We start from the raw sequence: 134,786 nt of genomic DNA on the forward strand, positions 1-134,786 counted from the left end.
TAACAAACTTCAATGAGGTACCTGTATAGCTTGAAAGTGCAGTACATCCACAAAGTATTTTCAAATATAATATTTTTAGTTTATTTTTTAGGCCTTTCAAAAAAAAAGTAAATATTTCTGAGTAATAGCAACATAGCCAGAGTCAAGTGCTCATAGCCACGGGTACATATCTACACCAGAGACCATTGTGTTATTGTCCACCTCTCTGACAGGAGTTTTTTTTTCTGGTCACACATTTAAAAAAAAGGCATGCTTAAAATAATAAAACATGATATTTTTTTTTGTCAAGCATATCCCAAATGGATGCACTCAAAGAAATATTTCTCCCAAACTTCAGGAAATATGCTATTTTAATTAAATAGCAAAATCCTATGTACTTTGTTTATAGATTAAAAAAAAAATGATGCATATTCATTTGTACAGTGAAGCTTATTGATTTAAAATACATAATCATCAGGTTTAAGAAATCAGTTATAATAAAGTAGACTTATTCAAAATGAATACTAAGGATTATATTTATTTGAAATCCATTAAGTTTATTGCATACCTTTTGGGTTTTGGGTTTGAAATGAAGGGAAATTTAACGACATCCGCTGGGAGCCGTACGATTTTCAGAGTCATGCTCCATTTTTTATTACATTTTAAGAGAAGAAATCTATAATAAACACTTTCAAGCAGTTACACATTACAATAAGGTAATCAGATTTTGACTTAGGATGATAACGACTGTTCTGTTTGGAGGGGGAGATCAATGGTTTTTAGTAAAGAGAAATGTTTTGTCACTGAGTAATATTGTCAAACTGGCATTATTTAATAGGTTTGAATATATTACACGTCTTGCTAATGATTGAGAAATCACTTTGTATCAAATGGCTGTTCCTACTCTTCCACCTACTAGGCCAATCTGTTGCCTTCCCCTGTTTATCACTCTTTTCCTCTTCTTTCTTTCCAAGGTTCATGTCAGTGAATTCTTTAATCTCAAAATATGGGTGTATTATTTCCGTGAGTGTGGGGAAGAAATATAGTCTCATGTTAAGAAGAAACATTCATTAAATAACCAAACAAAACAACAAAGAGACTTTAGATAAATAGGAGATTAATTATTAGGATCCAAGGAGAATAAATATCTAAATATTGTTGACCCTGTGAGACAGTAGGGAACAAGCATACTGACCTTGCAGGTGACAGCTGACCCATAACCGTCACGGTGCAATCAACAGTGAAGCAAGGTGAGGACCCTGATACCACATATACAAGGAGATCTGGTGGCTATTGGAGCCAAATCTGAAGTTCTGGCTAACAAAGAATATTCCTGTTAAAGAAAACTTAAGTATTTAAATTTGTTTGTAATGGCTATGCTGGAGTCCATGACTAAAGACTGAAAAACTGCATGTTGACATTTAGAGAGTTTGTCCTAAGAGACTGATTGATTCATACAACACCATGGAGTGCCAAGTCAAAATGTGAGCTTTTTTTTTTTTTTTTTTTTTTTTTACAAATTCCCGCCAAGGAGACGAGATGCTTTGCATTTTAAGAACAGAATGTGTTGAATTTTGCTTGTAACTGTGGCTCATTTGTAAGACTTGTTGAATTAGAATAAAAAAAAACAGTGGGTTTGATTTCAGCTTCCTCCCCCAACTCATGCAGATGTGCCTCTAGGTAAGGCACATAACCAAACATAGTCTACAGAACCATCTAATTTAAAGGCGCTTTAAGAGGTCCTATGAGGTCAAATTGTTGTATCGAAGCATTTTTGCTCTTCTGGCTAAAAGAAGGAAGCACATTGCTTTGTATGCCTGTGAAATCTGACATTTTTATTTCTATATAAGACTGTAGGACACAGAAATAACTATAGATCATCTGTCTATAGAGTTTATCAGTTTATCTGTAAAATATATTCCCAGAGATCTGGGACAAAGCAAACCATATATGAACCTTCACAAAGATCTTTCAGCATTTCTCTCTCTCTCCTGTTTCCATCTCCTTGTCTCCTCTCATTCCTTCTGCCGCTGTTGATTCCGATGGCTTCTGTCAGCTTGTTGCAGATTTTACCCGTTCAGCTCTGTGGCTTTGGGAGTTTGTGTGCACCTCGTTGTCTCTCCACTCTCCGTGGATGTTTGGCCATGATGACACACTTCACAGTCCTCTGAGAGGAATAAATCTTTAAATGTGCTAACTTCTAAATAACATGTCTGTACTCAGAAACAGCCATGAACGCACATATATATATATGACTAAGTGGTGAAAACTCAGCACGCCATCCTGCTTCCTTGCTTATTTTCCCACTCCTGTCTCTTTGTAAAAGGTCACATTTCCATTTGAGAGTGAGGTGATGATGAGAAGCTAAAGAACTAGAGAGGGAAGAAAAAAGTGAAAGACCGAGGTTAGAGGAGTGGAAGAGGAGGAAATCAAAGAAGGCCTAAAGATGAAGCAGATGTTATGATGACGGAAATCTACAGATGGACTAAGCCCACCTGAAAATACACAAACAGCCTGACCTTTTATACAAAACACCTTTAAAAGATCAGTCAACATTAATCATTACAAACCAGCTGTGATGTAATAAAAACACTGAAAACTAGAATATCTGATGACGGATTTTTGAGAACCTAAAGTCAAATTTATAAAAACACCAAATCTGGATTGTCAGAAACTTGAGATATTAAATTAACCAATAAAAACAACGGTTTTTACACATAAAGGTTATGTAATGGCCCTCATAACATCAGAAAGAATGCTGATAGATTTCCAGGAAAGTCATTGCCATGCTGCACAAGAGCGTCAGCTATGCAGGTACTGAAAAATAGCGCCTTCAGAGTCTATTCAATCATTGAGAAGAGGAAGAAGTGTGATGAGTGAGAAATAGGAATAATTACAGCCTTGAAAATGTTCTCAGGCAAAAGCCAAGCTTTTAGCTCAATGCTTCACCTCATGCAGACATGCAGACATGAAGAGAATCCGGACTGTTCATCCGTGGTCCAAAGTCCTCCCTTCATATGAAAATAGATTTAGCTATCAGCGGTGTCTTCTACCAGCATTTTAGAGATTTCAATGCTTTTTTTTTTACAGATAACAAAGGTTCAATTGAGATGCGGATTTCATTCTATAGCAGGCCTTCACACCTGCTCACACTGCAAAAGTAATAAAACCTACTTAAAGGGGCCGGACCTGAATCACAGTGAGAATCTATGGAGGATTTTTCATTCTTTTCACTAAACTAATATTTCAGTCTTAGAACCTCTATTTGGTTTATATAATTTTTTTAAATTTTTTTAGAAGCTAAGATTTGCTTTTTTTATTGGTTTAAATAATTATGCCACTCTGTTATGAATCTAATGAATTAGTTATAATTTTTGAATGAAAACAATCCAAACAGTTCAGACTCGAACAAGTGATTGTGTCTAATCTTAATCAGAATCAAATCAGTGGCTATCAAACCATTTATATCTTAATGGTCATGGATGGAATTTCGGGGAACATGTCCACTTTTTCAAACGTCTGTTTTTGTCCCCTGCACTGTTTACTAACCAAAAACAATGTTACGCTAAAGTACACAGACATTTGTCGAACACTAGGACCAAATGGAAAACCGCAGCTCAAGCTGAAGCCCACTTCCCTGAGTTTAGACCGCCCACAAGCTCCTGATTGGCCCAGGTTCTTTTCTTGTGTGATTGGCTGTCGCCGCTGTAACTCCTGAGAAGCTCCCTTAACAAACATCTGATGTGCCACTGAACTGGGTTTGTGATTGAATGTTAGTTATATTAAAAAGTTTATTACATTAAAGTTAGTTATATTAGAATTATTATCCAATATTACTTTTAAGGCTAGGCTTAAAACTTTCCTTTTTGACAAAGCTTATAGTTAGAGTGGCTCAGGTTATCCTGAGCTTTCTCCATAGTTATGCTGCTATAGGCTTAGACTCCTGGAGGACATAGGGACCCCTATTTCATCATTCAGTTTCATTGTATCTCTATACTCCCACTCTGCAGAATATATGCTCACTCTGCTTTTTCTCATAGTAGCTTTGCCTCATCTGTTCCTGTTTGGCTGTGACGCCATCCTGTAGAGAAGAATCAGCTGTGCTGCTGTCATCAACACCATTGTTTATAGATGCTGGAGATCGGCCTGTTTTCCAGTGTAGTCCTGTTTCTCTGACCGGGACTGGCTGGATGTGCTCTCTTCATCCTCTGACATGGGAGCTGGCTCATGCTCGTCTGCCTGGCTGTATTTCCCGGACCGGACCACCATTTACAGTTGCTTCTTTTATCTGTGCTTCTGTCTCCTTGAACCCCAGTCGGCCTCGACAGATGGCCACTCACACTAAATCTGGTTCTGCTGGAGGTTTCTTCCTGTTAAAAGGGAGTTTTTTCCTCTCCACTGTCGCTACAAGCATGCTTAGTGTGAGGGATTGCATTCGAGTCAATGAGTCGATGCAATCAACTGGTTTTACTTAGATAGAAAACTTTGAATCAATTTGACTGTATGATCTGATGTACTGTAAAGTGCCTTGAGATGACATGTGTTGTGAATTAGCGCTATATAAATGAACTGAATTGAATTGAATTCAAAGATACCTGCATCCCCCCCACTTCTGAAATCACAATTCCATCCATGGTAATGGCACACATTTTACAGTAAATTAGGTATTAGTTAATTATGCTGGAGGGCATCACTGCTTCCTCCTTCACTCTTCGAACATCTAGTTCTGATGTTGATGTTCTTTCAGAAGCAGACACTAACACATGTGTTCAGCAGTGCAAAATGCTGATGCAATTCAAGCAGACACAAAAAATGTCAACCTTGACTTATGCTTTAGAGAAAATTTGGTTAACATTACCTTTTTTTTATCATGTGACCTTAAGAATTTGTTCTGACAGGCTGTTTTGAAACCCAAAAATATATGAATATGAAAAATCAATTATTGAAAAGTCAGACAATGTCATATTGATTTTCTAGACAAATAATTGGACACATCAGGACTGGACTGTTTAAATAACATATATCAAACTTGTGTCCAGAACCTACTTTGTGACCTTATTCATATATTTTCTAACCTTTGCTGGTCAATGCCCTGTGGAGGACAGCTGAGCTTTTCTCATTCTACCCACCCTTCAATTATAAACTACTATAAACTACTGGAGACTTTTTTTTTTTATCTTGTATTACATCAGTTCACACATCCTGGCTGCATAATAAGAGATTAGAGCAAATCCATCAAAAACTGTATTCCTGCTGTTCACTGGAGGGAACATCTCATTCATTCTTCGATCACTCTATAGGGGAAGGCTTGTCGTTGGCTGATTGTGTAGAGTTATGCAGACATTTAGGTCTGAGCTCTTATCTAACACACACACACAAACACTTTTAGACACTGCATCAAAGTCTCCACTAATTAGCGAACATGATGAAGCTGTAAAACAATGCTGCTGTTTTGCTGCATCATTAATCATCCATCTAACCATTTATTTTTACATTTGGGTCATTATCACTTCTATTTTCTCATTCTTAGTGCTCTTATTCATGTATTTTTTACCCCCCCCCCCCCGACACACACACACATTTAACCACCTCCATTCCTCCATCCAATCCATTGATGGAGCATGGGGGAGAATAAAAACACGCTTAATGTACAGCAATAAATCAGGATTTTACTGCTGCAGCAGGCAGCATCAATTTATGTGACGCTACTGTGTTCACTTAGAAAGCAGTGGAGCTAATTATTGCAAAGGATGGCTGTTGAAAAGTATTAATGCTGGTTTTCCACATTAACTTTCACATACGCTGGAGGTTATGTTCAAAGAATGATTTAAATGTGAATGCTGTAAACCAACAAGGGCTGAAACAATTATCTGGATTAATCGTGATTAATCGATTATTGAAATAATTGTCAACTAATTTAATAATCGATTAATCTTAACTGGAGTATAGAGACTCTAAAACATGTTTTTAGCTGACAGAGAAACCCACTTAGAGTAGTAACTATACCAAAAAATATATATTAATATTTTGTGCTTAAAGCTACAGTGTGCAATAATTACAGGGATATACAGTCAGAAATGTAATATATTATACATAACTATGTTATTTATCATCATCTACGAGCTCAGCCTCTTAACCTTAATATTTGCGTTGCCTTAGAATTCGTTATTTATAATTACATAGGAGCGGGTCTCGCAGCCATGGAGGCAGACATCTTTGCGCTACGGCAGCGCAGAGCCAACTAACTAGCGATTGCGAGATCGCCAAAACGTCACAACGATGTAGAAAAAATAACGGGTATAGTTATTATCTTTAGTCTACATGAAATCTATACCCTACACAGACTAATGAAATACTATCTGTAAAATTATCTATGTAAACAAACCTCATCACTTGAGAAGGTAGGTGATGCGGACGTCGTGGAAGACATTTTGTCCCGTAAAGCTCGCCGTACTGTTGGGGGGGAGAAGCGGTGGGGGGGAGATGTTCATGTTGCTGCAGTCTGCAGTCTGACCGCTAGATGTCGCTAAAAGTCACACACTGTAGCTTTAAGGTAAAAAAAAAAAAAACATTTTGTCTGGCAATATGCTCTATCCAGAACCCCACAAGGGCAAAAGTTTTACTCTCACATGGTTTAATTCTGTAGAAAATCATCTGTAAGGACCCTTTTTATTATCCAATTATTAATCGAAGAATCATAATCAATCAATAATCAACCGATTAGCAAAATAATTGTTTGTTGCAGGCCTAGAACCAACTAATTAAATGTTTTCTCTTCAGCAGGTAAGTGACAAAATTTCTGACCATAGGTCATAGGTCTTCAACAGGTGGTCCGTGACCCCTAGGGGGTCCATGGATGTACTGCATAGGGGTCGTGAAAGTTTTGGTTGATTAGACTTTTTTTTTTATATTTCTCCCTTCAATTTTTTCCATTAATTAAAATGTATTTAAATACACATTAATATGAATTTAACACACTGTAGTAAACAGATAAATGGAGACAGAAGATGTCTTCCAATCATCAATGCACACATTCAGCTCCATCTCGCCATCAGTTTGGGGGTCCTTGGCCTGGAAAACAATGAAGACCCCTATTCTAATGTAAGAAGTCTGTATGTCAACAGATTATCACAAATTCATCTTTACAGGGGGCTGAACAGACTTCCTGCTCAGAAAGGGAAACAATATGCTGTATGACACTGAGCTTGTAAAAACATGACAAGGGGAAATAATATGACGATTTTTCAGAAAATGTACTGTAAAAAATTACGGTAATAAAGAATTTACAAATAAAAGCTGTGTTTACAAAAAATCTCAAAATAGAATATTCCAGACCAAGATTGACCTATAAAATATAATTTTTATTCAAGCTTTGTTGGTCAAGGATGTTCCGATGAATGACATGTTTTCTAAATCTAAAACTCAATATTGTTTGATTCGGGTCTGAGTTTTCTACATAGTTTAGATTTTGAAATAGAGATGATAGAGATGTATTTTCAAATCCTCAAAGATTGTTCAGACCTTGTTTTTCACTTTTTGACTGTTTCTTGTTGCTTTTGAAGATCCAAATTTGATGGCAGAAAAACAACATTTAGAAGGTTTCGTCTTCTTTATAGCTTTTGTCATTTTTTTAACAGCTTTTAACATTTGGATAATGTTTCCCACCCCATGCATGAAGCTATTGCTGAACTGGAGGGCTGGACAGCTGTACCCTAAATGCACCAGGGAGCGTTATCACAGATCCTTCCTCCCTGCACCTGTAAGACTTTATAACCATCACTGTTCCAGACAATCTCAATAAGTTGTTACATTGGTGCTGATTATGCACAGTTTCTGTCTCAGTCACTTAAATAACATGCTGCTGTCATTTTGCACATCTCTTACGTTGCTGCTTTTTTCACATACTGTAAGAATGTCCACAGCTGTATATTATATTTATTTATTCTCCGGATGCACAGTATTTATATATCTAAAAACACTGTACAGTACAGTATATATATTTTTTTTATATGTCACTTATTCTGTTATTTTTATACACTTTTTAAGGTCACCATTTGTGTGACCACTTTTGATAGAATCATTTGCTGTTGAAACACAAAAATAAAGGAATTTTCTATTTGATTTTCTATTCTACTGTAACCAAGGATTGTCATTAGCTCAACAAGATGTCTTTAATTACACGCAACAATGCAAATGATTACAACAAATTTATGTTAATTTGCTTACCTTAGACTTCACTTTTGTCTTACATTAATAATGTGACTTTTAATGATACAATCTGATATAAATTAATTTCAAACTCAATACCATTAAAAAGCTTTATATTTCTATAAGAAAATGATAAGTAGATTAAATGAAGTATAACATTGATAAGAGGGAGAATTTAAAACAATTTCCTAATTCAATATTGCACCAGTCAAAGTAGCTCAATGCCTCATTTATAATTCTTTAAATTACAGCAACCTCATAATGACAGGCCGGTCTGTAAGTCTGAAGAATTCATAGCAGAAGGCAGCAGGCAAACTGTGCTTATCATCCATGAAAAGAGATTAAATATGCTCGAGGTCCTTAAAATACAAGAGAAAAGATGGAGATTGTAAAGAAGTGTGAGACAAAGCATGAGCACAGGCGATGATAAGAAAGCCATTTAGGGGTAAGTGAAGTGTCAGAACATATTTGGGCTGCTTGGATAATCAGATAAAAGAGCAGAATCTGCTCAGACTTCAGCTGTGGAACATATTAGTTTTCCTCTTTGCCTTCGAGGAACACCTGTTCAGAGCCGCCCCAAGCCATTCATGCCACCAGGAGCGTCGATGCCCTTCGATTATGCGTTTAACCCATCTGGTTCCAAAATGATGATTATTCGACAAATACATGTAATGATGCCCTGGTGAGAAATGGAATGGTCTGGGCCCTGACCTCAACTCGTTAAACACATGTGGAACCAGCTGGGCATATTATACACAGCCTTATTTTATATTGAGTGATACAATCCGGGTCGCCATGGTTAAGGATTGTTTAAATTATTTGCCCTTTCAAGTGAGTGAGTAACGTCATATCAGCAGGACAGAAACATAGAAACAACAGAAACCATGGAGGTCATCCAGAGACTTGTATTTGTTCGTATTTGTTTGTAGTTTTTCTATGTATCCACGTTTGGCTGAACAGCTGTTTCTTTAGCGCCTTCCTTTGTTGCGGGTAGTGAGGCTTTTCAATAGACCAGTTAATGGATGTTAACATGTTAGGTCAATAGCCCTGTCCTAGTCAAATCATACCATTATTCTATGGTCCTCTCTTACAGGTAAGACTATAAAGTCTGCAGTCTGGTTTGGCTGTATGGGAAAGTTTGATAAAAGTATCTGACCAGACCGAACCATATCTAACCACTCTGTGGAAATTAAGCTTTCACATGGGTGAGCACCACAATCGCACTAAACAGATGCTGGTTAAAGACACCATCCCATAGTGGTGTGTAACCAACCTGGTAACCAGCATGAGGAGAGACCAGGCAGTTATAGTAGCTTCATCTGGTTTGTTGCTGTTTGGCCGTGACTCCGTCCTGGAGAGAAATATCAGCTCTGCTGCTGCCATCAACACATTTTTCAATAGGTGTTGGAGCTTGGCCTGTTTTTCAGTATAGTTCTGTTTCTCTGACTGTGACTGGCGGGATATGCTCTCTTTCATCCTCTGACATGGGTTCAGAATCAGAATCAGAAATACTTTAATAATCACAGAGGGAAATTACTTTTGTTACACGCTCCAGTTACAGTTTTATATAATATATACACACATCCAACTACACAATATAATAAAGATAAAAAAATAAGATTAAAAAGAGATCATATATATACACATATCGCTCTTTTGTATATATATATATATGTATATATATATATATATATATATATATATATATATGTATATGTACGTATATCTATGCATATGTAAAAACTAAATCCAAATAAAGTGAAAATCCAAGTAAAGTGATAAATCCAAGTAAAGTGATAAATCCAAGTAAAGTGATATGTGGCGTGCAGAGCTGGTCTGCCTGGCTGTGTGTTTCCTGGACCAGGTTTCTTCCTTTTAGAAGGGAGTTTTTCCTCTCCACTTTTGCTACAAGCATGCTTGGTCTGAAAGGTTGCCTTCAAGACAATGAATCGATGCAATCAGCTGATTTTCTGTAGAAAACTTTGAATCAGTTTGACTGTATGATCTGGTTTAATTTTCTCTGTGATTTGCCTTGAGATGACATGTGTTGTGAATTGGCGCTATATAAATAAACTGAATTCAATTGAATTTAAGTTATAGTTGTAACTGTCTTATTTTCAAGGTTTATACCAGTGGATTCTGGTATAGAGAGAATCCACTGGTAGTAGCAATTGATACTTGATAAATTATATGTGGCTGAAAAACAGCATTTGCAGCATATTTGGTCAAAATTAAGGTTTTTATTTTTTCACCTAAGTAGAGTTGGTTTAAAACTGTATTTAAATTCTACCAAAGAAATCCCTATATCTGAATTAAATATTACAATATCCTACTGTTTAATTATACATATAAAGACCCCGATGAAAAGGCACATAGACCTGCTTTAGATATTTCTGTATTCTTATTCCTCTCTTTTTATCCATTGAATTAGTGTGCCAGTTTTTGAAAAGATTACAAAATAAAGGGAAATTAAACATGAAAATTTAGTGTATGTTAATTAGGGGTTAACATAACTAATCTTTTCTTTGTCTTTTTTTTATAGAAGGACCACTGTAGATGGAGCCTCAGTTTAGCTTAAAGGAAAAACCTCAATATTAGTCAGCCCTGAAGATTTATTCATTATGTTATCTTTATCTACAATAATAGAAATAGAAACCAAAGTTTAATGTAGCTGTTATATGTTGGTTATTTATTTGGACAGACTGGCGACCTGTCCAGGGTGTAACCTGCCTTCCGCCCATAGACTCCTGGAGATGGGCACTGGCCCCAGTCACAGCTACCTTTAGGCCATAACTAAATAATAACCAATTTTCTAGTTGGTATTGCCTTTGAATAGATGGTTTGGCCCTTGGCCCTTTTCTTCCATTAGATATGTATTTAAATCTCGACTGTTCTTGTTTAAAACTAGTCATCAGAGGCAGTTTTAATGTATAAAACTGTTATTTTTGTTTGAACGGTAAGAAAATGTTGATTGGTGTAATTTTTTTTTGCAGCCTGGCCTTTATATTGTGTTCCCTGTTACAAACTCACGATATAGAAATATCAATATTCAAACACATGGAAACTATTCATCATCTCTGAGCTCATGAATTCAACATTTTATTTACAAATAGTGTTTCTTTATAATACATCTGTAATCTGTGAAAGAGACCTTTTATCAGAGATTACATTTTTAATTGATAGAATTCAGGCAATTGGTTTAATGGTTATTTTTACATGGATACTGTCACATATAGGAGTAAAAGGAAATTAGTTGGCAGAAAATTATGCAAACAAGCTACAAAAAAATCATTATATTGATATAATAATACCATTTAGTTAAGAAGAAATTAAATATGTTATTAAACAAAAGTTTAAGGAAATATGGCAAAAGCAGTGGGAAGAGGATAGAACTGGAAGGTGGCTTTACAGTATTCAAAGAAAAGTTGGTACAATGAGGAGAACAGGAAGAAATACAAAAGAGAACACCATTATATCCAGATTACATTTTCATCATACAAGGTTAAATAGTACATTATTTAAAATGAGAAAACACCCAACAGTAAATAGTGATTTTTGTTTTAAAGAAGAGACAGTAAAACATGTTTTGTTACTCTGTTCTAAATATTCTGTGGAGAGAAGGGAATTAGTTAGTCGATTACAAGAAAATAAAATGCAATTAAATATACAAGATATTTTGGACAAATTTTCTACTTCTAAATATTTTTTTTATATAATTAATTACCTTAAAACGAAATTGATAGACAGAATATAAGATTTATTAATCCGTCCCGATCCACACTCCATTCCAGTAGATGGCGGTAAAGCGCATCAATAAGTTGCTTGCCAACCGCCATAAAAAAAAAAAGAAGAAGAAAAAGGGGTTTAGGTGGGAAATTAAAAATCAGTAGTTGCATAGATGATCGTTTCTTATCAGTTGGGGTGTTTTAAACACGATGGCTGAAATGAGTGACAAAGAAAGCGTAGTTCGGTTCTTCTGCACTGCTGGTAATGGCATGGAGCCGTTCTTAGCCGAAGAGGTGAAGAGGAAGCTCGGAGCTGAAGAAGTGAGTGTTAGCATCATGCTAAAAACACAGCTGCAGATAACGGCTGTTGAACTATGTAGACTAAAAAAATACGCTTTCTTTTGTTTTGTTTTTATAGAAAATGTTTCAGAATGTATTTGTTTATTTTTTTTTCTTAAAGTGAGTCAAGATCAAGAAGCATTGCCTCTGTTTTTTGGGGGATTTTCTCTGTTTTATCTATTCCTCTTGATTGAATGTGCTGTAAGAAATTTCACAATTGAATTGAAACTCAAAGGATAGTAGTTTTAAGAGAAAGAAAATATCAAAGGATATTATCTCAGTATCTCTTTCTTCTGGCTATCAAGTTGTTTATTATTATTTTTTTTACCTTTTTATCTTTGTCTGGCACATTCACACACATCTGACTTTCGTGCAAAAATAGCACGAGCTTCATTGTACATATTTTTTTATGATTCATACCAACAGAAATTATTTTTTTCTTTTCTAGATAACTTTTTATCTAGTTCCATTCATTTCACCAGTTTGCTCCATAGTATGATCTAGTTACTACTGAGTGGGCGTAGTGTGTTCAGGGTGTCATGGAGTGGTGAAAATGTGGGATTTTGGTCTCATATGATTTTGTGCATTTTTTTCTTTCAAAAATGTCAAATATATGGATGGCAAGGCTGATAGCTCCCCTGTAAGCTTTGGATCTCTGCAGCTCCTCCAGAGTTACCATGGTGGTCCTTTTAAATAGCTGTTAACTTTATTTATCTATTGACTCCTGAACAGTGGTGATTTTTATATAGAGTCAAACTGTGCAGCTTTTCCCTTATTTTCCTAGTTCTTTTAATTTACTTTGTCTTTGTATGTCATATTAAATCAGAATGAGAAGCACATATGTTTCTGGTGTCTGTGTAATAAAATATGATTAAAGGTACCTAAAAATAAGGGGCTTTATACTTTATGTAGCCTGTTTGACATGTAATGGAGCCTCAGCCCCAATGCCATGACAGTTTAGTGACTTTGGATTTTTCTTCATTGTGCTCATTTATAACTGAGGTAATGTTGAGTTGACATCAAAGAGATTATCAGATATTCATCTGCAGGATTGGTTCTAGTGCAGTGAGGAATGATGCCTCAAGGCAGCCTCAGATTATGCTGTGATGCTTCAAGTTTCAAGGTCAAGTTCAGAATTTATTTTATGTATTCATTTAATTTAAATAATCTATTCTGAATAATAGAACCCACACAAAATAATTTAAAGCAACTGAATGCAAAGGAGTAGAATGAAGAAACGTTTCTGAGAATGAAGAAATGTTTCTGTAGTCTGCCCTCTAACACAAATAATATTAAAATTGTAACCTGTAAAGCAACCATATAATTTTTTCGTTTTTTATTCCAGGTTTATCAAATTCCTGGGAAGGTGTTATTCAGCTCCTCTGCTAGGATCTACAATGTTTGTGACCTAAAAGCTGCAGAGAGACTTTTCCTTCTGCTGAAGAAAGACTCTCCCATCAAGATGTCCTCATACAATAGTCCAGGTACTAACAAGGCACAAAAAAAACACAGGGAGGCCTGCGTGTGTTATATTTGTATCCTCACTGGTGCCATTTTGTCTTTTTCCTAGAAAGGAATTCATCTTTCCTACAATCAAGGCTGTTGGGTGACAGATGTCAGTGGATTGGCACTGTAATGACATGGAGTCGCCTGCAGGGGGAGCTGAAAGCAAGCAGAAATGCTGTTAGGATGAGCATGACCCAGGGAGCTAGAGAAAAGGGGAGAGGGAGTAAAAGGCAAAGTGAGGAGGGAGAACTGTGTCACCAAGACTCCAGGAAGCGTGCATGTGAGTTTACATCGGACGACAGCGATGTAAAAAGACTGAGTGGCAGAGAACAGAGAAGACATGCAACAGAAGTGGAAAAAGAGGATAGTAACAGAGAACTGGAGGAGGTGTGTGCTGTGGATTCACAGAAAGAACTGGAGGGAAATGCGGAAAGATGCAAAAAAGACATGGATGGCTTGGAAAATGATCCTCCTTTGGAAAGTGTGGAAAAAGGTTCGTAAGAGTATAGTTTGCTGAATGCATCACTTGTTTAATCAGAGATATAAAGGGACACCCTTAGGGTTAAACTATACATGTCTTTCTCCTTCAGTGTCATTTAGGATTAACTGTAAATGCAGCGGGTCGCTGTCTAGATGCATCACTGCACAGGTAAGAAAAGAGATCTACCATTTTATGCAACTTTATTATTAATTAAAACAATAAAATCGTATCTTTTTGGAGGGAGGAGAAGTTTAAAAAAATTTGCTCATTTTTAATGCATAAAAAAATGCACTGATATCTGCACCAGTGTCTCAAATCGTCATTTGAATTTTGTATAGTTCTCAATGAGGAAACCTCCGAGAGGCATCTGAATAAAAGTTGATAATGTTACCATATTATGGCTGTTTATCTGTAGGAGGTAAGCAAAGTGATGGGAATAGGTTTGAGCCAAATGCTAGGCTGGAAGGCTGACCTGAAGAACCCGAAGCTGGAGGTAAAACCTCGTTATGGAATATTCTTAGCTCATATTTCACTGATTCACACTTTAAATCAAAATATATGTTATCTCTCTGCAGATTAATGTCTATCTGAGTGACGATTACTGCCTGCTGGGAATTCCACTCACCAGGTTACTTCCTAGATTTATTATCTTCCTATTATGCCTCTTTGAAGTAACATCTAATCGATTTGAACTGCTTTAATGCATCGTGGTCTATTTGTTCTTCTTCAGGTCTCCTCTGGCTAACCGTAGCTATATTAAAACCACCGGGCTGAGGTCTACCATCGCCTGGGCCATGGCCTCCCTGGCTCAGATACAGGTGTGAAAACAAACTGCAAGGTTGCAAACTCCTGCAGTCATTGCTTTGAACAATTAGGGATAACAAACTTAGGGAGGCTACGTTCCTCCTACAGATTTCTTTGGTTTTTGTTTCCTTTATCACTCTTTTCTATTCCACTTTTGTCTCATCAGACAAAGTACTTATTTCCCCAAAAAGTCTCCAGGATAACCATAAAGTTTTCTTCTAAATATGAGATAGAATATGTTGAGTATGTTTTTCTTATTGGTGGTTTCCACCCATGAACCCCAGTTGGATGCCATTTTCTGGGCTGCTGTTGATTTAGACGAGTTATTGATGCTATTGATATTTGGTAAGCAGCCAACTGAAAGGTTCACCACTGTTCCTTGTGAGTAATGGCTCTCACTGTGGATCACTGAAGTCCCAAAACCCTCAGAAATACCTTCTTTTTTTATCCTTTCCAGACTGATGGATGGAAAAGTTTCTCATCTGATTTTAAAATACTTTAGATGACTTTTTTTATATATCTTTTGCAATTATATTTTAAATTCTGCTTGACTGTTAGTAAAACTATCTTGGTTCAGCTAGAGAAACTAAATAAAAAAAGCATAGTTAATGGTAATCAGAAAATCGTCTTTTTTTAAGTCAAATGATCGTTATCTTAAATATAATCTGGTTGGTGATCAGATCAATTTAGATGCGACAAACACAAATCTGCTTAGGGTTTTTTTCTTTTCTTCTGGTATTAAAATAGTTTGTGCATGTTTATCCCAGCCAGGTTTTCGTGTACTTGATCCGATGTGTGGGGTAGGAACCATCTTAATAGAAGCTGCAAAAGAACACGAGGTGAGAGCATCAGTCTGCGCATCTCTTTAGAGGTTTAATCTTCCTTAGTTTTTAGCTATTGGAAAAACTGTAAGAAAAAATATCTGATTTGTCGCCATTTGGTTCCAAAGGCTGCCTGTTTTCTGGGGGTGGATGTTGACGATGGACAGCTGCTGAAAGCTGAGGAGAATATTGCATTTGCAGAGCTTTGGAGCAGAGCACACCTTCTGAAAGCATCGTCTCTGGGTACGAACAACGCCAGAGTATGGAAGTGCATGACATGTATTCAGAAAAGCAATTACTTAGATCACATCGTTTTGTTTCTGGAAAAAATATCGCTCTCATATGGCCTTCTCATCCATTTAAAAACTTTTTTTATCTCTCATGGACAATAAGTAATATGTTTTGTTTTTTCTGTTGATAGAAATGGAAAATAGGGTAGAAACGTCAAGAAAAAAGGGACTTACCCAGATATGGTACAACAGCACTACAATTAATCGCACTGATCTTAGAAACAAAAAACTACATTAAGTGAAAGCACGTAAAAGGCGACACATCTATGATGAAAACAAAATACCCATTACCCATACCAATATTTCCCTGGTATTCAAATTAATTTACATTCACCGATTTAAAGTTATCCATTGAGAAAGTTTACTGACATTTCAGTCCTGTTAAAAGGAACAACTTAAAGTAGAGCAAGGAGACTCTTTATCACCAATGCTGGATTACATAGATCTGAGTATATGCAAAAACATGTAAAAATATTACTTTAAATAATACACTTAACCTGTGATTTTTACCACTATGAGTAGTAAAGTGTAGTAAAACGTTTCAAACCTTCCTTTTTTGTAGAAACTTTATTCAATTTTTTTTAAACATAAAACAAAAGAACAAACCTCAATTCCACCCACCCTCCCCCTGCTCCATGGATCATGAACAATAAACATACTGTAAATGACATACAAAAAGCAAATAACCATCTAAATAAAAAGATCTGTCTTTACAATTATGGAGTCATGACATCAGAGTCCATTTCTTGGATAAAACAGAGAACTGATTGTATCAAATTTTTGTATAGTACCCTGTATGGCGTAAGAAATTAGTTCAAAGATTAGATGCTGAATCAGATCATTAACCCAAAGCTGCAATGAGGGTGGAGATTTGTCCTTCTATTTCCTGAGAATAAGTCGCCTGGCCAAAAGGGTAGCATAAGCTTTTATTATTTTACCAGCAGTGTTCAAACCTAATGTAGGTCCAGTTAGTCCAAAAATTATTGAAATTGGAAACGGCTCAATGTGGAGTTTTAATTCCTTGGAGACAAACATAGAAACAGACATTCAAAATTCAGCCAATTTTGGACAGTTCCAAAACATATGCGATAAAGTTTCAGATACTGTGTGACAACTATCACATATATCACCGTTAGGTTGTATTTTAGAAAGTTTAAGTTTAGCCACGTGTAAATGATGGACCACTTTAAACTGAATAACTCTATGTCTTTGAAAAATGTATACTCAATAGCAGCTTGCCACATCTCATCTGTCATTTTGGAATAGAATAGAAAATCTCCTTATTGTACCACAATAGGAAAGCTGTGATGTTACAGTATCAGTTATTGTAGACGTGGTCTCGCTGTGGACCTTAAGAAAAGTGTATACAAATAACAGATAAGAAAATAAAACAATATAAATACTCTGTATCTGGAGAATAAAAAAAATCTATAACAGCTATAGATATTTTTACAGTAATGAATATGTGAAAAATAGCAGCATCACCAGAGAATGTGCAAAAAATGGCATTATTTAACCGACTAAGACAGAAACTGTAGAAATCAGCATCAATGTAACAACTTATTTAGGTTGTTGGGGAAAAGTGTTTTTTAAGAGTCTTACAGCTGTTGGGAGGAAGGATCTTTAATAACGCTCCCTTGGTGCATTTAGGGTGCAGCTGTCTGTCACTGAACACTGTACAAAAATTGAAATCTAGATAAGTCATTTTTTTCTTAAAATAAGTGCATTAGCTCTTGGATTGAGGAGATAGAAGAGACATCTTGCCAATGGAACAAGACAATTTACACTTAAAATAAGAAAACACAATTGCATTGTCTTATTTCAGGTGCATATTATCTTATTTTAAGAGTAAAAATACTCATTCCATTGCCAAACTATCTCATTTACCTACTCAAAATAAGTGTAAATGCACTTAATTTAAGAAATATTTACTTATTTATAGATCATTTTTCCAATGAAGGAGCTCTCAGTTCTGCAACAGCTTCATGCATGGGTTGGGAAACATTATCCAAATGTTAAAAGCTGTAAAAAATGACAAAAGCTTTAAAGAAGCCCAAACCATCTAAATGTTGTTTTTCTGCCTTCAAATTTGGATCTTCAAAAGCAACAACAAGAAACAGCCAAAAAGAGACATCCAACAGAGATGTTAATTTAGTTAGGATCCTTTTGTTTCCTACCTCCTGCACTGAGTCCAGAGGGCATCCAATCACAGAGCTGGCCTTCCTGATCAGCTTATCCAGCAGCTTTCTCATAGCTGCAGATAAGCCACTGCTCCCCACAGACAGCTTCATAGAACATGGCTGATGCCAAAACGGGGGCATAGAAGGTCTTTAGGAGCGCCCCCTGCACTCCAAAAGACCTCTGTCTTCTCAGCAGGAAGAGTCTGATCTGACCTTTCTGATACAGAGCCTCAGTGTTGTGAGTCTAGTCCAATATCAATATTATATCAAGTTCTTCTTCATATCTTTTAAAGGTTTTAAGTTATCAAGACTAAGTAACAAATACATTTTGTCAATATTCTCTACAACAAAGAATCGTCTTCTAAATGTTATCTAAAAGGGGTTCTACTGGAAGTAATGGAAAGCTTTCCAAATTAGATGAGGAAGCTGTCATTTTGAAAATATATTAAAATAAAGTGTGCTGGAGGAGTACTAAACTGTGTTACCAAATAGTCAATGTCACAAACATGCTGTCCAAGAATAAATCTTAAACCATTTACATGCCACAGGAGGCCCACACCTATTACAGGTCCCCAAACTTATTATTTTCTAAAGGAGCATCTTTAGACATGAGGGATGAAAAGGCATGGCAAAATTGGGTCCATATTTTTAAGGAAGGCTTAACCACTGGGTTACTACAATTTAATCTGAAAAACTCACACGAAGAGAAAAGACAATTAGAAGAAATGTATTTATATGACTTTGTCTTTGGCGCTCAGACCTCACCAGGAAACATAGCGCTCAATTTTGATAGATACGTATGAACAGAAGCAAAGAATAGGGCTGTTCTCCCCCAGGCCTGAAACTGGTGGTAGAGTGATGATAGATGAAGTTGGTCAGTCTGTAGACTGCTGGTTAGCGAGACGGTATGCTGAGCTTTATGGGGAGATCCAGTGGACTGCATAAGCTGATACTAGAGCTTCACTCAGGGACCTGGAAGATGGAAGTCCAGCTTGGATAACACAGGTTGAGAGAACCTGTCCATGATGAGCAAGCATGAAACTACAGTGGAGAGGAAAAACTACCTGTTGAAAAGGGGTCATCTGAATGAAGTCACATAGCGCAACCACCCCCTGCCCACAGGAGAAGACTAGTTGCAGATCGTACGTCTTTTAAGATGAACTTTGGATGCCGATTGGCTTTTTGCTGATTGCTCTCCTTCATCCAATCGGATGAAGGAGAGCAATCGGTTTCTTCAGTTGAACTTCCGCCTAGGCTCCATTGTACAGATAAATGTTCAGAAAAAGACAGCTTTATTGCAAGCTAAGGCATCTAAAGGCTTACCTTTCAAAACTTCTCATTTTGTGTCTGCGCAGCTCTAATGGCAAGTTAGTTTGGTTAAAAAATACTTGCGTTGTGTCTAATATTACTTTATTGTCCCGTTTTGTTTCTCTTTGTCTCAACAGTGTTGCCTTTGCCCAGTGCCAGTGTTGATGCTGTTGTCTGTGATTTACCATTCGGCAGGAAGTTTAGCACCAGAGAAAATATGGCTGAGAAGCTTCCACTCATCCTCCGAGAGATGGAAAGGTTTGTTTTCTTTAGTATACTGTATAGCATTCCTTAGCAATGAGTCATTTTAAGTTCTTTAAAACATTTTGGATGTTATAAACAGACTTGGAAAGAAAATGTTTAAATTATAATTAATTCCAGATGTTTGTTTGTCTAGAGTCCTTTGTGTTGGTGGAACTCTGGTGGTGCTCCTGAGTCCTCAGTTGTCTTGTCTCCTGAAAAAACTTTTACAAACACGGACCGGACCAAAGGGAAACGAGGAAGCAGAGTCACACGCTGGCATAAATAACTGCCTTCCTTCCTCCTCAGAGAAGCAATCCTCATCTTCACAGGAAGCTTTGAATTTTTCAACTCTTAGACACCAAAGCACACAGAGAGTAAGCTTGGGGTTAATAGATGGACTGATCCATAAATACATCAAAACACTTGATTAGGATTAAAAATTACTTTTTTAATCATATAATGCTCTGTCATATCTGAGAAATTAGTTCTTATTTGAAATGCTGTATGTTTGTGTTTAAACTATAAATAAAAAATCTACTTGAATTAAACTCTAAACTCTCTTTCAAAGATTTCCCATTTTTATCAAACACTATGAATGAAAATTTAAATATTTCATGAAGCGTTTCAGAACTTTTTTAATGTTATGGAATATTATAAATTTTTCACAGAGTTCGGCCTCAACCTTTTTGTTTTACTCTTCTTTTTAAGAAATGTTATATCATTAGATGCTCTTTTCAAAATAAAATGTTATGCTAAATAAATCAATATGTGAAATATATAAACGTGCTAAACTTATTTGATTAAGCTACATTAAAATTTGTTTTAAATTGTTCATCTCATTGTATTTTTCAATAACGCATTTTTTGCACAAATGCCATTTTGCACTGAACCACTGCAACTTGCATACTGTCTCTTATCCTCTGCACTGTTCACACTTTGACCACTGCTGCACTTTTTGTATTTTTCTATAACTCGTGCCATTTGAAATATCAATGCAACGTTCATAAGCTGTATGTAACGCAATTTCGTTCTGTATGCACCCTGTGCATACAAAATGACAAATAAAGAAGTCTAAGTCTAAGTCTAAAAGGAGCCCAATAACAACCTAAAACATGTTAAATCTTTTGAATTGTGTCTTTTTACAAGAAAACTTATCATTTCTCCACTTGGTGAAAAAAAAAAAGCTTCCCTGTTTTGTTTTTCGACACTTTCATCAACAAGACTAGAATCAAGTCATGTTCATACATTCCTTTTGATCTAACAATGGAATCAAATTTCCTTTATTACATTAGAGCAGAGTTAATCCAAAGGTTTATAGGATCGTTGCACAGTTGCAATCACCTGAATTAATAATTACTTTTCTTTGATCATTTTCTAATATTTATTCAGTATATTTATGAAATATCATAATAAATTACAACTGACAGGTGATTTCTGTACATATGCAGACTTAAATTTCCTATCTATTTGTAGATTTTGTATGTTTCATCAATTTTAGTGATCAAGTTTTATATTGTTAAAAGATGTTTAGAATTGTTCATTAAAATATCAATACTTTTTATGAGGACCTAAAGCTCTAGGTCCTTATATGCTGACGTGGATCTAGAGCAAAAAAAGAAAAAATCAACTCTGGAAAAGGATAATTTTATTAATTGTATTTTCAGTGTAGATAATTGTACATTGTATTAAGATAAAATTAGAAATGGCTATTTAGTAAAATAAAACATTGCAAAGTTTATCACCATTACCACAGTCTTTTTTATATCTCTGCTTCTGTCTCCTTGAACGCCAGTCGGCCCCAGCAGATGGAAAAGGTACCTTTCCTCTCAACTGTTTTGCTGTGAGGGATTACACGAGTCAACGGGTCGATGCAGTCAACTGGTTTTCCATAGATAGAAAACTTTGAACCAATCTGACTGTAGGATCTGGTTGAATTTTCTCTGTAAAGTGCCTTGAGATGACATGTTTTAAATTGGCACTATATAAATAAACTAAATTAGACTGATCCATTGCTAAAAAAAACAAAAGTATGTATAAAAACTATACTTTGCTCAAAAAATAAAGGGAACACTCAAATATCACATCCCAGATCTGAATGAGTGAAATAATCTCATTGTTCTGTACAAATCTGAAAGTGCTGACAACAAACTAAAAAAAAAATGATCAATGGAAGTCAAACCAATAGAAGCCTTGATTAGGAGTCGCACCAAAAAATAAAGTGGAAAAAACACACTTTGATTTAATGTCCTTCAAACAGGTAAAAATGAGGCTCAGTATTGTGTGTGTTCTCCCTACAATGTCTGGGAATGCTGCTGATGAGAAAGATGGTCTCCTGAGGGATCTCTCAGATCTGGACTAAAGCATCTGCCAACTCCTGGACAGTCTGTGGTGCAACGTGATGTCATTGGATGGATCGAGACATAATGTCCCAGTTGTGCTCAATCGGATTCAGGTGTGCGAACAGATGGGCCAGTCCTTTGCTTCAATGCCTTTATCTTGCAGGAACTGCTGACACACTGCAGCCACATGAGATCTAACATTGCCCTGTATTAGGAGGAACCAGAGGCCAGCCACACCAGCATATGGACTCACAAAGTGGCCTGAGGATCTCATGTCGGTACCTAATGGCAGTCAAGCTACTTCTTGCGAGCACATGGAGGGCTGTCTTGTCCTCCAAAGAAAAACGGCCCCACACCTTTACTGACCCACTGCCAAACTGGTCATTCTGAAGTCAATATTCAGGCAGCAGATCTATCTATCTATCTATCTATCTATCTATCTATCTATCTATCTATCTATCTATCTATCTATCTATCTATCTATCTATCTATCTATCTATCTATAGATATACATAGGAATATATAGGTGTGTATATATGTAGGTATATGTATGTAGTATATATATATTAGAAAAGACTGGATGGGTTGCTCTCTTTGGTGCCTCCTTTGGTTTGGTTGTCCTAAGGCTGCCAGCCACACCAAACCTTTGGTGGTCATTGACTATTTTTTCAAAACTTTGGATTTGGTCTTCATCTCTCTATCAAAGTACTAGAAAAAATTATTTTATGTATATACATTTTTGCCAGTTTATCAATTTCAAAAAGACTGAGTTCTTGTCTTTTATGAAAAAAATATATAATTAAATGTATCTACTGATTAATATATGTTTGTAAATGTTCAGTTTCAAGCTAGGCTCTGATGAATAAAAAATTTGTTTATATATATATATATATATATATATATATATATATATATATATATATATACTGTATATTGTCATCCTAGATGTCAACTGGGTTTCTGTAGTAACTTATTATGTTGAAGCACTTTCTGCCATTGTTAAATTAAACTCATTTTAGCATCATTTTTTACACTTAGACACAAAGGCAACACACATCTTGGTGATTTATTTTCTTTCACACTCTTTCACTAAACTGTCAATTGTTGTTCACTGATTACAAAACTGTAATTTAACCATTATTGAATAACTAATAAATTAAAAGTAAGTAATGAGATTAATATGTCTAAAGCCAAACATGACCCCCTATTATTTACCTATCATTGATTTAAAAGTTTAATTCTGTCGAACTAAGTATTGAGCATTTCCATCATTTCCTTTGACAAACAACCTAGGAAGGGAAGGGAAGGCCAGGGTCTCCACTGCGCATGCGCCAAGCGCAGTGGAAGCCATGTTGGATCTACACTGGATCCTGGTTGGGATTTTCTAACGCCGTATGTTTTTCTTTAAAGAAATCAAATTTTCGTGTTTTTGTCGGGGTTCGTCAGCCGAACTCGATCGTAAACGATGAACTCCAGTGTCGACCTGTCCCGGCGGAATCCACAGGAGGATTTTGAGCTGATCCAGAGGATAGGAAGTGGCACATACGGAGATGTATACAAGGTAAAAAAAAAAAATAAAAATAGCAGGGAGGGAGGCTTGCACCGAGTTCCTTTATCGGACAGGCTCTTCAAACGTTATGTACATGCTTTCTTCTGCCCGTTGCAGATATTTGTACGAGTTTTTTTGTTTGTTACAAAAACATCAAAGGCCTGTCGTTTATTATACTATGTGTGTCGTGTTTTATTTCACCTATTCATGTTCTAATTCCATTGTCGGACATAAGATTACGGGTTGTCGATGTCTGTTCAGCTTCTTCCAGCTTAAAGCCGCTATTTCTAATAGTATTAGTCTTAAAGGTTAAGGCTATATATTTTTCTTTCTGGGGTCAAACATCCAAGGACTCCGAAAAAAAAAGCAAATCCCTCAAGCTAGCTGTGAGGATGGTTGTTTACTTGTTGATGGGACATTTTAAGCTAGCTGTCCGACTACAGGCGCAGACCCTGATAGCACACTGAAGCTAGCGAGTAGCTAGGGTGTTTTTTTGGAAACCCTATTCTTTATAACTTATGATTTTTATTCTTTATATATTTCCGAGCACAGGAAATCGATTTAAGACTCGAAATAGCTAAAATGTTATCGGCTTCTGGACCGAAATTTGTTCTGTTTGACTTCTACGTTAACGCTGATTTTAACCTATAGATATTTGCTAACTATGATCACAAATTAAGTTTAATTAAATGTTTTAATGGACTTTGGGTGGGATTAGTTTGGGTCTTGATCTTTCCAGGCCCCTCTTTGGAAGCAATCTGTGATTCAAAGTTGAATCAGAATCAAATTAATTTAAAATAAATACAATCAGGCACAATAAAGTTGGAAAAATAATATATAATATATTATCTTAAAAAAAAAAAAAAGTGAAAAAATATTTCACTTTTTATTTATTAAAGATTTCCTAATCTACACACCAAACTTTGTGATAGGACAGTTATTTCTCTCTAATTTAGAATTGGCAGCTCAGAGGCACAAAATCAGCCCCCCCCCCCCTATAAGTTAATTATAACTAAACTAAAACGTTTTTAAATCTAACTATGTTACAACTGGCAAATGAAACAATGCATGTCACTAATTACTTGAAATATTAAAACTAATTAGCATGATATATTGATGCTATTTTTTTTATTTTTTAATATATCCTGATAAACCAGACTAAATGTGAGAATAAATGTGTAATTTAGTCTGGCCCCGATGAATGAGACATTGGAAGATTGTTGATAAGAACAACCCGTTGTTTTTCAAACCATGTCTGTGCCTATTGGCCAATGCTCTGACCAATGAGCCCAACTGACTGCTGGTGGTGGAGTGTAAACAAACAGCCTGTTGGTAAAACGGCGAATAGGTCCTCCTTAAAAATGAAAGAGCGTAGAGCCTCTTCCTGCTCATGTTTCAATGAAAAACCCAAGTCTAATCATTTCAAAGCTGATTCCAAAGCTGAGTCAACGAGGACTGTTCAATAGTTGTTGACATCTTCCTTGTTGTGCTTTCTCCAGAGTCACGCAGCTTTGTCGTCACGCCCTCAAAACCCCGCCTGCTACGCATCCAAAAGTTCAAAAAACATCTCTGCATTGTGATTGGCCTGCCAGTTCTAGGGCCTGGGGCATTTATCGAGGCTAGAACAACTCGTAGGCAAAAATTATTTTGGCTGCTGGGGCTAGTTTACTAGGCTAGGTAATCGGTACATTTTGTGATGAAATCAGTTAGTGGCTTTTGCACCCGACTCTGATGTTGTTGACTTACTGTTCTATAGGAGGTGAACATTTGTAGTTCAGTCCCCCACACGTCTGTTTTAAAGCTCCACCGAAGGATCAGTGTTTCGTTCCCTGAAGTTTTTTTTTTCCTTATCTTTTTGCATATTGTAAACTTTTGTGCTTAAACTAATGAAGATGGGAGTGTTGGCCTAATGGTTAGGGGCATAGAGCTTGGAATCCTAAGGTTCTGAGTTCGAGCCTCACTCCCACGTACAGCCACTCCGGGTCTCTGAGCAAGACCCTTAAGGGTAGATTAGACTTCTGCAACCGCTCACATGAAATGTCGCTTGGGTCTGGTTTTGAACCAGTTTTGCTAGTATGCTTCTGCACTGTCGGTCTGGAATTTCTAGGGACGCACAGCAGTTTCCGCCAAAGTGCAAGGGGGAGCCTATTCGAGAACTTCGGCGGTGGCGGCGGGAGTGTTTATCTTCCAAAACAAAAATGGCGGGTCTGAGTGTTTCACAGAGATGGTTCTAAACTTGCTAGACATCGAAAAGGGAACAGGTTCTGTTCATGGAGTTGGCAAAAAGGCCGATTAACCTTTCATCGTAGTTGTCCGTTGTTCCTCGTTCTTTAAAAATGGTGCATCCCGGCACGGAATCGAGAAGGACGACTGTCACTACCCAATCCGTCCCAGAGGCACAATCCGTCCTGCGCATGTGCAAACAGATGTACATCTGAGTGTCCATAAATACTGTAATTATGGTACTAAAACTACTTATTTCTATCCTTAACTCACTAAAGAATGCTAATATTTATCTTTAGAAAATGCTTTATAAATTGTGTGAGACAATTTTTATGCTTGTTACATTTTTTTCGTTTAACTGCTTCTCTGGTGTCATTATCAGACACGCTCAGAGCTGTCCGGCAAAGTATGATTAAACCATGTTTATCTGCCTTTTAGTTGTTTCTTTCTTTAGATTACGCGCTATATAACATAAGGTTAAAACTAAACGAAAACATTTAACTCAAAGTTAGCCACTGGAGGTTGCGAGGGATCCCATTTCCGGTGCAGATTGGGCAGAGACGAGTGATAAAGCAGAAAGGATTTTAAGGCATTTATTTTCTCAGGAAATACATTGTTAACCTTTAACACATTATATTTTAGTATGTTTACTATTTTTGGTTAGGGAAAACATAATTTAAGTATTTTTAACAAAATAAAACCGAGGATGATCCGGATGTATATCTTGATATGCATACACAAATGAGCTGACAGCTCATGCGCAGAATGGATCTGGGACAGATCGGGTTGTGACAACGACCACACCAACAGCCAGAAAGGTACACCAAGGACCAATCACAGCTGCTTTTTGTCCGCGCACTTCTTCTTGAGGTCTGCGTGGGTTTGTGACCATCCGACGCATAGTCAGGATTTTTTTTTTTGGTGCACAGAGACAGATTTGACAAAGCAGAGGCTATGCATCAGAGGCATAAATTGGCCTTTAACCCCCGATTGCTCCCTGGCTGCCCCATGATGGCAGCCAACTGCTGGATGGGTTAAATGCAGAGGTACATTTCTCAAAATTGAGATAATTAAAGTTCAATTCATTTATTTTTTTAATCCTTGTTTGTTTCTTACTTCCATATCTTTGTCCAACTTGAGGCTGATAAGTCATACTGAATACCCTCAGAAGGACTGCATCAGAGATCTAATGCCCCTGCCAAACTTGTGACAAACTGATTAATGATTAGCGAGTTAAAAGTCATTCCTGGAATCCAAATAATAATGATAAAGCTTTACAAAACAAGAGGGGAATTCATTGCTTATATCAAATATTCAATTTGGGAGTCCTTTTGTGTTGCATGGATGATAATGACATTACGCAGGGCATGCTCGCATTAATAACAAGGGTTTGCCGCATATCGGAGCCCCAACCTTAAACTGCTGGATTAAAGGATGTGCTGTAAGCACCAGACCGTTTGGTAAGCCATGGATGCCTATATTTGGTTCTACCACTATGCGAAAAAAAGTGAGGCTCCGATAGGAATGTTTGAGCAGGAAACAAAGCATGAACTCGACTAGTTTGTTTGCTCCTCTGTTTGTAGCCCTGCCTCTCTTTCTGTCTTTGTAACTGAGGAGGGGGATTGGTTAAAGTAGGGGACAGGCCCTTTGACCAGCAGATCACATCTTTGATCCTCCAAAGAATTTGCCTTTAGGGAACCACTTGTGCCTAATTATTTTTGCTGCTTTCCCTATCCTTAAAGACCAGTTTGGTCTATTTTGAAATTTTAACACTGGTTTTAACTGTGGAGGCCATAGACCCAAAAATCAGTATATATTCAGTACTCAGTACTGATCAGATTCAGCTAAATGCTTTAACTGATGCCGATTTTTTATTTTATTTTTTAAGCCTAAAAATTAATTAACCTGAAACTATAGTATATCAAATACTAGCCTTCATTTGGCTAAAGCAATCTAGTTTATTATTGTAATTGTGTCCCACTTAACACATTTGTTATTGACAGTTCAGATGGTGTTTTAGTTTGTTGTGGTAGATAAAGCCTTAAGCTTTTTTAGATTCCATCAGTCTCTATTAAACCATTGTCTTCCTCATGCTAGCAATATTTTCAGACACATCAGATTAAGGTTCTTTTAACGCTAGCTTAATTTAACGTCTGTTTTGATATGACTTATTGATCATTTGAATTGTTTGGTTTGGATAAACTGGTCGTTCTGACCAAACACCTTTGGGAATATAAGAGCAGATGCTGCAATTTTGACTCTCCTCCAACTAGGAACATTTAACCTGGAGGAATGTATGATTGACAGACAGATTATTGATATATTTATAGACAAATATATATATATATATATTTTTATATTAAATGGAAAATGTTTACTCATTTTTTACATTTTGACATAACTGCTCTAAGTAGGTTGCTTTGTCACCTAAAGACATGTTTTAGAGTCTTTATTCTGCATTTAACGATTAATCGATTACTAAATTAGTTGAAGATTATTTAAATAATTGAATACTTGCGACTTATACGATTGTTTTAGCCTTAATGTGTATACAGAATAGTTAAAGTTTTGTTGTGGGAAAGTAGGAGGTCCATAAAAAAAATTGACTCTATAGATTAAATTGGTTGGATGTTAAAGTTCATGTGTAAGAGTACACTGACAAATACTTTTGTTCATATCGTATATCAGGGGGGTTCTGCTTACCCAGATGCAGAGAAAACTTAGAGAAAGTGTTTTTATTTCTGCCCTACGAGCAGAGCAGCATGCTTTGGACGTCATAAACGTCAGTTACTCGTGTTTCAGCTGCTTTCTTTTCATCTCTCACCTGAACTGAAGGCTGTCTGGAGGGCTGTGTGAACGGTTCACGTGACAGACAATACATGCTTTCACTGTGAAAATCCTCACAAAGGATTTCTAAATATCTAAACCACCATCTTTTAAACATCAATCACAGAAGGTTGTATTCCATACTAACCTGCTGTATGATCAATGGTACTAAAGATGCAAAGGAAGTCGTTTCATTTCGGCTTTAAGAAAAATCTGCTCACAGTTGAACTCAATTACACACTTGCAAGGCCTGTAGTTGGATTAGTTCAAACCTCCGCTCCAGGATGCTTGTGATTACCACTCCTACATTTAGATCAAGTACATAAAGATAACGCCTGTCAGCGATGAGCCTGGCGTTCAGTCAAAGCTGCTAAAACTGCCAAACAAACTGATTTGTCACTTTATTCGGCTGGAGCAGAGAAACGGCTCTGTGCTCACTTTGCATTCCCACATTATTAATTAGTGCCTGAAGAAAAAAAAAAGAAGCTGTTTAAACAAAGGCATGTATGAGCTTGATGCATTGCTGCAAAGTCACGATAAGCCGCTTCAGTGGCATTGCTTTGTCAATCTGCCTTTACTTGTTGCGCTGCACAAGACTTGAGATCAAATATTTACCTCCACACTGACGTTGCATTTCTTCTGTTTAGGCTGGGGATGCTTCAAGTTTAGAAATGGGAAGCAAGGTGGTGATTTGTTATTAAGTCAGTTTATTAGCAGATTATATGCAAGGAACAAGTAACATATCTTTGTATTATTGTTGTTATTTTGGAAGCTAAAGGCTGGCAGCACACCTTTTTTAATCCTTGCTGAGTCACATTACCCCTATGACCAGTCCCTTATAAATCTCATCAAGTCTGCATGATCACTGGTGGCATGCAACAACCTGTTTTGTGTGCAAAATGATCATTCCAACCCTACTAAAACACCCTTTTTCAAACTATAAGAGCAACTTTAAACATTGGGCTGGATCTGCTGCCTCATTATGGAAACAACGGCTGTTAATGCTTTTTAATTAGCTTCCTCTGTAAACTTCACCTGACGTATAGGAATTCTGATCTCCTCAGCAGTTATAAATGCGGTGAGGATAATGGGTTCCTGTGGCCAGAGCTCACTGTGCATAACATGTGGCACAGCTTGGCTGCGGCGGTGCAGGAATTCAGTGATCTGTACTTCCTGCGTCTTTTTTTTTTTCGGTGCTTGCATTCGTCTCCTATTGTTTTTCACAGTCTTAACAGAGGAAGGCGTTAAGGCCAAGAGCGGTTGTGTGAAACGCACATAGAATGGCCACGCAGACACAGATGGCTGACAAGTCACTGTCGAAGCGGCTGCCGAGCAGCTATCCTGTTTTCCTCCTCTTGTTTGCTCGTCCACATGGATACACATAGAAGTTAAGGTAGCTCGGATGATAGCTTTGGCAGCTGTGTCTCTGATCTACTGTTCAAATTAAGATTTGCATGAATTGGCCTCCCCTGTTTCTGCATTCTGTTTATAACCACTACTATTGTTCAGTTCTTGGCCTTTGACACAAACCTGTGACGAAGCAAAAGCAGATTTATAAGGCAGTAATGGAGCGAATGACTCGTGGTAGGAGGTTTCCGTTACTTCAGGTTTAAGGGATAAACGTAGGGAAACGTAGAGATGCGGGATTTTATTGGCGGAGGCGACTTGTCTCTGCAGTCCAGCTCTAAGCTGAAGTCTGACAAGTGAAAATGCCAGTGGACCTCCGCCAGGAACTGAATGTTTTATTTACAGCGCTATGCTAATGTGTTTGGACTGCAGACCTCTGCTTAGGAGGTAAATTAGATAGGCCATTTTGGCTGCCATCAGACCTATTGCTTCATTTTAAGAACTTTTTATTTCTTTTCTGTTTGTTTCAAATTTGTACACAAAAATAAGAATATAACTGATTTTTTTCCCTCCATATTTTTTATTCATGAGTAACTTGTTTAGACAAGTAGTTTTTGTAGGCTTCATGTGGCATGCTGAGAGTGCAGATAGTATTTATTTTGTCTCATGGCAAATGGAAGAGCTATTATTGAAGATATAATGCTGGTTTTCCTTTTCTTCTTTTTCCATCCTAGAAATCTGCTTTGTATCATAGTTGGAAATTCACTCATTCCACTCATTTTCCATTTTTATCTGTAGCCGAAAGTTTAGGAAACTTTTAAAGCAGGTTTTAAAAGAAAGTTAAAGCATAAAAGTAAAAAAATAAAAAAAGAAACAGTGTATTAAATATCTTGGTTTGGATTAGTTTGAAATTTAACTGCGGGAAATCAAATAGTTCTAAAATGCAAACTGTTTGAATTTATTTCTCCTTCATTTCTTGAGAAAAACTTCAAGCCTCTTATGACTTTTAATTAATATTAAACATTTTGTTGATGGGCTCCAGTGGTTTTCAGTAGTAGTTGCATCCTCTGACAGTTCTTGCTGTCACACCTTGACGATTTAGACCAGCATATTCCTGGCATACAGAAAATCTGGCAAAAACGCTTGCATACGTTGGATTATCTGAAGGTTTTGTATAAGTTATGAGCACGCAGAAACACGTCACCATACAGCAAGTACATCAAGACGTATTTCCTGACGTATGCCAGCGTCTGCTCATATGTGGGCCTTAAATTACAGCTAAGTTATCTAATTGTTGACATATGTTCAGTGTAAGTTACTCAGAAGTTGTGTCGCCCAGCTTTTCCAAAATCTATGAGTAACTTGCGCATAACTTCTGCGTAACTTATCAAGAACTTATCTCGAATGCATATCAACGTATTTGAAGTGTTCCAACATGTTTCCAACGTACAGCTATTGTATAATGGCGTATTGACAGCGTTTCGGTATAAAAGGTCTGTCACAATATTGAATCATTGTTTCCTGTAAAAGGATGCATTCAAAATGTTTACTCAGAAAATCTGATTGATTAGCTGTACCAGGTGAAAAACATTTTGCATAATGGCATTATCCTGCCATTACTATGCTTCACCCACAGTGTTTATTGGTCAGTCACTGTGTTTTCTTATTTGACCAGCGAACCTTTTTCCACTTTTGCTGTTCCTGTTTCTTGACTGGTTGGAGATTAAGATCTTTTATGGCTTTCTTCTTTCTGTTTTCTCTGGGTGGATGTTAATAGAGCAGCACTAATGATTCAGGGACACCTGGTACCGCTATAGAGGCACATTTTTTTCCGTTTGCAGCTTTACAGCTCCTCCAAAGCAGCTGTGGGACTCTTTTCTGCTTTTCTGATTAATAATCTGGCAGCTGTGTGTGAAGTGTTTTGTGACGTCTGAGTGGTGCTAACTGCTGCATACATTTGTCTTTATGCCCACCCCTTTTTAGTTAAATTGTTTTAAAATCAAGCTGCCTTTAATTCCTATTGGTCAAGTAGAAAACCTGATTACAAAAAAAAGATGATTTGATTTTAAATTTTCCTTATAAAACAAGCCCACATCTTCAGGTTATTGGAGGAAAATGGTTTCTTTTGTAGTGTATGGATTGTTCTCTGCCATGTTCCCACATTCAAGTTCTTTATTTTTATTTCTCTCCGCCTGAGTGTGCGGCTCTTTTGTTGAATGACAGGTTTTGCCATTTCTACACCCTTGGCTGATTCAAGTGCTTGCTTCACCTGTTTCACCAGCAGCGGCGGTGGGATTAGTAATAGCTAAAAAACATAGACGATAAGATCAGGAACAGGGAGAGCTGCACCTTTGCAATTTACTGAGATGTTATAGAGTTATTTTTTAAATTCCATCCTCAGAGCGAGTATAAAAACACGCATTTTGGTAGAGAGGGAATATTTTTAGTGAACTTGAAACTTTCGACTCTGATGTTAGAGATGAACAGCGTATTGATCATAAATCTCTTACAGTTGTCTCCTCAGGGAGTGTAACTAGTTTCGGACTGTTTTCATTTCGCCTCAGGCTAGACTTCAACTGCCCAGCCGACCTGGAACAAAGTAAAGCTGAAATAATAATTTAATCATTTTGGTCAGTCTGACAAACGAATGGTAGGCAAATAATAACCTGTAAAGATGAACTACTTAATTTGTGTGGATTTTAAATTTGTAACATAGGAGAATTATACAATTTAAATGACTGTTGTAATATTAGTGGTTAAAGGTTTATCAATGTCAGTGAGTTCCGTACTTAAACAGCAATGGAACGCACTAAATGTTGGTTTTTATATCCAAAGTGTTCTGAACTCACATTTTAATTAAACTCTTATGGGATACTTAGCCTGTTGAATACAGTCTCATAGTAGCTGACGCCCACACAAGACCACATGACATCGCTTCAAAGGTCAAAGCTTAGAGAGAAAAGAAATGAAAAGGCATTACTCTGGATTTTCAAATTCCATGCTGGTTTCTCTCAATCAAAAACTTTGTTGAAGCAGCTTTTAATGCACTAACAGTCCTTTTTACGACGTGTGTTTATTAGCTTTACGGATTTAGAGGCCTTAAATGTGGAGAATCTCTGAGCATCCGGTTGGCCTGAGCTGCAATCATTTTAAAGACATACAGCTTTTTTTTTAATATATAAATTGGAATTGACTTTGTTAAACAGGATTATTCTCAACAAAACCTTTTTCATTGCTGCTCAGCTTGTCGCTGTAAAGAAAATATTTCCCATAGCATGATACTGCCACTACTGGTTTTGACTACAAGGCAGAATCTATTACGTTGTTTATTTGTAATGTATTTTTTCCACAGCTTGCTACATTTTGATACTAGGGGGAAAAGTTTGGTTATGGTAAGGCTGGGCAATATATCAAGACGTTTTTCACAAGATTCAGAAGAACAGTCTATATTTTTTTTATATCAAGATGATCTATGCTGTAATATAATTATACTTTAAAGAATTTCACTAGGGTATTTTCTCTTTTATTTCTACAGTTTGTTCATCAGAAAATCTGCGTGACATTTTTGGCAAAGCTTTGATTCAGATCAGGGGTTGACGATATATCGAATATACTCGATGTATCTAGAGTTTCCCCATGCAAGATAGTAAAAATGACTCTTTCCCAGCCATTGAGTACAAATATGCATGACGACATTAAAGCCTGGTTTATGCTCAGAAACCAGGTCGTCTATGTCGCAGTTAGCGCAGATATCCCTACCCCTCTTCCGCAGACACCCTAGTGCACCTCCCCAAAATTGTAGGAAACCGCAGACATATAGCATCGCAGGGAGGAGGGAAAGGAGGCCACTGATTGGTCAATTCTACATCCGCTCTACACTATTCATATTTCCTATTTGGTACCTAAGGGCCCAAACTCTGGCTGTGGTGCGGAACACAATGCCTGCCTTCGGACACTATCCCAGACACCGTACAGGACGCTAGTTTGTAACTCTGCGACGGTCTGTTGGTTTGCACCTGAAGCTATAACACACCAACGCCACAGCCAGCCTTCCGGGAACATCACGGGTGAACTGTGTGTCGTCGGGCGTTGGATTAGGGGTTGTAGATGGCAAACAAGCTTGTCAAACTGACACCCACAATCCTAGCTAGTTCGTTATTCTCCCTCTCGCGTTGTGGCGTGGAATAACGTAGCGCAGACCACGCTTTAATGGGCATAAATCAAAAATATCTGCGTAATACCTGCGACAAGCTCACTGTGACACACTGCTGCAGGAGTATTCACAGCCCTTAATCCATCTGCATCTATTTCACCGAGAGTTTTATTTTTCCCACACACTTTGAATTCATCATAAACCCATCCTCCAAGCAGGATTGTTTTCTCAGCAACCAGTAAATGAAATATGGCGACATCAGGTGTTTTAGCTAAGCAAAATATGGCAGTGATTTGGATTTCACGCAGAGGACGTCGAGTAAAACTAGTGCTGCAAAATCCTTTGCTGCAAAAGGTAGCAAAACAAATGTATTCCACCTCCAAAAAAGTTATTCGCTGCAAAATTTAAACTCCACATGTCAGCATCTCCTCACACAACGTCTAAAATCTTAAATCAGCAGTGAACGCGATGACGTTGCGTCGTCGTTTGAAAAAGTGATCACATATGAGAAAAAATGGAAGAGATGGAGGAAAATCACAGACGCTATTTATTATTTTATTGAAATGTTTTTTAGATGCTCTGATACCTGTGATATGATGCGGTCTTTGGGCAGTATTTCCTTTTTGTTTTTGTAATTTGAGGTCAATTTCTTTTTTTTCATTCTGCATTATTTTTTTTATTATGCACATTTTATTTAGCATTGTGTGTTTTTGCTTTGTTTCCTGTTTGGTTTCTGGGATGTTGTTAAAAGTCTAATACTGACACCCAAAGATATAATTTGACATTATTTATGAAAAGCTTTGAGTTGGTTAAGATAAAATGTTTTAAATTTGAAACCAAAAGTTTGAATGAGTATATCATTGCAATTTTAAACATATTGTGATATATATCGTGTATCGCGATTATAGCCCAGACATATCGTGATATTAGATTTTATTTATATCGCCCTCCGTAATTCAGAGCTGAATTTTTGTCATGACTTAATGGAGAGAGGAGCATTTTAAAAGATATCTAGGTATTATTTTCAGTCGCTATCGGCAAGCCCTAAGTTTCTGTTTGGAGTAACTTCTACCAGATGTTTTCTGTGTCTGCTACAGTGCAGGACAGCGATATTTATACCTGGATTGGATAACGCAAAGGTCAGTTTACCTAATTAGATCAGATTGAATTCAGGAAAATCATGCTATGGGGAGCATAGTTTTCTTTATAAAAAAATTAAAAAGCAGTTTTTTAAAAAGTGCAACAAATTGAGTTTTACAGTAAGGTTTTTTTTTTTTTAAGTAGCCCTTTGATTTCCAGTTAATGTTTTCAAGCTCTTCTTCTCTTGCAGCTGGTGACACATTTTTAAAGTCATATCACAGAGTCGGCTGCATTGGGCCAAAGGCTACGATAATGTTTCTGTTTTTAGAAAGGCAAACAGCTACTTATTCTGGACAACTTATCATGTTGAATCAAGTGGAACATTCATAGAAGTGCTGTTGTGGGTAAGAGGCAACCTCACCAGAGATTAAACCCAAACATTCATTTACCGCCCTTAAACAGGTTCTTGTCAGACATTACCCGATCCTTTAAATTCCTGAATGAAGCTTCTCTTGATAGTCTGAAAAATTTCATCACTGTTGTGCAAGTGAGTAGCCTGCAAGAAAAAAACAAAAAAACAGTCATCTGAGGGGATTTATTACAGCCATCATAGCTCCTAGTAGCCCAGTTTGACCTTCTGCACGAAGGAAGTTGGATCTGCTCACTGCCTACAAGGTTGATTTTAAATGTAACTGAGGTTATATTATAAAAAGTGATCGTATAAATCAATCCTTTAGAAACATTATCCACCATTTTTAGCAGGTTATAGAAGAACAGTGTCTTTAAAAAAGTTAATGCCTTTCTGTGAAAGTTTCTTGAATGTGTTTTTAGGGTTTTTCAGGTTAAAAACAGGGAAAAAGAAATGTAAAAAAAAAAGTTAATACAGGTGCTGGTCATAAAATTAGAATATCATGAAAAAGTAGATTGATTTCAGTAATTCCATTTAAAAAGTGAAACTTGTATATTATATTCATACATTACATACAAACTCATATATTTCAGATGTTTATTTTGTTTAATTTTGATGATTACAAATGACAACAAATGAAAATCTCAAATTCATCATATCAGAAAATTAGAATATTACTGAAGACCAATAAAAACAAAGGATTTATAGAAATGTTGGCCAACTGAAAAGTATGAACATGAAAAGTATGAGCATGTACAGCACTCAGTATTTAGTTGGGCCTCCTTTGGCCTGTATTACTGCAGCAATGCGGCGTGGCATGGAGTCGATCAGTCTGTGGCACTGCTCAGGTGTTATGATAGCCCAGGTTGCTCTAATAGTGGCTTTTAGCTCTTCTGAATTGTTGGGTCTGGTGTATTGCATCTTCTTCTTCACAATACCCCATAGATTTTCTATGGGGTTAAGGTCAGGAGAGTTTGCTGGCCAATTAAGAACAGGGATACCATGGTCCTTCAACCAGGTACTGGTAGCTTTGGCACTGTGTGCAGGTGCCAAGTCCTGTTGGAAAATGAAATCTGCATCTCCAAAAAGTTGGTCAGCTGCAGGAAGCATGAAGTGCTCTAAAACTTCCTGGTATGTGGCTGCGTTGACCCTGGACCTCAGAAAACACAATGGACCAACACCAGCAGATGACATGGCATCCCAAACCATCACTGACTGTGGAAACTTTACACTGGACTTCAAGCAACGTGGATGAAGTGCCTCTCTTCTTTTCCTCCAGACTCTGGGACCTTGATTTCCAAAGGAAATGCAAAATTTACTTTCATCAGAGAACATGACTTTGGACCACTCACCAGCAGTCCAGTCCTGTTTCTCTTTAGCCGCTTCTGACGCTGTCTGTGGTTCAAGAGTGGCTTGACACAAGGAATGCGACAGCAGAAACCCATGTCTTTCATACGTCTGTGTGTGGTGGTTCTTGAAGCACTCACTCCAGCTGCAGTCCACTCTTTGTGAATCTCCCCCACATTTTTGAAGGGGTTTTGTTTCACAATCCTCTCCAGGGTGCGGTTATCTCTCTTGCTTGTACACTTTTTTCGACCACATCTTTTCCTTCCCTTCGCCTCTCTATTAATGTGCTTGGACACTGAGCTCTGTGAACAGCCAGCCTCTTTAGCGATGACCTTTTGTGTCTTGCCCTCCTTGTGCAAGGTGTCGATGGTCGTCTTTTGGACAACTGTCAAGTCAGCAGTCTTCCCCATGATTGTGTAGCCTATAGAACTAGACTGAAAGACCATTTAAAGGCTTTTGCAGGTGGTTTGAGTTAATTAGCTGATTAGAGTGTGGCACCAGGGGCCATCAATTTTGAACCTTTTCACAATATTCTAATTTTCTGATATGATGAATTTGAGATTTTCATTTGTTGTCATTTGTAATCATCAAAATTAAACAAAATAAACATCTGAAATATATGAGTTTGTATGTAATGTATGAATATAATATACAAGTTTCACTTTTTAAATGGAATTACTGAAATCAATCTACTTTTTCATGATATTCTAATTTTATGACCAGCACCTGTAGATCATCATGTTCTTTGATCTACCTAAATAGAAAGAAGCCATTTAAATTTCAACAAGCTAAGTTCTTTCAGAGCTTAGGTTCCATCCATATTAACACCAAGCTGTGTTTTTTAGTGTTTAATCATGTAATCATTCAAATGGGCGGTTTTACTGAAGGAATGTTATTTTAGAAATTATTTCCCGGGTTAAATTTTGTAGTTTTATGCTCTGGAAATCTATAGATGATTCAAGTTAATGTTAAAGGTTTACTTTTGTACGCTCTTCATCACTTTCAATATTTCTAAGCTAAAAAAATGTTTTAATCAGCAGAACTAGTCTCTTAATTACGACGGAGTATTAGGGCCACACATGAAGAGAAAAAATATTTTTGCCATGACAAGATTAAACTCGACATGTCGACTTTAAAGTCGACATTTCGACTTTAAACTCAACATTTCGAGAATAAAGTTGAAATGTCTTGTTGAGTTTAATCTCGACGTGTCGACTTTAAACTCGCCATTTCGACAATAAAGTTGATATATCGTGGCGACTTTAATCTCGAGATTCCAAAGTTTGGAGAAAAGAGCAACCGCGCTCCACAGCTGCAGTCTGCGTTTTAAGAGTGAAGGTAGTCTTTGACGTGCTGCAACTGTATAAATGTATAATCATCACAGAAAGTGCAATTTGACCAAATCATCTACACAAGGCATGTCTGATTCTGGATTCTGTGCATGTATCCTGTGCAGCGGTTGGCTCTCTTGAACTAATTTCAACTTTATTGTCGACACGTCGAGATTAAACTCAACATGACATCTCAACTTTATTCTCGAAATGGCGAGTTTAAAGTCGAAACATCGAGCTTAAACTCAACAAGACATTTCAACTTTATTCTCGAAATGTTGAGTTTAATGTCGAAATGTCGACTTTAAAGTCGACATGTCGAGTTTAATCTCGTCATGGCAAAAATATTTTTTCTCTTCATGTGTGGCCCTAATACTCCGTCGTACTTACTACTTCTGTTCCCATTCAATGAAAAATATGAGCCAAAAAAAACTGAGACAATGGGATAATCGGAAGAAAACAATTCTATACAGGTTCTACTTCTTCTAAATTTAAACGCAAATTATATCAATGTTATCGCCACCTGCTGGCACATTAGCAATGCAGCATTTAAGACTAAAGTCCAATTCACTGTCCCGTCCCTGGCCAATCATACCTTAGAAAGCGTAACTAAGAAGGGATGTTGTGAATATATTTTTCATATGCATATTGTAGACCTTTCCGTCTGTTAATCTCTGATATTTATGAGATATTACTCCCAAAATTTACCTTTGGTGTATCTTTCTTTGAAATCACTGAAATCCATGAAAATCTGCGGGCGGCTATTGGCACTTGCCAAGCATAGCAACAGTAAACATGTTGGGCGGGCCTTAGCAAAGGTTCAATTGTAAAGTTTCTGATTTTTAAGAAATGTATCTAAAATAATAAACACAAAAAGTGCAGCTTTCATAAATCTTCAGTTTTAGATTTCTTTTTTCTTCTTAATTGTGAGACTGCAGAATAAAGTAAACAAATTGTAGAAATTCTCCATTGCTCTTGCTTTACCGAATCGTCACCCATTGATGTGCAGAAAAGATGGAACGATCCCCTTCTGTGCAAAGAAAGGAGACAGAAACGAAAGGAAGATCATTACATCTGAAGTAGAAGTTCTGCTTTTATCAGCTTTATACAATGTTTAAAAACAAGAAGCTGGTGACCTGGTTGCAGAATTTTGCATGATCTATTTTATTTGATCTTAATGTGAATCCTGCTTTAGATAGTCCAGAAAACTACATTGTTGAGAATATTGGGGCTATACTTATCCTTCATCACTTTTTCTGTCTTCCCTGGTGTCGGCATTGCTGAGCACCTAATCAGCTGTTGCTCAGCATGCTGGTTGTGGGACCGAGACTTCAGCAGTCAGTGCATTTAAACTACAAAATTAGCCCAGAAAACACAATTGATTGCTTTTTAATATTATTTTCTACTTGTCAAATATGGCTTAAACAAAACAGCTTTGCCTTTCTGCTGAAAAGCTGGATAGTGGGGATGAGTTACATGACCCAAGTCTGAGAAAAGTAATTTATTAATATTCATAACATGAGAAAATGTATGATTGCATTGTATTGTCTTTATTTCCATTTCTTATTTTTCTCCTACTGGTAGCAGGATGATTAAATGGGCTCCATACCGGTGCCGCTAACAGAGCCGCAGACTGAAATGAGTCATCTCTCATCTGTCTGCTGACTGAAAACACTGTCTCTGCTCTCCCTCATGCTTCTATCTCTTGAATCTTTTCTTCTTTGCACCCCTTTGTATTTCACTCCCCCCTCCCATCACATTGTTTTGGAGCGGGTATCTCTTCGTTATCCCCCCTGCCTTTACTTGTTCTTTTAATTTAAATTATAAATGCAGCTTTTCTTGTATCAGCCTCAGAAATCAGTGTGTCGTCATGTTTTAAAGTTTGCCTTTTTTGTTCTGGTGATGTGGGTTGGTCACTGGTTTAGTTTTTGTTCCAGTTTTCCTTAAAACCACGTCTGTTGTCATCACTAAAACTGCTCGATTTGCGTCACAGGGTTTCTGCAATGTCTTGAATGGATTTTGTAAATCTGAGTTTTGGGCTTTAAAACTCCTAAATATGTCTCTATTTTCTATTCAAATACATCTGATTATGTCTTAAGTTATTACACCTGCTCCTTCATTGCTTCGTCTATCACCATGGCACCATTTACTTGGTTTAAATTGTCACTGGAAAAAAAAAAAAAAATTTGATTTGTTTTTCTTTGTGTGGCAACAAAATCAAAATATAGAGCCCAGGACTCCTTTATATTTCCACAAATTAGATTTTTTTTTTTCATCATCTGTGTTTTAAAAGTAGACTTATTTATCTTAAAATAAGCTTTGCTCAGTTTAAGTATACCAGATTTTACTTGTTTAATAGGGGAGGAGAAAAAGACGAAATGGGCTGGAATTGGCTCTACGCACAGCTCCACTACTTCCCGAACTTGAGGCAGCTCTTCTGTTTCCTTTCATTACTGGACGAACTGATTAATCCATGTGTGTTTGACCGTGGTGACGGAGGTCAGGCACACCTGGATTATTCAGTTCATCCAACAATGAAAGGAAACAGAAGAGCTGCCTCAAGTTTGGGAAGTAGTGGATCTGTGCATAGAGCCCATAAAGTTAAATATTGAAATTTAAAACTTTACTCCTCCCAGCCAGTAAATGGAACACTCACCCGCTCTTGTTCCAACCTTTAATTCTACTCTTTGCCTGCTAATTGTCCGGTCCACCAATTGTAATGCTAAATTTTGATAACAATCTGCAAACATTTCATTTTTTAAATTTTTTGTCCAGATCTATTTCTGAGCCCCTTTTCCTCCTCAAGATGAAACCAACGCTTAAAAGCTTGTTGACTCTCATTTTGCTTTTTATTTGCTTTTTCAATTTTATCAGGCAATAAGCGCTGGAAGCAGCAAAAAAACTTCTGTTGCTTCATTTATTTTGCTTGTTCATATTGGGGTCGGACGCGAGTCAAGAACAGCTTTGATGCTCCTGTAGCACGTCCAGTAGAGTACAGAGAGCGGCTTTGCTCTATTTGATATGATCAGTGGGTAAAAAGTAGTTTTAATATGTTTTAAAGCAGGGGTCTTCAACATTTTCCTGGCCAAGGACCCCCAAACTGATGGCAAGATGGAGCGGGGACCCCCTAATTATAGATATTGTATGAAATTGTGTTATATCAAACTGCTCCTATAGTCACGCTATTACAGATGGAGTGATTTAACAAAATAATTACTCCCTGGGGTTATTAAAGTATTTCTGATTCTGATTCCTGCTTGATGGGACAGGTGTTGTGAATGAAATGGTGTCCAGCTTGAAAGAGCTGTGTCACTGAATGTGTGCATTGATGACTGAAAGACATCTTCTGCCTCCATTTATCTGTTTACTTCAGTGTGTTGAATTCATCTTAATGTGGATTTAAAGACATTTCAATTAATGAAAAAATTGCAGGGGGGAATATATAAAAAAGTCTAATCAACCAAAACTTTCGCAACCCCCATGCAGTACCTCTGTGGACCCCCTAGGGGTCGCGGACCCCCTGTTGAAGACCTCCATTTTAAAGTGAGAAAGTCCACCTGAAAACTTCATCTGTGCAGTCAGTTCATCAAGATTACGATCCTGCCTTCAAATATTATTTTGCCGTCGGCTCCGTCTCTGGAAATCCCCTTCAGCAGCAGCCTCTTGCTGCGTTGCCTTTTCGGGGTTTTCTGCTAATGTTAGTGGCGGCTTGAAGGACATTTTCATGTACTTAATCCAAACTGCAGGCACCAGAATAATAAAAGCAAACCCATTTTGCCGACAGGTTTCGAATGCATCAGAAGTCTCCCTGCCAGATTCCAGATCAGCTTCTCTGATTGGTTGACGTGGCGCGTCAAGCAACAAAAGTTCAATTTTTTCCAACTCCAGCAGCTGCTACTGCTACTCTGAAACTCGTCCCTCGCCTCAGATGTTCAGACGCGCTGCAGGACCCTTTGCTGCGCGTCGATGCGCGCCAATTATTGACTTTGCATGTAAACTAGCTGTGTCTGGAGCCTCTAGCGCATGCGGTCTGAATGTAGCATCAGAAATGTAACGCTGAGAAAAAGCAGTTTCTCAGGTCTATCACAGAGCTAGCCCTATATAAGTACAGTCCATATTATAATCTGGCAACATCTGAGCTCCATTTGACATGACTTTAGCCTTCCCTTTCATGCCTTATAGTCAGAAGTAAATATTCATATATTTTGGACCCAACGTAATTCATAAAGGAATGATTCATTTCTATATACAGATTTTGTCATTAGAATTAATACTTTCATTCTGCACCACCCTAAATGTTTTTTTTTTTTAAAAATAAGCCATATTGATGAAAAAGTTATAATCTGACATTTTAAGCTCTTTAAATGTTATCTGAAAAAACTCCTTCTGTGAATCTAGTGCTGCATGAGGGTACCTAAAGGAACACAATATATTTCATATCAGCGTTAGCTGGATTTACAACAATATTTTATTCTCTTTCCACTGAGCTCTGTCATCAGCGATGATGATGTTCAGGACACCACTGCTGTATTATTAATATTCTGAGCTTCTGCAGGAGGACGGTCTGTTTCCTTACTGGGTTAAAAGGATCCTAGAGAGCTATTATGAAGCAACACTAAACTTAATCACCAGCAGATTCATCAAATAAGGAATGCCTGACTTGGCTCTAACAGCTCTGAAAGGTGTTCATTGTAGGCAGATCTTACCTCTGCTGATGATCCTCGCACAGGGAGCAGAAACATCAATATGGTGGCTTTAAAAAAAAACCCAAAAAGATTTTTTGACAAACTTTAAAACTTTTGTTTCTGTCAGATTTCTTCCACTTTGCTGACACTGAATATTAAGGTTGAAATTATGTTTGGGAAAAGCTTTAGTTGTTATGGTAAAAAATATATTGTCCCAGCTACTGTTTTCTTTTATTTGTGTTTGGGTTTTTTTTCCCTTAGTAACAAGCACTTTCCCAATCAAATCGTATGAATATGATTTATGTTTTAAGTTTGCAAGAAAAGAAATGATTGTAAAAGAAATGTACTAATGCATATCGATGTAGTTTGACTGTATTGATGCCTTAAAAGCTATTAAGAATCAGTTTTTATTTTCTGACCCTTCCTCCTGTGTAATAAATAAGGCCGGCTGGGTCTTATGCTGTCCTGCACAAGAGGGATTTGGGGTCAGAACCCTTTATTTATGAAGTTAACAGCTAAACCATCATGAGGTAACTGAGAGCAGCTACTGCAAGTCTAGACATCCAGTCACTTTTAAATCCAGCTCAAAGTCGGTAACTAATAAAGGAGCCAGAAACGGGGTTGATGTTAGGGAGAAACAGATCCAGCGAACGCTGTCAAAGACACGACCCATTGCTCTCAGGCTGTTGGGACCATTTTCTCACACCTTCTTGACTTCATTAGCTCATGGCGCTCTCATTTGCTCATAGGCGTTTCTGCCATGTCTCCCACAGTCACGCTTACATACTCCCAACTCAAAGAAACAGGCTGTCCATGTCTATCCTGAAAGCTCATCTTTTATTTATGCTTTATCTACAATTCCTTTCCTGCTATGCTGGTACTGCTGCTAAATATAAGCTCTGTTCTCTATTTATAGAAAACCCTCTCTCTGTATTCTGTTCTCTTTTTTCCTATGTTTTTTTTTTTCCACTTTTCAGGAAAAGGGGGTGAAAAAAAGAGGAAAAAGCCATGCACACACACACACTCTGACATACAATCTGAATGTGTTGTAGTTGGATGGGAAGAAGTTATGTGGGAATTTTATTGCCCTTGGCTCCAAAACACATTTTGCTAATACCTAAATATTCCTGGTAATTCTGTAAGCATCCTGTTACATTTTTACTAAAGGAGGATCACCGTCATAAATAATTACTAAGGAAAAAAAAATGGCCTTAAAAATGGAGTTTGAAAAAGATTTGACCTGCCAATCCTGTTTCCGTATCTTTTCACACCCTCCTGCCATGACCGTTCATTAATCATTTCTATTAAGTCCAGACGTAAAGTTTACACAGTGAAAGGGCCATCGGCGTAAACGGTGTACACTGCTCTAAAACAAAGGCTAAATTAGTGATGGAAAAGAGGGATTTGGCTTTCATTTATTTTAGAAGTTTCTTTTCTTCAAACCGTCTGGATCTAATGAGGCGGTCTGTTTGCAGAACCTGATGGGATTTCATTTATTGTCTTTGGTAGCTGTGGTATTAATGTGTTTGCACGGCCATGAAAGAACCTTCTATTCTGCTTTGTGTGCTGCAGCTCTTTTTTATGGATGCTTCCTTAATACTCAGTTTCGTTTCCAGTTTATTGTACTCATTTAAAACCTAGAAGGTATTCTTTTCTAAGCAGTATAGTAATATACTTTTGCTGCATTGCTGTGCCAGCTGATGAGATTTAGTGTTTGTTTTTATTTCTTGATTCTCTAACCAAATGTGCCCCTGGTTTAAAACTCAGCTCTTCAGCAACTGATTCTTAGAGGTTTCTACTGCGAACAAACGCAAAAAAACAACTTTTTCCTTCCATTTAATTTCTAATTGATAAGTTTAAATAATGCAGTATACGAACAGGCATCGATTAAAAAAGAAACTGCTGGGATTTTTGCTCCTGGATGGAGCCCAAGTCTGATTAAAATGGGATTCGTGGCATCAGCTGATTGCAATGACAAGATATTTGAAAGTGATTTCCATAGTAATGTCTGTGTCGCTGATAAAGGCGCCAAACAGAGGCTTTCTGTTCTCTGACTCTCAGTCCATCCAGGTTTCTCCTTGACGTTCCACAGTCAGTGCTATTAAGTTTTCCCTCTGTGCTTTAAACCACTAATCAATTCCCTTCTTTTCATTCTTTTAGGCTCGTAATGTAAACACAGGGGAGCTGGCTGCTATCAAAGTCATCAAACTGGAACCGGGTGCGTTACCTCATCTTTGTCTCTGTTTGTTTCCTTTTTTGTCCCTATATTGGATGCTCTTTTTTTATCTACTTTTTCTGTCCTTCTAAGATCCTCAGTTTTCATCCTATTTCCCTTTATATCCACTTCTATTCTTCTCTTATATTCATATTCTGTGATATTAAACAACTGCTTGCAGCAATTGCTTTACAAAGGCTGTTAATTATTGCCGTAATGATGCATGTGTGTACATGTTGACTGTAGGTGAGGACTTTGCTGTCGTCCAGCAGGAGATCCTAATGATGAAGGACTGTAAACACTCTAACATCGTTGCCTATTTTGGCAGCTATCTCCGGTAAGAGTGTGAATATGTGTTTTTAATGTGCGATAGTTAGCTATAGCGTTTGACGAGTTGTGGGAATTGTGTCGAATCTTCATGTTTACACCAAGAATGGGTAATCGGATGATGGGAGATGTAGAGAAAGCTTCAAAGTTTAACTGTGAGTTGTTTTTTGTTCTCTGCTTATTTAGAAGGGATAAATTATGGATCAGCATGGAGTATTGTGGAGGAGGTTCGCTACAAGATATCTATCATGGTAAGAACACAGGAAAACAGAAATCCTCCAGTCTTATTTATTTTACTACATATTTTAATGTTTGTAAATCTTTTCCCTGTGTCTTCTTGTCTTCTTTTTCCTGCAGTAACTGGTCCTCTGTCTGAGTCGCAGATAGCCTATATGTCACGGGAGACGCTGCAGGTAATGTTTACATTTTCCACACTACAGACATAAAGAACCCCAGATGGGTAAAGCGATTGCTTAACTTTACCAAGTGTTCATGCTCTGTATTTAATAGGACTTCAGCATATTAGATCTATGGATGGATCTATGGCGAGTGATATTAACAAATTTTCTATATTTTATTTCTCCACCCTTTTGTACAGTAGCTGATAGCTGCAAATGCACAACATATAAGGAAACAAGCTGCAAAAAACGTCTGAAGCAATCTCCAAAACATGCAGACATAAGAAAAACAAATGGAACAGAAAAATGGTGCAAACCAAAAAAAGAATTATGTTTTTTACCTCTTTGTTTTTATTTAACATGATAAAAAAAAAAAAACCTTTTGGTTCGACTGTCTCGGTTCGACTGTCTCGGTTCGGTTTGCGTGTGTTGCGTTCGGTTCATGCGCTCCTTTTTCTCATAGGCAAAGCGTGTACACTCCAGAGTAAACACCAGTAGTAAACAAGAAGAAGAAGCGAAGCAGCGTAGCCGGGTGTAAAGGAAAAAAATCAGTTCTTGTGGAGTTTTGTGTGGGTATGGCGAGTGGGAAAGAACAGGAGTTGGAAGACGCGCCAGCAGCACTTTATAGGTCTGCTGTATGGGACCACTTTACATTTAGAGTGACCTACGATGACGGCGGAAAGAAAGTAGTGGATAGAAGTGCAACAGTGTGCAAGCATTGTGCAACACGTGTTATACTATACAAGACATAATAGATTTTCCTAACAATCAACATATACCGAACAGAAAACCGTGACCACGAAACCATGAACCGAACCGAACGGTGGATTTTGTGATCCGTTCCACCCCTAATAAATTACTGTCCATTCAAAACTTTAAAAAATGTTTTCCGTATTTGATTAATGAAGACAGAGTGTACCAATTTCAAATACATTTTTTGGCACATTTATTGCTCTTAAGTTGTTCTATTTATTTTGCCAGTTTTTAAGAATGATTTCCCCGGTTGGTCTTTTTCCTCCTTTACTCTGAAAATCAAATGAAAGCAAACATCTTGTAATGAAAGAGGAATACTAATTAATTCAACGACCAAAAATGCCAGAGAAGCTACATCAGTGACAGCAGCTAAAACTGGTTGTAAACAAGTTGAACACAGTTTTTTTTTACTTCTGTGACTTGCAATTAATAAACGTGTGATTTCAAAACGTACAAAAATAAGAAGAATATAAAATACTGATATGAAAACCTCATGATGAATGAATGCAGAACAGGGAAAAGTTATTCTGAAACCTAAGTGAATTAGTTGCTTTACTTGCCTTGTGAAATACTGTAATAAGAGTAATTGACATCAGCTAATGCATACTTCTCTCCACAGGGTTTATACTACCTGCACAATAAAGGCAAAATGCACAGAGATATCAAGGTGAGTTATAGACCCAGTTTGTTCTATGTTCCCATTAAGAAAACATATTTTACAATTGCCATATTTATCACGAAATGTTTCCTTTGGTTCTACATGGTATTTATTTGTTAATGGTTGTTTTATTCCAACCAAGCAGAAAAGACACTTGCCTTCACTTCACTCTGTCTGTGCTGTGCTGCCTATTTCAGGATGTTATTGTATTAAGCCATTTTAGGTGGTTAGTCTCCTCCTTAAATTTGGTTCATGCTTGATACATGCTTGAGGTCTGTTGAGAAATTGCGTCATTTTGGGCTTCCGCTCTGTGCGGACATAGTCTTCGCACGGAGCACCTAGGAAAATTTGTAAGCACACGGACAGATCTGCGCGGAAAACATGGCGAGCGAGCAGCAGCTCCTGCTGGCAGGGGTTTGCAAATGTAGACGTCCTGTTATTTAGCTATAAATATCACCCTTATCAACAGATTGCGGAACTCCAGGAAATAAATTACTATGGCTCTGAAACTGCATGAAGAATAATAAATGCTGTAGACGCTGTGATGGGTGGCCCATTTTCTGCATGGAATGTCCGTGCGTCAAGGATTATGAGCCCTTTAGGAAGATCAGACTTAGGTTTGAGACCTTCAGGATTAATAAATGTTCCAAACTTAAACTATTGGTAAATAAATTAACAAGTGTTCCTGTGCAGATTAGCTGCTAAAAGAGCAAATTCATCTGAACTCTGAGCAGAAATTATCCCCATTAGCCTCACATTACCAGTCGCTGATTGAATATAGTGGACATTTTAGCAGGCGCAGCGTGGTCAAAGCTGGTGCTTCCTGTAGAGCTGATTTAATGGCAGCTCTCATAGACCTATCATGGCCACTTGTTGTCCTTTGTGTTGCATACTAATGGATGGTATCTTTGGACTCTTACAGGGAGCCAACATCCTCCTGACAGACAACGGCTACGTCAAACTTGGTGAGATTTGATTATTCTCTTCTGTTTTTATAGATCTATTCAGGTTTTGTTTTGCTAATTTTTGTTTCTCTCTCCTTAGCTGATTTTGGTGTGTCAGCCCAGATCACAGCCACTCTCGCCAAGAGAAAGTCATTCATTGGAACGCCTTACTGGTGAGTTTCATGTCTCATACAGGTATCTGTGCATGCACAACGGGGGTCAACAAAGAGAGAGGATTATTTTTTTTCCTGCACATAAAAATGTTAAATTAGCTCATTTTTGATCCTAAGAAAAGAGGAAACTGTGGTGCTATGAATAGCTGTATTTGAAGCACATTTATTTTACATCTTTTCTGCATTCTTCCATATTAACCTATGAGTTTCCCTCCTGATTCAGGATGGCTCCAGAGGTGGCGGCAGTAGAGAGGAAGGGCGGCTACAATCAGCTGTGTGATATCTGGGCGGTGGGCATCACTGCCATAGAGCTGGCTGAGCTACAGCCCCCCATGTTTGAGCTCCACCCGATGAGGTAAGGCAGTGCGTTTGTAGAGGATGATCAAAAGTGTTGATGAATAAAAAAAGATCTTCTAATAACGTTTTAATTTTCTGGTTTATATTTGACTGATTTCTATCATCAGATAGAAAAGGGGAAAAAAACAAAAAAAGCTGTCATATGTAGACTCACTGTATATACTGTATAAATCCCATGCACCTTTTTTCTTCCTTTGGCACATTTTTCTTCATTGACTATTTGAGCTGATGTAACGATTTCTTCTCCACTGTGAGATCAATAAAGTCAATCAATCAATTAACAACATTGAATCATGCAATGTAACATACAGCTGGAGTCTGTATCCGTGGCTCTTTGGACCCTCTATAGTGGCTGTAAATAATAAAGTACCAACTAATACTTTTCATAACAGAAGGACATTTTTTTTTCCCTATAGAAGAAAATCCATGATCCTTCTTAATGAAGCGTTTTTATCTTTTCACTGCTTTAAAAGCTAAAAATGCAAATAAATTATTTTCGGGTTAAAATTGCAACAGCTTTCCTACAGAATATATTTACTAAAAATTATATTTTGCAGATCTTAATGATCTTTGTTTAGCTGAACGAAGTATAAATTGCGTTTTAGATGTTAAAGGCTGCTGACCCTTGAAATACAGTAAATTAGTTAAGGAGCAATTATTAAATTCTCTAGCAAGAGAATGATTGGATTGATGATCCTAGAGCGCTAGCTTTGAATAGCTATGGGTCAATTAGCCTAAAACATCATTTGAGTTTTGGTGTTTGTCGTACCATCCTGTGATGCTAGCAGAGCCACCGCGACAAGGCTTAGATTGAGGCCCAAAAACAAGTTTTTATTTATTTTTTTTAGCTCTGCCAGCTGTGGGGAAAACGGTATAGGACAGGCTCACCTCAGAGCTCAAATTAAATGAAAAATAAAACTTTCTTTGTAAGATCTGTTTTTATAATATATAATTTTGTAGGGAAATGGAAACAATTGAAATGGATCTGATTTCTGTATTTCTATTATTTTATAAAAGGAATTTTGAAAAGAACTGTTGTTTCTCATATTGTTTATCCTTTTTATTTTTAGTTTCAATAAAAAAAAAAATAATGATTTGATGAATAATATATGATTTAGAACCTTTGAATTATCTTAACCTATTATTAGCTCCTTTTTAAAAACGGACTCTCTGTATGTCAGATTGATTAAATCTACCTCCTGCTTCACAGTCAAAGAGCAATGAAACTGATCTAAAGTGTGTTGAAGAAAATAAAAAGTAAAGATGCCAACGAGTTAAAGGTAAATCCTGGTTCCACGTTCTTCATGGAGAGACGAGGCGTTCTGTTGGAAGAAGGTCAAGCTCGTAGTGACGTCCGCTCCTGGAAAGACTGTTGATGTTTCCTCATAGCTGCAAATCTTCCTTGCTCTTAAATATTTATGTTCCAGTTGTTGGAATAACCTCATGCTTTACACACATTGATGTGCAGCCATTGCTGTTTAACCAGGAGTGCTGCTTAGTTGTTTTATTTTCAGGAGACAAACAGTTTAATTAGGTGCTGCTTCTATTTTATTATTTCTCTATTAGAACATTCATCTTTTTAAAAATTAAGACCTAATAAGTCTTTTTTATTAATTCATTTTTATCCAGATTTTTGCATAGTTCCAACAGTTTTTCTCCTTGTTCCTCTCAGGGCTCTTTTCTTGATGACCAAGAGTAACTTCCAGCCTCCGAAGTTGAAAGATAAACTCAAGTGGTGAGGCATCTTGACCCAGTCTCTGACTTCTCTATCGTTTATCAAAGTGGCTGCTGGCACGTTTCATAAATGCTGCACCGTTAATCATTTAAGGGGTCAGAAGATTGACTCTTTGTTTGTTTTTTTTTGTTTTTTTTTCTGTCTGTCCTTGAAAAACAGGACAAATAACTTCCATCATTTTGTGAAGTTAGCTTTGACAAAGAACCCAAAGAAGAGGCCCACGGCAGAGAAGCTGCTCCAGGTAAACAATCATATTTCTACGTTGTTCATTGCTCTGTATAGAAATAGATTTTCATCCAGTCCAGTTTTTTAAGTGCTGAAACATAATCCCATATATAGCAATAAATGAACAAAAAAAAACATGCTATTGCTTTCACCGGTTGCTTTATGAATTTACATGTGAAATAACAGTGTGTATGGAGATCGAGTGTTTGAGCTTACGTTTTTCTGTCCTATCTTTCCTCCAGCACCCGTTTGTCTCCCAGCCTCTCAGCCGGACGCTTGCCATTGAGCTGCTGGACAAAGCCAACAATCCCGACCACAGCACGTTCAACGACTTTGACGACGACGAGCCCGAGCCTGAGGTAACATTTCACCCTCTTGGATTTCTTCTTCTGGAGAAATGAAGTACTACCAAGTATAAGAGCAGCCAGAGAAGTGATTGTGATCTGCTGGATTCTTAAAATATGTCTTCATGTCTCCTCAGTTTTTTTTTTTTCCAGTTTAACTCCCTCTCCCTCAGAAGTCACATCTTTTCTCCTCACATTCGTTCCCTAGTTCTTGTGACTCATCTTCTGTATTTTTTATCCCCTCTCCCTTGTTTCTTCTTCCATTTCTTATCTCACCTTTTCTTGCTTTATTTCTCTCCTGTTTGGCTTTCCTCGTCGTTACGTCCTCTTAGCACTCTTTCCTCTCTATCTTTCACTCTCTCTCCCTCCCCTGTTTTCCTCTTATTTTTTTTCCATCTCCACCTCCTCCCTACTGTACATAGTTTAAATACAGAGGTCATTTCCTCCCTGTAAGCCCCGGTGCCCGACGCGCACCCCGCTTTGCGGCTCGAAGGAAGGTACTTGTGTCGACTGCAGTGATGCTGTCTTTTTTTGAAAGTGTCTTTGGATTAGAACTACAGAACTAAATTTCCCGTTCCTTCTGTCTGGCTCCTGCTTTTGTCATGGAGGCTTTCTCTGGCATGTGACGTGTTGAAGGATTACGCATGCTGTTGCACAATTAGCTTAACATACGGTTAGTTAAACATGAGTTTTTTAAGTAGCTGGTTGGTCACTTGGTTTGTTCCTTTATAGTTTTTATTACCTTGCCTTTAAATGTTTGAAGTTTTGGCTATTGAAAACCATAAAATCAGAGAAAGTTCTACTTCAGGCCATGCATGTTTGTATGGTTTCTGTATTTTTCACTAATTCTTTTCTCTATGATTATCTACTGATCATGGCCACATCAAAGATTTTTTTTCTTTTGCGTGTAACATCAATAAACGTCTTCATCTTAGAAATCTATCTAGAAAATCTATGAAAGGGTGGGCTGTGATGGGGATCATTTGGTTTAGATTCTGTATTAATATGTTTTTACTGAACCAGATTTAAATTAATGGAGTAAAGGATCTGAATACAAATGCTTCCTCACATTTTCCTCCTTGTATCATTAAGGAAAAAAACGTAGAAGTATTAATTATTTTTCTTCCCTATTCACAAATGCATTGCTTTAATGTAAAACATTTAAAGGGGTATGGATCATTTTAAATTTACTCTAAATTTACTCTTAATCCCTTCTCCTTAAAGACTTCAGGCTGCAAATTTTGAAATAAACATAACTAAATATTTTCTGAAATGCATTTATTTTCTATAGATTTGAGCAGATAAGTATATAAGCAGATAAGAACTATCTTTACTATTAGCTTTCTAAACTCAAATGCTTTACAAGCACGGTGTGACTTTGCTGTGTTTTTTTCTGCTATTATGTGAAATTTAAAAGGACGTCAAGATCCTACAATAATTTTTTTTTTTAAATGTCTGGTTTTATTTGTGAAAGCATAAAGTTTTTTTTTTAATTTTCTATCTGCATTGTCTACAAGTCCCTGCAAAAGGTTGAATCATTGAAGCTGCCGCCGTACGAAGATGTTTTTATTTTTTATTGACTCATTGCTGTGTTTTTGGTCTCTGTCTGTTGCAATGTGTGATTGGGTTGTTCTGCTGTGTCTTTAAATTTCGCTCCAAAGGAAAATGACAGAAGGATTACTTGTTTTCTTTAAAATCAGCAGCAGCATTAAATGCAATGTAAACTCCTATGCCATAGCTAATATTTGCCTCTCAGCATGCCTCCGTCTCTTTGCTTCCAGTCTCCAGTCGCTGTTCCTCATCGTATCCGCTCCACCAGCAGGAGCACCCGGGAAGGAAAGACCCTATCCGAAATCAACTGTACGTCTCTTCATTTGGTCTCCATTTTAAGCTCTTCTCATCCCATGCAATTATTCTCATCTTTCCCACCGTCTCTTCACAGTCGGACAAGTGAAGTTTGATCCTCTCTTGAGAAAAGAGACGGAACCTCATCACGAGCCGGTGAGAAATGAGGCGTGGCCTTAGATATGTGCGCATGTGAAACGACACTCTGTGCTTTGAATTTCACCAACACAGACATGTTTCTAACCTAGTGACATGAAGCACTTGTTGGTATCTCCTTGCTTTGTGCTGCGTGTGAGGATGGAGTTTGGATCTTTTAGGGTTTAATTGATGCCGAGACCTTTTTTTTTTTCTCTTTAAATTCTAGTTATTTTGGGTTCTGTGTAGGGTTGGTTGTTTCAGTAAGGTTATTGAGGTTAATAAAGTAAAAAAAAATGTTTGGCTCAGTGGAAAGGAAAGCAAGCAAGCATAATTAATATGTTCAAGTAAGAAGAGTTAATTTGTTTGTAAGTAATTTACTAGTTAAGGTAGTATGGATGATTAAATGATGTTGGTAAGTTAGATTCATGTGATTTAAAAAAAAAATATATAATGTTTTTAATGTCTTTTAGATTTTGCATTGGGGGTGGTTAGACAACAGGAATAGTTTCCACTAACTGAGCTCTCTCTGAAAGGTCTTCTTCTGCGTCTTGTGTTGGCAGATATTCAGTGGGAGGGGTATAACCACCTTAAATTAATTTGTGTTAATGTGGAGTCCACAGCTTCTTCATAAAAACAGAACCTCCTCTAAGAGGGAGGAGAGAATCACATTGCTGTGTTGTCTTCTGTGTATTTAGGAATCCCTTCTGAGATTCAGATATAGATTTAACACCACACCTTGATTAGGAGTGTTTCATTTAAAGCTGAAAACCTGTAGAATCATGTCCATTGCTAGTTTGGTTACCCTTAAACCTGACTAACTACCACTTTATCTGCTGCGTTTAAACGTTGTAGACATCCGAGTCTGTCCTGTAGTGAAACTAAACCATCTCTGGAGCTGATGCACATAAATACATTTAAATAGTGCATTTAGATTAAAGGGTTGGAGACCAAATTTATAAAAAAAAAAAAAACAATAAATAAAATGCTGCAAAATACCTGCTGATTCTAGTTAGTGGTTTTAGACTTGGTTAAATGGTTGTTTTTTCTCGCTGTTAGTGGATAAATTTAATAGATAGATGTAGTCAGTCACCCGTTCCACATGTTCGCTCCTCATATTGTATGTTTTTCACTATCCGTTCTGTGTTAGTTGGCCCAAAAAACAACGGTCAAGCTGAAATGAGTCAAACCTTTACCTTTTTCCTTCCTCTGTGCAGTTTCACCCATAATAAAAGTTAAACATAAATCCCTGGGTACAACATTCATTAAAATTTTATTAACTTGCTTTTCACATCTATGCGTTTCCCATCTACGATTCAGTTATAACTAGGGCTGCAACTAACGATTATTTTAAAAATCGATGAATCGGCCGATTATTTTTTCGATTAATCGATGAATCGGACAAAAAAATTTTTTTATATTAACCTCTTTATTCCAAAATAAACATTTTAGACAGAACAAACAAGCACACAAGTACAGGTTGCTCATTAACTGTACTGGTGTAATATGAAAAAATAAATGTTTGTGTAAAAACTACGCAAACTTACATGAGAAATGTAGCTGTACATCCACAAAATATAGGCTACTTTGTTTCATAAAGCGCAAAAAGAGACAGGCATTTTTGTTTTTTAAAGCCCCTAAGGGGTTCAAACAATAGGTCCCCCCATTTCAACAAATTAGTTTTTTTAGACTAGAAGAGTTCTGCCTTTTAAGACAGGAAAGTATAGCAGTTAAAGTTGCTACTTGAGAAAATACTGAACCATAGAGATAAAAATAGCCCTGTGATTCTAATTATAAATTGTATTTGGAATAAAAATGAGAGAACTAGGGGTGGTAAAAAAACACATCCTCCAAAGACAGATATTTAGACTTAGACTTAGACTTCTTTATTTGTCATTTTGTATGCACAGGGTGCATACAGAACGAAATTGCGTTACATACAGCTTATGAACGTTGCATTGATATTTCAAATATCAATGCAACGTTCATAAGCTGTATGTAACTTATGAACGTTGAATTGATATTTACATGGGAATGTGGCAGATAATTAATTGACATATTACTGATCTTGCTGGATTTTGTTCTGCTTTACTTCCATAAATTGCAGGATCTTCTTTTCTTTATCTTTGCCAGAAGATTTAAACTTTAAAAGCCTTGCCCTCATAATTTGCAAGTTAATTTATTTATAAAGAAAATATAAACGCTGCTTAAACAAATTTAAATGAAATTAAAAGTAAAATAAGTAGCCAACCTTATCACTGTCTGTAACCTACTAACAAGGTAAGGAAAGCATCAGATGAGCTACCTGAGAAACTAACGTAACGTTTCCCCTCTTTAAAATGAAACAAACATGGTTACTCATCCTGCTGATCAGCTCTCTTCACTGCCATTGAAGGCTCCAACGTGTTTTCTTTTCAGGTGCTGCGTCATAACAGTGGTGCTTCCGTGCCATGGTCATTTGTTTTTACAAAAGTTGCATGTTACGACTTTTTTCACTTTACAAAGCGCAGGCTATTTTAATTATTGTGATCAATTTGCGCCGTCAATCCCGGCGCGCTTCATTTGCAGTCTGGACGCTGAGGGTAAACTCCTCACTAAAATCCTGCGGCTCTGACTCTGACTGCCGCGCTGAGAGGGATTCCTGTGGGAGAGGGAGAAAGGGGTTGGGATGGGGGAGGCGCCCCACGGCAGGCAAAAGCCGCCAGTGACACCGTAAAAAGTCGCCAGATTTGTCGCCAGTCGCTTTTTTGAAAAATAGTCGCTGGAGGGGTCTGAAAAGTCGCTGAGTTGGCAACACTGCAACTGCGGCGCTGACTCGCTCCGCCATATTTTTTTTTCTTCCCCCGGATGACGGCGGCGGCGGATGACGCATTAATCGCGCGACACAACTAATCGATGATTAAATTCGTTGCCAACGCTTTTAAAAGTCGATTTTTATCGATTTTATCGATTCGTTGTTGCAGCCCTAGTTATAACAAAGCTTTTTTTTAATTTATTTTCTCCCCTCACTGACTTTTATGTTTCACTCAGCAGACCTTTTTAGACCGTTTCAGAGTCAATCATCCATTACCTTTTTCTGTACTTTAACAAAGGATAGTGTTTTTATTTATAAACAAAGTTATTGGCAGCACCATGAAGCATTTATCAGTTTATTTTTTTCATAACAAAAGTCATTTAAAGGCTTTGTTAAACAAACCAGTTCAATTCTAATTCAAGACTATAGAATCCGGTCAGTGCATTCCACTAAGACCAGTTTAAATTTCCGATAAAATTCCGATTAATTTAGTTCTAATTATAACACAGAACAATAAAACAGCGGAGGGTCGTGTTTGACCTCATCATGACTCATAGCTGCTTTTTTTTTTTTTTTTTTCAGCTCCAGGTACTTCTAATTAAAGGATAAGCATAAAGATTCCTAACTGATGTAATACAGATATTTTATTTGTCTTTAGATGCGTTTGGGATTTTATTAATGCAAGGAAATGTTACTTAACTGTTTCTTAATTCTTTTTCCTTTTTTGGATTTTGGGGTTATTACATTGCATCCTCACATATTTCTTTACTCCTTTCCTTTACCCTATCCAACCTGCCCTGCCCCCCTTTGACTTTCTAGCTCTGGTTTTTAGACATAACTTTTTACTCATTCATCCTCTCTCTCACCCCCATGCCTCTTTTCCTTCCTGTTATATAAGTCCAAGTTAATGTATTAACTGAGGTCTCTCTCGCTCTGTCTTGCTGACCAGTGTGATTCTGAGCCCTATCTGGACTGTGTTGAGGAGCTCTACTATACCGCGAGATCTAATCTGGTAGTACTCCCTCTGTCTCTCCCATTATTCGTCATCGTCTATCTGTATATTAGCTGGCTCTTCCTTTTCTCCTCATAGTTTTTATCTATAATCTCCGTTTCCGCCTCTTTCGTCCGTTCCATGTTGTTCTCCATAATCTGTTATCAAAGGACAAGTCCTTGTCCTGCTTATGTTTGAGTTTCTTTGTTCTCCACGCTTTGCTCTTTCTTATTCTGTTCAGTCAGAATGCACTTTTTGCCACTGTTAGAAATGTTTTGACAGTACTTTGCAAAGCTATTCATGCCACTTAAAGTTTTCCACATTTTTATTCACATTACAATCAAAAACCTTTAATGTTTTTGTTGAGGTTTTGTGTGATATTTCCAAACAACCTGATAGGTTAGTAGAATCACCTTCTGTTTCCATCAGCTTGGCTGATCTAAAGACTGAAACCTTTTGCCTTTTTTCTCTAGATATTATCAATCGGATTTTTTCTGGGCATGCCTGACTATCCACTGCAGCCAGCGTTTTTTTCTGATAGAGATGGGCGGTTTAGGGTTATATAATTAGTGTTGTTATCTTTAGCATTTTCCCTGCAGGTTAAGAAGTTAGCTTTGCTACCATCTGATCTAAATAACTAAGCCCAACAAGCTTTTTTCCCCAACTGTCGTTGCCACTTTGTCAAAGGTACATATAGTAATTCTCCTATCGGCAGATTTTCCCTCCTGAGCCATGAATCTCTGAAGCTCATCCAGAGTAGACCTCTTGGTCTGATTAATGCTCCCCTCGCTCTTCCTTTAAGGAAAACGTAATTGTTAAATGATATTCAATGAGTCCTGTGACTTGTTCCCAGTGTGGGTTATAATTTTTACCCTTTTCTTGCTTTTAGGGTTTTCACAATACAAAATTCTAAAATGTGATATTGAAACAATTTTTGATACTATAGGAATAAAAAAAAAAAGCCAAGTAATTAAAGGTATAAAAATTTGTTTATTACCATTTAAAAACAGAATAATTTCTCTACAGAATCACAGATGCTAGTTAAATGAATGTGCAAAATAAATAATCAAAATTTGATGATATTTTAAGGTTGTTTCAGATGTTATTCTTTGATTGTGGAAATTATCAAGATATCTAAAATTAAGAATATGCAAAGTATGTAAACATTTTTTTTATTGATAACATGCCAAATTAGCATTGTATCCAGACGAATGTTTATACTTTTTAGGGTGCGAATACTTTTGTCAACCTTAATCGTTTTAAATTTCTCAACTTTTCACATTCAGCTGCTGTGATCATTGGTCTCCGTTATTCTGTTTACCGTATTTTCACGACCATAAGGCGCACCGGACTAAAAGGCGCAGTCTCAGTTATGTGTCCCATTTCTGTATTTAACACACACATAAGGCGCACCGGACTATAGGGCGCGTTTTTTATATACAGGTGCATGTCCTCTACTACCTTTAAATACCTCTACTGCGTATTTAAAAATACAGCGGGGGCAAAAATGAGTATGATTGTGCTTTATTCATGTATTTATTACAAAGTATTAATCAAACCTGGCAGCTGGCCGTGAGACAGACCAACATCGCAGATGACACAGCGCTGTGATCACTCCTAAATTAACTTAAAATCCTGAAACCTGCCGACAGAATATGTTCGCTTTTATTGCCGGTATCCTGGTGCCTGCAGTTTAAATTATTTAGATGAAAAACACCTGCCAGCAGCCGCGGTGATCGAAAGGATTTCTACTGTCGGTGCACCGCTGGTATGTGGGGGTCTGAGCGCCTCCGACAGAAATAGATAATCTGGATGAACTGACTGCAATTATTACGTTTTCAGGTGGACTTTCTCACTTAAAAACATATTAAAACTACTTTATTCCCACTGATCACAGCAAATATAGCTGCAAGATTTAGATTATTTAGATGAAAAAACACCTGCCAGCCGCCGCGGTGAAGAGGAGGAGACGCGGAGGAGTATGATTGTGCTTTATTCATGTATTTATTACAAAGTATTAATCAAACCCATCAAAGTCATCATCCTCTGTTTCTGAATAAAACAGCTGCGCTAAATCAGACATGACAGTTTCCCCTTCTGCGCTGTCAGTCAATTTCCGTGCAGCGCAGCTCCTCAGAAATAATGCCGGCTTTTGCAAAAGCTTGAACAACAGAGCCAGCAGACACGTTATTCCAAGCATCTACAATCCATCCGCAAACGGTGGCGTAATCTGCCCGGCGCTGCCTTCCCATTATCCTGAAACCGTGGTCTCCGTCTGTCATCCATCACTCCCACGCCGCTCGCAGCCTTACTTTGAACGGGCGCTTCACACCGATGTTGGGCGGTTGAAGTTCCTTTGTCAGACCTCCCGGGATAACAGCGAGCACAGCGTTCATTGATTCACCTTTTTTTTCACATCGGCTGTGAGATGGGCACGCAGCGATGGTGATGCGTGGAAAAAAGCACCTGGTCTCCTCACATACACCTGCCTCAGCCACGCTTTCATCATCTCCTCTTTCATCAGAGCGCTGTGTCTGTCTAGCTGTCAGCTCCCAGATCAGCTTCTCTGATTGGTTGATGCGGCGCGTCCAGCAGCAAAACTTAAAATTTTCCATCTGGAGCAGCAGCAGCGCGTTGGCGGTGCGTCAGATGCTTAAACGATCCCGACGTGCTGCACCTGCAGCTCAAAACGCGCTGCAGGACCTTTTGCTGCACCTATACGCGCGTCAACCATTGACTTTGCATGTAAACTCGCTGCTTCTGCTGCACTTGCTGGGTCCGGTTCACACCGATGTCGAGCGGTTGAACAGCGAGCACAGCGTTAATTTGTTTCCCCATGTTTTTCACATCAGCTGTGAGATGGGCACGCATGGAGTTACATATTAACAGCGATTGTGAGGGGTGGAAAAAAAAACACCTGGTCTCCTTACATTCAGCCACTCTTTCATCATCTCCTCAATGAGGTGGTCTCAAAAGTCGCAGTTACAACACACATAGGGCGCACCGCACCATAGGGCGCACTGCACATTTTGAGGGGGAAAAAAAGACGTTTAAGTGCGCCTTATAGTCGTGAAAATACGGTAACTAATGCACCCCAGGGGACCTTTACAGAACAGATCCATTTATATTGATTAGCAAAGGAGGCTGAGCATCACTGCTTGATTTTCGTCTAAAGAAAGTTTAAAAATCGCCTTTCATGTTTTGTTTCCTCCTTTATGTTGGTCTGTGGCACAGAATCCCGAAAAATGTTGGAATTGATTTAGGTTTTTGGTTGCAGTGTGAGAAAAATGAGGAAAAGGCTTTGTGCCTTCTCACCATGACGGTTCATCCATCTGTGTTTCTCTCTTCTCCTCCTTCTGGCTGTCTTTGCTTCACTAACTGGTGCTTTAGGTGTTACTGTCAAATGGTTGCTGTTATTTTGGTTCTGTTGTCATGCTGTGTATAAAAAGTACATAAAAAAAAAACATACAATTGTACAGAGGAAGGTTTGAGGTCAAATTCAAATGGTTAGCTGGAACTGTGGAAATAACTGGTAGCACCCTTATACGGTACTTTAGCTGAAACCATGTGTGTTTGTTGTGTTGAACTGTTTTTTTTCTTCACTAAATCTGATCTGTTTCTTTACAGTCTTTTATTTTTTGTGTCCTAACCTGACATTTGTTTTCTAACAGTCTGCTGTAGTTGACTACAACCACCCAAACTGTATTCTTCTATTTTCTTTATGTCATGTCCTTTCCTGTTGCATGCCTGTTTCTCTCTCTCTTCGACTCGTTTGTGTGACACAATAACGCTGTTTGTGGCTTTACATAACAGATTTAAAGCCTGGCTTTTTATTTATGTTCAATGCACAGCAGTCGATGAAGGGGATTTAAAAATAAATCCTTTGACTGATGTTTACCAGCTTCCTGATGCTTCAACTGTCAGTTACTTTTTGTTATCTAGTACAGAACACATCACTTCTTCTAAGCTTAAAATTTTTTTATTATAATTAAAATAGGTCCATAGTTATGTTATGCCAAAAAAATAAAAAAAGGAAAACCATTTAATTGTGATAAAATACGGTTATATACTCCTAGCGTTCATCCTGATGGTGTTTAGCACCGGGCAAAGTGATGCGCTGTAACACACCTTCAATGTTATTTTGAATATCCACAGAGAGCTTTATTTTCTAACAAACTGAGCTAAAACAAAGCTTGAAACACCAAAAGGACAATAATACTTTCAGAAAAACTCAGTATGAAACCAGATTGAACTACTGGCATTTAGAGTTAAAGCATCCCATTACCTGACTTAGCATATTTAAAGTACTTTAAAATAGTCTTATATTTTAGTAAAGCACTTATCAGGTATCATCCATGTTGTATAAAAATCCTATATAAAGTTTTAGGAGCCTTTCTTATTTTTTACTAAAAAAACTAAAAATGTTTTTACTTCAGCTTGTGGTATTCAGTAAATAGCCCTTAATATATGCAGAACGTCGATGGTGAAACTTTTTATGGCATGATATAAGGGCCATACTAATTAACTGATTTTTTTATTTATTTACAATAATTCAATCAATAACCAGATGGCGAAAGGATCCTTTAAGATTTTTTTTATAGAATTAAACCAGTTGAAAACAAAAACGTATCCACTTGTGGAGTCCTGAATAGAGCATATTGATAGACAAAAAAGTGGGGGGTTTTATCTTAAATGGAAAATATTTTTGGTATAATTACTGTTCTAAATGGGTTGCTCTATCAGCTAAAGGCATGTTTTAGAGTCTCTATAATCCATTTAACAATTAATAGATTACTAAATTAGTTGACGATTATTTAAATAATCGATTAATCCGATTAATTGTTTCAGCCTTAGTCATAATATAACAATACGTCATAATTTTAGGCCAGATTAACTGCTTAGTTGTCATGCGGACCCCAGTGTCCTCATGGAACATGTTTCTGACTTCTAAGCATCATAGTTCTACTTTTTAATAGCCACAAACCGATTAGCAGTTGACCCAATTGGACTGCTCATTGAGAGAATTAAAGTGAATTAAATTAACCTTTACAAAGACAACAAAGCTTTTGCATCTTCTTAAAAGGGTTCAAGAACAGCATCTAATTTGGGTAACCCTTTCTTTCTTTTTTTTTAAATTAGGCATGATTTTATATTATCGGACTGATGGTTAAAAGGTTTATTACCAGAGTAAATAAGTATTTTAATAAGAAGAAAGAGCAATCTTCCCTGTGTTTGCTTCAGCTGCTGTTTAGTTGAGCTAATGTTAGTCCTTGAAAACTCTATCAAACTTTTTTCTCATGAAATCAACTTTATTTTTGTAATATTAATGTTATTTCCACATCATGCCACAGTATTACAGCTTTATTCTCAGAATTATTATTTTGACCTTTATTCTCGTAATAAAAAAAAGAATGTAACGCCTTAATACTCAATTATTTAGCATTTGTCCTTTTGTTAAGTGCATCATCGAAATGTTTTTTAGCAATTCACAATCTATTTTACTTTATTATAAACTGCTGTAGTCCATATTTAGAAATTAAAAAATGAATCTCTACAGCTTAAATTGGTCCCTTTTTTTTATGATTTTAGTATTATTTATTAGTTGGGATTTATTTGTTTTTTATTGGAAGGATAAGAAAATAAATCCCAAATGTTTAGGCTTAGTTTCTCAAAAATCTGAGGCTTCAAACCTTCCATATCCAAGCTGTTTGTCCTCCAGGAGGCCTAGAAGAAGCAGCGCTGTTACCGCTGCTTTTACAAGTTTTTCTGTTGTTTTGTTTTTCATAAGGAAACAAGCAATATGTAGTAAAGAAGTATGATTTCTTTCTTTTAGGACTTGCATTTGGAGTATGGCCATGATTCACCAAGTCTGCTTGGAGGAAACAAGTAAGAAATTATTTTTGTTCTCTAGCTTTTTTGTTTTTAACCTTTCTATACATTATTTAGTCTTTCATCCATAGACTAGTCAAAACATTAAGATTAGGGAGTCTGGATTATTCCTTAGCTTAATCTACACCCTTGACCTTTTTACTTCTAAGGTTCATGGATTTAAAGATCTCCGTCCCACTCATATTGGTAAAGAGGAGAAGTTTCTGATTAAGAGAATAAAAGTTGGTCTTGGTGTCTCGCTATAAAGACAGGCTGCTGTATTTTAGACTAGCTGCAGGCAGATCTGGAACACACAGATCTATTATCGCACTCTTAACTCTTTGTGATTTCTATCTGTGTGTCAAACAGGAGTCTTCTGAAGTCTGTCGAGGAGGAGCTTCAGCAGAGGTAAGTCAGCTCCGGTCAAACCGAACTGTGTTTTAACTGCATCCAATCATCAGCCAATCATTTAACAGCAGCACTAATTATGCCAATAACAGGCGACTAATGCTGTCATAGTAGTGACTTCAGGCTGTCACAGCTTTCACCTTCTAGGTTCTTCTTTCCCGTTTTTTTCCCTCTTTGGCTTGCTTTCTGCTTCGAATTGAAAACGCTGAGCTTCTTAGGAGCTTCTTGCAGAGAGCATGGCTCACACACACACACACACACACCCACACCCCACACACTCATTCAGATACATACATTGAGAAAAACATTTAAACAAAAAACTGACTTAATTCAGCCAAACAATACAGGCAAATCCCTGCAGAAATTCCAATTTGCCTACGATATATGATGATTATTGATGTCTATGTGTTTGTCGACCGTCTGAGAGGTCGTCCTGTTAAAAGTAAGATCCAGGTTTCTAGTTGATGCTTGGTTTTTGTCTGTTTTCTTTCCTTTTGGGACCTGCAGGAGAAAACGGTGCTTCTGGCAGCCTTTAAAATATTTACATGTTTACGGCATCTTTGAAAAAAATCTGTTTTTCTTGTTTGGAGCTTGATAATTCCATCATTTTGTCTCACTTTATTGTATTATGCTTCAGGTTAATCCTTATATGTAGGGATATTTAGGCTTTTGTAGCCTTTATTAGGGAAAATCGGCCTATAAAAATATATATTTGTACTATTTAAACAGTAGGAAAGCATTACATAAAAACAAAACTAGCATCTTTATAAAGATGCAGTTCAAGTAGAAGTCATTCATTATCTATATAATAAATCTGGAAAGAGTTGTTACATTCCTAGGAGAGAACAGTCAGCTAGCAGGAAGTTTGGCCACATGTCCTATCTAACAGTGGAGAAGACATTTAGACCGTTTCCCAACATGTTTTCCTTCTAAATGAAGCTTTATTCTTTTGGACATCAGCGGATATTAAGCAATGAAAGAAATCAAAAGATTATGTTTACATGTACATCTGTACTGGGCAGGAATCCAGCTGAGAGACATTTCAGGAACTCAAAAAACAACTGTTTTATTATTTAGCTTCTTGCATTTTTCTGTTTGCAGGAAAAATATTTCAGAAATCAGATAACCTGAATTCTGACTAAAATCCTATTTCTGTGTGACCCGATTAGAATTAGGCTATTTTATTATTATTCTTCCCAAATTCATGTACAGTAAGGCTCAGAGCAGGTTAGAAAGTTTAGTAATCAACATTTTAGGACTTTAAAAATGGTTGTGACAAACAGTAGTTAGAATTGTATTTTATTGATAAGAATTCCTGTACTGTCAGATGTAAATAAAGTTGTTGGCACCTCTTTAAATATTTGTCCAAAATAAGAATCTTAAACAATAATTATATTTTATTGCTTTAACATTACGTCATTAAAATCTGTTTGCTTTTATTTATTTTTTTCAAGTATTTCTGTTCACCTGAGAAAATAAAATTTGCAGTTGTTATAATTGTCAATACTCTTCGAAATCATTCTTGAATACATTCAATTAAATAATTGCTTTTATCTTGCAACCATTAGACGCTAATGTGATACCAGTCAGTTGTTTGGGGAGAATATAATATATAATATAATATAAACTTCCCAGAGCGTTTAACTGGATTCATCTTGTTTGGTCAGATAAAACTGAGCTTGAGCTTTTCGGCAATAAACGCTGCAGGTGAGATTGGCCCAAAAAATACAACAAATTTGCAGAAATGCATGCATCAAAATGCCGCCATGGTAGAGACACGATAGAAGATCTGTGATGCTGTGGGTCTGTTTCTCTTTTAAAAGCCTCTTGGAACCTGTGTGTAGAATCAGGTGAATTTTAAGGTACAAGAACATTTAAGATGAAGATCTGCCATTAATTTTCCATCATTAGTTCCTGCAGCAGAAAAAGTGATTTAAAACATGTTTGCAAATTTCCTCAGAAGTTTTTTTTTTAATTATTATTGTTTTAACGAAACACCACATAAGTTTCATTTATCTCCAGATTGTTTTTATTCATCTTTAGCAGATGTGCCAACAAATTTATCTGCATGTGAGGAGGCAGGTTATCTAAATGATCCAATAAGAGGAAATAAGAGTTCTGTTAATGACGGACCAGGTAACAAGAAGTAGATTGTAGCTTGTGAAGAAGTGTCAGGATTTTATTTAACCTGAAGGGTTTCTGTGTTGTTTTTGTTGGACTTTGACGCTTCAGTCCTTTTAGTCTTTGAATGTAAGAGATAGTTTATGAACCGAGCTTTACTCAGCTCTCCCTCCCCTCCCTTTGCCTTGATCCCGTTTCCTCCCTCTCCCCCTGTTGTCATCTCCCATCCCTATTTGCTTGCCCCCCCCATTACTCTCTTCCCACCGTGACAAAAATCTACCCCTCCTTCTTCCTCCCCTCCAATCGTCCCCTCCTGTCTTCCCCTCCTCTCCCAGGGGCCATGTTGCACACTTAGGGGATGATGAGGATGATGATGGTGCAGATGATGATGATGAAACTCAGACTCAGTAAGTTCCCTCTCAGTCTCAGAAACTGGAAGCCTTCTTCTGCTCGTCTCCACATCTTTTGATGCTCAGCCTCTCTGTTAACAAAGGCGATTAAGATGTGAGACGGCAGCAAGGAGGAAGGCTTCTCGTCCTTTTCCACAGTTTCATCCACACGTCTCTATGCAGCACAAACCACCATCATGCCGCCACTGTTTGTGTGTGTTTTTCATGCTGCTTCTGCTGCCCGATGTGAAGTTTTAAAGCTACCGATACTTACTGTAAAGCTTCAGTTTCACAGAGAGACCCATAAACCAGATTATTAGGGCAAGGCTAGAGAATGTTCTTTTTTTTTTGTTTTAAATAAAGTCAGAACATTACGAGAAGGAATTCGTAACATTAAGAGGATGAATTCGTAACATTAAGAGGATGAAGTCGTAACATTACGAGAATGAAGTCGTAACATTTAGAGAATGAAGTCGTAACATTAAGAGAATGAAGTCGTAACGTTACTAGAATGAAGTCGTAACGTTACTAGAATGAAGTCGTAACATCACAAGAATGAAGTCGTAACGTTACTAGAATGAGGTCGTAACGTTACTAGAATGAAGTCGTAACATCACAAGAATTGTAGTGGCAACTTCGGAGCCACCACTTCAGAGTGGATATAGATCAGATCCAACGCGCGTCTTCGAAAAATAGAGGCATTTATTTGTCTTTCACTAACGTACAAAAAAAAAACGCTCCCGCATCACGCGGTTGAAAAACTGTTTGTCCCTTCCACTCTACCTGAGCGGCAGGTGACAACACCTATTAATCAAATCAGCTCAACGTCACGCCCACAGACAGGAAGAGAGCATATAAACAAATCAGAATGAAAACAGACATATTTCCAACTAATGATTCAAAACTAAATCAGGAGAATTAGAATGCCAAAAAGTTCATAATAAATTCAGAAAACAAAAAACAAAAAAAAACAACAAAAGAGATGCAAAACGGCTCCAACATTCCGGCCCCTAATTGATCATACTATGGCAATTAAACACATACATTCACAAGGAGCCGCGCATTTCAAAAGAGCATTCAAATAAAGTCTTTCACATTTCATCCTTTTTTTTCTTTTTTTCACATTAAGTCCCTTTATGTATTCATAAATCATTCATAAATAAATCATTCATAAATAAAAAGTAGTCCTTTCAAAAGAAAATCAAAGGATTTCCAAAAAATTCAAGAATTAAGTTCATTTAGTCCATAAGACAACATACAGTCAACGCCATAGTCAGAGTGTTTTTAGTCATATTTTCAGATATTCAAGACGGTTCAATTTTTTTCGCATATCGGGCCATTCACTCAATCAATACCTTTACATAGTACATAGAAAACATGAAAGCTTAATTCAATAAACTTTTCTATGGTCAGTAAAGTGTATGAGTGTACTGGTCAATAAGGAACGGTCAGTCAGGCCATGTCTCTGAGGAGGCAAAGCTTTGTGATTGGCCTTTCTAGAACACCAGTCTGAGTCTTGACTTTGACACGACGTACAAATCCTTTTGCGTCAGGGAAAGTTTCTATTACACGTCCCATCGGCCAGGAATTTCGGGGTGATGTGTCATCAATGATGAGGACAATGTCATCAGATTTTAGATTTCTTTTTACTTCGTTCCATCTTTGTCTCTCCTGCATCAGTGAGAGGTATTCACGTGTCCATCTCTTCCAGAAGAGATCTGAGAGGAACTGAACCTGCTTCCATCTTCTCCTAGCGTAGCAGTCCTGCTTGTTAAAGAGCCCCGGTGGAAGGATGGGCTTTGCTTTAAGCAGTAGTAGATGGTTCGGAGTAAGAGGTTCAGGATCTGTCGGATCTTCAGATGTTACTGTTATTGGACGTGCATTGAGAATAGCCTCCACTTCACAGAGGGTGGTTTGAAGACATTCGTCGTCCAAGGTCTGTTCTTTGATCACGGAGTAGAGTGCTTTCTTGATGATCCGTATGAGGCGCTCCCACACACCTCCGTGATGAGAGCCGTAAGGTGGGTTGAATGTCCATTTAATTCCTTCTGTACGCATCTGATTCTGTATTTTACTATGGTCCAGCTGAGCCAGAGCTTCCCTCAGTTCCCGCTCTGTTCCCACGAAATTGGTTCCATTGTCAGACAGAATCTCTTTTACTTGGCCTCGTCTGCAGACAAATCTGCGGATGACTGAAATACAGGAATCTGTATTGAGGGAGTAGGCCATCTCTAAATGTACAGCTCTGCTGGCAAGACATGTAAACAGAGCGCCGTACCTCTTCACTCGACTACGGCCCCTCTTAACTTCTATGGGCCCAAAGTAGTCCAAGCCCGTGTGGGTAAAGGGGGGCAGATCTGGGGTTACTCGCACCAAAGGCAAGTCCGCCATCTTCTGCGTCATAGCCGCTCCATGCCATCGTTTGCAGAGTGTGCAGTCACGGGTTATTCTCCTTGCTGCCGAATTGGCTTTTGGGATCCAGTATTTTGTTCTTAGTTTCGAGAGCATTTGATTCTTTCCACAGTGTCCTACTAATTTGTGAGTGTGGCGCAACAGTAATGTTGACAGGTGGCTGTCATTAGGCAAGATTGCCGGGTGCTTGATCTCTTCAGGCATAGCCAGTCTGCTCAGCCTGCCACCAACTCTCAGAATTCCATTCTGAAGAACAGGATCTAACTTGTAGAGTCGACTGCTTCTCTTCACAGCTTGGCCCTTCTGTAAAGCATATACTTCCTCTCCAAAAGAGTGCTGTTGAATGAAAGACGTAAGAGCCTCCTCAGCAGCGCTGAGATCTTTTACTGACAACTGTCGGTCTGCAGGATCTGGTTTTATTGACAGATTTAATGTGACACTTGTCTTCCTCTTTTGGATCAGATGCTTCTTGAACTTCAGTAGCAAGGCTGCAGATCTGAGGAGTTTGTTCCATTCTGAGAAGTACTCTATGAAACGAATTAGAGGACTCTCATAGGCTGCTGTGGCAAGAGTCACGGCAGCTTGCTTTACCTCTGGGTCACTGATAGACAACTCTAGAGGGTCCATGATGAGCTTCGGCCAGGCTACTTCGGATTCAAACAGAAAGTCTGGGGCTTCTATCCAACTTGTGCCTTTTAGAAAGGTCTCTGCCCACATTCCTCTGGATGCTTTGTCCGCTGGATTAAGATCAGTTCCAATGTGACGCCATTGTGACTTCTGTGTCAGGTCTCTGATGACCGTTACTCTGTTAGCCACAAAGGTCTTGAATCTCTGTGTGTCACTTATGATGTATTTGAGAACAGATGTGCTATCAGTCCAAAACACAGAGTCTATCATCTCAAACTCCAGTTCATTCGTCAGCATTCGATCTATCCGAGCAGCTAGAACTGCTGATGTCAGCTCCAGTCTGGGAATAGTCACTACCTTTAAAGGAGCCACTCTTGCTTTCCCCATCACAAAGGCAATGTGAGGAGGTCCACATCTGCTGGTCAGTCGCAGGTAACTTACTGTCCCATAGCCACTCTCACTAGCATCGCAAAAATGGTGCAGTTGAGCGCTTGTGACTTCAAAACCAGCTGGTTTGTAGCATCTTCCAATTCTGAAGCTGGAAATCATCTGAAGTTCTTTCAGCCACTCCTTCCATTTAAATGCAAGAGCTGTTGGGATTTCTTCGTCCCATCCGCAATTCATCTTGCATAACTCTTGGAGGATCTTTTTTCCAGACAGCATAACTGGTGATAAGAATCCCAGGGGATCGTAAACTGAATTAAGCACAGACAGAATTCCTCTTCTATTATGTGGTTGTTCTTTCAGAGTGATATTAAAGAAGAATGTGTCAGATTCGATGTCCCATCGCATGCCAAGGGCACGTTCCGCTGGAAGTTTGTCTCTCTCCAAGTCAATGTTCTTAATGTCTTTGGCCCGTTCCTCTGAAGGTAGTGAGGCTAGGACAGCACGGCTGTTACTAGTCCATTTGGTAAGCTTAAATCCACCTGTGGCGCATACTGCCGTCAGGTCATGGACCAAAGTGATGGCTTTGCTTGCATCTGGAACTGATTTAAGACAATCATCCACATAAAAGTTGTGTCTGATGGTGGCAAGAACGGAAGTGTCTGCTTTATTCTTATTATCCTCAGCTGTCTGTCGGAGTGCAAAGTTTGCGCAGCTTGGGGAGGAAACTGCTCCGAACAAATGCACGACCATTCTGAATTCTCTGAGTGGTTGGTTAGTGTTACCATCTGGCCACCATAAGAATCTCAGAAAGTCCACATCATTTTCAGGAATTCTGACTTGGTGGAACATTCCCTCTATGTCCCCCATCACTGCCACTGATTCCTGTCGGAAACGAAGGAGTACACCCAATAAGGTGTTCGTAAGGTCTGGGCCTTGCAGTAACTCGGAGTTCAAAGACGTACCTTGAAATGAAGATGTACAGTCGAAGACCACACGGATAGATTTTTTCTGTTTGTGATAGACCCCGTGGTGTGGGATGTACCAAAGTCTTCCATCCATCCGGAGGAGCTGTTCTTCAGGTACCATTTCTGCAAACCCTTTATTGAAAACATCATTCATGAAGTTGACGTAATCATTTTTAAATGACTGGTCTTTCTCTAGTCTTCTGTTGAGACCTAGAGCTCTTTGTTCAGCCATTTTCCTATTGTTCGGCAGATGAAGGTCATCTCTGCGGAACGGCAGTCGTAATTCATAGTGACCTTCTTTCTTTGTGATGGATTCATTCATTATTTTAAGAAATCTTTTATCTTCAACAGAGTGTTCTGCTTTCTCTTGGTGTGCCAATTCTGAGAAATCTTGATTGTATTGTCGGACCAAGAGTTCTTCCAGACGAGCCACTGATATTCTGTTGGATGTTATCTGTGGTCGGCCATGTTGGTCTAAGGGTGGGCTAGTACCCAGAGGTCCATTCACTATCCAACCCAGGTGTGTTAGGACAGCGTACGGCCCCTTGTCTTGGCTGTTAATGACCTTCAGCGGTTCTAAGGCTTTGGGAACATTCACTCCAATCAGCAGACTAACGTCGGCACTGATGGACTTCAACTGGACTGCTTGAAGGTAAGGCCATTGTTTGAGCTCTTCCTCACGTGTGATGTTCCCTCCATTAACAGGTATGGCAGGTTGTGTAAATACCTCCGGAAGCTCTATGAAGTCATCACCATCTAGGCTGCATACTTGGATTCCACTCACCTTGTAGGTCTGCACAGGCTTTTCTTGACCCATGGTTCGAAGTAAGATGTCCGTTTTCCTTCCTCTTATGGACAGTTGCTCCATGAGCGTCTCTGTACAGAAGGTTGCGGAACTTCCTGAATCCAGAAAGGCATACGTTTCAACAACATGAGTTCCCTTTGCTGTTTTTACCTTTACAGGCACGATAGGCAGTTTGTGGTCGATGGTACCGGCCCCTGTTTGGACTGTTGATGCCATGCCCAGGATGATTGAGTCTGTGCCACTGCTGGCATCTTTCTTGGCCACTGAAGAGACAGTCACATTTCCTACAGCGCCATCTGGAGGACTGTTTACTATGTGCAAGATGGTGGGGTGCTTCTTACCACATGAGCGGCATATCAAACGGTTCTTACATGATTTACTTAAATGGCCTTTAATCAAACACGCAAAGCAGAAACCATTTTTCTTCAGAAAATCAACTTTCTGTTGGTGAAGGATCTTTGTTATTTTCTGACATGTTTCCAAAGCATGATTTCCTTTACAGTAGGTGCATGGTCTAAGAAATGCATCATTCATATCGGCTGTAGGGCCTTTAATCCCATTTTCCATTTTTACAGGATACGTTCTGTTAGGGTCGGCAACACAAACGACTGGGGATACTGTGGTAGCAAAACTTTTCTTTGCACCAGATTTTACATGTGGCAGATCTGCTACCACCCGTCTTGGTTGGCTGATTTTAGTGACGTCTTGAATGTCACCAAACACAGGGTCTTGCAATATTTTTACCTGTTTTTCGATGAACTTAACAAGATCACAGAATTTGGGTCTCTGCTGTGTTTGCTCCATAATGTCACATACAACAGATCTCCATCTTTCTCTGAGCTTGTACGGAAGTTTTGACACTATTAATTTCATGTTTGATGGTAAATCAAGTTCTGACATATACTGAAAGGATTGAGCAGCATTCTTGCAACTTCTTAAATACAGTCCATAACTATGCAGTGCTTTAGCATCATCTGGTTTAATTGTAGCCCAGGTCAAGGCCTTATTCATATAAGCTGATGCGATTTTAAACTCATTTCCAAAATGATGTTTCAGCAAACGCTTTGCTTCAATAAAACCAGCTGTAGCATCCAGATGTAAACAGCTTCTGACAAGTTCTTTTGGTTGGCCCGCTGTAAACTGTTCAAGGAAATACAGTCGGTCCTCATTACTGTCCGTCTTGTTCTCTATATTGTGTCTGAATGCCTGCATAAAGAGCTGGAACTCTAAAGGGTCACCACTGAAAACAGGAACTTCTTTTTTAGGGAGTGATGTTTGAGATACAACTGAAACAAGCAGATTTGTCAAGTCTGACTGTCTTTGTATTGAAATATCTGAATGTTCAGACGGGTCCCTTCCAGGAGTGGATTCCTTTCTTGTTTGTACATCTGTCATGGTGACCTTAGATGAATTCGGTTTCATTTTTTGTTTTGCGGGTGCTGCTGCTGCTGTTACCAGTGGTTCAGACATTTGATGTTCACGCAGGGTTTTCTGTAATGGGGTTTTAGGTACTGCTCCTAGTTCAACGAAGTGAGGGGGAGACAGGATAGACTCAATTCTGCTGCTTTCACTGGATTTAACTTCAACAGTTTTGGTCTTGTGACTTTGCAAATATCCTTCTAGATATGCATTCATATCATCCTCTGTTTCATATTGTGGTTTTGTTTCTTGGCTTGGATCAAGTTCCTCTAACACCTTTAATTTACTGTGTGAAATAGCAAGATCTTCTTGTAATTGAAGTGTTTCCATTTTTGCTTGTAACTTCACCTTTTCCAGTTCTATTTCGTGCTTCTCCTTTAAAACTTTAGCTTTAGCCAATAAACCAGCTTTGTCAACTGCTATCTGAACCCGAATAGATGAAACTGTGGAGGATATTTTGGAAGTCTTTGATGCAGTCTTAGATACCCTGGACGCACTGTCAGTCACATCAACTAGAGTCTGTGGATCTATATTTTGTTGTTTCAACCATTCATCAACATTAACAAGGAATTCATTATATCTAGCCATTCTAGGTTCATACCAATCAAGATTTTCACTCTCTCTCACATCATCAGACAACAGAGCTTGAGTAGACTCATGACAGAACTTAAAATCATTCAATATTGTGTGGAACGCAGCCACTTCCCGTTTCACATCCTCAACATCAACATTCTCATACATTAGAGCTTTGATCTCATTCATTTTGCGAGTGCATTGTCCAAGTTTACCACGTCGGGTTGCGCTGAGCGCTTTGAAAGACAGCTCGCTTTTATAGCCTTGCTCTTCCAAGCTTCTGGCCTCATTCTGGCCTTCTTCATCAGACATGATCTCAGTTTATTTTAAGTCTTTCGTTTAAATTCGTTTCGTGTCTTTCCAAAAACAACGTCAGTATTCAACAGTTCAGTTCCGTTTATTACGCGCATTCATTTAGTTTCATTTGCGCGCATCCAAGCGCTTAAACTTCTTTTTTATTGCAGGCCCGTCTGTTTCCTTTTAGTCAGCGGTTCAAATAACGTCCACAAACAGTCTATTTAATCGTATTAACATCGTCAAGCGACATTAAAAGTGTCCGCTTCCAATAATCATTCAGTTCAGCAACAGTCACGTTAGATGAGCGAATGCGCTGTTAACGTTATTGTCCATCCAAACTATTCCAGTCTCTCGAAATGTTTGCTCACCTGGGTCGAAGAACAATAAGCCACCAGGTTACTCACACAACAGCTGAGACGATGATTGCCAGGTAACGTTAATTCCACACACGTCTTGAAGTAATCCACAATTGGAAACGTTAATCCACAATCAGGCAATATCCGACACTTCGGGACAGTTTTTCAACTTAATGTAGTGGCAACTTCGGAGCCACCACTTCAGAGTGGATATAGATCAGATCCAACGCGCGTCTTCGAAAAATAGAGGCATTTATTTGTCTTTCACTAACGTACAAAAAAAAACGCTCCCGCATCACGCGGTTGAAAAACTGTTTGTCCCTTCCACTCTACCTGAGCGGCAGGTGACAACACCTATTAATCAAATCAGCTCAACGTCACGCCCACAGACAGGAAGAGAGCATATAAACAAATCAGAATGAAAACAGACATATTTCCAACTAATGATTCAAAACTAAATCAGGAGAATTAGAATGCCAAAAAGTTCATAATAAATTCAGAAAACAAAAAACAAAAAAAAACAACAAAAGAGATGCAAAACGGCTCCAACAAGAATGAAGTCGTAACATTAAGAGAATGAAGTCGTAACATTAAGAGAATGAAGTCGTAACATTAAGAGAATGAAGTCGTAACGTTACTAGAATGAAGTCGTAACGTTACTAGAATGAAGTCGTAACATCACAAGAATGAAGTCGTAACGTTACTAGAATGAAGTCGTAACGTTACTAGAATGAAGTCGTAACATCACAAGAATGAAGTCGTAACATTAAGAGAATGAAGTCGTAACATTAAGAGAATGAAGTCGTAACATTAAGAGAATGAAGTCGTAACATTAGGAGAACGAAGTCGTAACATTAGGAGAATGAAGTCATCATACCACAACCTGTTTCAGAAAGAAAGCTTCGAGCTCCGACCAGCACCACCAAACAGCAACCTGAGTCCACTTTGACATTCTGCTTAATTTCATTCTGGTTCGCAAAAAGATTTCCTCATTTGTCAAACCGATGCCTAAGTATAACTTCACATGATGCTCGAGATTCCTCATTTAAGGGAAGAAAGTGCTGTTTGTAAGAGTTGTCATAAAACACAAATAGTTTTTCGTAATTTTAGGACTTTATTCTCTTAATATTACGACTTTATTCTCGTAATTTTAGGACTATTCTTGTTGTGACATTTTTCTCATAATAATACAACTTTATTCTCGTAATTTTACGACTTTATTCTCGGAATTTTACGACTTTATTCTTGTAATTTACAACATTATACTGGAAATGGATAAAAATATCTCTAGCCTGGCCCTAATACTCTGTCGTACCTTTAACCTTTAAGTTTAAAAGAAGTAATGATTATTTGGAGCTTCTTTGTAATAGAAAGTAAATAAATCATGGCCTTCAAATCACTTTTTTAAAATAGAAATCTGATGTGAATTTTTTTTTCAGCCCATTTGACTGATAGCAAATGAAATCTGTTACAAATAGGTTCTTTTTAGAAGCCAGCAGGTTAGTTAATAGAATCCACTTAATTTAGCTCATTATTAGCATGAACACAGTTGTCCTTTAAGTGCCTCAGAGTTTGTTAAAGAGAATTACTGAACAAACAGCTTTATGAAAACTGAGGAAAGCAGCAGTTTTGAAGACATTTAAAACAGGGTTAGCTTATAAAACAACATCCAAGCTTTTCTAGGTTTTATGCTTGATATTTATTCTTTTAACTTTTATTATTTTCTTTTATTTATTTATTTATTTATTTTTTACAATTGTAGCACTAAGATACGTATACATAAAATAAACTTTAGGTTACTTTCGTAACCCCGGTTCTCTGAGTAGCATGAGTGAGTGTCTCACATTGGGAACGCCTCCAGCGTGACCTCATCAGAAGCTCCTTTTACATTACGCCAGCCAGGATTGGCTGGAAAATAAGCCTGTCAGTGTCAGAGAGGGCAAGGTCCCTCCCCCTATAAATAGGGCTGACACTGTGCTGCTTGTTATTCAAAAGAATGACCACCTCTTCCTCGCAATGTTAGAGCAAGGAGGGTGGTTTGGTGAGACACTCACTCATGCTACTCAGAGAACCGGGGTTACGAAAGTAACCTAAAGTTCTCTTTCATAACATTCGTTTCGTGTCTCACATTGGGAACGAAAGATATTCTGACTCCCGTATTGCTCAGCAGATCCCACATTATGCGCCTGCTGTCATCATCATCATTTATTTATATGAATTTAAATATATATATATATATTTATATATATATATTATTTTTGCTCCGTGCTTGGTGTTACGCTTAGAACTGAATGCGCCAGTGATGGAGCTGTGACATCCAGTTTGTAAAACCGAGTAAACGTGTGAGATGATGCCCAGCTTGCTGCCGCACATATCTCTTGCAGGGATACTCCTCTGAGTAGAGCCCATGAAGAGCTTAAGCCCCTAGTAGAGTGGGCCCGCAGGCCCTCCGGAGGCTGATGTCCCTTTGAACTATAAGCCAAAGAAATTGCATCAGTTACCCTTTTGTGCAAGCCGCTGTTTGGAAACAGCTTTTCCATTATGATTTTTAGCCCAGGAGACAAACAACTGGTCACTCTTCCTGACCTGAATTGTCCTCCTCACATAAATCCGTAAAGCGCGCACAGGACAGAGACTGTGTAGTCTTTCCTGTTCCTGTGATGAAAAAGGGGGAGGATGGAAGGCCATCAACTCAATGGGAGAATATGACCCCAACACTTTAGGCTCAAAAGCTGGGTTGGGAAGCAAAACCACTCTGGTCCCATCTAAAGAAAATTTCATGCAAGATGGATGCACTGATAAAGCGTGAATTTCACCCACACGCTTTGCAGAAACCAGTGCCAATAGGAGCGCTGTTTTTAGAGCTACTACCTTTAATTCCACCTGATCCAGAGGTTCAAAGGGTGTGGTAGTAAGAGCATCCAACACCAGGGGTAGATCCCAGGATGGAGCAATTGGTCTTGAAACAGGGAGCTTCCTTCGAGCTCCCCGCATGAAGCGGCACACCAAGGGATGCTGGCCCACAGTTTTCCCCTCAAAGCCTATGTGGCAGGCCGAAATTGCGGCCAAGTAGACCTTAATAGTGGAAAAAGCTTTCCCTTTATCAATCAGGCTCTGTAGGAAAGCTAAAATTACCCCCAGAGAACACTGAAAAGGAACATCTTTCATCTCTGAGCACCATTTTTCAAAAATGGACCATTTATACCCATACAGAGATCGTGTTGCAGGAGCCCTAGCATCCTGTATCGTCTCAATAATATTTTGTGGAAGCCCTACCGACTGTAGGTTAAACCACTCACGGGCCAGGCCCATAGAGCCAGTCTTTCTGGGTGGGGGTGAAAAATCTGTCCTCGTGCCTGAGACAGCAGATCCCTGCGTACAGGGAGTGACCATGGTTCCTGCCAGAGGAGCTGTGTTATCTCTGCTAACCAATGCTTCGCTGGCCAATTGGGTGCGATGAGGATCATTGTATGACCCTCTGCTCGTACCCTGGCTAGTGTAGGTGAAATGAGAGCTATTGGGGGAAACGCATAAAGCAGAGTGTGAGGCCAGTGGTGGGCTAGCGCATCTACCCCCAGAGGTGGGTTCCGATCGTGCAGGGAGAAGAACAGGGGACACTGATTGTTCTCTTGAGAAGCAAAAAGGTCCACGGACGGTTGACCGAACCGCTGCCAGACCATCCTCACCACATCTGGGTGGAGTTTCCACTCTGCATACATGGGATTCCCCCTGGAGAGAAGATCTGCTCCACAGTTCAACACTCCCTGTACATGGGTGGCCCTCAAAGACAGGAAGTGTCTGCTGCTCCAAATGATTAGTTTGTGAGCAAGCGTGTGGAGCCTCAGCGATCTCAGCCCCCCCTGCCTGTTGATATAAGCCACCACTGTTGTGTTGTCTGTTCTGATCAGCACATGGTGAGTTCTCAGGATGGGAAGGAAATGCTTTAATGCTAGGTGAACAGCCTTCAGCTCCAAGTAATTTATGTGCTTGGACTGCATTTCTGGACCCCAGGTTCCGTTCACCATTTTCCGTTCGCATATAGCCCCCCAGCCTGACAGAGAGGCATCTGTTGTGACAACCTTTCTGCTCTGCACCACTCCCATTGGGACACCCTGTGCCAGTGTCTCTTTGCTCCGCCATGGGCGCAGTGCAGCCATGCAGGCTGCCGTGACTCTTAGCATATGATGGGGGGTATGTGACTTTAACCTGTGAGAGGCTACCCATCGTTGGATTCCTCTCATGTGGAGACGTCCCAGAGGGATCACCACTAATGCTGCGGCCATCAGCCCCAGCAGCCTCCTGCAGAGGCTGAATGATACCAGGTTCCCTCTTTGAAACCTGGACAAACAATTGAGCATTGTTTTCACTCTGTCCTCCGTTAGGCTCACTCTGGCATGGATTGAGTCCAGAGAGAGACCTATGAAAGCTATTCTCTGAGAGGGAAACAGGGAACTCTTTTCCAGGTTTATTTTGAAACCCAGATCCATCAGGTGCTCTTTTATCATAGCTGTGTGAAGTGAGGCTTCCTGGTGGGAGGACGAGGCGATCAGCCAATCGTCTATATACGTTGCCACACGTATTCCCCGCCTCCTGAGCGGACCCACCGCTGCCTCTGTGCATTTCACAAACACCCTCGGGCTCAGAGAGAGTCCGAAAGGGAGGACAAGGTATTCGTAACAGTTCCCGTGAAAAGAGAATCTGAGGTATTTTCTGTGTGGGGGGTAAATTGGGATGTGAAAATAAGCATCCTTGAGGTCGATTGATGTAAACCAATCGCCTGGACGCAGGAAGCGCAGCAGGGACGCGTTTGTCAGCATCTTGAATCTGTATTTTCTTAGATGTCTGTTCAGCGCTCTGAGGTCTAGAATTGCACGCATTCCTCTGCCGCCTTTCTTTGGCACAAGGAAATAACGTGAATAAAAACCCTCGCTGCTGTGCTCTGGTTGAATCAGCCATATCGCTTTCTTTTCCAGCAAAGAGGAAATCTCTTCCTTTAGGAAGAGAGCGGCTTGTCCCTCCGCGTGTGACTGGATTATTCCTCTGAAGCTTGGAGGAACTGCAGTGAACTGCAGTCTGTATCCCCTCCTGAGCGTTCTTAACACCCACTCTGAGTCTGTGCATTTTTCCCAAAGGTGGATGTTCACTGTCAGCTGGCTGACTGGCCAGTCTGACAGCGAGCTGCGAGCGCCCTCTATGGGTGGAGGGACGCAAACAGCTCCGTGCTGCATTGCGCATGCGCGTAGCGTCTGGTGCGCTACAGAGCTGCTCATGTTGGGGAGAGGTCTCACTTCTTTTGAAAAAGAAGGTACCGGCTCCCCGAGTGAAATGTTTATGTTTTTCAACATTTTTGACTGCGCCCTTGGTTCTCGACCTGGATGCGTCAGTCTGGAAGCATTTATTACAGTTGAACACAAAGAAGTGCTTGTGAAACATGTTCGGGGTTCGCTCTGGATATCCCCGCATTGAACAGAGTCTTTCGACTTTTTGGCGTGGTGAGCAGGCCGGAACATCCTGTCGGTCACACGCTGTGTTTGGCTGAACTCTCTGAACAGGCTCAGGAACGGAGCCACGGAGGAGGGCGATCCCAGCTCGCTTCCTCCTCTCTGGAACGGTGTTAGGCCAACCGCTTCCTTCTCCTCACCGCCGGTGTGGAGGTGGGGGGTGGTTGGTCCGTGCGAGGGCCTTCAGGCTTTTTCTGCCAGTTAGCTTTGGGGGCAGATGTTTTCTGCGCACCTTGCGGTGCTGCTTGGGTCTTCGGCAGTTTTGGGATCCTGAAGGCAGGAGGGAAGCGGGCTGCTGCCTGGGCGAAGGTTTGGCGCTGGGGTGCGGGGGTCGCAGACGCAGCGGCAAACGTACGTCTGGGAAGGCACAGCTTTAGGGCTTCATCATCCCTCTTCTTCTCCTCCCATCTCTTTTGCATGGAGGTTACTGCTTCCCCAAACAGCCCTTGAGCTGATATGGGTGTGTCCAGGAGGTCCTCCTTCTCCTTAGTTGCCAGGGTAGTGAGATTCAGCCACCTGGCTCTCTCCTGCAAAACCATTAGTCCCATAGATCTGCCCATCGCTTGGATCGCCACCTTATGGAGGTGCAGGCAATGGTCGGTAATGACGCACACCTCCTCCCAGAGCGCAGCATCTAGTGCGGCAGTCATTTGCTCTTCCAGCTCTGCTTGATAGGCCATCAGCATAGAGGAGGCATTTAGAGCGCGGACTGAGAGCGCGGCTGCTCTGTAGCACTTATCAGTCAGGCTTGACTGAAAGCGGTCCGCTCTCGATGGAAGGGCGGGACCTCCCGCTGACATGGAAGTCTTCGGGTGCAGGTGTGTTGCGACGGCCGGCTCGACAGGTGGCATTTGGCGAAGGCCGTAATTTTCCATCCCATCACAATCCAGTACCGAACTGCCGGCTACTGGGTGCTTCTCCCTAAACGGCTTGTTGCGCCAGGAGACGGCCAATTCTTCCAGCAGCTCCGGGAAAATTGGTAGGAGCTGTCTGGACGTCTTGCGGGTCTTAGGCAGCCTTTTTCCGTCAAAGCGGGAGCGGGCAGCTTCTGCCTGGACCTCTGGCCACTGAATCTCGAGCTTTGCAGCAGCGCGTTTACACACGTCGTGCAAGTCAAAATCCAGCTCCGACGGGGAACCTTCCTGACCGGATTGCTCCGAGCCCGGGGGTGCGGGTTTTGCAATCCGTACCGAGGGCGCCGGGGCCGGGTCATAGTCCTCATCGTTGTCTGAGAAGGGTAGCTCCGACTCCAAGTCAGAGAGCTCCTCGTCCCCCTCAAACAGCAAATCGAGCTGGCTCGAAGCGATACCTAGCTCGGGCATTTCCCGTGGCAATGGGTCCACGGAATCGAGGATTTCTCCCCAGCTCGGTCCGGCCTCTGTATCGGTGGGTAAAGAGACAGCCTGGTCGGCTGGTTCTTGTGTCGGTGCCGTGGAGGCCATCACCGGGTCATTACCGGACATAGTCGATTGACGAGCCAGACGGCGGCGAAGCACCTTCAGGGAGAACCGGCTACAGTGTGAGCACTCCTCCGTAGATTGGAGGGCTGCCTGGGTGTGTTTCAGACCGAGACATACCACACAGGATGGGTGGGTGTCCCAGCTTGAAATTTTATTGCCACACGGACAGGTTCGTCCCTTGGGGCTCCCCTCCGCTTTCGCAGAGGATTTAGCAGTCTCCATTATTTTATTTTTATTTTGGAGATTGGCTTTGGGGCTACACGGGAATTAGCTTGTGAAAGCTAAGCTAACCAGGTGTGGCTAGGTTGGGGACGGCGTTTCGGCCACCCGGGGTGTAGCTACGGAGTATTGCTACTCAGTGTCGACCAACGTACAGCCGTGAGGCGGTGCGTTGACTCGAGTATTACTACTCGTTTTATGGTATTTCTACCAGGAAAACGTCTCTGCTTGATACCGAACCAGTTCGGAGCAAAGCGCCCAGCGACCGAGCTTGCGCGCGAGTCTTTGGACTGTTAAGCTAGGCTCCAAGAGAGACGGTATCCAAGAGGAAGCTAATTGGGAACTTCTGCTCGTTGCGAGAAGAGGTTTTTGAATAACAAGCAGCACAGTGTCAGCCCTATTTATAGGGGGAGGGACCTTGCCCTCTCTGACACTGACAGGCTTATTTTCCAGCCAATCCTGGCTGGCGTAATGTAAAAGGAGCTTCTGATGAGGTCACGCTGGAGGCGTTCCCAATGTGAGACACGAAACGAATGCTATGAAAGAGAACTTTCATTACCACCAACTGCATGGCTTTAAACTCCCATCTTTGATTTACAGCCTCCCTCTCTCCCCCATACTGCCCATAGCATACACCGTTTCTGTATTTAAATAAGGCACTTACAATTGATAAAGGTGATATATTTTCACCCGTTAGCTTTCTAGCTTAATGGTAATATGGCTGCTAACTGCATTTCTAAAAAAAAAATGTTATCTTTTCAAATGCAATGTAGTGCTATTTATCTGGAACCTTTGAAGACCAGGCCCTAAATGTCCAAAGCTGGATGAGACTTGCCTCAAAAGAGTTTAACCGCATTGAAAGGTGGTTCTATAGAGGATTCAGTCAAATGAGCTGCAAACAAAATCACTTTTTTTGTAGACTCTTATCTGTAAAGCAGAATGGTGAAAATCATACATACCTGTTCTACTTAACTGAAGTTTTTAGTTTTAATCTGGCAGGCTGAAAATGGTTGAGTAGCATTTTTTTCCAAAGGGAAGCTTAATTCCTGTAGTAGCATTAAAGTTTCACTCAAAGCAACATGGGATAATAGTTAAGTTTCATTTCTTTTCTATGTTCCTTGTGATGTATTCTTCCTGCCATTGTTCTGTTCTCCGCATGCATCACTCTCTGTGTGCTGCCCTGCTCTATAAGTCTGTGTGTTCACTCCAACATCTGTTTTCTCCTCCTGCTAGAGTGAAACAGCATAGATTTCCCACTTGCATGCATCTTCCATATTAATGTTGTAAGCCAACATTTACATTGTCATCAAAAAAAGTTAAAACCTGGACAATTTAGTCCATATACAGACAATTCTATTCAATGCCCGGTAAAACTCTGAGGTTTAGTTTATTTATGTGACAGTCACTGACCGCCACTGATCCTGCATGTGATGAAAGTGGAAAGGAATGACTCTCACCAGAAGGTGTTTCTGTGGAAATCTGCATAATATGAAGGCTGCAATAACAGCCCAGATTAAGAGATTTTTCATTCCAATTTTTAAAAAAATAATAACATATTTTCTAAGGTCAAGCTGAGAAGGACGGATCAGAAAATGATACCGGTATTTTTAATTAATAGAAAATTAGGCGACAAATTAAGGTAAAAATGTAATATTTTTGCTATCTTTTGTTCTGTAGATATAAAAGTTGAACTGTAACATACAAAAACAAAGTATGGAGGAGTTTAGAGTCATTCTATAGATTCTCTTTACTAACTCTCACACATCTGGATGTCATCATATTTCTGTTTATTTTACTAATTAGCCATCTTTTTAAATCTACAGCAAATCCAGCACTATTAAGAGGCCAAAGGAGCCCCCTCCCCTCCCCCCAAAGGTAGAAGTACTGATCTTTTTCAGTCACTGGTAACTAAATATTTTTTCAAGTAAAAAAAAAAATTAATATTTTGCTTTTTATCAACTCCAGCCAAAGTCTATCAGCTCCTCTCAGCAGCCCCCTCAGCAGAAAAATGACGAGAGCCAATTACACCACGAGGACGACGCAGGAGGAGGGGGAACCATCAAGCGCTGCCCGAGCTCAGAGGCTCCGAGCCCCGCCAAGCCGTCCTCCAGCGTCCCCCCACGGCCTCCGCCCCCGAAGCTGCCGCCCCACCGCCGCAGCAGCCTAGGTAACGACAGCCCGAAGCGAAAAGACGTGGGAAACTCTGCCCCAGAGGAGGATGATGATGGGAGCTTTAGGCATTTCTGGGAATGGCTCCACACGCCTCACACAGAGGAGGAGCTGGAGGAGGCTTGGGAGGTGCTGAAGGAGGTGAAAGAGGAGCAGGAAAAGGAAGAGAGTAAGAGCAGCTGATTGGTAGCTGGGTAGTGTCCACAGACCCTGTTGTTCCCATCGGTTATGTGGTCCCCCCCCCATTAGCCGGTTCTTTTTCCTGTAGACTAACTGATTTATCTGTTCCATGAGCACATTAACACCAAAACGCTTTTCAAATGGTTTTTCTTTTTTTATTGATTTAAAGTTCCTTCTGTTCATCAGCTCCTGCTCAGTATTACTGTCTGTCCTTTCTAAGGTCTAATTATTTTCCTCTTTTATTTTTTCTTAATCCAATCAGTCAATCAGCTGTTACCCTGTTAGAGCCATAAACAAGAACAATTTGGACAAGAAATGTTTATGGCTCTAACACCCTTCCTCCCTCCCTAACTTTCAAGAAGGAAGAAGAGAGATTTTGAATTCGGAAATCTTTATTTTCCTGTGGAACTTTAGAAACAGAAAGATATTAATAGTTTTAAGGGGCTTTTTATAGTCAAGTATCTGATTCTTTGGATCGACCAGAAGAGTTTGGTGCGTCGTGTGTGAGATTTGCTTGATAGGGCATACTGTAAACTCAGTCTGTCATTAGTTCAAATATTTTAAAACTCAATTTTCATTTATTTTATATGGATTTTGTGTCATAACCGACATAAAAGTTGTCTAATTGAGATTAGCTGGTAGAAGGAAATCTCAGTGTCCCCCCTTACTCTGATGCCTTCACATAAAATCTAGTGTATCAAATTGTAGCCTAAACTGAGTCTTTGTGTTTGTAAGTGATCTTAGCATAAATCCAAATACCTTCTGAACACCATCTCGTGCTTCATGGCATAAAAAGTGATGAAACGGCATAATTAAAAACAGAAAAACATCAGACGGATTCTGGTTGACCTCAGTGGAGAAGCACTCCAAAGAGCCTCGCTAACATCGGATTAGCTGCAGAAACTCGCACTGGAGGTGGAAGAATTTTATTTTAATTTTTTGTAGTATTACTAGAAAAAATAAATCGTAATTAAAACCGCGAGCGGTATTGACGGCCCTCGCAGCTCGCACCGCCTGGTATGTTGCGACCGCGGGAACCAAGCGACCGCCGGCTCCACGCTCCTTCCCAGCCTATTCTCCTGCTCTTCAGCCTATGCCTGCTGCTGCTTCCCCTCATCCTCTTCATCACCCTGTGCTGCTCCTCTTCATCCTCCTCTTTCTCCGCTCGGCCTATCGCGACCGCGGGAGGTGAGTGACCGCTGCCCCCTTGCTCCTTCCCAGCCAGCGGAAAAAGCGCCACGCTTCACTTCTGGACCAGCCGGAGACAACCACAGCTTTGGTCAGGAAGGGTTAAACTAGGGATAAAAGATAATATCTGGGGATGAATCTCATCTGTCAGATATTTGCTGTAGCAATCTCAGTTGGTGGGTCAAAAGTATATATTCAAAAGATGGAGAAACAGCACTGCCAAAACCCACGGTTAGCGGTATTACACCCTACTCAAAACAAAAAAAATCATAAAAAAATCCATAGTTTGCAATAAAATCCCCAAAAAAAATCACAAATGTCAAGGAACACATCTTGCATGTCCTAGATTCTTTTTTAGGTGATTTATTAAATAATTCAAAGAAAGAAAAATCTTTAAACGTGAATGCCTTATACTGCGGCAGTTGAAAAATATATCCTGGCATTATCTGTCCACTTGACCAACTATTAGGCAAGAACGCAAACGTTTGAAAAATCAGAGTGACAGACTTTAAAGAAGCGCTTTGCTATTGTAACCAGCTTACAGCAGGCTTTGTAAAGAACGTATTTTGAAAGTTTTAGCTCATTTGGATAAAAGGCTAACTTTATACACTTTTTTGAAAAGAGGTCCGTGATTTCACAACAGGGTGAAATGTAATTCAAAATGGCCGACTCTACTCAAAACAAAAAAATTCATTAAAAATCTATAGTTTGCAATAAAATCCCGAAAAAAATCACAAATGTCAAGGAACACATCTTGCATGTCCTAGATTTTTTTTAGATGATTTATTAAATAATTTAAAGAAAGAAAAATCTTTAAACTTGAATGCCATATACTGTGGCAGTTGAAAACCCCATAAGATGCTCAAACATGCCTGGATTCACGCCAAACTCGGCAGTCTTTTCTATAATCAAAGGATAAATAACTGTTCCAAATTTGGGTAGGATTGCTATAAAACTTTTTGAGATACAACAATTTCCTGTTAACACAAACTTTTGAAAAATCAGAGTGACGGACTTTTAAGAAGAGCTATGCTGTGTTTACCATCAAACAAGTAGCGATTAGAGGAATATATTCCAAAAGTCCTAGCTCATTTGGGAAAACAACTGATTTTTTAGAAATATTTTAACATAGTGATTCTATTTTCATAAGGGTACCGTTTGATTCAAAATGGCCGACTTCATGAGAGGTTTAGACCATGGCTTCAATGAAACTTTTTGTAGGTGGAGAGCTCATACAGATGTGTGCCAAGTTTCATTATCCTCAGAATGAGCATGGCTAGGGGCTGAATTATTTCCTGGCATTATCTGTCCACTTGACCAACTATTAGGCGAGAACGCAAACTTTTGAAAAATCAGAGTGACGGACTTTAAAGAAGCGCTTTGCTATTGTAACCAACTTACAGCAGGCTTTATAAAGAACATATTTTGAAAGTTTTAGCTCATTTGGATAAAATACTGATTTTATACAATTTTTTGAAAACAGATCAGTGCTTTCACAACAGAGTAAAATGTAATTCAAAATGGCCGACTTCCGGTGGGGTTTAGACCATGGGTCCAAGAGGCTTTTAGTTAGGGCCTGATGAGGTGCAAATGTGTTCAAAGTTTCAATATTCTAGGACTAAAAACGGCTTGGGGCTGGTGGTTCGAAATTTGTTATTTCTAGGGGGCGCTGTGGTGAAATTAAGCCCCGCCCACAAAATATTGCTCTGGATTCCTGTTTGGAGTTGGACTAGGATCATCTCTTGTGATTTTGGTGCAGATCTGCTTATAAATGAGGAAATGAGAGCCAATCGTATTTTCATGGCGAAACACCTCACTTCGCCATGGCGCCACGGCAACACCATTTAACTCAGACTCTCTGTGCCTTAAACGAAGTTAGGACAACGTGTTGTCTGTCAGCTGACACAGTTTTAGGTTGTTGAGGTCAAGTAGGACAGAGAGGGACCATTCCAATTAAAAAACGTGACTTCCGGTTCTCAGGGGGCGTGGCTTCAATCATGTCAAAGTTTTAATATACAGTTTTGTTGGGAACCCAGAGAGGATTAATACTACCAAGTTTCGTGACATTTCACGTTTATATGTAAAAGTTATTGCGCTTCGAAAAGTGTTGGCGAGTACGCCAACTTCGAGGCCTGGCCACACCCCTTTAAAATGCTGGAAAACTCAAAAAGTTTGATAAGTTTAGATCTCACATGCCTTATCTGCATACATGCCAAGTTTGAAGCCGATGGCTCACCGTCCCTAGGAGGAGTTCGATCAAATATAGAGGCTAAAAATGCAAAATCACAGTCAAAATTTGAAATTTGATCCAAGATGGCGGACTCCCTGAGCATAATTTAGTATGACGTTAATTGACTTATTTGTAAGTGTGAGGACGCTCTACAAGTGTGCCAATGTTCATGTCTCTATGAGAAAAAAAGGTCAATGGGGAGGGTATTTTGAAAATTTTGAGGGGGCGCCGTTGAGGCATTTGGTTGGCAACTTTCACGGGGCCATTAAAATACGTAAATTTTCACCAGGTCTGATGCGTCCGCAAAGTTTGGTGAGTTTTGGAATATGATAAAGCCTCCAAAAAGCCATTTTATTTGTAAGGAGAAAAATAATAATAATAATAATAAACATTACAGATACAATAGGCTCTCGCAGCGCTTAGCTGCTCGGGCCTAATGACCCTAATAAAGGAGCACCCTGATTATAACACGACTCCATCTTTCCAGGAACAGTTTTTAGGATAAACCAAATTTATTTTGTTCTGTTTGTGCTAAGATTCTAATTGAAATAATATTTCATTGAAAGATTTGTGCAGGTACCAATTAAACAATAAGAAGTAAAAAAAAAAAAAAAACAGTAATGAAACATTTCATTGAAATCTTGCAACACTTTAACTCATGCGTGAGGCTTTTACTCATGGACATCCTCAGCCTCACTGCGCCCGCTGTCACTCCTCGCCCTGCTGCTCTGCTATTTATCGATAAGCTTTTCTTTTGCCAATTGCATTTTTCCGGTCTTTTTGAACGCGTCATCTTCTGACATTGCATTCTTTGCTTCCAGACAGCAGTTTGATGCCTCTGCTGCATTGACCACCATTATTTTAAAATCGGCAGCATAACTCTGCCTCAAACATCTGCAGACTTGTCTGACTTTTGATCCACTCCGTTCTGGGCATCGACTCTCTATTTGTCGCATCCTTGTCGCTTCTTCTCTTTTGTGATGGAAAGATGACCCCAGCCACAGCCGCCCCCTGCTGTTGCATTAGTTTAGCAACCCGAGACAATTGTCAGCCTGTATAATTGGTTAGGCCCCCATCTTTTTACATCGTTTATAACGAAAACAACCTCCTCTTATCTTTGGGCCAATACGTTGGGTTCACTCCTTACATTTTACCTCCAATTGCAACATTCTTTCGTCATTCACACCATGGTAAACCAAGGTGGTGGCAGGATCTTGCTGTGGGATTGGTTTTACAAAACAGAGTCGGGGAAGGCTGTTAAAAACTGATGGGGAGATGCTGGACAATACCGGAAGAAAACCCGTTTCTCCTTCCAGGAGGACGACAGCCTTAAACAGACGCACAGAGCTAGGATGGAGTGAAACAGAATGAGGTCAGAGCCTTGATAGGAATGATAGGAATTCTTGGTTAAATCGATCTTCAGATTCTCAGAAACCAGTCTGACTGAGCACAAGCACATTTTTTTATTTGTTTTTAAGGGAACTGCCAACAAATTAAGTCTATAGATGTGAAAAGCTGGTAGAGATGTGTCCCTTGACAAATGAGAACAGGTTCACCCCTTTAAATATTCGATTAACTTAAAAAAAAGTAGAAATTTTCAAGCTTTTCTTCATCGCTTTGATACGGTTTCCCAGAAATTCCCAATAAAACGTCCTGTAAACGTGTCTGCATTGTGAGATAAAGTTTAAGGGATATGAATCTGTTTGAAGGTACTGGGTTTATCTCAGACTGGTGGTACACACTTTTTGTTTTCCTGCCTTAAAAAGGGAAAACATGCTGAAGTATGAGTGTGTGGCTTCCTGTGTCACTGTGGACAGGATTTAGGGGTGACTGGACTGGTTGAAAACGACGGGTTTGGCCACAGCTGGTAGATTCCTTCTCGCCATAGCCTCTGATAAAAGATCGGAAACGAGGCTTCGGAAATTTCCAAAAATGACTTTTCAAAACAACAGAGGAGGGAATAATCGCTGTGCTTTTCAGAGGCCCGCCTTATGTCTGAGCGGAGACATTGTTGCCACCAAAATAACTCTAAAACATTTGCTGCGGATAGCACTCCATTTTTTTTTTTTTTTTTTGCACACTTGCCCTCACTGATTTATTTCCACCCGTCCACACAGCCCTGACAGTACTTGAACCACACCCACTGAGGAGATCAGAAGTCTTTTGTCTTTTCATGCAGCTGTAATGCATCGTCTTGTCTGTGCAGTCGGCGCATTTACGCCCTCCATTGCTCATGCATATATTTGATCCTCTGTATTCTTCCTGCTGGCCTGCTCCCACCCTCCTCTCCCCCTCTCTGCTCCAGAGACCTTTTTTTTTTGTGCCTATAATTCCTTTGTCTTTGTGGGGTTAAATGATTCACACTATAACCAATAATGCATCTAAAACCCTCTTAGTCTTTATTGTTGATGGTGTTGTTTTAGGTAATGGACTTAACTCTCCTCACAATGGAGAGAGGGAAAGTGCAGGAGAGAGGCAGTCCACCATGCCTCCTAGTGTCCCTGTAAGGAAAGACAAGAAGGATGTTCCGGTATGTAAGCTGGTGATTGACCCCACCTATACATCCTAGTTCTGGGTTTTCCATTTTAATGTGTGGCTTTTTATTTGTCCCAGAAGCCTATCAGTAACGGTCTTCCTCCAACACCTAAAGTTCATGTAAGTATCAGCGCCAACGTGTCACATTTGGGGTCAGAAAGCTAACAGTGAATGGTCTTTTAAGCAAGTAGATAAATTGATAAATTCTAGTCTTTGTTCCCTCTTTCTTTGTCTAATTGTTTCATCAGTCTGTCCATTTATCGTTCAGTTGTCCATCCATCTGTCTGCATCTTCTTTATAATCCCTCTGTTATCAACCCATAAAGAACTCTGATATTTATAGTTGAAAATGAGTCGAAGCCCTGAAATAACCCTAGCATCAGGATAGAGCAAACCTGCTATTGATCTACTCTCCTGTCCGCAGATGGGAGCCTGTTTCTCCAAGGTGTTTAACGGCTGTCCGCTGAAGATCCACTGTGCCACGTCGTGGATCAACCCTGACACTAGAGGTAACCAACAGAAAAACAGGAAGTGCTGACGAGGGGGTCTGAATCTCCACATCCATTTAACTGCGTTAAATGTATATATATATTTATATATATATTGTTATTGTGTTTCAGATCAGTATTTAATATTCGGAGCTGAGGAGGGAATCTACACTTTAAACCTTAATGAGCTTCATGAGACGACGATGGAGCAGGTCAGACCCCAGATAACAAGTCGATGACTTTGGAACTCTCTTAACATTCACACCCAATAAATTCATGTACTTCTATTCATTTAAGAATAAAAGTAATGGACTGGTATAAAGTAATATATAATTGTGAAGCAGCTGGAAAAGTGTTTTTTTTGCAAAATAATGTTTTTGTATTATTATATACGAGATGAGTTCTTGTAGACAAGGCTTGGGTGACTGATAAAAACCCCTGGAACCAGAATATGGTTACAGACCAGTTATTATCCTGTTTTTACTGGATATAAATTTAATATTATTGGTTTTGGTTGTAGCTCTTCCCTCGGAGGTGTACGTGGTTGTATGTCATGAACAGCTGTCTCCTTTCTATATCTGGTGAGTTAAACTGCTCTCAAAGAAGTTGCTAATGTTGCCTTTTATTTTTGCTGTTTATTTTTTTTCTATATAAAATATTATTTATTTTTCTCCTCTTATTAACCCTTGATGAATGGTGTCCAATTGCAGGAAAAGCCTCCCAGCTGTACTCCCACAGTCTGTCTGGGCTCTTTGAGCAGGCTAGACAGCTACAGAAGTTACCGGTATCCATTCCCACACACAAACTGCCTGATAAGATCATCCCAAGGTAACCCGAGTCAGGAAACGGTCAATTATTTACCGTCTCCGCTTTATTTCAAGCCATTTTTTCATTTTACTTTTCTTTTATAATCTACTTTTGTTGTGTTAAGTGAAATAATTTTACCACAAAAAAAGCAGCCAATTCAAAGTAAAGTTAGTTTTTTCACGTCTGTTTGTGTCATGTTATAGGAAGTTTGCTGTCTCCAATAAAATCCCAGACACTAAAGGATGCCAAAAGTGCTGCGTAGGTGAGTCTAAAGCTACCAGTTTTTTTCTTTCAATCATTTTGGGGTTAGTTGTATTGCTCTTAGGTGTGAGTAGCTTTGAGAGGATTGTTTTTTTGCTTTTGGTTTAAAGTCTGAATAGTTTCAGGCTTTAACTTCTGAATACAGGCGATAAAACATGACTGATGGTGTGTTTTTTGTTTTGTTTTTTTTTATTTCCCTGACAGTCCGTAACCCGTACACCGGCCATAAATACCTGTGTGGGGCCTTCCAGTCCAGTGTCATGCTGCTGGAGTGGGTGGAGTCCATGCAGAGGTTCATGCTCATCAAGGTTGGTTTAATTCTCTTCCACATTTAAAAAAATGACAATATTTTACTTATATAAATAGTCTTTATCCTTGTGTGTCTAATAACAAAAATAAATATTCTTTATTGTCCCTCTGGATGTTCAGGTATCAGTGGGAAAGTGAAAAGGCAGATGAAAGCATTCATGTTTATATATCCCTAAAAAAAAAAAAAAAAATCCATAAAACATTTAAATAAAAACAGGAATCAAAAATTAAAATGGGAAAGGCAAATTTATTTGTATAGATTATTTCAATGGTAGAACTGTTAAATGTGCTATATAGAAATTCAGAGTGATAGAAAAAAGTGCATCGCCGTGATATAGAGGTAACACAATAGTTAAAATAATGATTTTTATAAAATTATTGATTTAATGAAAAGGAAATCTGAACTAAAAAAACCTATCTAATAATGTTTTAAGGCACAATCAAAGGCCACTCTAAACAAAGTTGTTCTTAATCTTGATTTAAAGCAACTTTTTTGGGAGTTTCTCCATATTTTGTTCTTGTTCTTGGTAGGCTAAGTATATTTGAGGACCTAAGGATAAAATGCCCAGTAAAGAAAAATCACAAAACACACACTGCCAATGTAAAATTTCTTAAATTAAGCTTATTTACCCATAATTTTAGTAGGAAAACAACAGGATTTGCCAATGGAATTAGTATTTTTACTCTTAATATATAATATAATTAGATAATATGCACTTGAAATTAGACAATGCAATTGTTTTTTCTTAGTTTAAATGTAAATCATCTTAATCCATTAGTAAAGCGTATAACTTACCTCTTCAATTCAAGAAAAAAATGCACTTATTTTAAGAAAGAATTACTAAATATATTCCAGTTTTCTTGCAGTGCATCTAATGTATACAGGCCTAAAATGACTTCTTAAAGTGGTTCCTTGAAAACTAAGAATCCATTTTTTTCCAGGTCTGAATAAATTGAGGAAAGTTCTATTTTTCAGTCTTTTTTAACCTCAAATTTTCTAAAGGAAAAATATCTTATCATAAGTGATAGATGTGCTGGTTTTAAGTGTAAAGTACCTGCCTTGTCTTTGATTTCACATTTCAACTAGTGCTATGTCTTAGAATGATACGATTTTATTGGCAATCGATTTCCCAATTATTATTTTTTGATTAATCAATTTATAATTTAAGTAGTACTTTAGAGAGTGTTTTTAAAGAACTTAAATCAATCAGATTTTATTAATGATTAATGTCATTATCTTTCTTATCCCTAAATGCATGTTGATTCTAATCGTTGTTGCTCTTTGGATTGAATCCTGAATGCATACATATGATTTTAATATTGTTTTTTATTAGACCATTTTGATATAGGTTGAAATATGATTTTACTTAAAAAATCACTAAGAATAGTTGTGTATGGAACAAAATAAAAGTGCTTTAATAAACCTACAGTTAGTGCAGGATACTCCTGCCCTCATATGATGAGCTCACCAGCCTTAGGTGTTGAGAACAAACTGGTTTAGTCCAGAAAACAAAAAAGCTCTGTCATATTTCCGCATTACCAATCTATAATAATCACACTAATTACATTGCACAAGGCTACTATTTTAAGTAGTTTAAAGGGTTAATAGGTTGGCAAATAACCAGAATTTCCAAATGTCTGTAATATGAAGATGAAAAAAATGTATTCATGTATCACCTGATACCAAACATCCGTAAAAGTTAAGACTTTTCCTTCAGTCCTCAATGTGATCCTGTACTAAAACACTACGAGGAAGCCAAGCCACATCAACTAGATGAGTGTAGAAATCTCTGACCAACAGTGAATCCTGTTCCTCTGCAGAACATTGACTTCCCGCTGCCCTGTCCGTTGGAAGTCTTTGAGATGTTGGTGGTGCCAGAGCAAACCTACCCTCTGATCTGCGTGGCGGTCAGCAAAGGAACCGAACTCAACCAGGTGGTTCGATTCGGCACCGTCGACCCCAATGCTACCTCCTCCTGGTTTACAGAAGCAGGTTAGAACAGTGTGGCTGATTCTTCCACCTTTAAACATCCGGTGACTAAAAGTGAATAAACACTGATCCTCTTCACAGACATGCCGCAGACGTGTGTGATCCACGTCACACAGCTGGAGCGAGACACTATTCTAGTCTGCCTAGACAGTGAGTGGCACTAAATCTCAATCTTTTCAATTAGACCAAATGTAAACATGTTTATAATCCATAATCTATTCTTCTGTTTTTCTCTCAGGATGTATAAAAATAGTGAACCTGCAGGGCCGGCTAAAATCCAGCCGGAAGCTATCTGCTGAACTCACCTTTAACTTCCAGATCGAAGCGATAGGTAACAGAAGCTAGACGGACTGATATAGTCATTATCTTCATTATTTCTGACACAAATTGACGTCACAGAGATGTGAAAGAACAGGATTCCCTAATAAATGTGCAGATTTTTTCTAATCTATTTTTTATTGCACATAAAGAACAGAAAGGAACCTTTTTTTTTACTCTTAATTGAAATAAAATAACAAAGGATATTAGGTTTTTCTAGCTAAAGAGGAAACCTGCTAGCTATCTGCTAGCTATAGAGCCAAAGAGCTGTACTGACTGAATAAACAAAAAATGTTAGTCATTAATAAAAATTAGACGCATTAAAATGCCTTAACACACAAAAGCCTTTCCAGTATACTTTGTTTATTGCTAAGCATGTCTTCTTCTATCATGTTAGAGACGTTTACTTTATGGCCTCCACATTTTGATAGTCGCATCGTCACCCTCCGAGCACAGCAGGGAAGGTAAGCTGCTCTGCAATGCAGCGCAGCTAAATGGGCGCTATTTAGGTGATTACTTAATCCAGTTATTATTATATTTACAAACGGAACTGCATAAAGTGCATTCCTAATCAAATACCAATGAGGTATTTGCAAAAGAAGTCTTAAGAATTAACAGCAGCGCCCTCTAGTGGACGGTGGTAACATTACAATACTGTACTTAATTTCTTAAAAGGCAATTATCAATTAATGTTATGGTGTCATTTTAATCTAATATACAATTAATTGACAATTTTCAGGCGATTTTTTTTTTTTTTTTTTTTTTTGCATCCCTAACTCAGTCCAAATCTGGTCTAAGCAACATTTTTCCAGAGTTTCTGGTCTTTATGTACGTTCTAGCACACCTCAGTCAGGCCTTCATGTTTTTCCATACAGACCAAAGGCATCTCCTTGTGCTCCTGCCTCGACCGTTAAACCAATGCAGTTGGTGTTGATCAAAAATATTGAGAGTCTGCTGTCCCATGATAACATCAACAAGTTTGTTTTCTATTAGGGGTGTAAATGACATCCATCATGGCGATTCGATTCAATATCAATTTCCTGACCCAACTATTTGATTATTTTCAATACTCAAGAATACACCACGATTTGATTCGATTAATTGGTTAATTTGTTTTTTTTGTTTTTTTACTTACAGGCTAGTCAGTGTTTCAAATTTAAAATAAATAAATGAAAGCTGTAATATCATTATGCATTTTATTTGAGAAACAACAGCAAATAACAGAAATAGCAAAGTTGTACTCCACCTAGGCCTATGAAAACCTCATTCACTGAAAAATAATAAAGCCCCTGTGTTATAGATTCTGAAAGGCCTTGCATCAAAAAATACTGCAAGCAGAAAGAGGGTAGTGGCTAAAGGAAGTGAGGTAGGAGGGCAAAATAGGTTGAGCGCAACCGCAGCAAGGGAGTCAGAATTACGTCCAGGAGCAGATAGATTAAAAAAAAGCCCGGAGGAAAAAAACATTAATCGATACTCTTGCAGACGTGTCGATGAATCTTATCGTCGGCTGTTGGATCGACTCATCGATACAAAACGATTATTATTTACACCCCTATTTTCTATTTACTCCTTCAATAAGACTTCTTAAATGACCAGACTCAGGAGCCTCTACAGGCTTCCCTCTGAAGGCACCAGGCAGGTCATTAGATATAACAGTGATGTTAATTCATTTCAGCACTTAGTATTGTTAAGTGTCTAAAGTTTAACCATTTTTTTTATGTTGAAATAAATATCCAGGATATCCTAAATCCTTCCTCAGAAGAAATTACATTTAAAAGCACATTTTTGAGGTGTTTTCTTCATTTTTTTACCTGATAGTTTTGCTTTTATTTTTCATTGTTGTTAAAATTGTCTTCATGTCCAGATAGGATATGATTGAAACATGTTTGGGTTCATTGTTGATAATAGGATAAATAAATGTTTTATTTCTTTCCATAGTTTGTCTTCAGGACAGTGTACTGGCCTTCTGGAGACATGGCATGCAGGGTCGGAGCTTTAAGACCAACGAGGTTAGTTTGATCCTTTTTAAAGGAGAAGTTCGGTTTTTTACACTTTAAGCCCATTTTCTGTAGTGTCCAGGATGAAATCGAATGATCGACACCAAAATTTTGACAATTGGTCCTGTCTCTGCTTTTTGGCTCATTTAGAATCCACCCCTGGCTGCTTTAGAATGGCTTCCATAGAGCATGTCCGATAATGTCCTTAAAACAACCTTAAACGTTCTTTTTTTAAAATATGCTACTCACCGTGTCGTCAGCGCTGTTCAATGGCGTTCCAAAAAAAGTTTCGTGAAGAAAAAACGTTCCTGTAGTGTTTTATTTAGCATTTTGTAAATCCCATTGAGTTCTGTAGGAATAGTCAATATTCCGCTGCCACCGGAAACGGAAATGGGGCCTGTTTACACAGTTGTAGTCTTTTCGCTTCACTCTGTGTACTCCGACGTCGAGAATCAAGAATCCACCTTTCGTATTCCATTTTCAGAGTTTTTTAAAGTGTTTAACAGAGACGTTAGCACCTCGACGTCGGAGTACGCAGAGTGAAGCGAAAAGACTACAACTGTGTAAACAGGCCCCATTTCCGTTTCCGGTGGCAGCGGAATATTGACTATTCCTACAGAACTCAATGGGATTTACAAAATGCTAAATAAAACACTACAGGAACGTTTTTTCTTCACGAAACTTTTTTTGGAACGTCATTGAACAGCGCTGACGACACGGTGAGTAGCATATTTTAAAAAAAGAACGTTTAAGGTTGTTTTAAGGACATTATCGGACATGCTCTATGCAAGCCATTCTAAAGCAGCCAGGGGTTGATTCTAAATGAGCCAAAAAGCAGAGACAGGACCAATTGTCAAAATTTTGGTGTCCTTCATTCGATTTCATCCTGGACACTACAGAAAATGGGCTTAAAGTGTAAAAAACCGAACTTCTCCTTTAAGTAAAAGCAATTCACTCTCCATCTGATCTTTATATTGTGATAATCTCGGCTCTACTGCTAGCTACGGGAGGCTTAGTGCTTCTTCTGTTTTTGTTTTAAACACCTTTATCTACATGTTAGTGATGGGAAGTCTGTGTTTCGTAGATCTGGTATTGTTATGGTATTCTCAGCTGATTTCTCTGGATATATGGTGTCAAATTATTATACAGAGAAAATAAGAATATCTAGGATTAGTTGCATCCTTATCACTTAAAAGGAAAGAAACATTAGCGGTAACAGCAAGGCATCTTATCTTGGGGTGTTTACCCAGCCACTGGGTTTTAACCTGCTGTCGGAGGCGTGTTTAAAAACTGAATCATTAAAGAATTAGCAGGTCGTATTGGTTTGAAAATTCAAGAGAACAGTGTCATAAAGAGTCATTTTTTAATCTTGTTTTAACCTGTTGATTTTTTTTTTTTTTTTTTAAGATCACACAAGAAATCTGCGACAACACACGCATCTTCAGACTACTGGGATCTGACAGGTGAGGGATGCGTGAATCTCTGTTTTTATGTTACAAAGACAAAGTTTAATGCCTTTCGTTAGGATTTTATGTAAAAGTATTGAACATATTTTTATTCTTCCTCCTTTACTCTAATCCCCCTAAATATATAAAAGTTGTCTCAGTGAATCCCTTCTGTATTAAACTGACTCCACCCTCAGCATTGCTTATTAATGACCTGAGCAAACGGCTTCATCAAGACCGAGGAAACAAAGCAGATCATCTGGGATGCGTGGATATGATCCAAAATGATAATTCAGAAAGAAAACAACTTAATGTCCCAACAAGCCATAGACTGGGCACAGAAAGCATGTAGAAGGAGCTCTAGTGCGGTGAGACTTACAGGCAAAACGTCCCCAACCTTACAGGGATACGGTGGTGGCAGTATCATACTGCGGGTTAGGTTTTTTTCTTCAGCCGGAACAGGGAGAGGATAACGTGTCAAAAAGTAAAAATATTTTGTAGGGTGCAGCTTTTAAGTCAGTTTTATCTATCAAAGTATCTGTATGTATCACAACAAAAGGTAAGGGGATGAAAACACGGCTCCAAAGACTAAACCGTCGTCCTTAAACGGGTTTGAGCTTCATCTGCTGATTGTTTAAAGAACTGGAAACAAATTGTTGTTCAACCATAATAATTTCAGTGTAAAAACAGCTTCTGACTTCACATCCACACACTCACACCCTCTGTTAACATCCTTTCTTATCGGCGAAGACGTGCTGATTGTAGAGACCCAGAGTCTGAGGACAGAGACCTCGCTCTGCGCAGGTACAAACGCTGCTCAACGTCCAAAGGCAGCTTTTTTACTCTCCCCCTGTTTTCTTTTCTGGGTTCCTAACAAGTTCTTCTAAATGTTGTGGCCCATTCTGGTGTCTGATCCTCTGAGTCAGACTGAGGGATCATTGTGACAGTTCCAGTCTTTCGCTCTGTGTGAGGTTTTCGTCAGGGTTAACAGGATAATATGGCATAATCTCTACACCACTAGTATTTTTCTTTCCAAATAACCTGCTTAAACCATGGGTTTCCTACTTACCATGAATTTTGCTGCTTTAAACCCTGGGTCTTTTATCTTCCTTCCTTATTTGTTTTACTATTATCTTGCATACATGTGGGGAATCCCACTGCTGAGCTTTTCTTTTCGATTTTCACTAAGCTGCCATTCTTTTCAGGGTGGTCGTGTTGGAGAGCCGGCCGACGGACAACCCCACAGCTCAAAGCAACCTCTACATCCTGGCGGGCCACGAAAACAGCTACTGAGTCCCACCTGAACACTAACACAGACAAGGGAGCATCAAAACCAAGTGGTAGTCGCATTCATCCCAGCACCGCAGCTAAACCCTAACCCCACCTCGGCCTCCTGATGATGAGACCGCGTTGTCAAAGCAGATGTGGGTTTTGCAGCCTTTTAAAATGCACCAGTGTGTTGTATGGGAAAGGGGGGGTGGGTCTACTGTGTGCCCATGCAATGAGTCTAAAGAACTGGTCTGAAAGCAGTGAGAGTTCTCCATCCAACCTTCCCTACAGATGACTCCTGGCGTATAAAAGCATCCAGATACACACCAACGCTATGCTAGTTGTTATACTACTGCTGTTTGTGCTGAAGCTTCATAGAAGGGCCTCCGTGCCCCAGAAAAACCCCCTTCCCATCTGTCCTTTGACCTAGTTTTCTGTCTCCCCGCCTTTTTTTTTTTTTAACTGTCCCTTTATTTATTGTGGCATGACGTAACGTAATTAACCAGGATTGGCTTTCTTTTTTTGCCGTAAAATGTTTTTTTTTTTTTTTATGAGAAACAACGGAAGATGTGCCACTTTGGCTTAGATTTAATCCCAGTTCCCCAACACTACACCACACAAGTGCTTATTAAACCTTTATTTAATTTTTGTAAATACATTTTTTTTTATTTTTTTTTATCGTTGACAAAGATGAACACTAGTAAAAGAAGAAGGTCTGGTTGTGTGTATAGATGTGTGAATAGCTGCTCTGTGGAACTGGAGACTCAAAGAGGTCATGACGTTCGGGTCTCCTTGGTGCGACTTTAGTGATCAGACTTTCCCCTTAAAAAAAAAGGTTTGCTCTATCGGATCCTGACAAATGAAAATGGGATGCAACAGTTTTAGCTCGTTCTCCTGCAGCATGCATCGCCATTTCCTGCCCCGTCACCCAGAGTCCTGTTCTTATACGTTTCAGCACCACTCCCTTCAGCTTTTCTTTTAAACGCTGTTTTATTCTAAATTGTTTGTCTTTTTTGATGTTTTTTTTTTATTTCTGTTGAACCACTGGTATCTAAAATTTGCACAAGAAAAACGTCTTTCATAAACAAATGTGACGTCGTATTGGTATGTAACCATGTGTGTGTGAGACGTGTGCTTGGAGACGGCAGGACGCGCCTAAGAGCTCACCGGCTGTCTTTATCTGGCTGAGGTAACTTTGGAAGAGCAGCAATAAAAGCGCAACATAACAGATTCAGAATGGGATTTAGGTAGAAAAATGTCACTGGTTTCTTGCGACGGAAGCCTCAAAAAATAGCGTCCTCCTTTTTTGCCAATCAAACAACTTACTGATCCTTTTTCCATCCTGTTCTATTCAGACGCATTGACCTTTCTAAAGAAAATATCCATGGCTGAAGTCTGCCGCAGTTAAAAAGTAATTATGTTTAGAGACGCCAATTAATACATTTAAATTAACTGGATGTACCGCATAAAATCAATGTGAATTCTCCTTTAGGCATAGATAATCCTAATTAATGTATGTGGGTTAAAAATATATATCTTTCAACTTCAAAACCACAAAAAATGAATGTTTATCTTAATTTTTCTGCTTTTTTATTGAGAAAAAATCTTTAAAAAATCTCTCTGCTGCACACGGACGGTCAGCTGCCTGGAAAAGGTCTTTTAACGGTTCCCTCACTTAGAAATAAACATTTGTTTGTTGGTTTAAAAAAAAAAACATTTGCTGTGATGCAAATCTAAAGGAGTGCTTTAGTTTGCTAAACCCCCAATCCAACGCATCCTGATAAAATGTAGAAACCTTTCCTCTGTCAAAATGAAAACATTTTTCACAATAAGCACTTGATAAAGAGATTGATCTGCTGTCTATGCTGTATTTAATTATATAAAGATTATCTAACTAATAATATTTATTAGCAGCGGTAGGATTTGTGGCTTGGTTTTGAATGTGAACGTTTAGATCATGATTGGTGGTTTTAAATGTTTGAAACCGTTCAACAGCACAGCTTAGGAAAGTCTGACCGATTGAATCACGAAAGATGATTTCTGTCCTATTAGGAAAAAAATCCCCATTAAAATCAGTTCTACCTTTCTCATTATGCATTCTCCTTTATCAATCAGTTAAGTTTTTATGTTTCAGAAGCTCTCACAGGAAGATATTGGAATCAAACATACAATTTTTGTCCAATTCCAGCACTTTAAAGCGATATTTAAAAAGGTCTCATCATCAGCTGTGGCGATTTTAAACATCTGTATGCCTTTTAGCAAAGAGGGCTTGGCTTTAACGCAACATTTCTTTGAGAACCCTCCCTAAATCAGGAAATAATTGCCCAGACTTTTTGTTAAATGCTTTACTTAGTTGCATTTCTTTTATCATCCCTGTCCAGTGGACATTAGAAACTCATCTTAAATGGGCTCTGCTGCCACCTGCTGGTGTGTTTCCGAGGCAGCAGAGCAGCTCCACCATGTAGCTGATAAAATGTCAGAGGGTTCAGTTAAATCTCCTTTTAAAAAAATGAAATAGGAATGTTTTTTGCCCTTACTTCACTAGCATTGCAACATGCAGTCCATTTCTCTTAGACTGCTAATTTTAGGAAGGATTTATTCATCGTTCAAAGAAACTATTCCCTGCGTTTTAATTAGATGTTGGAAAGCTTATTTTAACTGATTATTAAATAAATATCTATTATCATTAAGTTCCAATAACCGCAAACACTCATTGAAATGGTTTACCCTATATTTCTTTAACTTTATTAAGATTTAATTCTCAGTTCGATGTTGAGATATTTGTTTTACTTTTTAAGAAAAACCCTAAACAATACAATAAAAATAAATAATAAAAATCACTAGGGAGTTTATTTTATGTCAAATGATATATCTGTATATATAATATATATTTTTAAGTATATTGCTCGAACATGTTGGTTAACCTTGTGGCCATATTTAGATAGTCTACCTCGTGATTTATTTTAGATTTCAAGAAATAAAAGCCAGCTTCTAAATACAGCATTCAGCAGGTTTGTGTTAAAAAAATAATCAACATGTCTGAAACTCATTAGATTTTTCTCTCTACAAGGCTTTTTTAAAGCTGTTAAACTGCACGTTCTCAAAAATGATCACCTTTGAAAATGTTTTTCTTTTTCTAAATTTATTTTGGTGCACCTAATTTGTTGGATTTTGTAGAGGCCCAAGTGTTTTAACTTGACTAATCTCAATACGTCTTGTAGCTTGTTCTTCCTCTCTGCTTTTCATGACTTAACCATACAAATATAAGAAATTGTCCTTTATGCAATCTTTTTTTTTTTTTTCCCTGATTACGTCATGCTGTTCTGGAAGTTCTGCCTTCTTATAGAGAACCCCTATAGATGCAGAAAAATAGTGAAAACTTGTCGCCTTCACTTGATTATCATGTAGAATTAGCCTCTTTTTTTAAAAGTTGTTTTTTTGGATATCGGATGTGTGAATTCTCTGGGTGAAAGATGAGTGAAATAAATATCACAGCCTTGGGATTTGATGTGTAGAAGCGTCGCCCGTCTGCTGCTCTCAGCTGATCAGTGTTAAGTCATTCAATTATTCCCGTTTGATCCTCGCCTCCTTTCCAATCGTGGAGCAGAAACGCAGCAGGCGATGTCTCCTCTGTCGTCGTCACATCCCTTTTGTTTTCATCATGCAATGCAAACGTTATAAAGTGTAAATAGTGTAAAATAAAAATGCGTTTGTTTTACATACTGTATAATTGCCTATATTTTGTTTCAGAAGTGTAACAGATTTATGAGATGACAGGTTAACACATTAAAAAGAAGGAAGCAAATCTTTGGATGTCATGTGGTTTGTGAAGATGCAGCATTTTGGGGGTTTTGACCTTTAAAATAAGGCTGGTTTATGTTTGCAAAGACACATTTTTTTTTTTTTTAGGTCTAAATCATTACAATAAATACCCAGGAAAAACAGAGATGTTATCACTGCCATTAGCTTAGCACAATGTTTCCCAAAATTTTGTGTACTACTTGTGTATCCCTTTGGACATTGAGTGCCCCACTCAATCATAAGTAACTTTTATTTAATCTTTTTACCGGAGCATTTAATTCTTAGGCATTTTATTTTTTCCATTTCAAAAAAAAAAAAAAAAGAAACATAGGTATGTTGCCTGGAAATTAGTAAAGAATTACAATAAATATGAATTAATATTTTAACCCTGTATATATAAAACAGGAGCTCCCTTATAATCACATTTAATCTTGATGAATTGGGAACAAAATGCAAAACATACTGTTTGGTTGATAAAAGCTTGTTTAATTTTTCAATGAGGACCTCACAAAAAAAAAGTTTTAAATTTAGTTTTACTTCCAATTAAGAAATAAAATATTTTCATGTACCCCTTGCAATGCACTCGCAGACCACTTGGGTGCAATTAAATTATAGAAACTATTCAGATGCTTCATTTTTTTTTTTTTTTACTTTAAAATTGCAAACTTCCATGTGTTTAATTGTCATTTTATGTGACTTATCAACATATTAATCCATTAAGGTTACCCCTTTTTAGGTGTCTTTAAATCAGTTAAATTCTGTCCAGTTTGTCATACACCAAGAAATGCAAAAACCAGGTGTGAAATATATGTTTAGATGTCTCCATAATTTAACTTTTTGGCCAACATGCAAAATGTATTGTCACAAAACCAACTGTAGAACATGATGTTGGTGTAGAAACATGAAAGCTGGCCAAAGATCATGAAAGAAGTTTGCTAAAGGAGAATCCTAGAGGAAAACCTGTGATAGGCTGTAAAGGACCTGAGACTGGAGTGGAGGTTGCCCTTCTAGCAGGTCATTGGGACAAAACATGGAGCCCAAACTACAGTTGAAGGGATCAGATCAGTGTGTTCTCATTATCCTCATTTAATTTTAATAGAAAACCTGAAGCAAAGTTTAACATCTGATGCTCACACATAGTTTCCACCTTATTCTGACTAGACTTCAACTATTAAAAACAAAAAGAGATAAATATCTATATAGTTTTAAGATTAAAAAAAAAACCTAAAGACATACAGCAGCAAAGTTTTAGTTATCAGATTTATTTATATATACATTTAGATCATAAAAACATTGTTATGTCCGCTTACTGAACAAAGGCTTGTTTTAACTCAAGCCATCAATGCTTGTGTAATATATTTTAAAATTGATGTCAGACTTCTACAACCAAGGAAAATAAAAGCAGAACACAACATTGAGAAAATTAAAGGGGTTAAATCCGTTCTTCTGGTTCAATTTGCATGTTTTCTAAGTCAAAACAAGTTTTTTGGGCTACTATATCAAGCTTCTAACTCAATGCTAATTCTGACATTTTGAATTAAAAAAGCTTCCTGCCAGGATGGGAAGCGAAACGTCTTCACATGTGGAAACCACTTTTTTGGAAAGGAAAATAAACCAGTTGTACTAATAAGAAAACCAAAATCTCATGACCTTCATTTTGCTTCCTCCAACTTGCACTTCTTACACAACTTTTCTTTTGACAATATTTTTGCTCAAAGAGCTTCAGTCCACAGATTGACATTAGAAACACAAACTCCTTCTATAGCAGTCCTCTTTAAACTCTCCAACTCTTCAGACACTTTTTTTATTGCAAAAGAAAGAGTTAAATTAGTTGTAGTTCTGGGCATAGTTTAAATTATATTCAAGTTAACCAGATCTTACTGTTCTGGCTGCGTTGGCTGGGATCACTGAGTTTGTGCTCCCTACATTCTGCCTTTATTTAAATATGTTCCTTTTTTCTAAATGGTTTTATTGTATCGAAGTGCCTGAATGCAAATGCAAACCTAACTTTTCTTTTTATTTGAATTTAAGCATGTAAGCGCTGACAGATTTTAGGGTCATTTAGTCTCACAATGATAAATGACCAGCTGATCACCACAGAAATAGCCACTGAAAACTTTTATTTCTTTCTAAAGTAAAGTCTGGTACAGAAAGAAATATTTTAATTAATACATATTGTATATAATATTTAAATAAGCAGTGGAAACCTATACAAATGTAGCCATTATGTCTGTTTAAAGTTTCCTGAGTATATACGGGAACTGTGGGTATAGTAAATAAAAAGGAGATGAACAGCAGCTTGATGGGGGTTTTTTATAGACTGGAATTCACAGAAATTTGTTAGTTGGCTGAGGAAAATGAAAAAAGCAAAGAAAAAAAATATTTACAATAATGTGATAAAAGCTCAAAGCTAAGACAAGCTTGAAAACAAAATCATAACCAGTCATTGTAACGTTGCTAAATCAGTATTATATGTACTACTATATTTACCATTTAATGTGGATTTGTTTCTAATAAAAACAATACATCAACAAGACATTTTTCTCAGGTGCTCAGGTTGGAAAAAGGGGACCTTATAGGTCGCATGGAACCGCCGACAGCCAAACACTGCATTTAAAATATCTAAAAAAAAACAGCAACTATTAACTTATTTCAAGTGCATAATAAGGAATAATCTTATTCTAAGGTAAACAAAATCTAATTTCACTGACAGATCATCTTATTTCCCTGTTCAGATTAGGGACAATTACAATTATTTTCAGAAAATTCTACATATTATAAGGTCATTTGTTTGCAGTCCAAGATGTCTGTCAGTAAACACAGAAATTTAAAATGCAGCTTTATGTACAAGCCCAACTTTAACTGAATAGAACTCTTTAAAGTTGCTTTTACAAATTGTGATCAATTGGTCTAATGTTTGCCTTGAAGTGCATTTTTAAACAGATAAAAGGTAACTTTTGTGCTGTAGGTGTCATAAAAAAGTCATATACCGGTAGATGTTATCAGGGAGTACCTGACAGGAACCAGTATAGCAGTTCAATAAATACATCAATGCTTTAAGTTGCTTTTTTTTTTTTCTAATTTAACCAAAGAGCATTTTAAACTGTTCCTTGGCGCCTAGTAGAGGCCATTAAAGACATTATGTTATGAAGTAACTGGTTGGTTTAGTTAACTGGATGGTTAGATGGTCCTTCACCAGCACAAGTCTCTATTGAGGTGGTGCTATATGTCTAGTGGAGCAAAATGACAAAAATCTAGACTCTGGGTTTGAAAGGCTTTTAAATTCCTCCATGTTTTTTGAAGCCAAAGACTAAAAACAAAAAACTAGATATTATGTGGTGCTTTAGCATCACTATGATTTGAACAAGGGACTTCTCTCAGTCTGAAGGCTTTATTTATTCTGGAAAGCTGCTGATGGATTCCAGCAAAACACAAATTATACGGCTGTCCCACGATTCATCTCCAGATGAACCAGTTTGGGAGTCTTCATTGGTGTTTCATGCTCCACAGTTTGACTTTCTGGTGTCTTTTCTCCTCCCTTCTCCTTCTTGTCATCAGTACTCCTGTTTGAAGGACATAAAGTGATCAAGTAAATCCCAATAAAACCTGTTCTACCAGCTGATCATCATGACCAAACATTTGCCTTGACATCTTTTAAAGCTCAGAAGTGTAGCGGCGCACTGCAAAAACGATATAGAAATAAGTAAAAATGTCTTAAATTAAGTGTATTCACCCTTAATTTGAGTAGGTAAACGAGATAGTTTGCCAATGGAATGAGTAATTTTACACTTAAAATAAGATAATTGGATAAAATGCACTTGAAATAAGACAATGCAATTGTGTTTTCTTATTTTAAGTGTAAATTGTCTTGTTCCATTGGCAAAATGTCTCTTTTATCTCCTCAATCCAAGAACAAATGCACTTATTTTAAGATAAAAATAACGTATCTAGATTTAGATTTTTTGCAGTGTGGTATAAACCCATGCCTACTTCTTCTTGAAGAGTTTCTTGAACGAGCTCCTGAAGCCTCCCTTGTCCTTACGACTTCTCTCACTGAAGGGGGTGTGATTGTTCTCCTCTGTCCCGCTCCTCCACTTTGACTCGTCACCCCATGACTGGATGTTCGACTCCTGCTCAGGTTTAAAGTTGAAGGAAAATAAAAACTATTTAATTGTGTTTTGTTTGTTATAAAGCATTAGTCATCCAGCTATTTACTGTGTCTTAGTTTCCAAATAAAAATACTGATCAACATAAGAGCATCAGTGGCAGTTATTGTATGAATGGCAAATGGGTTGAACCTCTGCTCTTGTTGCTTCATACGCAACAAAAAGAGGGTTTTTATCTGCTTTAACTGAAAGATTAAAATCTAAACTGGTTGACTTATTGATAATTAAATGTGTTTTAAAGGATTCCTTTCCAATCTTATCTCAGTTCAAAACAGTCCTTATTAAAAAGAAAGTCTTTAAAAATTTTTTTTTTTTTTTTTTGGACAGTTGTAGCTAACGTTTCCTCAACTCTTAAAAATGTGTTTCTGTTTCTAAATCAGCATAAAATTTTCACTGATCAGTCGAATATTTAGGATTTATATCTAGAGATGGCAAAATGCAATCCAGAGCCCTTACAAAAATAAAAGCCCTCTATATGTAAACACCGAACCACAAACTGTTCAAGAGTTAAAGTGTTCAGGATTATTTTCTAATATTATGCACACCACTATCCTGCCAAATGCTGAACCATCCCCAGCCGGCTCCTCCCGGCCCCCTCCGGCTTCCACACCTTCTCCAGCATCGTCTGTCACTGCTAAACCTGCCGATGGCACCACTACTGCTTAAACCACGTCAACCTCTTTAACCCAGGGGGCTACCACCCTCACAGCATTGTCATCATCGGCTTCTTCCTCCCTTAAGCCAGGAGAAGCGAGTGCTTCAGGAGCTGGAGGCAGTAGTAGCAGCTCAACAACAACTGACGGGATGAAGCCCAGGCAACAGGCACCTAATGCTCCAGCATCAAATCCTCTTCCACCAGGGTAACAATCCCATTTGGATGCTAAGATCCTATCCAGATCAGTCTGACATCACTGCTTCCAAGCAAACATGAATGATGCGCATTCCATAACTAGATATAGTGACTTAATATCACAATGTTCACAATATAGTCTGCACTTTAAAAATTGTCTAAAGAGCTGTTCTAAACTAAATTTCTTTTTGTTTACACTTGTGTATACAAAATGCCTAAATAAATCTGTCTATGTCTAAGACCACTTGAGGGAGCCAATAACTGCTGACTAAATATGTAAATAAGAGAGATTCCTTCAGGGTCCAAATGGCTGATTACCTATAGTATTTGCTTTCATCAAGCTTTAACAATACGTTTGAAGCATTTTTGACTGTTAGCCCAGGATAAAACGGGCAGCGCTCCAAAAAAAAAAAAACCCCCAAAAAAAACACTTATAAGAAACATGAAATTGTCCAAAATGTCTCTGTGCGTCAAAGTATTTGCAGGTTCTTTCACCGAAACATGGACGTAATTTTAGGGGGCGGGGGGGCATATCCGATGCACTTTTTCAAATGTACGTTTTGGTCCCCTGCATGTTTTATTGTCCAAAAACAATCCAAAAACAATGCTACGCTGCAGTACACAGACATTTGTCGAGCACTAGGACCAAGCGGGAAACCGCAGCTCAAACTGAAGCCTTCTTCCCTGAATTTAGACCGCCCAGAAGCTCTGATTGGCCCACCGTGTTTTCTTGTGTGACTGGCTGTCACAGCTGTCACTCCACAGAAGCTCACTTTACAAACATCTGATGCGCCACTGAGTCAAACACGCTGAAGTTAGTTATATTAAAATATACTTTAGGTTTATGATCTCTGTATACTCTGTGCCTCAGCATCCTCTGACCCTGCTCTGGGATTTCATGAGGCATCCCATCATATTGTACTGAAGTTTTCTCTTGGCTACTAAGAGAATACTGTACTGTGTAATTCTATTTTCCTTTTCATTGCATGCACAAGGCCATGCTGTCCCGGATAGAAACCCATATCATCCATCAATAACCGTCACAGATGCCTTGGAATTTGTTCTCATGCGTTTCTTGTGATACGCACAATGCTGAGCAGTCCATGAAGATCTGAACTCTGTTTGTCCGTGTTTCCCAGGGGACTGTGGACTTTGTGGGATGGGGTGGAACATTTACTGCCCTTACTGCCCTGCCGCTCCAGCTTGGCGTGGCTTCCCAGTCCCACTCTTTGAAGGTGGTCTGAAAGAGGCCCCACATCGGCGCCACTCACAGTGTTCTCCATTTGCAGACCATTCAGCGACTTTGCAGCAGAGAGGAAACAGAAGCTAGGTTTATTTTGCTGGCTTCTGATTTGTGCTTTCATCAGGATTCTACTTGGATGCACTCACCTTACTCTTGCGCTGGCTAGCCTGTAGGGGTCGATGGAGATTGCGGCGTGTCATTATAGCTTCATCTGGTGACACACATACCCGGTTGGACAGTTGGCTGTAACCATTACCCTGGCTTCCTCCATTACCAAACACATCTCTGTTGGTCGGCACATTCATCGCCACCGCATGCTGTGATCCATGGGGGGCTTTAGGGACCTTCACGAAGGCGATGTCAATGGAGGAGTCCGAGGATGCAGATGAACAGCGGTCGAACAGAGACGTATCATGAAGTGAGACCCTATCCTCGTCGTAGAGGCTCTCCATCCCCGGGGGGTCTGGAGGAAGGAGGAACTCCCCAAGGGCATCAGCCAAGGCTGAGCCGGGCTGAACGTGACGAAATTCAGCCGGTCTGGAGGGCAGATTGTGCTGACATGACCTCTCTGATCTCTCAGTCTCCGGGATGCTGCCAAGACCTACAGGCCAAATGTTAAACAGCTGACTAGGTTTGCAAAGGCACAATGGAGAGCAGGTCTGCTGATTTTTAGAAACAGAAAGAAAAACTCATAGGAACAAAAAACAAACAAACAGTTCTGAACATGAGAGATGAGACATGGGTTGACTTTAAGAATGCCTGTAGCCTGATCAGTCTGATTGCCGCAGCACAGCACAGTGTTCACCAAAAGTCATCACAATTACCTGTGACCAACTTGAAGCTAGCTGATAGTCCAATACTTGATGTTCATTAGGTTGACTCGCCAGGAGTTCCCTTGCAAGTCAACTCAGGGTAACTCGTAGATGAAATATATATCAGCAAAGGATATTATGTTTTCTCACCCATTAATAAACATAGATGCTTTAAAATGCCTTAACACGCAAAAGCCTTACCAGTTTATTTTGTATATTGCTAAGTATGACTGTTTCAATCCTATTAAGCCACTGTGCGATTTTCTGGGCGATTTTCCAGTCGTGCGAGAATCTTTCAGTCATACCAACTTTCAGCCTGATAGTGCATCGTCTAGTGTACAGGGGTTTATGAGGGGCGATCAGCGTCTCATGACCATCTCCGGATCAGGAAGATGAGGTCGAAAGAAAAATAAAACGTCATGGGCAAATCGCTCAGGGTGCATGCGCAAAGAAGGATTCTTCTTTTTATTCTTCCTTATAGATGTAAACACAGCAGCGTGGCAGGGATGCAATTCTGTCTGTAAAATTGACAGACCGTAGTAGCCACGTTTGCTCAGCGATGTCTTTTTTCCAAATACGTCGTCGCTTTTTCTTTTTTAGGGCTTTCAGAACAAAATTGCACAAATTCCCAAGGCTGTGTGTTTCCACCTAGTGAGCTTTATACTCCCCTTCTATTTGTTTGGCTTCCAGATAGACGAGTCAGAGCAGCTCCATCTCACTGCGGAGCTGAGTCCGACGTGGTTTTTAGTCGTGCAGAGTGAGCAGGTAGATCGCATGAAAGCGTCGGACCGAACATAAATCGTGAGCTGTGAACTCACACTGTACGACAAAACCATGCGGTTTAGTTGTACAGTTTGAGCAGTAGCTGCATGCAATGACTGAAAAAAAACGTACAGTGTATGCCCGGCTCTAGCTTAATGCCCTCCACATTTTGATATTCACATTCTAAACCTTCTAAACACAGCAGACGATCCAATGAGTCTGTCAACTTCACACATACAGATTTTAAAAAACATATTTTCTCTAAAGATTTTATCAGTTTTGGCTCTCAATGTCACATTTTCATTTCAGTTCATCAAGTTAATTTAATCTGAATAATCACAAGATCCACTTTTCGACTGATCCTTAACTGCATGTTAGAATATAATAAACCTCTAAAATTAATGGCGCTATTAGCTAATTGTTTTAACTGGCAATTAATCGGTTACATTGATCGGTAATAATTAGATCCGTATTCAGCTCTTCTTCGCATGTTTGTTTTATTTCAGCAACGTTGAAGGGTTGTTGAGTATAAACAGGATTGTTGGAAGTCATAACGAGGCAATCCCTTTTTCAATGTGGTTTGGATAGAATCTTTGCTTAATGACTAAAATCAATTCAGAACTGCTATCTGTACTTACTTAGATTATCTTATTTTTCTTGATCTAAATACTGACTATCAAATGCTCTAATCCTCTCAATCTTTCAGACCTATTAGAGACTCCTCCCCTCAGAACAGAGTCTATCCTGACCCCTTAAAAATTCCTGGTCTGTCCCAATTGCCCCTAAAACCAAATTAAATGAGCTTAAAAGAGAGATACTGTTCCAACTACATTTATTGGAGAATCATTATAAACCTGGTGAAAAAAGCTATGAGAGACATACAAAAGCTGTATAACTTGACATCAGCTAATTTCTATTCATTTTTTTTAACAGAGCCCACAATAAGAGAAATAACCTGAAAAAAGTATCAAAATGTTGGAAATGAAATCCATAGTGGACAATATCCAGCAGCTTTTCTGACCACTTACCCAATTGTTTAGGATTCCTTGAGTCCAGATTGTGGCTGAAAAATGATGTCTGGGATGGCCACTCTGCATTATAACTGTGGCTCTGAGGGTTTTGGCTGTGATCCCAGTCCTGGAAGCGGTGGGACTGAATCTGCTCCAGGAGACACTGCTTTCGGCGCTTCACCATGTTAGTGTGTTCCCTTTGGGAGAAGGAACGGTTATTAAAACTCCCTTCAAGCATCGGCCAAACATTACCACCAGACAGCATTTTGGTAAATGCAGATAATTATATTTATGTTTAAAAACAAAAGAGATGGAGGTAAAACACTCACAACATTGCATTACTGCCAGGGTAAGGTGACCCAATGTTGTTGGTTTGAATCCCACCATCCACCGTCTTTAATAGTTGCTTCATGTTGGACCTGCTGATGGAGCAGAACAAATTGGACATGTTTAAACTTTCTGTTGAGAAGATGTTAAATATATGCTCTTAGTAGAGGTGATTCTTTCTGTGCCCACCCCTCCAATGGATGGATGACTAAAGGGATACATTTTAATCTTTACTTTTAAGACTGTCTCTATCTAAATAAGCTCTTGAAAATGTAATCAAAAAATCATGAGTTTCAAAAACATTTTTGAGAATTTTATGTAAGACATCCAAATCAGATGTGAAGAGTCTATTTTAGATTTTAAGATTCAAAATAGCATTAATAACAGCAATCCTTAAAGGAACGATAAGAACAATTTCACCATTATGTTGGGCTGTTGAGCATTGTCTGTAGAGCAAAACAAGATGTGTGAAACCTCTCTGTCTACCTTCAATCAACCTACAACCCTGTCCTGACCACCTTCTTTTCCACCTGTCTCCTTATGTGCACATATTTGCAAAGGATAAACACACACAAAAACATTGTCACCTTTAAAAGAAACATGTCTGGTGAAGAAGTATGTAACATTATAATACTATTTGCAAATTTTCTATTTTGCTCGTCAAAAACTGAGTTATTATGCAACTAACAAATGCTGAATCGTCTGTTGGCATCAAACGGTGTATGTGTACTGCTAATGGTGCAGGCACATTACATTTAAAAAGGTTATTACGTTTTTTACATTGCTGTTTTCTATTTTATTCATTTCCTAAATCAGATACCAACATCAACTTAACTTTCCAGCTTTAGTCTATAGTCATGAGTTTATTATGAATACGTTTTTTTTTAAACTGTCCTGATTGCAACTGACAGATTACTCTCCCCACTCCTGACAAGAGCATTTGGCACCTTTACGCTGTGGCACCCTGGGCAATTCCCCATTTCTACCCGTAACTGATTTTTATTCTCACCTCTGTACCTCCTTGCGGTTAAGCAGTAGAAGCTCCTGGTTGTGCTGAAGAAGGTGGTGGTACTGAGCAGTGAAGGACCTGAACTGTTGGACGCACACCAGCAGCAAGTAGTAGTCTGGATGATCTGCATCTGTCTGCCTAAGCAGTCCCTAAAAATACAAAAGAAAAACCCAAATCACTAATACATGCAAGAGACTCCCGCAGGACATGGAATCCTTCCCCCACTGGGTTTGGGGAGAAAGCACCAAACTCACAGTAATCCTGACTTGGAGAGGATTAGCATAGAATGCCTCATGCTAAGGACAAGAAACTGCAAACTGACCAAAGGCTAAGTGATCTTATGGCTGAGATCAGAACCAAATTGCTGCAAAATGGACTGTTTGCAACATTTCTCTTTGAGTTTCAGGGCTTTCAGATGCAAAGTGCATGAGGTGTTGAGCTCCTGAGAACAGAGAACTTCCCTAATGTGGTCCGCTATACTAGGTACTGGACAATGCAACTCAGCATTTTCCACAATGGACATCAGTAGAGGTAGAGGTCTTCCATATTTAGGGACAGATTTTCCAATTGAACACATTTTCGTTGATAATTTTAGATCATTTCATGTGTTAACTGGTGGATTAGGAGATTCTTACAAAATGTTTGAGCTGTTGCTTATTAATCTAGAAAAAGCTTTGTTTAACTAAGGGTTTAAACACTAATATAACATCGACATTCATGTTTTTTCTCTGATGCGCAACAAATTTTAATTACGTACCATATTATGACCAAAAGGTGTTGTAAGTAAAGTCATTATACCTGCTAGATACTAGTTCAATCAAAGGAGGTTAGGAATCAATTAACTACAAGTTATAATTAAGCAAATCATCGAATAAATCATAATTTTTTTAAGAATATTTATTCAACTCTTGGATTTGTATTATGAACTGATTTGAACACATTCCAATTGCTCTACATTGGTTAAAAGCTAATTTGACCACATTCCAAATTCTTCAAGATAAACTTTGGTTCTCAAACACAAAATCCACTGTAAACTGTAATATCATTGCATAACGTTATTGATTATGGTTTTCAACCATGTTTTTCCTTCTTATTTGAACGTAGTAGCTCAGTTTAGTTGAGTTTCACTAGTTTAGTCAAGAGTTTTTTAACGGAAATAAGTTTGACTTTGAGCTAAGTGTTTTTTGTTAATTAAACTCATATATTGAATGGAAGTTGTGGGTAATTTATTCCATATGTGTGCAAAGTTAACTGTTTGACCTTGATTTGAGCCTGATTCACACTTTCAATGTTGTTCTAACACACAGCACAATATATGACAGTCTAAATAATATTTGATTAAATAACATATTTACCAACCATAGAGGGGAAGGCAGTATATATATCATAATTGAAAAACATTTGGAAAATAAAATTGGTGTGTTGGTTTATTTTCCTGATGGTACAGTAGATTGACCCTTGACTAGTTCTGGAGCCCATCCTTTTTAGGCCAGCCCTCTGCGTACATTGGATCCTGCCTGGCCCTCCCTATTGAAATTGTTTGCCTCTTCCACTGGATTCACATGAGAATATGTATATAGAAAAATAATAATTTAAAAATAGCATACCCAGATCAGATTTAAAATATTCAAGATAAAAAAGGAAAGAAAAACATTTAAAGATAAGAAAAATCTGTGTGAAAAACAGTATCAAAACACTTAAATTAACATGTGAACTGCATGTGAACTAATTGACAAAGGCATTACTTCTGACTTTTTTCACAGATTATCTGTCTCTCTGTCACTCTCGCGACCAGGTTTGAAACAGTTAATCAGATTAATCATCATTAATCTATTATTGAAATAATCAAAAACTAAATCAGCAATGGATTAATCATTAACTCGAGTATAGAAACTCTGAAACAGGCCTTTAGCTGACAGAGCAATCCACTTAGAGCAGTAATTATACCAATATTTAAAAAATAAATAAATCAGCATTTTGTATTTATGATTAAAAAAAATTTTGTCTGCCAATGTGCTCTTTCCAGAACTCCCCAAGTGCAAACATTCTCAGTTTCATCTGGTTTAATTTAGTAAAAAGTGTTATTTAAATACACTTTGGCTATCTGATTACTAATCGATTAATCAAAAAAAATAATCATAACATAATAACAGATTCATCGATTTGCAAAATAATTGTTAGTTGCAACTGTGGAGTAAAAAATGTTGACATATGTCCGTTCTAAGCCTCACAGGCTCCAAAAAAAGGTCATGAGAGATTAGAATGAATTACACAGCTTCCTTCATGGCATGAAGGGGAAGAATGCTGAAGAAGATCCATACGGCTAGTGAAAGATATATTAACCTAGCAGGGAATGGCCTTGATGAACTCAAGTTGTTTTTCCTCCAAATGTTCATGTGCTAGAAAGTTCTTTATCTAGGGGTGGGATAGTTCCAAGGGAGAGTGTGTGTATTGGGAGTTGTTGTATAAATGTATTTACTGAGCTTGCCCCAGTCAGAGCTCTATCTCTCCGTTTAAGGATGTAAAATAAATCTGTATTTTTGTAAAAAATCGCCTCTGACTCAGCTTCCAAACTCCACACAACCCTAGTAGGGACATAGTGTTAGTTTAGCAAATATGTTTTTAAGTTTTTTTTTTTTTTAGTTCTTATGGCACTAGTGGCTCGTTTTTCTGACAGTAGGCTGACAGGAAAGGAGGTATGAGAGAGGGGAGGAGACATGCGGCACAGGACAACAGATCGGATTCGAACCCGGGTCGGCCATGTTGAGGACTAAAGCCTCCGTACATGGGTCGTGCTCACTATCCACTGCTCCACCTGCATGCCTTTAAACATCTTTTTTTTCTCATAAAGTTACCATCAGCACCTTTAACTTCCTACTTTTAAACAAGGCTATGGGTCCCACCTGTAGCAGCAGCAGGTATTCAGGGATCCTCTGGACAGGTTGAAGGAGCAGAGTGTAAAGGGAAGGTCTGGAATCATCACCCACTATGTCACACTGATGGGGACATGAAACAGCAAACCAGGAAGAGAAGAAAAATATAAATTTGTAAATATGTAACAACTTTAGAAAGTGTTAATTCATAGTCACTTTATTATCATTTGTTGTCAGATCTTCTATTCAGTCTTACCTCCACAAAAGCACAGGACTTCATGGAGCTGGAGGCCAGCATGGTGACAACAGACAGACAGTCTGGAAGCTCCTTCAGATAGGACACGTAGAAGTCCAGAAAATCACTCTGATGGGAGACATAACCTTGATTAAATTAACTGATGCTCAACTCCACCCCTCCCCCATCCACGCCCCCTTTGATTGATTAATGTTTAAACATGCCTGTTGCCCTTCATATTCATGATATTTTCATACTATAGAATAACACAAACCACCAGTCTGATAAAAACCTTTTAACCTTCTTTATCTCTGCAATTACAGGAGACCACCACAGTGTAAATATATGAAAATCCCTTTATTGTCCCACAATGGGGAAATTTATCCCATCTTCTTGGGGAGCAGTGGGCAGCCATTGTGTGGTGCCCAGGGAGCAATGTGGGATTAAGGGTCTTGCTCAGGACCCAAGAGTGCAGGCTGTGGGGATCAAACCGAGTCTTTGCAACCTTCTCAGAGAACAAGCGCACTTCTCTAACCACTAGGCCATCACTCCCACACTAACTATATCACTAACTGTATCTATCTCACAGAGGAGTGTAAACATAACATTGATGGACATTAATCAGAGAAACAGTCAGGAGAAGGAGCTGCTGAGATGCACATTTTATTTGAGAGGTGTATTATCAGTTGTCTGCTTAGATTAAAACATATTGTTGCATACTATTGGAATAATTAATGTCCTTATATAAATTCGATTAGGAATTTAGCCCCCTCGTTGAATCCCTGAATTAACAAGTCGGAGGGATTTCAGTGCCCGGATGACCCCAGCTGGAATCTCTTCTACTATGGATTGGCCCATGGGAAGAGGTAGGGGGGGTGGCGGTCTGCTTGTTTCCATCCAGCTCAGCCCTTTCCTGTTGGAGACACTTTACACTCTCTGCAGGGTACTTGAGGGATCACACGTGTTTGCCCAACTGGTCAAATAGGTTTTGTTGAATTGGGAAAGACATACAACCGGGTCCCTTGTTGTACCCTGTGCTTCAATATGGAGTCAAGGGACCTCTACCAGGAGCCATTTAGTCTGTGCACAAATGGAGCTGGAGTTTTGTCCGGCATTAATTCAGACCTGTTACTGGTGCATGTTGGACCGGTTCATAACCTTTATGGACAGGATTTGTAGGTGCAACCAAGGTCTGGAGGGGTCTGGTTTTGGGACCAGCGGATTTTGTTCCTGTTATTTCAGGTTGACGCTGTTCTGCTGGCTCCCTCCTGCCAAGTCCTATATTAGCCGAGTGTGAAGCGATGAGATGAGATTCAGCACTTTCAATTGCAAGGCCATGGTTCTCCACCATAAATTGGTGGTTTGTCCCCTTCAGGTTGGAGGAGAGTTCCTGCCTCAAGTGGAGTAATTCAAGTTTCTTGGAGTCCTGTTCATGAGTGAGGGAAGAATGGCACAGGAGATTGATAGATGGATCGGTGCAGCTGCTGCTACAATACAGATGCTGCACTGGTCTGTTGGGGTGAATAGAGATATGAATGAAATGGCAAAGCTCTCGATTTAGAGGTCAGTCTATGTTCCTACCCTCAGTTATGGTCATAAAATCTGGGTAATGACAGAAAGAATACAAGAATACCCGGATACAAGCGGCTGAAATTAGCTGTCCCAGCAGGGTAGCAAGGCAGTCTCATAGAGAAAGGGTGAGGAGCCATGTCATCTGGGAGAGGCTCATGCAGAGCAGCTTCTCCTCCACATCTAGAGGATTCAGCTAGGTGGCTCAGACATTTTTTTCAGATGCTCCCTGGACGTCTCTTTCGGTAGGTGTTCCAGGCAAGTCCCATTGAGAGGAGGCCCAGGGGACGACCCAGGGGGGACTATGTCTCTTGACTCACCTAGGATTTCCTTGAACTTACCCCAGCAGAGCTGGAGGAGGTATCTTAGGAGAGGGGAGTGTCTGCAACCCGCAACCCGTTCCCGGATTAAGTGGAAGACGATGAGTATGAGTATGAGAATTCAAATCTAAAAATAATTTTAACAGATTTTCTTCATCCAATTAAATCTAACTACTCTTTAGCTACCTGGCCAGAGAAGACTGAGCACCTCTCTGTCTACTGAATTGCAAATAATATGTAGACATATCCCAAAAGACCTGCAGAATACCTTACATATACAAATCATTAATTCAGTTAAATAATGATTTGTTGTCAAAGCATGACAACATGTTTAAATTTCATGGCACAGTAAGACTTTTTTATGGTATCTGAAGTGCGTTCACTTTATCATTCGATACAAGTTATTGTTTTGTTCAAAAAACCAAAATCAAAAAACACAGCAAAAGTTAAATCAAGTCATGTTTTAAACATCCCATTGCGTCTTAATTCATGCTTACTTCTTTGCTGGTGAGCCTCATAAAAACATCTCCCATGATGCCTTGCCATTGACACCTGAGCACCCGCTCCTGCAGAGTGTGAAGGAGCTCCAAGTGCTGCTGGATCAAAAACCTTAAGGAGCTGGGAAAAGGACTGCAAACAGAGAAGTGGATGATATTAGCAGATTTGTTTGACTTTGCATGACTTTATATGACTATTTACAAATTAACAAGGACTAAGTAATTAAATCCAGCAAAACGGAGACATTTGCTTTTATTGACTCTCAGAATCTTCTTATAAACCAAAGTGGGCTTATTTTTTCGGCCGCTCAGGTGGGAAATAGCAACAGGTTTAGCAGGTTAAACAGAGAGAAGACATTCTTGTCCACAATTCGGCCCATTGCAGCTTAGGCTGCATTTCATGCTCATTGGTAACACGTGTGCTGCAGTCAAGCAGTGATTACATTAAGAAGCTCTGTCTTGGTAGTGTTTATGACCTTCTTTTATTCGATTTAGCTATTTCCTGTTGTTCCCTCAACGTAAGCCATCAAATTAGTTCAGAGCACCATTTGGGAATGATTTTTGAAAGGCTGCAGACAGTCTTTACCTAAATATATTAAAGGTTTTTTTTTTAATACTTGATGAAAAGATTACAAGAAAAAAATAATTTAGATAAGTGAAAATCCTACCGTTTGTCTTTGGTAGTGAGAGCTTCTGATCCGTTGAAGGAGATGTTAGCCTTCAGTAACAGCGACAGATGGGATACATAGACTCTCTCGGACTCCAACAGCTCCAGGGCAGCTCTTTGTCGCTTGTCTGCACAGATAAACACACCAGACATTTTTAACTATAAAACAATTGAAGCTTTCCAAAAAGACAGACCAAAGTCCAAGAATAGAGAACAACAGCAAAAACTTTGGAATACAGGACACAGATATTTGACCAAGTTTTTCCATATTTTCATATGTAAATGTAACAAAAAACCTGACTGTTCAGTTTGGGTTTTAGCTAATGATTTATTATCCTACAAATCCAGTTTATAATATTGTTTTTTTTTACAGTTACTACTGTGATCATTATTGTTCATTTTTTTATTAATATTTCAGCACCTTAAATAAGTTTATTGTATCTTTTCCAACTGCCCCAGTTGATTTAGGTTAGAAGGATGCATTTCCAGACAGCATGTTTCAGCTCCTTCCAAAGATATTCAGTAGGGGTTAGATCTGGGCTCATAGAAGGTCACTTCTGAATAATCCAGTGTTTTCCTCTTAGCCATTCTTGTGTGTTTTTAATTGTCTGTTTCTGGTCATTATCCTTTTTTTTTTTTGCAAGACCTGTGAGCTGCAACTGAGATCAAGCTTCTGACACTGAGCAGCACATTTATCTCTAAAATCCCCTCATAGTCTTGAGATTTCATTGTACACTGCAGAGATTCAAAACACCCTCTGCAGGCAGTTCCAGAACATAACAGAGCCTCCTCTGTGTTTCACAGTTAGGACAGTAATCTTTGCTTGATATGCTTAATTTTTTCCATCTGTGAACATAGAGCTGATATTCTTTTGCAGAAATGTTAATTTTTGTCTCATCTGTATATAGGACATTCTCTTCAAAGATTTGCAGATTGACAATATGTAGTTTTTAATTCCAGTCTAGATTTGTTTTCAACAATGATGTCGTCCTTGGTCATCTCCCATTAAGTCCACTTTGGTTCAAACAACGGATGGTGTGATCTGACAGTGATGTTCCTTCAGCTTCAAGTTCACCTTTAACCTCGTTTAACATTTCTCTGACTCTTTTGTTACCCTTCATATTATCCGTCTCTCTGATTTGTCATAAATTTTCCTCCTGCAGCCATGGCCAGGTAGTTGACAACATTCCCATGGATCCCTATCTCTTAGAAATATGTGTAGTAACAGGAACATCAAGCTGAGTAAAATTGTCTTATAGCCTTTATCTTTAACATGCTTGTCCATAATTTTCCTTTCTAATTTCCTGGGACAACTCTTTCCTTTGCTTCCTCTGGTCCATGTTGAGTGTGGTACACACCATGCAACCCAACAGCACAGTGACTATCTATAATCCTATATATAGGATAGCACCACTGACTGATTACCAGATTTTAGACATTGTGTTGCTAACTTGTGGACACACCTGGATTTAACATATCCCTTTGGTCACATTATTTTCAGTCTTTTCTAGGAGCTACACCTTTTTGATCTAGCTCAGTTTCAATTGTTTATTTATTTAACTCATTTTTTGAAGACTGTCTGAAAAGCAATATCTCAATTTCATTTTTATAGATATTATTACTAGTAAGATTCAAGTTATTTCTGTCACCATTGTGGGTTTTCTTTCATAAAACGAGGGATGCCAGAAGTTTTGTCCTGGTCTGTAGTTGTCCAGTTATATTTAAGAAATTACCACCATTTCTGTTATTGTGTTTGTCATAATAACTTGACCAGTTTTTAAGCACCTAACATTTTTATCATAAGGAAAGAGCTATTTTTTTTTTTTTTTTTGCATTACTATATCTTGTTTTATCATGTTAGTTCATGGTTTATAGATGTTTTAATATTGTTGTTAGATTCAAAGAAACATTTCTTACTGTTTTCAGTTTGATTGTTTGATATTTCCATCTGATCTCTGCTGTTGGTCTTCTCTCCCCATGTAGGAGATTTCTGCTGCTGAGCCTCCTGGTCGGACGTGGAGGCTGTGACATGTAAACATAAACCAGAATGAAAGGAATTAAAACAGAATGATCCAAAACTATTGTGTTATCCCTCATGTCTTTACAGTTTTCTTTCTAAGGAGCCAGATTTTGTGTGTTTTTTTGTAATTCATTGAGGTTTTAGGACCATTGCAGTTTTATTGTCTATCAAGCAACTGAACCGTTGTCAAACCTAATGTTACATACAAGGTGGGACACTTGGAAGGGCAAGGCATGTTTATTTGCATACAAAATTTAAATAGCAAGACAATTCAAATTGCTGTACATGAGAAAAACACAAATGAATACAAGTGAACACAAGTGAATACAAATGAATAATTAAAATAAAATGAACATATAATAAATGATAGAAATTAATGATTATGAAATGAAAGAAAAGTTGGAACAAAAAAGAGCATAATAAAAGGCCACTGTTAACAAAATGCATTTTAAATCCCGATTTTCAGCGGTTCTACAGTTTTCTGGTAGTTTGTTTCTGATAAGAGAGGCATTAGAGTTAAAAGCTACTTCTATATGTTTGGGTCTTGTTCTGGTTACGTACTGTATAGTAGATTAGAGGCAGAAGACATGAGAGGTCTGAGTGGTACTTAGAACACTGAACTATATTTAAGTGCTAAGCCATTCTTTGATTTATGACTTAATAAAATGTTTTCTTAATTTTAGTGAGGACTCTAGCAGCAGCATTCTGGATCATCTCCAGCTGTTCAATGGACTTTTTAGACCTGTGAAGACATCTTTGCAGTAATCAATTCAGCTAAAGATGAACTCAAGTTAGTTGTTCAAGGTCCTGCTGTGTTATTTCTTCTTTAATATTAGAAATGTACTTTAGGTGATAGACAGCCCACTTAGTTACCATCTTTATGAGCCTCTGAAGGTTCATGTCTCAGTCCATCAATACAACCAAACTTGAGCCTTATTGCCAGTTTCTAGCTGTAATAACTGGAGCTCTCTGCCAACTTTTGAACACTCTTCTTTTGGTCCAAAGAGGAACTTATTTTTTTGATTCAGCAAAAGAAAATGTTGACACGTTAATGCACTGATTTCTTCTAAGTATTCGGCCAGCATTTGAAAGGACACAGCACTGTGTCGTCTGCATTGTTGGTAACATGTTGTTTATTAAGAATGGAGTTAGGGAGAACATGTTGATACTGAATGAAATGGGCACTAAGAAGAACCCATGAGGAACACCACATTTAATTTTGTGGTCTCTGATGTAAAGTTTAAACTTATAATTACTGATGTGCCCAACTGCAGATAAAAGATGTCATTTTAGATGTAAAACAGTGTTAAAAAGCCATTGCTGTTTTAAAAAGCTTATTTTTGTATTTAAAAAAAATTAAAAATAAAAAATAGTTTTGAGACTGAAATGCTTTTCTGAATTCATGTTTTATTTATTTGGTCTAGGAATATGAGCCTCGCTTTGGTTACTTTTCCAGACTTACTAGCTAAAAACATAGCATAATGGAGGAGAAGTACTCCTGGAAGGATGATGACGTGATGTCCTGACTGAGAGTTTGGTTTCTAAAGGCAGAGCTTTCAGACAGTGGTCATATGCTGTCCATATATTTTTAGGTCTGACACTTCCACAGTTTTCCTCCATTTGCTGTTTTCTGATCTTTTTTGATCTGACCTCTTTCTAAATGTGAAGTGTGATGTAATAAGCTGTCCGCCAGCAAAAAGATACTAATCTAGCGGGGTTGAAGTGTTGCCTCTCGATGTGGGAGACTCCCCTGTGGCAGAGTAGGGGAAAAATTATGATAAACGCTGGGCTCTGATTGGCTGGAGTGTCAGATATGTTATCTCAGATAAGTATATTCTGTGCATGTGGAGCTCATCCTGCTGGCGTTGGAGCTCCTAGATCAGAATCAGATGCGCTGAGGTTAATGGGTTTCTGTTTCTCATTTAAAAAATGCAGCGTCGATAGAGAATGAAAAGCGACAGGATCTACATGTGGATAGTGAGGATATTGTTTACTACTGAGCGACCTCGTTACCTGTGTGGAAGAGGGATTATATCCTTGTTGCTTTCGATCTGCATCAGCTCCATCTCTACATCTCTCTGTGCTCACGTCCCCTTTGTGTCGATTGGCAGATCCTACATGTGGAATCGCCTGTGCTCACATTTCAGCTCTCCTGCAGAAGTTACCAATGTATCTAGTGACTGAATTAGCTGCAGCTCTCTTGTCAGATTAAAGTGAGTTGTGTTCTATTGGTTTAAAAAAATGAGCTTAGGAATGAGCTAACAATCACTTAAGAGTGAATAACGCCTCATAGCAAGATATTTGCATGTCTTTCAGTATCATCCTAAAGAGAGTCACCTTCTGTTACAGCTATTGGCATCTAGATTGAGGGGAAAAAAGCATAAAAAACAACAAGAAAAAAGGTTTGCTAGTGGATGGTACCACTCTACTTCAAAGCTCCTCTTATAGATGGCTGACAAATACTTCATAGACAGGTCATAAATTAATCATTTAATCAGTAAAACACTTTGAAACTAATTCGTAAGTAATTATCATGTATTAACTAAGGGTGAAAAAGAGACAAAGCTGACGTTCTCTTTTCTTTTTATATATATTTCACGCTGATGAGTGCTTTAACATTCAAGCTATTTTGACCTCTTTATATCTTGTAAGGCACAAAACAATTTATTAGGCCGATGCGTCCCGTGCAGCGAATGGCTGTAAGGAGCCATATTGTATTTTCGAAAGCTTTCTTATTAATGTATAATTATTAGTTTAGGGACGACGAGCAGCGGATGCTCAGTCGCTGCTGCGAGAGCCTATTGGATGTCTGTAGTTGTTTTTATGCCCGAGCACGCTCACGCGATGCGAGAGCCTATTGTTTCTGTATACGTTTATTAGCCGAGCGAGGCTCACCGCTGCGATGAGCTCTTGTTCTGAGTCTCGTTTGTATTATTATTATTAGGCATCGACGCCACAGCTCACCGCTGCTGGACGGAGCCTATTTGTTCCTGTGTATGTTTGTTTATTAGGCACCGAGAGCAGCGACGGCTGCAATGAGCCTATTGTTATCTGCGCACTATTTCTTATTATTGGCGAGCAGCTCGAAGGCTGCAAGAGCCTATTGTATCTGGTAGCTAATGTTTCTTATTATAAGTATTATTATTCTGTTTTAGCACTCTCTGAACGCATTTTTACGGGGATCTTCGCATATGTTCAAAAATCAGGAAACGTGGCAGCTATCATTGTTCCCCGGTGAAAGCGCAGTGTCCCGACGCGTCTGTAATGGAATCCAAAATGGCCGCCTCCGCAAATTTACGCCACGCGCCCCCTAACGTGTGTTGGGTGGATAAATGTAAGTACAGAGCTTCTGAACTTGGCACCGGTAGATTCCTCAAAATCATGAAGAAAATGTCTCTGGGAGGTATGCCCTAAATCCACAGGAAGTCGGCCATTTTGGCTCAAGTGCGGATTTTTGGCTCCAGGATTTTTCATTTTCGCTCATGTCGACTTGTAACGAACTGCTCCTAGGCGATTATGAGCTACTCTGGCTTCTCAAAATCTTCGTGTCATTTGAAGGCAGTTGTAAGGATCATTGGAGATTAAAAGCGATATCAAGGTTTTCGTTTTGTAAGCATGTTTAAGGGTCCCATGGGGAAGGCGCAAGAAGCGCTATGAGTGTACTTTTGGAGAATTTCAAAGTGGAATTACTTCTACAAAAAGTCCAAATCAAACCAAGATTGGTCACTAGGAAGCCCCTGTTGGAGCTTGACCCATACTGATACGGCCGTCAAATGTGAATGATCATCATGCTTCAGGCCCCGCCTCCACTATAGTGAAGAAAGCGGCTGTTTTTTTAATTGGGAGGAGTCCACTTTCATCGCAGTCATTGTGTAAACTACCAAGCTACCTTGAAACGTTTGTCGAGTGATAGTAGAAAAACATGTTGGTCTAACTTGTTTGTTAATAGCACAGAGTGTTCGGGAGGTACTCTCGTGGTGTTGCCGTTGGCGCCCATGGCAAGGAGTGAGGCGTTTCGCATGAATCAATACGATTGGCTGCTCTCATCTTCATCATTGTATTAATTCAGATCTGCACCAAAATACAGAGAGAGATGATCCTAGTCACAACTCCAAACAGGAATCGCCAGGCTGAGCCAATATTTGGTGGGCGGGGCGTAATTTTCACTACAGCGCACACCCTAGAGAAATTACAAACTTCAGAACCAGCAGCCCCAAGCTGGTTTTTTTTTTTTTTTTTAGTCCTATGAATATGTGAAACGTGCGGAACAATTTGCATTCATCAGGGCCCGCGAAACTAAAAGCCTCTTGAAAGCGTGTCTGTAAACCCTCTCACCGGAGTCGAGCATTTTGAATATTACAATCTTACTCTATTGTGAAAGCACTGACCATTTTTTCGCCAAAAAATTGTATAAAATCAGCCTTTTATCCAAGAATGACGGCTAAAACTTTCATAAATACGTTCTTTACAATCTCAGCTACCTGCTGTGAGTGGTGTACAATAGCAAAGCGTTCTTCTTTAAAGTCCGTCACTCTGATTTTTCAAAAGTTTGCGAGTGTCTGCTAATAGTTTGCGTTCGACAGTGAGCAGGTAATGCCAGGAAATAATTCGAGCCCCTAGCCATGCGTCTCGTTCCATTGGAGTAATGAAAACTTGGCACATCTCGCGCGCTGTATGAGCCCCCCACCTACAATAAGTTTCATTGGGAAGCCTACTGGTCTAATCAACCGGTGCTGTCTCATGAAGTCGGCCATTTTGAATCAAACGGCACCCTCATGATAAATGAATCCTCTGTGTTAAATTATTTCTAGAAAAGAAATCTAGAGTCGTTTCCTAAGAGAGTGCAAGAGACTTTTGGAACTAATATCATTGCCTCTAATCGCTATTTGTTTGATGGTTAAACACAGCATAGCTCTTCCGTTAAAAGTCCGTCGCATCTGATTTTTTGCAGAAACGTTTGTGTTAACAGGAAATTTTTGTATCTCACAAAAGTTTTCTATAGCATTCCAAGCCAACAGTCTCGGAAAAGTGTATATATCCTTGGTTAATTATAGGAAAATACTAGCGCAAGTTCTGGCGTGAATCTATTGCATGGTTTGGCATCTTATGGGGTTTTCAGAACTGCCGCAGTTTAAGGCAATCTCACGTTTATTAGATTTTTGTCGATGTCTGTTTAATGTATTTAGTAAATCATCTAAAACAAAATCTTAGTGGACATGCAAATGTGTTTCCTTACAACATTTGTGCTAGCTTTTTTCTGGTTTTTAGATTGGCAAATTTGGGATTTCTAATGATTATTTTTTGTTCGCGCATGTGAGAGCGGCCATTGTTTGAATTACATTTTACGTGTTGTGAAATCCATCGGACCTGCATTTTCAGAAAAATTGTTAATCAGCGCTATGTAAAATCAGCCCTTTTATCCAACATGAGCTAAAACTGTTTTATCGCAAAATACGTTCCTTGTACAAAGCCTTCGATGTAAGTGGTATACTAATAGCAAATCGCTTTTTAAAGTCAGAGTCAGTCTGATTGTTCATAAAGATTGTGTTAGAACAGAAAGATTGCGGTGTATCTCAAATCGTTTTATAGCAGTCCAAGCCAAAATGTGGAGTCTAGCTTAGTATATCCTTTTGATTATACAATAAGATCACCGCAAGATTGGCGGTGAATCTATGCATGTTTGCAGCATCGCTTATGGGGTTTTTCTCAACTGCCGCAGTAAAATAAGGCATCATTCACGGTTTAAGATTTTTTTTCTCTGTTTATGTCTTATTTAGGTAAATCATCCGTGAAAAAAATCTTGGACATGCAGAAAATGTGTTCCTTAACATGTGTGATTCTTTTTCTGAGATATTTATTGCAAACTATGGATTTTTTATGATTTTTTTTGTTTTTCAGTGAGTCGGCCATTTTGAATTCATATTAAGCCTATGTGTGAGGAAATCACGGAACTTCTTTTCAAATGAATTGTTTAAAATGTCAGACTTTGCTAGCCAAAAATGAGCTAAACGTATCATAGATAATAGTTCTTTACAAAGCTGCGTGTAAGCTGGTTTACAATAGCAAAGCGTTCTATAAAGGTCATGTCTCTACAGTGTCTGATTTTTGTCGAGAAAAGAGTTTGTGTTAACCAGAAAATTGTGGTATCTCAAAAAGTTTGTGTAGCAATCTAGTCAAATGTGGAACATCGCGCTATTTATCCTTTGATATAGAAAGACTGCCTCAAGATTGGCGTGAAAATCTTGATGTTTGAGCATCTTATGGGTTTTGTGCACTAACTGCCGCTGTAGTAATATGGCATTCAAGTTTATCAGATTTTTCTTTCCCTTTAGAATTAATGTTTAATATATAAATCATTAAAAAATAATATAGGACATTGCAAGATGTGTTCCTTGACATTTGTGATTGTTTTTCGGGATTGTTTTTGTTTGCAAGATTATGGGATTTTTAATATATTTTTTGTGTTTTGGTGGTAGGGTGTATTACCGCTAACCGTGGAGTTTGGCAGGCGGCTGTTTCTCCAGTCTTTTGAACATATACTTTTGACCACCAACCTGAGATGCCTCGCTATTCAGAATCTATCTCACAGATAGTAGATTCATCCCAGATTATTATATTTTATCCCTAGTTTAACCCTTCACTGACCAAAGCTGTGGCTTTTCTCCGGCTTGGTGCCAGAGGTTGAAGCGTAGGCGCGCTTTCCGCTGGCTGAGACGGAGCAAGGGGGCGGCAAATTCTTAATCTTGCTGAGCTCCCTCGATTTAAGACATAAAGGGTCAAAAGCAAATCAAAAGAGAGTTTTTGCGGTGACAAACCATGTAGGCGTGGTCCATAGCATCGAAAATCAGACCCTGTGACGTTAAGTATGCTGTAAACTGCGCTCAGGCCCGCTCTTTATTAAGGGATTATTAAATTGTGTATAAGCCCACACGATGTATCATAATAAGTATATTGGTGCCATGGACCACAGCCCAACAAGAAGTCGCGGGCCATTTTGGATCAATAGATCCATTTTCTCGTTTTTTTAGGGGAGTTTAATGACATGTCTGAGTAGAGGGGTCTTGGTTTTTATGGAGTTGGAGACTTCAAACTTAAACGTTTACATATGGACATATAGTCATAGCAAATTCTAAAGTTATCAAAATTACTCTCATCCACTTGGGAGATGTGGGCGTGGCTTAGCATCAAAGCTGTTAACTCCTCAGTCATCCAAAGCCATCGCTTTTTTAGGAGGAGGCGAAGGATAGTGAGGATGAGAACAATAACACAAGCGTAGGAGAGCTCAGTGAGAGCAGCAGCCACGGTGATAAGAAAACAATATGCAGACAAGGAGCAGAGGGGAGCGAGGATGATTAGGTGAGAAACAGCAGAAGGAGAATGGAGGAGGATTAAATGTAAGCAGGATAAGGAGGGATGAAGAGGATCAGGAGAAGCAGCAGAGGCAGGGGATAGAAGGAAAGAGCCATCAGAAGGATGAGGAAGCGGAAGGAGATGCAGCAAGAGCGACAGCCGGTCGAGAAGGAGATACAGCAAAGAGCTGAGCATGGAGGGAGAAGGTGAAGGACACAGGAAGTAAGCAGAAGCAGGAGGATGATGAGGAGAAGCTCATTGAGCTGAGAGGATGAGGAAAGATGAGGACGAAGCTGGAGGATGGAGGGGGATGAGAGAACTGTGCTAAAGCTGCAGAACGAGAAGGCAGGGGGAGGATAGAGAAGCAGCTAGCAGGCATAGGCTGAAGGAGCAGGAGCATAGGCAGGGAAGGATCGTGGCGGTGGCAGGATCGACTTGGTTCCCAGCCGGGGTCGGCGAATACCAGGCGGTGATTAGCTGAGCTGGCAGAGGGGCCGCCCAGCAGAATGCGCCACTTGTGGCTTTTAATGCGATTGATGTGCATTCTTTTAGCGCTTTGAACGATTCTTTCGGGGACTTTCGAATATTTCAAAAACTCAGGAAAAACGTCGGCAGTAATTGTCCTCTCCGCGTGAAAAGGGCTGTAATGGAATCCAAAATGTGGCCGCCCCATATTACGCTCCACAGCGCCCCCTAACGTGAGTTGGGGGAAACTGTAAGTCACCAGAGATCTGTAAACTTGGCACACCAGGTAGTGATCTCCTCCAATAATCATGATAAAAAAGTCTCTTGGATGGTATGCCTCGCTAAACCTCACGCAGGAAGTCGGCCATTTTGGCTCAAAGTGCGATTTTTGTGGCAATTTTTCTTTTCTCGCTCATGTCGCAACTTTATAACAGAACTGCTACTCTCAGGGATTTGAGCTATCGGCTTCAATAATCGCGTCTTACGGCAGTTAAGGCATTGGGACGATGTAAAAAGTATCAAAGGTTTTCGTGATTTTGAGCATGTTTAAGGGTCCCCAGGGGCCCCGAATGTTAGGGTACTTTTGGAGAATTACAGACAGAGTGGAATAAACCTTCTACAAAAAGAGTTCAAATCAAACCAAAGAAAGATTGGCAGTACTAGGAGCCCCCTTTTGGATGCGCCTTGACATAATGGTGCATGGTCAGTGATGATGATCATTCTGTAAGCCCGCCCCTAGGGGAAGAGGAAAGTCGCTTTTTTTAGGCTTGGGAGGATCCCTTTTCAGCTCCATTTTAAACACCAGCACTTTGAAACTTTGTCAGGATGATAGAAAACATGTTGTGTTCTTACTTCGTTGTTTAAAGCACAGAGAGTGGGAGGTAAATGGCTGTGTTTGCCGTGGCGCTCATGGCCAAAGTGAGAAGGCGTTTTCGCCATGAAAATCGATTGGCTCTCCATTTCCTAATTATTAATCAGATGCTGCACCAAAAATCCACAAGAGATGATCCTAGTCACAACTCCAAACAGGACATCTCCAGGCAATATTTTGTGTGCGGGTTAATTTCACTACAGCGCCCCTAGAATTAACAAACTTCAAACCAACAGCCCAAGCTGATTTTTAGTCCTAGATTATTGAAACGTTGAACACATGTGCATCTCATCAGGCCCTAAACTAAAAGCCTCTTGAAGCCATGGTCTAAACCCACCCGGACAGTCGGACTTTTGAATTACAATTTTTCTACTCTATTGTGGAAAGGCAGACTGGAGACCCGTTTTTGTCTAGAAAAATCTTGTATAAAATCAGCCTTTCTATCCAATGAGCTAAAACTTTCAAAATACGTGTCTTTACAAAGAGCCTGCTGTGAGCTGGTTACATATAGCAAAGCGCTTTCTTTAAAGTCCGTTCACTTGATCTTTTCAAAAGTTTTGCGTTGTCATCGCCTAATAGTTGGTCATGTTGCGACAGATAATGCAGGATATAATTCAGCCCCTAGCCCATGCTCGTTCCTTAGGTGCAATGAAACTTGGCAACAACTGTATCGAAGCCCCCCACCCTACAAAAGTTTTCATTGGTAGCCATGGTCATAAACTCTCTCATGAAGTCGGCCATTTTGAAATCAAACGGCACCGCCTCATGAAATAGAATCAACTTGTTAAAATATTTTTCTAATATAATCAGTCGTTTTCGCTAAGAAGAGCTTAGACTTTTGGAATATATTCCTCTAATCGCTATTTGTTTGAGTTCGGTAAACACGAGCATGCTTCTTCGTTAGAAAGAAGGTCCGTCATTCTCTTGATTTTTCTCCAAAGTTTGTTGTTAACAAGGAAATTTTGTATCGCAAAAAGTTTTTATAGCAACTACTAGCCACTTTGGAAAAGCTTATATATCCTTTGATTATAGAAAAATAGACTACCAAGTTTGCGTTAGTATCTCAGGCAGGTTGAGCATATTATGGGGTTTTCAAATGCCGCGTATACAGGCTATTCTGTGTAAAGATTTTTTTTTTCTTTTTTAATATTTGGTAAATCATCTAAAATAAATCTCAGGACATGCAAAGATGATGTTCCTTAAATTGTGAATTTTTTTCTGGATGTTTTATGTGTAAACTATGGATTTTTAGATGATTATTTTTGTTTTTGTTGTAGGAGTCGGAGTCCGCATTTTGATATTACATTTTAAGTGGTTGTGAAATCACGGTCCTTCTTTTTCAAAAGAAATTGAGAAAATCAGCCTTTTTATCCAAATAGCTAAAACTTTCTAAATGACGTTCTTGTACAAAGCCTCTGATGTAAGCTGGTTACAAGAGCAGTCGCTTTTTTAAAGGTCTTGTCAGTTGATTTTTCAAAATGTGTTGTCGTGTTAACAGAAATATGGGTGGTAATCTCAAAACTCGTTATATGAGCAGTCAAGCAAATGTGGAACGCAGTTTCTATTTATCTTTGATAATAAAGATGTCTAGCCAAGTTTGGCGTGAATCTATGCATGTTTGAGCATCTTATGGGGTTTTCAACTGCCGCAGTATAAGGCATTCACGTTTAAAGATTTTTCTTTCTTTTAATTATTTAGTAAATCATCTAAAAAAAATCTAGGACATGCAAAATGTGTTCCTTAACATTTGTGATTTTTTTCTGGATTTTATTGCAAACTATGGATTTTTAATGATTTTTTTTGTTTTGAGTAGAGTCGGCCATTTTGAATTACATTTTACCGTGTTGTGAAATCACGGACCTCTTTTCAAAAAATTGTATAAAATCAGCCTTTTATCCAAATGAGCTAAAACTTTCAAAATACGTTCTTTACAAAGCCTGCTGTAAGCTGGTTACAATAGCAAAGCGCTTTTTTAAAGTCTGTCAGTCTGATTTTTCAAAAGTTTGTGTTAACAGAAAATTGTTGTATCTCAAAAAGTTTTATAGCAATCCTAGCCAAATGTGGAACAGTTATTTATCCTTTGATTATACAAAAGACTGCCAAGATTGGCGTGAATCTATGCATGTTTGAGCATCTTATGGGGTTTTCAACTGCCGCAGTATATGGCATTCAAGTTTAAAGATTTTTCTTTCTTTAAATTATTTAATAAATCATCTAAAAAAAATCTAGGACATGCAAGATGTGTTCCTTGACATTTGTGATTTTTTTCGGGATTTTATTGCAAACTATGGATTTTTAATTATTTTTTTTGTTTTGAGTAGGGTGTATTACCGCTAACCGTGGAGTTTGGCAGTGCTGTTTCTCCATCTTTTGAACATATACTTTTGACCCACCACCTGAGATGGCCGCAGCATCTATCTCACAGATGAGATTCATCCCAGATATTATATTTTATCCCTAGTTTAACCCTTCCTGACCAAAGCTGTGGTTTTCTCCGGCTGGTCCAGAGGTGAAGCGTGGCGCCTTTTCCGCTGGCTGAGAAGGAGCAAGGGGGCGGCAAACTTCTAACTTGCTGAGCCTCGATTTAAGACATAAGGGGTCAAAAGCAATCAAAAGAGTTTTTGCTGTGACAAACCATGTGGGCGTGGCCAAGCATCAAAATCAGACCCTGTGCCGTTAGAGTATGACTAAACTGCCTCAGGCCCTGCTTTTATTAAGGATTATTAAATTTGTATAGCCCAACACGATGTTCAAAAAAGTATATTGGAGCCATGGTCCACACCCAACAAGAAATGGGCCATTTTGGATCAAAGATACCATTTTCTTTTTTTAGGTCATGACATATCTGAGTGAGGGGCTCTTGGTTTTTATTGAGTTTGAGACTTCAAATTAACTTTACATGGACTATAGTCATAGCAAATTAAAAGTTATCAAAATTATTATTCCACATGGGAGCATGTGGGCGTGGCTAAGCATCAAACTGTTAACTCCAGTCATCCAAAGCCATGCTTTTAGGAGGAGGAGAAGGATAGTGAGGATGAGAAACAAACAGCAGTAGGAGATGCAGTGAGAGCAGCAGCAGGAAGAAAAAATATGCAGACAAGGAGCACAGGGGGAGGAGGATGATTAGGATGAGAAACAGCAGAAGGAGAATGGAGGAGGATTAAATGAAGCAGGATAAGGAGGATGAAGAGGATCAGGAGAAGCAGCAGTAGGCAGGGGATAAAGAGAAAGAGCATCAGCAGGATGAGGAGAAGGAGATGCAGCAAGAGCGACAGCAGGATGAGAAGGAGATACAGCAAGAGTGACAGCAGGAGGAGAAGGAGACACAGGAAGATAAGCAGAAGCAGGAGGATGATGAGGAGAAGCTCCATTAGCAGGAGGATGAGGAAGATGAGGAGAAGCTGGAGGAGGAGGGGGATGAGAAACAGTGGCAGCAGCAGAACGAGAAGGAGGGGGAGGATAAGAGAAGCAGCAGCAGGCATAGGCTGAAGAGCAGGAGCATAGGCTGGGAAGGATCGTGGAGGTGGAGGTCGCTTGGTTCCCGCGGTCGCGACATACCAGGCGGTGCGAGCTGCGAGGGCCGCCCAATGCCACTTGTGGCTTTAATTATTATTATTATTTATTATTTTTCTCCGCGTAAAAGAAACAGCTTTTTGGAGGCTTTAGCATGTTCAAAAACTCACCAAACTTGGCAGTAAATTGTCCCCCTAGTGAAATTTACGTATGATAATGGAATCCAAAATGGGCGTGGCCAAATGGCTCTACAGCGCCCCCTAACGTGAGTTGGGGAAAACCGTAAGTCACAGAGATTTGAGATTTGGCAGGTGCATAGATCTCACCAAATCATGAAAAAAGTTACATTATGGGTATGCTCTAAAACCTACAGGAAGTCGGCCATTTTGGCTCAAAGGCCGATTTTTGGCACTTTTTCAATTTTGTTGACGTCGAACTTTCGCGAACTCCTCCTAGGGACGGTGAGCCATCGGCTTCAAACTTGGCATGTATGCAGATAAGGCATGTGAGATCCAAACTTATCAAACTTTTTGAGTTTTCCAGCATTTTAAAGGGGTGTGGCCAGGCCTCGAAGTTGGCGTACTCGCCAACATTTTCAAAATGCAATAACTTTTACATATGAAACTGAAATGACACGAAACCTGGTAGTATTAATCCTCTCTCGGTTCCCAACAAAACTGTATGTTAAAACTGTTACATAATTGAAGCCACGCCCCCTGAGAACCGGAAGTCACGTTTTTTACTTGGAATGGTCCCTCTCTGTCCTACTTGACCTCATCAACCTAAAACTGTGTCAGCAGACAGACAACATGTTGTCCTAACTTCGTTTAAGGCACAGAGAGCTTTAGTCAAATGGTGTTGCCGTGGCGCCATGGCGAAGTGAGGCGTTTCGCCATGAAAATACGATTGGCTCTCATTTCCTCATTTATAATCAGATCTGCACCAAAATCACAAGAGATGATCCTAGTCCAACTCCAAACAGGAATCCAGAGCAATATTTTGTGGGCGGGGCTTAATTTTCCTACAGCGCCCCCTAGAAATAACAAACTTCAAACCACCAGCCCCAAGCCGTTTTTAGTCCTAGAATATTGAAACTTTGAACACATTTGCACCTCATCAGGCCCTAACTAAAAGCCTCTTGGACCCATGGTCTAAACCCCACCGGAAGTCGGCCATTTTGAATTTCATTTTACTCTGTTGTGAAAGCACTGACCTCTTTTCAAAAAATTGTATAAAATCTGGATTTTATCCAAATGAGCTAAAACTTTCAAAATACGTTCTTTACAAAGCCTGCTGTAAGCTGGTTACAATAGCAAAGCGCTTCTTTAAAGTCCGTCACTCTGATTTTTCAAAAGTTTGCGTTCTCGCCTAGTAGTTCGCCAAGTGGACAGATAATGCCAGGAAATAATTCAGCCCCTAGCAATGCTCATTCCTAGGATAATGAAATTTGGTATACATCTGTATGAGCCCCCCACCTACAAAAAGTTTCATTGGAGCCATCGTCTAAACCTCTCATGAAGTCGGCCATTTTGAATCAAACGGTACCCTTATGAAAATAGAATCACTTTGTTAAAATATTTCTAAAAAATCAGTCGATTTCTCAAAAAAGCTAGGACTTTTGGAATATATTCCTCTAATCGCTTCTTGTTTGATGGTAAACACAGCATAGCTCTTCTTAAAAGTCCGTCACTCTGATTTTTCAAAAGTTTGTGTTAACAGGAAATTGTTGTATCTCAAAAAGTTTTATAGCAATCCTAGCCAAATTTGGAACAGTTATTTATCCTTTGATTATAGAAAAGACTGCCAAGTTTGGCGTGAATCTATGCATGTTTGAGCATCTTATGGGGTTTTCAACTGCCGCAGTATAAGGCATTCAAGTTTAAAGATTTTTCTTTCTTTAAATTATTTATTAAATCATCTAAAAAAAATCTAGGACATGCAGGATGTGTTCCTTGACATTTGTGATTTTTTTCGGGATTTTATTGCAAACTATGGATTTTTAATGATTTTTTTTGTTTTGAGTAGAGTCGGCCATTTTGAATTACATTTCACCCTGTTGTGAAATCACGGACCTCTTTTCAAAAAATTGTATAAAATCAGCCTTTTATCCAAATGAGCTAAAACTTTCAAAATACGTTCTTTACAAAGCCTGCTGTAAGCTGGTTACAATAGCAAAGCGCTTCTTTAAAGTCTGTCACTCTGATTTTTCAAACGTTTGCGTTCTTGCCTAATACAGGTCTGGTCATAAAATTAGAATATCATGAAAAAGTAGATTGATATTCAGTAATTCCATTTAAAAGTGAACTTCCCATATTTTATTTATACATTAATTTCAAACCCCCATATATTTTCAAATTTATTTTA

At 38.7% G+C, this 134,786-nt stretch overlaps 3 protein-coding genes across 16 annotated transcripts; 2 read left to right on the top strand and 1 right to left on the bottom strand.

The window, feature by feature from the left end:
• The first annotated feature begins 12,031 nt into the window (after positions 1-12,031).
• Positions 12,032-20,432, top strand: thumpd2 (THUMP domain containing 2). The gene is made up of 11 exons (XM_038300577.1): positions 12,032-12,233; positions 13,597-13,735; positions 13,822-14,250; positions 14,348-14,406; positions 14,654-14,731; positions 14,814-14,866; positions 14,969-15,056; positions 15,810-15,881; positions 15,992-16,106; positions 19,779-19,899; positions 20,039-20,432. Exons 1-11 carry the CDS (start codon positions 12,123-12,125, stop codon positions 20,313-20,315), a joined length of 1,542 nt encoding a protein of 513 aa, XP_038156505.1. The 5' UTR covers positions 12,032-12,122; the 3' UTR covers positions 20,316-20,432.
• Positions 20,433-23,537: 3,105 nt separating this feature from the next.
• On the top strand, positions 23,538-98,919 carry LOC119793394 (mitogen-activated protein kinase kinase kinase kinase 3-like). 14 transcript variants are annotated; one of them, XM_038300558.1, is made up of 36 exons: positions 23,538-23,784; positions 45,334-45,391; positions 45,635-45,725; positions 45,902-45,966; positions 46,073-46,128; positions 47,486-47,533; positions 48,447-48,489; positions 48,569-48,641; positions 48,865-48,996; positions 50,671-50,733; positions 50,893-50,974; positions 51,201-51,317; positions 51,725-51,799; positions 53,084-53,162; positions 53,245-53,303; positions 57,026-57,088; positions 62,901-62,953; positions 63,305-63,343; positions 65,800-65,871; positions 82,698-82,749; positions 82,840-83,212; positions 89,065-89,171; positions 89,255-89,296; positions 89,600-89,684; positions 89,796-89,875; positions 90,184-90,244; positions 90,374-90,491; positions 90,674-90,732; positions 90,936-91,039; positions 92,862-93,033; positions 93,112-93,180; positions 93,269-93,361; positions 95,287-95,357; positions 96,753-96,808; positions 97,541-97,594; positions 97,996-98,919. In XM_038300558.1, exons 1-36 carry the CDS (start codon positions 23,689-23,691, stop codon positions 98,081-98,083), a joined length of 3,048 nt encoding a protein of 1,015 aa, XP_038156486.1. In that variant the 5' UTR covers positions 23,538-23,688; the 3' UTR covers positions 98,084-98,919. The 14 variants fall into 14 exon arrangements, with proteins under 14 accessions (XP_038156486.1, XP_038156487.1, XP_038156491.1 ...); XM_038300559.1 differs by having other exon boundaries at positions 89,258-89,296; XM_038300567.1 differs by having other exon boundaries at positions 23,539-23,784; positions 82,840-83,041.
• A 6,006-nt stretch (positions 98,920-104,925) lies between these two features.
• Positions 104,926-120,255, bottom strand: arhgef33 (Rho guanine nucleotide exchange factor (GEF) 33). The gene is made up of 12 exons (XM_038300573.1): positions 120,118-120,255; positions 118,202-118,328; positions 117,534-117,666; positions 115,169-115,276; positions 114,943-115,035; positions 112,040-112,188; positions 111,033-111,125; positions 110,722-110,900; positions 108,266-108,720; positions 107,965-108,177; positions 105,851-105,990; positions 104,926-105,423 (listed from the first exon to the last, which is right to left on the bottom strand). The coding sequence occupies exons 1-12, from the start codon at positions 120,146-120,148 to the stop codon at positions 105,297-105,299; spliced, it is 1,848 nt and encodes a 615-aa protein (XP_038156501.1). The 5' UTR covers positions 120,149-120,255; the 3' UTR covers positions 104,926-105,296.
• Between the last annotated feature and the right edge of the window lie 14,531 nt (positions 120,256-134,786).

The sequence above is a fragment of the Cyprinodon tularosa genome, unplaced genomic scaffold, assembly GCF_016077235.1.
Source record: "Cyprinodon tularosa strain WSP-4 unplaced genomic scaffold, ASM1607723v1 ctg450, whole genome shotgun sequence".
In the NCBI taxonomy this organism is placed as follows: Eukaryota; Metazoa; Chordata; class Actinopteri; order Cyprinodontiformes; family Cyprinodontidae; genus Cyprinodon; species Cyprinodon tularosa.

Bases quoted from the DNA above. Each gene is read 5' to 3' on its own strand.
- LOC119793394 (XM_038300558.1), top strand. From the start codon at position 23,689: ATGAACTCCAGTGTCGACCTGTCCCGGCGGAATCCACAGGAGGATTTT. The intron at 51,318-51,724 runs GTAACATTTCAC...TACTGTACATAG, and splicing joins ACGACGAGCCCGAGCCTGAG to TTTAAATACAGAGGTCATTT. The intron at 93,362-95,286 runs GTAACAGAAGCT...TTCTTTCCATAG, and splicing joins CTTCCAGATCGAAGCGATAG to TTTGTCTTCAGGACAGTGTA.
- thumpd2 (XM_038300577.1), top strand. From the start codon at position 12,123: ATGGCTGAAATGAGTGACAAAGAAAGCGTAGTTCGGTTCTTCTGCACT. The intron at 13,736-13,821 runs GTACTAACAAGG...TCTTTTTCCTAG, and splicing joins GTCCTCATACAATAGTCCAG to AAAGGAATTCATCTTTCCTA. The intron at 15,057-15,809 runs GTGTGAAAACAA...TGTTTATCCCAG, and splicing joins CCTCCCTGGCTCAGATACAG to CCAGGTTTTCGTGTACTTGA.
- arhgef33 (XM_038300573.1), bottom strand. From the start codon at position 120,148: ATGGAAATATCAAACAATCAAACTGAAAACA. The intron at 118,329-120,117 runs GTAAGAAATGTT...TTATCTGTGCAG, and splicing joins AAACAATCAAACTGAAAACA to ACAAGCGACAAAGAGCTGCC. The intron at 112,189-114,942 runs GTGGGACCCATA...TTGTATTTTTAG, and splicing joins AATACCTGCTGCTGCTACAG to GGACTGCTTAGGCAGACAGA.